The sequence below is a fragment of the Oryza glaberrima genome, chromosome 4, assembly GCF_000147395.1.
Source record: "Oryza glaberrima chromosome 4, OglaRS2, whole genome shotgun sequence".
NCBI classification, from domain to species: domain Eukaryota; kingdom Viridiplantae; phylum Streptophyta; class Magnoliopsida; order Poales; family Poaceae; genus Oryza; species Oryza glaberrima.
The window spans coordinates 26,811,012-26,948,413 of NC_068329.1; the positions used below are offsets into that span (position 1 = coordinate 26,811,012).

General features: G+C 43.1%; 16 protein-coding genes, 2 long non-coding RNA genes and 1 pseudogene across 29 annotated transcripts; 8 read left to right on the forward strand and 11 right to left on the reverse strand.

Moving 5' to 3' along the window:
• The first annotated feature begins 389 nt into the window (after positions 1-389).
• On the forward strand, positions 390-3,769 carry LOC127769903 (probable protein-S-isoprenylcysteine O-methyltransferase). Its single transcript, XM_052295564.1, has 5 exons — positions 390-707; positions 1,662-1,905; positions 2,083-2,211; positions 2,548-2,656; positions 3,458-3,769. The coding sequence occupies exons 1-4, from the start codon at positions 455-457 to the stop codon at positions 2,636-2,638; spliced, it is 717 nt and encodes a 238-aa protein (XP_052151524.1). The 5' UTR covers positions 390-454; the 3' UTR covers positions 2,639-2,656; positions 3,458-3,769.
• Positions 3,770-5,394: 1,625 nt separating this feature from the next.
• On the forward strand, positions 5,395-10,503 carry LOC127769901 (putative glucose-6-phosphate 1-epimerase). 3 transcript variants are annotated; one of them, XM_052295562.1, is made up of 9 exons: positions 5,395-5,634; positions 7,190-7,264; positions 7,621-7,677; positions 7,769-7,929; positions 8,032-8,172; positions 9,052-9,154; positions 9,221-9,320; positions 9,439-9,678; positions 10,126-10,503. In XM_052295562.1, exons 1-8 carry the CDS (start codon positions 5,506-5,508, stop codon positions 9,648-9,650), a joined length of 978 nt encoding a protein of 325 aa, XP_052151522.1. In that variant the 5' UTR covers positions 5,395-5,505; the 3' UTR covers positions 9,651-9,678; positions 10,126-10,503. The 3 variants fall into 3 exon arrangements, with proteins under 3 accessions (XP_052151522.1, XP_052151521.1, XP_052151523.1); XM_052295561.1 differs by having other exon boundaries at positions 7,769-8,172; XM_052295563.1 differs by lacking the exon at positions 10,126-10,503 and having other exon boundaries at positions 9,416-9,541.
• Positions 10,504-11,664: 1,161 nt separating this feature from the next.
• Positions 11,665-15,034, reverse strand: LOC127769900 (probable E3 ubiquitin-protein ligase RHG1A). The gene is made up of 5 exons (XM_052295560.1): positions 14,875-15,034; positions 12,649-13,417; positions 12,429-12,500; positions 12,132-12,278; positions 11,665-12,033 (listed from the first exon to the last, which is right to left on the reverse strand). Exons 2-5 carry the CDS (start codon positions 13,396-13,398, stop codon positions 11,899-11,901), a joined length of 1,104 nt encoding a protein of 367 aa, XP_052151520.1. The 5' UTR covers positions 13,399-13,417; positions 14,875-15,034; the 3' UTR covers positions 11,665-11,898.
• Positions 15,035-17,301: 2,267 nt separating this feature from the next.
• LOC127771951 (uncharacterized) lies at positions 17,302-23,608 on the reverse strand. Of its 3 annotated transcripts, none has more exons than XR_008017243.1 (3): positions 23,329-23,608; positions 19,260-19,741; positions 17,302-18,332 (listed from the first exon to the last, which is right to left on the reverse strand). XR_008017243.1 is itself a non-coding variant. In XM_052297909.1 (2 exons), exons 1-2 carry the CDS (start codon positions 23,411-23,413, stop codon positions 19,548-19,550), a joined length of 279 nt encoding a protein of 92 aa, XP_052153869.1. In that variant the 5' UTR covers positions 23,414-23,608; the 3' UTR covers positions 19,150-19,547. The 3 variants fall into 3 exon arrangements, 1 of the variants encoding a protein (XP_052153869.1); XR_008017242.1 differs by lacking the exon at positions 17,302-18,332 and adding an exon at positions 18,370-19,117; XM_052297909.1 differs by lacking the exon at positions 17,302-18,332 and having other exon boundaries at positions 19,150-19,741.
• Positions 23,609-26,994: 3,386 nt separating this feature from the next.
• LOC127770925 (probable isoaspartyl peptidase/L-asparaginase 2) lies at positions 26,995-28,155 on the reverse strand (annotated as a pseudogene).
• A 7,346-nt stretch (positions 28,156-35,501) lies between these two features.
• Positions 35,502-44,659, reverse strand: LOC127770545 (villin-4). The gene is made up of 23 exons (XM_052296304.1): positions 44,528-44,659; positions 44,200-44,319; positions 43,613-43,712; positions 43,239-43,307; positions 42,909-43,151; positions 42,645-42,822; positions 42,424-42,556; positions 42,102-42,264; positions 41,616-41,766; positions 41,425-41,525; positions 40,099-40,254; positions 39,766-39,834; positions 39,624-39,692; positions 39,364-39,501; positions 39,139-39,267; positions 37,817-37,964; positions 37,681-37,691; positions 37,445-37,585; positions 37,225-37,350; positions 37,039-37,104; positions 36,233-36,551; positions 35,985-36,145; positions 35,502-35,898 (listed from the first exon to the last, which is right to left on the reverse strand). The coding sequence occupies exons 2-23, from the start codon at positions 44,253-44,255 to the stop codon at positions 35,785-35,787; spliced, it is 2,841 nt and encodes a 946-aa protein (XP_052152264.1). The 5' UTR covers positions 44,256-44,319; positions 44,528-44,659; the 3' UTR covers positions 35,502-35,784.
• A 432-nt stretch (positions 44,660-45,091) lies between these two features.
• Positions 45,092-46,495, reverse strand: LOC127770546 (probable xyloglucan endotransglucosylase/hydrolase protein 25). Its single transcript, XM_052296305.1, has 3 exons — positions 46,193-46,495; positions 45,882-46,081; positions 45,092-45,761 (listed from the first exon to the last, which is right to left on the reverse strand). Exons 1-3 carry the CDS (start codon positions 46,478-46,480, stop codon positions 45,368-45,370), a joined length of 882 nt encoding a protein of 293 aa, XP_052152265.1. The 5' UTR covers positions 46,481-46,495; the 3' UTR covers positions 45,092-45,367.
• A 2,676-nt stretch (positions 46,496-49,171) lies between these two features.
• LOC127771870 (xyloglucan endotransglucosylase/hydrolase protein 24-like) lies at positions 49,172-50,520 on the reverse strand. The gene is made up of 3 exons (XM_052297815.1): positions 50,161-50,520; positions 49,865-50,064; positions 49,172-49,748 (listed from the first exon to the last, which is right to left on the reverse strand). Exons 1-3 carry the CDS (start codon positions 50,443-50,445, stop codon positions 49,382-49,384), a joined length of 852 nt encoding a protein of 283 aa, XP_052153775.1. The 5' UTR covers positions 50,446-50,520; the 3' UTR covers positions 49,172-49,381.
• Positions 50,521-52,951: 2,431 nt separating this feature from the next.
• On the forward strand, positions 52,952-53,896 carry LOC127770926 (uncharacterized; the record flags this gene model as incomplete). The annotated part of the gene is made up of 1 exon (XM_052296694.1): positions 52,952-53,896. A coding segment is annotated over one exon (687 nt), but the record flags the coding sequence as incomplete, so codon positions are not given.
• Positions 53,897-57,748: 3,852 nt separating this feature from the next.
• On the reverse strand, positions 57,749-61,204 carry LOC127771889 (uncharacterized). Of its 4 annotated transcripts, none has more exons than XR_008017225.1 (5): positions 60,736-61,197; positions 60,065-60,231; positions 59,031-59,308; positions 58,226-58,933; positions 57,749-58,112 (listed from the first exon to the last, which is right to left on the reverse strand). XR_008017225.1 is itself a non-coding variant. In XM_052297836.1 (4 exons), exons 1-3 carry the CDS (start codon positions 60,318-60,320, stop codon positions 59,171-59,173), a joined length of 318 nt encoding a protein of 105 aa, XP_052153796.1. In that variant the 5' UTR covers positions 60,321-61,204; the 3' UTR covers positions 58,398-58,933; positions 59,031-59,170. The 4 variants fall into 4 exon arrangements, 1 of the variants encoding a protein (XP_052153796.1); XR_008017222.1 differs by having other exon boundaries at positions 58,204-58,933; XR_008017223.1 differs by having other exon boundaries at positions 58,196-58,933.
• A 65-nt stretch (positions 61,205-61,269) lies between these two features.
• Positions 61,270-63,724, reverse strand: LOC127771890 (uncharacterized). 3 transcript variants are annotated; one of them, XR_008017227.1, is made up of 6 exons: positions 63,343-63,724; positions 62,834-63,064; positions 62,413-62,687; positions 61,949-62,044; positions 61,718-61,833; positions 61,270-61,645 (listed from the first exon to the last, which is right to left on the reverse strand). It is a non-coding gene; the product is annotated as an uncharacterized LOC127771890 (long non-coding RNA). The 3 variants fall into 3 exon arrangements; XR_008017226.1 differs by having other exon boundaries at positions 62,834-63,088; XR_008017228.1 differs by having other exon boundaries at positions 62,413-62,741; positions 62,834-63,088.
• Positions 63,725-66,014: 2,290 nt separating this feature from the next.
• On the forward strand, positions 66,015-67,706 carry LOC127769609 (xyloglucan endotransglucosylase protein 7-like). Its single transcript, XM_052295208.1, has 3 exons — positions 66,015-66,558; positions 66,749-66,948; positions 67,061-67,706. The coding sequence occupies exons 1-3, from the start codon at positions 66,259-66,261 to the stop codon at positions 67,443-67,445; spliced, it is 885 nt and encodes a 294-aa protein (XP_052151168.1). The 5' UTR covers positions 66,015-66,258; the 3' UTR covers positions 67,446-67,706.
• A 169-nt stretch (positions 67,707-67,875) lies between these two features.
• LOC127769608 (xyloglucan endotransglucosylase protein 7-like) lies at positions 67,876-70,941 on the reverse strand. The gene is made up of 3 exons (XM_052295207.1): positions 70,566-70,941; positions 70,222-70,415; positions 67,876-68,342 (listed from the first exon to the last, which is right to left on the reverse strand). The coding sequence occupies exons 1-3, from the start codon at positions 70,878-70,880 to the stop codon at positions 67,889-67,891; spliced, it is 963 nt and encodes a 320-aa protein (XP_052151167.1). The 5' UTR covers positions 70,881-70,941; the 3' UTR covers positions 67,876-67,888.
• Positions 70,942-82,308: 11,367 nt separating this feature from the next.
• LOC127769405 (WRKY transcription factor WRKY51-like) lies at positions 82,309-83,682 on the forward strand. The gene is made up of 3 exons (XM_052294989.1): positions 82,309-83,006; positions 83,115-83,240; positions 83,357-83,682. The coding sequence occupies exons 1-3, from the start codon at positions 82,408-82,410 to the stop codon at positions 83,559-83,561; spliced, it is 930 nt and encodes a 309-aa protein (XP_052150949.1). The 5' UTR covers positions 82,309-82,407; the 3' UTR covers positions 83,562-83,682.
• Positions 83,683-88,372: 4,690 nt separating this feature from the next.
• Positions 88,373-90,709, forward strand: LOC127769997 (uncharacterized). 2 transcript variants are annotated; one of them, XM_052295665.1, is made up of 3 exons: positions 88,373-88,851; positions 89,236-89,379; positions 90,471-90,709. In XM_052295665.1, exons 1-3 carry the CDS (start codon positions 88,474-88,476, stop codon positions 90,555-90,557), a joined length of 609 nt encoding a protein of 202 aa, XP_052151625.1. In that variant the 5' UTR covers positions 88,373-88,473; the 3' UTR covers positions 90,558-90,709. The 2 variants fall into 2 exon arrangements, with proteins under 2 accessions (XP_052151625.1, XP_052151626.1); XM_052295666.1 differs by lacking the exon at positions 90,471-90,709 and having other exon boundaries at positions 88,380-88,851; positions 89,236-90,409.
• A 1,418-nt stretch (positions 90,710-92,127) lies between these two features.
• Positions 92,128-96,235, reverse strand: LOC127772329 (plant intracellular Ras-group-related LRR protein 1). 2 transcript variants are annotated; one of them, XM_052298358.1, is made up of 4 exons: positions 95,946-96,235; positions 94,375-94,604; positions 93,559-93,728; positions 92,128-93,145 (listed from the first exon to the last, which is right to left on the reverse strand). In XM_052298358.1, the coding sequence occupies exons 2-4, from the start codon at positions 94,570-94,572 to the stop codon at positions 92,455-92,457; spliced, it is 1,059 nt and encodes a 352-aa protein (XP_052154318.1). In that variant the 5' UTR covers positions 94,573-94,604; positions 95,946-96,235; the 3' UTR covers positions 92,128-92,454. The 2 variants fall into 2 exon arrangements, with proteins under 2 accessions (XP_052154318.1, XP_052154319.1); XM_052298359.1 differs by lacking the exon at positions 95,946-96,235 and adding an exon at positions 94,692-95,128.
• Positions 96,236-103,248: 7,013 nt separating this feature from the next.
• Positions 103,249-104,355, forward strand: LOC127771501 (uncharacterized). The gene has a single exon (XM_052297421.1). The coding sequence runs from the start codon at positions 103,683-103,685 to the stop codon at positions 104,019-104,021; it is 339 nt and encodes a 112-aa protein (XP_052153381.1). The 5' UTR covers positions 103,249-103,682; the 3' UTR covers positions 104,022-104,355.
• Positions 104,356-108,081: 3,726 nt separating this feature from the next.
• Positions 108,082-125,604, reverse strand: LOC127769411 (calcium-transporting ATPase 5, plasma membrane-type). Its single transcript, XM_052294998.1, has 34 exons — positions 125,291-125,604; positions 122,724-122,840; positions 122,594-122,651; positions 117,136-117,236; positions 116,932-117,063; positions 116,750-116,839; positions 116,381-116,450; positions 116,051-116,121; positions 115,893-115,976; positions 115,736-115,813; positions 115,588-115,659; positions 115,315-115,398; positions 115,162-115,244; positions 114,983-115,091; positions 114,846-114,901; positions 114,729-114,771; positions 114,568-114,651; positions 114,314-114,451; positions 114,025-114,090; positions 113,832-113,930; positions 113,294-113,410; positions 113,051-113,218; positions 112,208-112,267; positions 111,908-112,069; positions 110,889-111,005; positions 110,690-110,788; positions 110,481-110,618; positions 110,288-110,388; positions 109,805-109,850; positions 109,593-109,727; positions 109,342-109,449; positions 109,132-109,223; positions 108,877-108,968; positions 108,082-108,496 (listed from the first exon to the last, which is right to left on the reverse strand). Exons 1-34 carry the CDS (start codon positions 125,438-125,440, stop codon positions 108,453-108,455), a joined length of 3,264 nt encoding a protein of 1,087 aa, XP_052150958.1. The 5' UTR covers positions 125,441-125,604; the 3' UTR covers positions 108,082-108,452.
• LOC127769412 (uncharacterized) lies at positions 117,553-119,391 on the forward strand. Its single transcript, XR_008016785.1, has 3 exons — positions 117,553-118,173; positions 119,171-119,253; positions 119,347-119,391. It is a non-coding gene; the product is annotated as an uncharacterized LOC127769412 (long non-coding RNA).
• Positions 125,605-137,402: the final 11,798 nt, after the last annotated feature.

Consider the following 137,402-nt stretch of genomic DNA (forward strand, 5'->3'; position numbering starts at 1 on the left):
TTGGCTTATATAAGGTAGATGCATGACTCCACCATTAAACTTAGGACATTAAATCCACCGACTTATAAATCATATAAACCAATAAGTTGACTTAAAAGTCTAAGCCAATAAGTCTAAGCCTAAACAAAGAGGACCTAAAAAGTTTTAGCCCCATCTAAACACCCTCTTAAGAGCTGGAATCCTAAAAAAAAAAAAAAAAAGGCCCTAATCCACGCTATCACCATCTCGGATTCTCGATCGAGCCACCCAGCTTTCTGGGCATAGAAGCCCAGACCATTCACTAGGCCTCTAATATCGGCCTTCGTCCCCAGGCCTCTATGGGCTTAATCCTGGGCCCAACTCGCCAATGTAAAGCCTTCTTTCTCGCCGTCGGCGTCAGTGTCGCCTCGCCTCGCATGGCCACTCGAAGCTTTCCCCGTCCCGGTCCCTAGCAGAGAAGAGCTTCCGCTCCCGCATGCGGCATCTGCCTCTGCCCCCAGCAGCAGCAGCAGCAGCCGCCGCGCCGCGCGAAGCATCTCCTCCTCCTCCTCCTCCTCCCGCCGCGCGAGCGCTGAGCCCTACTGCGGTCGCCTTTGCCCAGATCCCGTCGGTGGCCATGGCGGCGAGGGCGCAGGCGTGGCTGTTCGCGGCCGCGCTGGTCATCTTCCACGGCTCCGAGTACGTCCTCGCCGCGGCCTTCCACGGCCGCCGCAACGTCACCGCCACATGTGAGTGAGACGCCCCCCCGCTAACCCTGTTTTCCTCGCTGCTTTGGGTTGGGATCGTCAGATATAGAGAAAAGTTTACTGAAGGATGTGTCCTTGTAGTTGTGTGGATTCCAGCCGCTCTATTCGGTAATTGAAGCGAATGTATTCGTTCAGACTGGTGAGGAAATGCCTCGTGGGAACTGATTCGAATAAAATTGTCTTTGGTCTGGTTCTGCTTGAACGCATGCGATTGGGATTTGCGTTGAGAATTATGTGAGGCACTGCAGATGATTCTATAGTTTTGACATTCGCTCATGGGTTGCTGGCAGAGTGCTTGTTTTGACGTATTGCATAGTTAAATTCTTCACTTTATTTACTTGTCTTAGTTATGTTCCACTCGGTGTTGATCTGATAAGTAGCCAGAGTACTGTATACATTTTTGCACTCAATTGCTTATGCCGTCCGGTATGTTGCAGTTATAGTAACCCTCTTTTACGTTTAACAGAAACAAGCCTCCAAATCATGTGCTATCTGCTAAATCTAGAACACACACACGCGCGCGGATGACGATGGGTTGATTTAAAGTAGAGGTAGAGCACCTAAATCAGAAGCTCTAAATGGATGAAGTAATTACTTCCAAGTTGTTATAAATGTCAATTTTAGAGTTTGAATTAGGTCCAAAATAGCTATCCTCGCTTAGCTGGGATTACGCTGTTTTTTCCCGCCAAAACAAGGACCAAAAATTGTGTTTTGTGAAACAAAATATAATACACCAAAGATCATGGAATAAAAGGAGATGTGATTGGATTGTCACAATGCATCACAATAAAAAAAATCAGAACCATTGTTTAGAACTGGGTGTATAAGATTTTTTTCCTCTTATTGTTTACTTACTTACCTTTTAAATTGGATTTACGCAGCCCTAATTTTACTGCATGCCTGTGTTGTGATTTAATAAAAGTACTTCTCATGCAGCACTTCTTATCAGCAAGCAGTATGTTTTGGCAATGAGTTTTGCAATGTTGGAACACCTGACAGAAGCTCTTCTCTTCCCTGAATTGAAGGAGTATTGGTTTGTCAGTTATGTTGGTTTAGTAATGGTGATTATTGGTGAAGTTATTCGTAAACTTGCTGTGGTGACAGCTGGGCGTTCCTTTACGCATGTTATAAGAATTCACTATGAAGACCAACATAAGCTGATTACTCATGGGGTGTATAGGTAACATCCTATTTATTTGTTTTGTATGAGGCTGTTTATAGTTCCTGATACATAATCAAAATTCTTTCCACTAATTTTCGTGCGTATTAGTTTTTTCCCTCTTGTGCATTAGCATGATATAATTCTTCAGGGCCAATCAATAATTTATGTTGCTGATATCAATGCTTAAATTTACAGGCTTATGCGTCATCCTGGGTATTCTGGCTTTCTTATATGGGCAGTAGGAACCCAGGTTATGTTGTGTAATCCATTATCCACAGTTGCATTCACATTGGTGCTGTGGCGATTCTTTTCAAAACGGATACCGTATCCTTATAAAAGAACATTTCTTTATTCTTTGTGTTGTTTTGGGCCACCCATTTTGTAGATGTACCCATGATAAGTATACCTTTTCTTAAAAAGAAGAGAGTAAGCTTCGAACTCTGACGATTTAGCTCTAGAGGAAGATTTCCTACATGATAGCTCTAGCTCTACCACCGTGTGTAGTCCATTAAAGGGAATGCCAGTTGCAAGTACAAAGTCTGTTGATGCCTATTTTTTTCAATGTTTCATCACCCACTAAATAAGAACATATTCATAAAAGAGTTCGTATTACTAGGTTTCATGCTTTATTTTTCTTGTGATTCCTTCACTCAAGACCAGGTATGAAGAATTTTTCTTAAGGCAGTTCTTTGGTCGTGAATACGAAGAATACGCACAGAAAGTGCACTCAGGATTACCTTTTATAGAATGAAAGTTTCAAACTTACAAAGTATGTTTTCAGGTCCTTGCCTCCTAAGTTTCATTTTGTATCGTATACTTCATATTATCAGGTTGAACAGATATATTTCTTTAGTTAACCAACCATGAGGATTTGTCACTTAATATTGGTGGATACCGTCTTTATCATTAGTGTAATAAAAGTAAAATGTTTAAGCCTTTAGTCTTTCTTTAAAGGCAATAATACAAGTGCCTTTTAGTACTTTGAAGGAAATCTTGTGTTCGTACTTTGTATACATTAAATTTACGCTGCTACCTTTTCACCTGTTTGAATATAATGTTAAGTCTGTCAGCACATTTGTTGAGTGACAATCAGTATTTTAAATAACTAGCTTTTGGAATGGCATGATTACCATTTCAATAAACATACATTACCATTTGCTGTTGGGTTCACTAGCAAAACAGGCTCTTTGGCCAAATTTTTTTTAACGTATACGGACACACATTTGAAGTATTAAACGTAGACTAATAACAAAACAAATTACGGATTCTGCCTATAAACTGCGAGACGAATTTATTAAGCCTAATTAATCCGTCATTAGCAAATGTTTACTGTAGTACCACATTATCAAATCATGGCGTAATTAGGCTCAAAAGATTCGTCTCACAATTTACATGCAAACCATGCAATTGGTTTTTTTTTCGTCCACATTTAATGCTCCATGCATGTGTCCAAATATTTGATGTGACGGAATTTTTGGAAGTTTGAAGGGAACTAAACACGGCCTTTGAACTTTTTTTCCTCTACTAGGAGACATTGGAAACTGCTAATGCTGTTCTTTTTTGGGTACAGGTGTGCTTACCTCCCGCTGGCATCATCATTGATGTGCCAGAGTACAGGACTAAACAACATGCAATGAGAAGATAACAAACTAGCCATATGGATTGCATACAATACAAGACAAGTCTTATTTTTGTAATCTGGGTTCAAACGGATGAATTATTTCCTCAGCTCATCAATGTGCAAATGTGACAATTGTTGCGCTGGTCATTTGGTGTGAAAAAAAGAAAAAGCTAAAGCCCCTCGTTACAGATAAGATTTGTTAAGCCATGCCATTCATTCGATTTGAAGAGGAATGGCTCCTGTGTGGTGTTGATTGTCTCCTGTAGTTTTGTTGCGTCAAAGTTTTTCCATAGCAAATGATGTGTAACATTCCAGGTGGAACTCCTTTATTTGTTCCATGAAATCTGAAAAGCATTTGGACATGCTGCAGTTTTCTCCCTGGGGGCACAGTTAAGCTCGTGATTCTATTGTCGGTTTATTCTCAGCCTGCCATTTTCGAATCTCTGGAATATGAACAATCTGGGAAGATGCCATATGTCCTGCCGATAGAAACTCCTTGAAGTTACTCGATGGTACAGCATGTCGAATCCTATTCGCCGAAGCGATAATGATTCGGATTTTCGACCCGAGAAACTTATTGGGTGCTCAAGAGTCAAGTGGATGGTATTAGTATCAGCCCGATCCAGTGGTTTGTTCAACGGTCAAGTATGCTTTGACGTTTCAATTTTAAATTATGCCGCCCATTTTAGTTGAGCAACTTGAGTAATTGAGTTCCATTTCCATCCGACCTTGATCAGGCAGCCTCTAATCCATCGCCATGCGGCTCAGGATATGTTTGATAGGGATTAGGGGATGGTTTTATTTATTCCGTGCATGAAAATGACCTGTGATGACACTGGCATATTCAAATGCATAGTTTATTTTTTCGTTCATAAAAAAGATTGTTGTAAAAAATCAGGCATATCCGTCATACCTATGAAAAAGCTTATTCCTGGTCGATCATACCTTCCAACCAAGGTTACAAACAATCGAGTACATTTCAGAAAACTTTTATGGTTAAAGTTGCAGAAATCACAAGTCTTCTCACTTATGGCATATAACTTTTAGATATTATGTTTCTAAAATTTTACAAAATCCCATCTTCTTACAAGTTTACAAGTTGACCTGAAACTTACTTAAAATTCTAAAACATATAGTATGTATATTTTTTTAATTATTATGTTCTATGAAAGAGGTTGACTAATCTTGGAAAGAACAACCTACATGTAAAGTCAGCAAGATTGCTGATTTACATGTGTTGATGTGATTTAAGCTATTGATGTGCTCGAGAAACTCTTTTTGGATGATCAGGTGAAACACATACGAAATAACCTACTCCAAAGCGGAAAAGAATACGTAAAAAGATGATTCGAAGTAAAACTTTGGTAATAAACGATGACCATAAACACAATATACTCAATTTAAATTTTAGCTAACGGCCGATAAAAACACACTGATAGAGACCCACAGTAATTAACCAGCGTAACCACCTTTCTTCCATTAATTTTGACAATTTGACCATTTGAAAAAATTAATTTTACAAATAAACCGTCGCCAAAATTTATTTCAAAAATGAACCTTCTGTTCAGCGCCAAATCACCTGCCGCTGAACCTAGACATCTCAGCGTTACGTCAACTGACGTTGAATGCCGTGCCACCGCGGATAAGAGACTAAGTCAGAGTGCCAACGCATATTCAGCGCCACGCTATTTGGCGCTGAGGTGTCTAAGTTCAGCACCAGTTAATTTGGCGCTGACCAAAAAGGTTATTTTTAAAATAAGTTTTGGCGACGGTTCATTTGTAAAATTAGTTTTTTTAAAGGGTAAAATTGTCAAAATTAATCACCTTTCTTCCTCCTCGCCTCACCTATAAATAGCCTTCTCCTCTCCAGCCTCTCCACTTTCCTCCCCACACCACTACTCCAGTCCACCACTCTCTTGCCTCCAGAAGTTGAGGGGTTAGCTTTTCTGTCCGCACGCGGGCTACTCGGCTACACGAGAGCTTCCCGTTGCGCGAGCATGGCCACCGCCTCCTGGCCGCCGACGCCCAGGTCTCCGCGACCGCAGGCGCCGTCCGTGGAGCGCGCCAAGGGCCCCTCAGGCCTCGACAAGGTCGTGCTCCGCGAGGCGCGGGGATTCTCCGCGGAGGTAATTAACAAACCAGCTCGATCGCGCGCCCCGCTCCCTTTCGGTGCTTCTTTCCCAGTTCGATTCGAGGCGCATTTGCGCCGATCCGGTTTGGGGTTTAAAGCCTGCGCGTGTGTGCAACTTTTGCTGAGGGGGGGAGGGGGGAGGGATTGGGAATTTCTGTTGCAAATGAGCGGTTTGTGTGATTTGGCAGATGAATAACTGGCGCATTACGCGATCCATGCTGGTTAAGTTCAGGCTTACTATCATTTTAGCATGTTAAATTTGCTGCAAAAAGGCAAATTTTCCGATGTTTATCTTTGGTGCTGTGCTTTATGCCATCTTCATATTACGGATGTTCAATCAATCAAGGGTGTTAGCTGTAATTAAATTTCCGGAATTGGCCCCAACCATATAAGGGATGTGATTTTCTGAAATTAAGAGATGCTTTTGGCCCCCGCGATGAAGTGGTGTAGTTTTGATCACACGTCACTGTGCCATTCACTACTTGATACCCGGATTGTAAAATATGATAGTGAAAGACTTAAAGTAATATACGGACAATTCTCTTGTTGTGGAACCTACCTAGTGGGAGACGCACCGACTATGCTACTTGAAAGCGAAAGGCCTAGGTTATCCTCTTCTATATTTCTAAGATGGATAATCCTTGGATGTTGCGTTTGATGCTATACGCATTTAATTGCCCTTGTTGTACCGACTATGCTACTTGAAAGTTTGTCATTTAACATTATGGCGTATCCTTGGACTTGGTTCAGTTGCATATCATGAGAAACTGGGACTAAATATAGAATTCTGGAGGTGTTGGATTCTGTGAACTCAATTCTGCTATAGATAACTCCATAGTTTCAAGCTAAACTCAAATTGGTTCCTTTTTTCCTGTCGTGTATTTGTTGCAATGGAGGGGCCAGAGATAAAAGGACAATATGAACTTCCTTTTCTGTTAATCTTTCTCCTTCTCCTTCTGGCCAAAGTACAAACTACTCCTGCATACATCTTAGAGCATAGCTCATTCAGAGTCACAAGGCAGAACAAAAAGGTGAAACTAGGTCTCAGTACAAGTATTCACTAATTATATGATGCCGCGAAGTGTGTTAGGGACAAGAAATGGTAAGTAATCAGGGCCAACAAGTGATGAGAAGACATGGTTGTGTGGTGTGGAGCTACACAACGCTATTGTTATAATGGGTGAATGAGTTATATCGTGACAAGTAGGTGTTTAGGTGAGTCTTAGTGTTATCCAGCTATTTCTGTGAATCCTTCTTGCCTCTTGATACAGTAATTAGCTAGCTTTGTTACTTCCAAGTTTTCTAAACTTCCCTTTGGGTATCATGCTTGAATGTAACTAGTTTTTCTTATCTCACATTTTAAATTGTATTGTGTTCTTGCTGATGTAATTTAGTTTTTTTTTATCCGAACTCAAGGTTTATCAATATGGAAGAAGACAACTCTTCATGGACTGGGCATTGACCCTACATGAAAATTTATTATTTTTATCACTTTTTTATAAGTCAGGCTTTAACTCCTGTAGCTAATCAATTATCTTGTCTTTTGCTAGGTCCATTTATATGGAGGTCAAGTGACCTCTTGGAAGAATGACCGTGGGGATGAATTACTTTTTGTAAGCAGCAAGGTATGAAAGCAGTCATGAGGTCATGGATGACCTCATTGGCTAGGTTATTAGTTTGTTATATAGATAAACTTGCATGAGATGCATTGGCACCACATCCCTGTCATCCTTGTCCCCAGACCCACTAATAAAATTGGCCATTAATTAGAAAAATATATATCCCATTTTATTTCATTAGCACATTCTTAGGTCAAGACCCTTGGATATCTTGGCCCTTCTATTTTTCTAATTGTTTCTTCTGCTCCAATTGACGTGTGTCCAATTAAGTGACAATGTGATGTAATATCTGTTTGGGACTGCTACTGTTTTTAATCATCACATTTCCAAACCGGTGTTGAAATTAAATTCTTCCTTTTCAGGCCACTTTCAAGCCTCCAAAAGCAATCCGTGGTGGCATACCCATTTGCTTCCCCCAAGTATGGCAATTTCATTTATAATAACTTCTCGTATGTTCATGCTAAAAAAACTTGCCTGCCAGAATCATCCAAAGGAACCATATAAATGCAGTTTGGCACTCATGGAATTCTTGAGAAACATGGATTTGCAAGGAATCGGTTCTGGGCTATTGATGATAATCCTCCACCTTTTCCAACAAGCACTGCTGCTAAAGCTTTTGTTGATCTTATTCTGAAGACTTCTGAAGAAGATCTCAAGATATGGCCTCATAGGTTTGTGTTATCCAGCTTATGCTTTGTTCCTTTCTTTGTGTGCATGTTAGTCTCAATCCCCTACTTTTCCTCGTGTTTCTTTGAACAAATAATGGCGTGCAGCTTTGAATTCCGATTAAGAGTTGCTCTTGGGCCTGGAGGAGATTTGGCTCTCACTTCTCGAATAAGGAACACCAACACTGATGGAAGACCATTCTCATTTACATTTGCATACCACACGTACTTCTCTGTATCTGACATAAGGTGTGTGTGCTGCATTCAGCTCCCTTTGTTCTGTTATCGGTTCATACATTTTCAATATGAAACTTATTTAAGGTTGCAGAATTGGAAGAGTGGAGTTCTGTTGTGCAAGACTTTTGGTGGTATATTATTAAATTTTACTTGCTGGGTATTTTCAAAGGGGTCATAAGCATGACCTATGTGCCTTTGTGCCATTCAAGTCTGGTAGATGCGATGTATTTTTTAGGAGCCACTGTACATATGTGGCTACTTCTTTTGATGGGGATATATCACCTGCAAATTCTGTAATTACAAATTCTATTTCACTAGGTGTAAAAGTTGGGACATGCTATTTTCTGTATTTTAGGTTGTATAGACTATAGATAAAAGGAAGTTGGAAGCACATGTTAGAACAAATCATTACAGGTTCTCTCTTTTTTGGCTAATAAACATGTTCAATTAGTAAAGAAGATGTTGCAGAATAGTAACTGTATACTTTAGTGTTAATACTTTTTTTCAATCTGAAGATTCAGTCAGTAGAGAAGGCTCACTAGCATTATGGATGGAACTTTTTTTTTTTTTAGTTCAGTGCAGAAGCATTGATAAATTTGTAATCTGAAGCGCTTGGGAAAAAATGTAGCCAAGTAGCTGCTGTCATCGGTTAAAGCAAATGGTGATTTTTTTTAGACAGAAGAAATATATTCATGTGGGCATTTCAGCCTTTGATAGAGTGTTGTAAGGACCAATGGTGATTCATGCAATTTCGTGGCATGTGCAACTGCTTGGTTTGTGAACAATGTTAAGCATGTTCAGTCATATTTTTTATATATGTACCTTTCTCAATGTTTGAAACTTGGGAATTCAATTTTCTTCCGTGCTTACCCAAGCTGCAAACTACCTTAGTGAAGTGCGCATTGAAGGCTTGGAGACACTGGACTACATTGACTGTCTGAGGGGAAAAGAGCGATCCACAGAGCAAGGGGACGCTATTGTGTTCGAATCAGAGGTAAAGTAAGCCACTTAAATGCTATAAATGATACTACATAGACTGATCTGTAAATGATACCTTCAGGTTGACAAAATATATCTAGATGCACCAGTAAAAATTGCAATCATTGATCATGAGAAGAAACGGACATTTGTCTTAAGGAAAGACGGGCTTCCAGATGCTGGTAAGCTTATTTATCACAGTAATTTTCTTTTGTTAAAGAATATGATTGTAGATCTTTGTATCCAGCTGTATCAAACACCAATTTTTGCCTGTCAGCGTGCATACTTTTGCCTGTGTAGTTTTGTGGAACCCATGGGACAAGAGGACAAAAAACATGCAAGACTTTGGGGATGAAGAATACAAACATATGTTGTGTGTTGAACCTGCAGCCGTTGAGAAGCCCATTACCTTGAAGCCTGGCGAAGAGTGGAAAGGAAAAATGGATCTCTCCGCAGTTCCTTCCAGTTACTGTAGCGGGCAGTTAGATCCAAATAAGGTTCTTCAAGGCTGAGAGTTCTAATTTACTACACCATGTACAGGTAACGGACTAACGGTGTACTTATTCGCTCTAGCTGTGCAATTTTGTGGTGGCTTGGCTGTGAATTTAGAAGTAAAGATACTGTAATTGTAACAGCAGGCACAGATAAGCTGAGTACTCCACCATGCCTTACAGTTCTCTAATGTAGAGAGACAGGAAGTTTTATTAGTATTGGCTGTTGAAGCAATCTATCGCAGTGTCATGTAGCTGATCGCAGAAAACATTAGTAATTTAGTACCTCGTGCTTAAGAGTCATGTACCATCATTTATGCTATGTTTTCATTACATGTCCAACCAGGTTTTGGAGAAATCAGTACAACCAAGAAATATATCGAGTTATTAATTCCATAATAAGTATATAGTATTCGCTCTCATCTTATACTCCATATTTGGTACACATTTTTTTGGTAGCTTCTGCTTTGTTTCTAATCTGTGACTTGTTCTGCAGGAACACTTAATGTCACTTATATTATCTGGTGCTGATGCTGCATCTTAGCATCTACTTGCCGTCCACTTCATTATCTTACCATTTCCACATTTTAATGCTTATTTCTTTCTGTATGAAGCAGCAGAGAGACACTGAAGTAACAAACGATCCTAATCTTGGGAAAATCTGCCGTCAGTGAACTGAATTACCGATTAGTAGCACCACTAAAGTATTGTTTTCTTACCGATTAGTAGCACCACTAAAGTATTGTTTTCCGGGTCATGTGGATAATGATGATGCATTGATCTGCATCTCGGATGTATCTGGCTAATTATATTTGCAGACTGTTCCCTGTACCTTTCCTTTGTTATTATCATTATTACTGCGAGTATATCTGGTTGATTTTATTGTTCCTCTATTAACCAATAATCATCAGAATTCAGAAGACTATAGGGGAGCTTGCAAGATCAATCTGATTTATGGATTTACTGCAGTGGATTAGTGATGAGCAATTGTGTCTAAATTCGAGTAAATACGAAATTCATCATGGGAAATACCAAAGAAAAAACTCCTCCAATTCAGTCACCTTTAGTTCCTGCTTAGAGGTTGTTTGGCAGGGCTTAACTCTTGAATCTAATTCTAAGAGTGGAGTTTGTGGTGTAGCGTCCTGCATCCTACTCTATCTTTCTGGTCATTTTTATATATACATATGCATATAAAGAGAACACGTATATAAAAGTTTTATTCATAAATTATTTTTTATTTACAAATATGCTATTTGACTTATTCACCGAATAACCGAAACGGTGGGGTGGTAGGTGAGAAATGAAAGAGATAGTTGCAAGAATCAGGATCGCTAGTTCGCTACCATTCGAAGCGATTCTCCAAGCCAGGGGGCATTTTGTAAACGTTATGAACGTTCTCGCAAAATCAGGACTCGAACCAGGGGCATTTTTGCAAAAACCAGTACCACGATCCAAAGTTAACAAGGGGTCATTTTGCAAAAAATCAACGGCGCCTCGCCCTCGCCGTCCCCTCCTCCCCCCGTCGCCTCCGGTGGCGGCGCCTCTCTTGGTCGCCGCCCCGCCGGTACTCATCTCCTGCGTCAGATCCGTCGCATCCCACCTCGTCTGCAAGATCCCACGTTCTCCTTCGCCGCCGAGCTCGACAACCGTCTCCCAAAACCGCGGCGGAAGCATCCGATGGCGGGCGCAGCAGATCCACCGCACAATACCGCCTCCTTCCCCCATCGACGAGCCCCCCGCCAAGTCACCGGCGCGCGCGGGGGGGCTACTGAACGGCCACCGCGGCCTGCATCTGTGGCGGTCAGCTGGAGATCGAGCACATTTGATTTCAGTGCTCATCCGGCCTTAGCAAGCAACCATGTAAGTTGCCTCGCAACAAGTGTTTATCCCTTTGAAATTTGAACAATGTACACAGCTTAAATTATATCCAGACTTATCGCTAACCACCATAAAAGAGATATTTAATGGTGGGGAAAGTGTGCAATGAGGAACATGCACTGAACAGTAACTTCAATAGAATGAGAAACAGAGAAAATGAGGAACTATATTTTTTTTTCATTTTTCAGGAGTTATTTCCTGTTCCTTTCCATGTTCGTACTGCACAAGTGCAAATTGTGAACTGAAGGAGACCAATAATGCAAAAAGTCTGGAGGATGCGAACGAATGGTTCGATCTAAAAGAGTATCAAAAAAAGAATGCAAATTGTGTCTGGGTAGAACATTCATGGAGAATCTGTACATTTGGTTTCTGAAGAAGCACCCTGCTAGTGCTAGTTGGTATTCAGAGCGACGGATTTACAAATGGGACACCAGTTCTTCTGCCGGAGCCAGTTCTTTATGCAGGAGAAGTGGTAGTAATGTTTGCAGACCATCTTGCCCACCTCCTCACCATCTGAATATTCCTCCTGAAGAATGCACACAGAAAGATTTCGTACATAGTAGTCAGTACAATCCAACTCTGCAAACAGTGTCATGCGCAATCTACTCATGCAAATGAACTTGCCTGGCATATGCTGCATTTTCTCTCACAATCTTCATGAGTTCCTGAAGTAGTGGCCATGTACATGCTTCTGTCTAGACACTTGGACAGCGCGTCTTCTGAAAGGCCAGTGCTTACGGTGCCAATTCTATCTCCCAATGCTAGCAATTCCTACAGTGCAGAGCATCACAAATGAACTGAGAAGTGAAAACAAGTCATGAAAGATGAAAGATGCTGCAGAATGAAATGTGCGTGAGAGAGAGATGTCAAGAAAAAATGACAGGTAGTAGCAGAATCCTCAGGGAAACATAACTAGCATACCTCATAAGACATGCCGTCAATGTCCATTCTCATCCCTCTGTGCCGATCATTGAATATGAAGTAGTTCTCAAGCTGCGAGACAGAATATAACTATGTGAGCACCAAAATGGATTGCACATAATTCAGTTTTTTCACTGTACCAAAGCTAGCTCGCCCGCACATAATTCTGCAAATCCCTTGGATGGACACTGTGATGTGCAACAAAAGGAATGATCTTTACCTCTTCACTTCCTTCCATATTGAAGCGCCAGTACCCATTTGCATCCTCTATGCTGTCGTCCAAAGATGAAAGTAGTCCCTGATGATTACTTCTGTATCTTGCCAAGAATCCAGATATGAATCCTTCAGTGCTATCTCTTGCTGCCTGCTCAACTAGCAAGAAATCATCGACATCCCTATCTGAATTCCTCCTGGTATCTCCACTGCTGTCTCTGCGTACATTTACAGCTCCTGCATTTGCACCTTCATCTGCCTTCCTTATTCGGGAAGCTGCCCGATGCGACGGTCTTGAGACTGTGCGGCTACTACTTGAGGAAGTAGCACTTAATCCATTTGGTGATGATGGACTGTTTTCTCTGTTCAATGATCGTTTTCTTGATGCATTGACCCTCTCTTTGAGACGAGCGATTAAATCACGCCCTGGAGTTTCTCTTGGCCTATTGTCGTTTTCGCTATAGGAGCTTGCTGCATTCCTGCTGATGTTATCAGTAGCAGTACTTCCCTGAGGAGTCCTCGTGCTGGGTTTCCTGAAAATTTGTGATCTCCGAGGGGTTTCTGATGCTTCCTTGGCTGCTGTTGCTGCCCTGTGTGTTTGCTTGTCTTTGCCGGCCAAATGCTTGCTGCTGCAACCGTGTCGCGTGCAGCAATTGGTGGCCTTGTGACGCGCACTGTCTTCTCTGAAGAGAAGAATTGAGCCCCCCTTGGTGAAGAGAAGGCCACCAACTGTCCGTCTTCCCATGTGATCATCCATGTTAGATGTTCACCTGAAACTGGAAATGACTCCATGGAGTCAGATATCTTTTATTAACTGGAAATAACTCCATGATCGAACTGATGGAGTGTATTTATGTTCAACATATAAGCATGGTAAATTCTGGTAGCGCGTTGTTCTTCTGGAGAAAAGAATTCCGGTAACAGGTAATGAAAAAATTTCAAACTACTGCCAACGAACCTGTGATATGGACATTCTGGTGCGTTCTATGATCCATTGTCTAATAAATATACAACTTTGACCAAAACTGCTAATGATAGTAGGTATGCATATCAGTAGTACTAATCTCCATGCATTATGTCGTTGGTTTATTGAAGTTGCAACGCATTTCCAACTGAACCAAAATATCCAGAGATGTAAACTCTGAACCTTCAGATAGGTAAACCTTCATGTACCCTAGTTTTTTACCTATGATTATTTAGTCTACCCTTTTTGTAAGTTTTCCTGCTTATAAAAGAACCAAACATCTAACATGTCAACCAAAGAAGGTTGCTACTACAACTTTTTCCCTATAATCCTATCTAGTTGAGATAATTGACCTTTTATTCTGAAAGGTCAATTCCTTCGCTAGCAGGCTAGCATGGCTTAGCTTGGTACTGTATGAAGACGGAAAGTTGTACTGCTTCCTATTTTCAGGAATCAGATATTCAGATGTATGAGAAGGCAATTGATATGTACGGATTCAACAGGAAACTTCATATAGTCCCAGAGGAAACAGTATCTTTTTTAACGAACATATCTGCCTTTAACTGAATAAAAACTGGAAAAGTAAAAATGGATTACTTGGAACAGAAATTTTTGGGTTTAAGACCATAGAAGCAATCAGAACATGCAGGATAAAAAAACTATTAAAGTAAAAATGGATTACTTGGAATAGAAAAGTGTTGGGTTTAAGACCATAGAAGCAATCAGAACATGCAGTTTAAAAAACAAATTTCAGTGGAGTATTAACAAACTCCTCTTTTGCTTAGTTTGGCACGCAAAAACAAAAAAAAACAGAGGGATATTCGAGGATGATGATGAAGAAGAAAAACAAATACGATTGGGTCGCGAAGAACAAGAAATCAGAACTTCCATGGACCCCCACACAGCCTTGCAAATCCCAAGAAACTAATACAAGGATCGATCGACGATGATCATCACCAACTTTATTCTAAAACCTTTCCGTGTGCCAATACTCGCAGGGAAAAGGAAGAAACCAAATTCACAAGAACACAAAACTAGAAAGATTAAAAAAACGAACACCGAAACCATACGCAATCACCTTCCTCTGACCTCTGAATTCAGGAGAAACCATGATCACAAACACAGACCCCCGAACCGTTCATCACAGAACAATTCAAGAGCCAAAACCACGAACACAATCACACGGACCCGTCCATCGCACGACAGAGACAACAACACAGGTAACATCTGAACAATCCACACATACAAGGTGAAAGAACAGCGGCCAACCTTTCCTTCTCCCTTCTCCGGCACGGCCTCCGCTCCGTCTGACCCGGCTGCTGCTAATCCAATCGAAAAGCCAGCCAAGAACCCTCCGAGACCATTCCAGGATCGGTGAGAAGGAAGAGAAAAGGAAGAGAGAGGGAGATAAGAAGAACCAGTGGAGTTCTTATATATACATGCCGGAAACCACACGGAGGAACGAGAGGGACGGAGAAGAGGAGGAGAGAAGCTTAAACACAGAGGAGGAAGAACGAGGGAGGCAAAGGCGCGGGACCCACCTGGATCGGATCGTGGCCGTCCGATGTGGCGCGAGAGTAGGATCGGACGGCGGGAGATGCGATGCGGGAGATGCGATGCGGCCGGCGTGGGGCCCGCTCAAACGGAATCGTCCCCACCACCCAACTTCCTCCTCCTGCCCGATAACCTGCCTCCCGTATCGACACACGCGTGGACCGGTACGGACACTGACAGGTGGGGCCACCTCTGTTTTCTTTTTTTTCTTTTTGTTGTCCGGTGAAGCAGCATCAGTGTTTCCTGCGTCGCATTATGAAACTTCAGCAATATTTTCTGCATGGTTTGCTTGCTATTATAGACTATAGTATAAATTTCTCCCCAAAAAAAACTGCATGCTTTTAAAAAAAACGTGTGAAATAAGAGAAATTGGAATTGTTTAATGGTTGTACTGCTTTAAATTTTTAGGGGTGGCATGCCATGTTGTAAAGGCAAAAAAAATTGTTGAGCTAGTACTTACTTTTTGTGGAGTGATCAGAGAGGGATTAATTGGTTATTTTGGTTAGGACGACCAAAGCTTTTGGATTACCAACTTTGTATGAGGCTGTAAAGGTGTAAAGTATCATTGAGTACTTACTTAAATTTTATTGTGTGTCTGTGTTTTTCCGTGAAATCAGAGTGGACAGGTTGCATAATTGCTTTGATCTATTTAACAATTCTTAGTATTTCAGTCTTTGCTCGCCATAATTCAGGTCGATTTCTTAATGATATAGCAGAGTTAATAGTACATGGAGAAGTAGGAGTACTTGATAACAACTGAGCTTTCATTTGGATGCACACATCACACACACTATTAAGCATGGACTCCAACCCCAAGCTTGTGAAAACTTATCTGCAAAAAATATTCTAATTGCACAAGAGATGGAGATAGAATCTTCAGATAAAAACAATGGCAAGCCACAGGCTGATCTCGTCATGCTGCCGACTTGGCAATCTGTGGATTCTTCAAATTGAGGACAAGATAAAAAGGAAGCTTTTTTTTTTAATCTATAATTCCCTGTAGTTTGTGGCTCACGCATTGCTCTGACTTATACGGCACAAATTTGATTAGAAATCGTTTTCATACCGAGTGAGGTGGCTTGTGTAGACGGCTCCATAGGATGCTTTTACTTCTTTTTTTTTTTCTTCTCTTATCTCCAGCTGTCTGAATACAAATATACTCAAAGTTGAGAGTATAATCTCATAATTACTCTAACATATGAGTTAGCTTTATTCCAAAAATACTTAAAGATTAGAGGAAATACATGAAGTGGTCAACTATTTCTTCATCAAGATTAGGGTGTACATGCATGACACATGATGGTTTTCTTCGCTTTATCTTTTGTTTGGTGCAAGTTACTTGAAAAGTTTTTTCTTAATTGGTGGCTAATTGTGAGTGGCCGGCTCGGAGTTGGAGTTGGACTGAATTGAACCGTGCCACTAGCAGTGCGATGATGGTGATGCAGGCCGGCACCGAAGAAAGCAAGGCGACCAAAAGGAATCGGCAGTTGACGTACGATAGTTGCTGCCTGGTACTCTGAATTCTGAAATTGATTCCTTGCCTTCTTTTTTCTCCCTTAGTTTCAGTTAAGCTTTTGAAAACAGAAGCAAAACCAAGCCGGTTTTTGCTTGAACACATGTTATACTGCATGTTCTGAACTCTGATGTTCCAAGAAAATTGAAACGGAAATCTTGGAGAGTCCTATTCCAAGCAGCCAGCAACTGACATCCGGCAGAGATAACAAAAAAAAAAAAAACTGCACTTATGTCATCTTGTGGTCAAATTGGTTGCAAGACGGTTATGGACAGTACAGTACACCGGCTGGATTGGGCTACCAGCTGACTAAATTTCAGTACACATGTCTTGATATGAGCCGTTGAGCCATGGGATTCTTTGGCAGCTTGTTTTTCGGAGGTAGTTGGCTTTGAACAATTCCAACAAGAGTACTACATGAGCTCCGTCAAACGGCCTCTTTGTCGTCTCCGATTGTTTGGTTCGGCAACGGATGTTGATATCTGAATATTTAGCTAAACATATGAACATGATCCAAAAGTTACAGTACTACTACAAAGATTTCAACTGAATTATTTTTCAGAGACATCTGTGTTCTTGTAGTTTTCGCCTGTTCTACTGTCTTTGCAAGGACGACTGTATTTTATTTGCCTCAATCCCGAGAACTTTAGAATTTGGAGATTTCATCTGCACTCCTTGCACATATGCATCATGGCAGCCATGACTCTCTAAAGCCTTGTGGATAACTTTTTCACCTCCTTTGTGTCAACATGATTACAGGGGGAATCAAACAAGCAAGCTAACACAATTATGCAACGAGGAGCCTTTTTTTATTATTGTACTTTGTGTTAGCCAAAGTTACACACATCAGGAAAACCTCTGTCTTTGCTTTCCTTTGCATTCTCATGGCGGCCCTCGGTCCTCTGACCATCTTGTACTTATTATATTCTCCTCGTGCCGTATCAAACACCATACTACCATAATTCTATTATACTCTTGTTATGATTCATGCATAGCTTATGCCATCCAAAGGGGATTTCTTTTTTGCATTTCTGACAGGGGTAGGTTCTTGCCAATTGGCAATTGCTTGTTTTCAATACCTTGGCCTACTAATTAAGCTGCAGTTCTCTGAAATCACATAATGCATCAATCAAGAGAACAATGGTTAGGCTTCTGTGGTTTGCTTTTGGATTAACGTGCCCTTCAGTGTGCTGTTGTTGGTGTCATAATTTGACACGGCACGGCAAGGCGAGATTTGGATGGCAACCATCTCCTTCATCTCTTTGTTTAGTTCTCACAGCACTTACTTCATCAAGCCAATCATTTTTCAGAGTGTTTGATTGAGCGTCATTTCCCACTTAATTAATCTTCCTACTAGTCTCTTTCACCCTTAGAAAGTGTTCTAAGTAAGAGGATAAGAGGTAAATTGTACTCAGTTTTGTTTATATAGTGTAAGAATAATTAATTTTTCGAATACAATAATAATTATTCTAAAAAAAGTTGTTTGAACAGGGATGATGCCAATAGTATTGTTGTTTATTGATATTTATATGCATCAGATATCTTTCCTTGAGGCCGTTTGTCCTTGGAACAAGTAAATAGGGGTTTGAGGTAGCAAATTTGGAAGTATCTTGCCTGAATTATGCCCTCCTGTCAACAAATAATTTCACTTTCAACAGACCTGCAAGTTGACGCCATGTCAATGTATCACAAAAATAAGACAATATCTAATACAGTCCTTATTATATGCTTCTTATACGCTTCATATTAATGTCAACTTCATGATGAAAAGAACCACAGCAAGTTGCCAAAAACAAATATTGTAGCATCACCAAGAACTCTGAAACATTTTCTCCATGCTGTGTATTTTTTTAGATAATGAAAGAATTTATTAAACACGGTCAATTACATCAATGTGATACAACTATATTGAGAACATTTTCTCCACGCTGTGTATACTCAGAACTTATTTTGTGTTCAGTGCATGGATACATTTTAATTAGTTGCTGCGCCGAATTCAAATTGATACCAATATTATCTGTATGTTTCAGTTTGGCCGTATCCAAACGAAGGGATTTGATCTCCTACTATCAGAATAGCATGCACATGTACCATCATGCTGTATGCCATTATATATGTTTAGACCAAAGTCGTGTCATTAAAAGGAGCCTAGGCTTGCCTCATGCCAAGGCAATTCAAAGCCCATTAGATTAGACCATTAACGGGTTGCTTCTTTGGGGTTGCTCAGTTCTGTTAAGTGTCAACTTCTGGCATGACAGGAACCCTACAAGTTGCACCTGCCAGAATCCACTTAAGCCCACACTGGCCACACAACACATAAAAAGGCAGAAACTTTGAAAAACAAAAAACAAAACAAAGGCGAAAACTTTGCCTTGTTTCATTGATAGAGAAGGTAGAAACTTTGAACTTGTAATTTTCTGCTACCTGGAAAAGTTGGAATCCATCCTACATCAAATTCACAGTGCAAGTGAGGCACATACTGAAAAATCTTTCATTTCAGAGATTCTTCAACAGAACATAAAACGATACATCATGAATCATAGGTAAACAGGATAGAAAATACACTTGAAAAATAAACCCCTCTTACTCCATCTTTTCCTCCAGAGTTTGCGAGAATTCAGCGCAACCGCCATGTAGTATGTACAGTTTTTCTTTTTCAGACTTTCAGATGCTTATGACCTGATGCTACCGAAAATTTTCGCTCTTTTGCCGGATAGACGGGCAGGGGGATGGATGATGATGCCTGACAACTGCGATTAGACATTTAAGTACGAAACTAATAGCTATCACGTAGTACTAAAGTTGGTGTTCTTAACTTCTTATTATTAGCCGGTGTCTGCCAATCCGCGTGTCCGTGTCATGGCCGTCGACGTCTCTATTGCGCGGCCGCGATAGACGACGATCGGCTGGACCACGCCGACGGCGGCCTCCACGCCGGCGGCTTTCGCTGCTTCGTCGGGGCGCGTGATTCCTCCAGCTCGGATTTCAGAATCTCGAACATCACCTGCACGTCCTTGTATCCACAGGTTTGCACATCCTCGTGAAGCTTCAGTATGCTGCCTCCACTGCCTGCACGCACGGGCTTCAGATAAGGGTTTTTTTTTTTTGACTAATTCAGATAAGGGTTTCGTCGCTGTCATGGATTATATCAGATATAGTCCTCCAAAGAGAAAAAAAAAAGATATGAAAGTGAAGTGTCTTTTTGTTCCACTTTGTAAGTGGAGAAAAAAAAAGCATCAAATATGCTAGCTTCTTTTAGACCTTACAATTTGTGGGCAAGATAAGTAGTGTATGATAGTATTTGTTAGCACCCTGAACTATAGTTGATGTCAATATATGCTGATGCGATTTTTTTTAAAAGAAAAATGTTGATGAGTTCAAACACACCAGAAAAAAAATTTGGGCACCTAAGTCAGTCCTAGGATTTGTGGCTATTTACCCACCTTGTTTTATCTGCTTTAGAATTTCAGTTTAATTTGTTTTGGCAAGAATGTCTTACTATCTGCCTACTCCAGTATGCTGGAGTAAGTCCTGGGCTCATGGCCCTGACAGGCTGGGACTCATGAAGAAGGCATTAAGGCCTTTAGGCCCATGTAGCACAGTTTTGGATCTATTAGACTTTGGGCCTCCAAACATACAGATGGGCTAACAGAAAAATCTAATCCAATTGCTGAATCAATGATATCTTTATTCCAAGGACAAAAGGGATGTGTCCTTGCTAAACACGCATGAGCATATCGGCATAAGATTATTTTATTACCTCTCTTTATCTCTCAAAAGAGAAAGAAAAGGTAAAGGTAAAAAAAGAACATATCATAAATCTTGGCAGACTCCAGGACCAGAAGCTAACATAGACAAAGAAACACCTCTCAGAAATGGGAAGATGAACTAGGGAGGCATCTGATCCAACAAAAAAGAAAAACAAACAGTAAGGCAGACGCTACACTTTCCTACATTCGATATTCTACCGAGATAGCTACCTGTACTCCATCCTTATCTAGAAAACAAACCAAAGGAGACAAAAAAAAAACATGAAAAGCAATTCAATCTTACTTTCTTCCTCTGTTCTTGCCAAGAAAAGTCTCTTCAATCCCTGCACTAATTAAGCAGTAACAACAGCAAGGGCTTTATTTATTCGACCATGACCCCAAACCCCAACCAAGAACGAGAACCACAAGTTACTGACATCGTGACGTCGCTTTACTATGGCCATTAACAATCCAGTGGACGGCTGGGACGAAAAGAAGTAGCACCACAGTAGCTTCAGAAAGATGCAAAGAAAAATGAAGAGACCAGTCATCGTCAGTCAGCGGTTCATCACTCATCAGCTAACCATCACACTTCTGCAACAGCAACTCAGTACTACCAACTAGCCCACTGTCAATTCAATTCAATTCAATTCACTCAATTCATCTGTTCTGCCGGGCCCCGGTTTGATTTCACTATGCGAGTATATGCAACTCATTAATCATTAGAGGCTAAACAGTAGCATGGTACTAAACTACTGGTAGTACTACCAGTCAAGTAGATGGATCAGTGTCGGCGTCCTGCTCCTCCTACCATAACCGAAAGATGATGCATGCATGGCCCCCTGCCTCGAGCTCTAGACAAGCTGGTGGTTAAAAGTTGATGGGCTTACGCGTGGACGGCATTATCTCCTATTAATTGTGTTGTCGCGTGCGACGCTGGTACAAGGGAACCCTTTTCTAACCGCGAAGAAGAATCTTTGGGTGCAGATCAGATGCAGCCGCAAATCGCAACGGCTCAGTTCATACCAAAAGGTCTGAATTATTGGAGACTGATACTGCTAACACTTGCAGGGAAGCTGCAAGCAGAACAGAACAAGCAGAACGATCCACTTGACAGTACTCTACTCCTGCTGCTTTCCCGTTTGAGATTAGCTTGCAGAGTTCCAGTGTATGTGTTCAAGCAGAATCTGGTGCAGATCTGAGAAGAAGATGCAGGTAACTAACTGTACATCATGTTTGATTGGGTCATTACTGCTAGTTGACAAAGCAAGATGTTGAGATCGAGCTGGCACTAATTGGGCAGCGTGGTAGTACTGAATTTTGGACCCTAAAAATATCCATGCACCTACTGATCTTCAGTGTACTGAACCATCGACCTCGTGACAGTGTGACACTTGGTGCTCCTATTGAATAAGGATGGTACTGTAGCAGCAATGCAGCAGAGTGGTACTAGGTATAGGGCCTGTTTGGGAAGTTTCTGTTAGCTGCAGCTTCTCCTAGAATCCTCAGCTGTCAGAATCTTTCTCAAACAGTCTAGATTTCCACCCAGATTTTAAGAATATGTAGTTGTACAATCTAGAAAATAAACTAAAATTTAGAAGCCAAGAAACCCAGCCTTTTTATATTCTCACCAACTAAATTCTCACTAGTTGTTTCTCAAAATCTTAAACTCCCCAAACAAAACCATAGTACTACCAATGGCAGTATCTCACTGTGCACTGCTGATAATCCCTGGTAGGTCGCTGCCATTTCACTGTCGCGTTGTACCCGCCGGGGAGGTTGACTTTCAGAAGAGCATTTAGTTTTGGTGGCTGTGCAAAAGCTGGAATTTTTGGAACAAATTCCTGAAACCCTTTGAAATCACAGAGAAATTTTGGCATTGGTAGTGGTTTCTGGTTTGGCAACCAAAAAGAGGGATCGTATCACCATAGACTTTTCATCTTGGACCCACATGTTAGGATCGAGTAGTGTTGGATGAGCTAGATTTTTGGAGAATGTTAGTGGGAGATGAGATGGTGCAAAAGGAAGATTGTTTCTAGACTTAGCCTGCAAAGTCTCATCCACTCAGCGGCATTGTAGTGGAAAAGAATCACATTCCACCATGGACAAATACTTGGTTGATGGTTGATGTGAACGAAATTGAAGAATGGTCAACACTGTAACTGTAAGAGTAAATAATTGATGGAAGAAAAGCTCTAGATTTTGCATAAAACAAAAGGGTTTCCATTTCCCAGATGGCATAAGCTCTAGATTGAGAATTGCTCCTTCTCTAGAGAGCATGACCAGAAATACTGACAATACAAGATCAGAGGAAAGAAGAAGGAGAAGGAATGATGAAAACATGGGCAGTTTTGTTTCGAACAGTATCTCTCTTTTTTATAGTGAAGATTCCAAATAGTATCATGTTGGATTGTTGGTTTAGATGTAAAGTCCAGACATTATGAATTTCAAAGGGGAAAAAAACAATAAGCATGGCTATGACTTTCCAGTTGAACAGAGAAGTTCTATATTCATCCAGGTAACTGCACTTCAATATTTTAACCTAAATAGTTTTGACTCATGACTTCACGAGTCATGCCACTTTTCTATAACTGTTTTACCGTCTCCACGAAGTAGCGAAATGATCTAGAACTGAATTCCAATATAATTCAGACCTAGAACTCTCTCTTCTTATGGGATCTCTCATGGCGTCAAGAAAAGAGAAAAGAACTGTATGGACATAGCCAGACCAAGAAGATCATCAAATCAGCAGCAAACTTGTCGGGCTCTAAGAAAGTATACCAAGATTATTTCTCCCAGAAGAACTAGCTAGCACGCCATCCTTGGGCAGCATCAAGTATGCGTGTGCGTACTACTACCAGCCAGAGTCAGGGTGATGGGGGGAGAATCGTTAGCTTGGTCGCGTACCTGGCTTGCGGGCGCGGACGCGGGTGGAGACGGCGGCCCACGCGCGGCGCGCCGGGAAGACGACCTTCTTCCGCCACCACGCCATCACCGCGCGCACCGGCGCCGGTATCCTCGCGGCGGCGGCCAGCCTCGACGATCGACGTACGCGCGCTCGACGATCTATCTCACACACCTCACCGGCCGCGCGCGCGCGCGCGGGTGGCTGCGGCGCGGGCTCGCTGGCTGCTGCTGATGGAGTAGTGGTGTGCGTGCGTGTTTGTTTGTTTGCCTCTTGGCCGCGCGCGTCGCGGTTTTGCTTATATCGTCCCGTTTGGTAAGGTGGTTAGTTACGTCGGCTGCGCGTGTGCGACTGCCGAGTGGTCTGCGTTCTCCGGCCGGAACATGTTGCGTTCTGGATTTGCGTGCTGTCGCCTTTTTATCCCGAGATACGTTTAAGCTAATTTCTAATCTAACTCTGGTAAAAATTGATCTTAATCGGTGATGAAATATACAAGATATTCTGTTACCCATAGTCAATGTGACAATAAATAATCCATTGTATTAGAATGAAAATAAATTCATTTTACTTCCCCTAATGAAAATAAATCCATTTTACTTATCCGAACTAATTCAATGGATCAGTTAACCCGTGAACTATTTTTTTTGGCTCATTTTACACCTATAAACTAATAAAAATTGTTCACTTTAATGTTTAAATAACATTTCTTTTTCTATTCTTTATACAAGCTGTATTTAAAACTGTTATTTTTAAGCCATATATGACATCATTATTAAAGTTCAAGAATATTTTCAAAATTTTCCATGGATGTTTGTTTGAACTTTAAATTTTAAATTTTTGATGTTAAATTAGTCTTTAGTGCTTTCGAACTACGCTAATAGTTCAAAATTTTCAATAAAAAAGAGAGGACTAGACGTAAGTTCTAAATGCATATGTATTCTATCAAAATTTCAGTACAAAATAGCTCAGATTATAAAATAAGCATGAAAGAGTTTAGGGGTTAAGTAATTAGGTAGAATAGTTAGAGCAATAAAATATTTTTTTCCTATCAGAATAGATAAATGGTTCAATTGATTTCTACTATCAATAAAACCCATTATGAACATCACTTTTATGCCGTGCCTTTTGCTGGGTGCGTGTTTGGAGCTTCAGTTCAGAAATTATCTTCAATTGAATTAAGGTCTAATATTATTTTTTGAAGAACACGGGACAAAGGCTATATATATACATGCTAACTACAGGTGGAATTATTGTGAGCTGTGATGACCATTCAAATTTGCAGGGGAGCTCTTGTGAAATTCTATTTGGAGCGCAAGAAAATCACATGAGATATTCAGTTCACATTCATTGCAAAAATTACAATGACGAATTACCATCTCATCAGGAGGTTCAGAACATGTGAGCACAACACACGTCTCATCAGACCCCGCTTCTTTCTCGGCCCACGCAGCCCATAACCCATGAGGCTTTTAAAGTGGCACGTGGTAGATAAATGGAGTAGGGTAGTCAACAATACTCTTATTTTGACGATTGACGCGCTACTGCTCCTGCACCCATATATGGAGTTGAGTATTTGCTTTTGAGAGCTCATCCTGTGCAAGTTGTATCACTGCGTTCTATGGCTGATTGGCTGTGCGGCCTTTCATTTTTTCCCCGTGAGGAAAGAAGAGAACAAAAATACTACCTCCGTTTCATAATTAAAGTGTTTTAAAAAATTAAAAACATATATAAAAAGATAAAACTAAATAAAAAAATGTTATGATGGGTTAAAAATATAGACATGTGAGGAATTTAAATTTGTTAGGAAGAAATGTTGGTAGATAAATTGTCATATTTTCAAACAAATTCTAAATGCTATAATTTATTATATTTTATAACAAAGGGTTTAGCTCTTTCGTCTGTACGCTTCTCCCTTCACAGTTCATGCATCGGCATTGAGAACGTGATTTCTCTAAAACCAATGTACAAAATGGGTACAAACGGTCAAAACAACCTATGGCAGAGGCAGTTCATCTCAGCCAAGAAAAAGGTCGACATGGTAGTACTAGCAATCTACTCCCCGTTCCAAAATAAATGTAGTTCTGTACTATTTATGTCTTGACTGTTCATCTTATTTAAAAAAAATTATAATTAGTATTTTTATTGTTATTAGATAATAAAATATAAATATTATTTATTGTGTGACTATTTTTTTTCAATTTTTTCATAAAATTTTTAAATAAGATGATCGGTCAAACGTGTCCTCACGGCTACACTTATTTTAGGATGGAGGTAGCACTATCACCGCCGGTCCCAAACAACGGCCACGTCACGTCGCGTCGAGCTGCAGCCGCTCGCGCCTCACAAGTGTCCGATCCCTGCGCCGCCACGACGCGCGGACCCAGCAGCAACCGCGCGCGCGCCGACACTTGGAGCAATTGAGCAAAGGGATTGAGATTGACCCACCTGCAGGGGCGCGCGCCGACGCACGTCACGTCCGCGCCGCGCCCACACGACTACACGAGCGGGGGCTGGGGGAATTGCTCGCCGAGACGGCGACGGAGACGTTAGCCTTTGGCGGTATGCCAGCGTCGCCGTCCGTGGTCGCGTCATGGTTAGGTGGAGGTTTGACACGTACGCATGGACAAAACGCTGGTCTCGGGGCAACGGCCAACCGTGCGGCATCGTGTCGTGGACTCGTGGGAGATTAGAATAACAGCCACACTTTTGAATTCTGAGCATGAAACAAATAATTACACCCTCCGTATAAGAGATTGAGTAATTTTCACAAAACTACACATTTTGTTGTTTAAGTTACAGAAAACCACATACATTTTGACACTTGACACTTAGGCCTTATTCGTTTTGAAGGATTCCTAAAGGAAATCTTAATTCCTTTGGAATAAGCACTATTCATGCATTCGGTTTGTAGGATTCAAAGAAAAATTTTCCATAGGAACACTATTCCAATCCTCTAAAAATCCTCCAAAATGTACTAATTCCATAGGAATGAAAACATCTACTCTATCCTCTTTTGTTTAGCTCGGTGGAGGAAAAATTCCTGTGTTCCAATCCTTTGTTTTGCACGTGCATTCCTAAATTATTCCTACATTTTTCCTATTCCTGTGATTTGGAAATCCTGTGAACCGAATAAGCCCTTAATAAGTACATATATTTTGGTAGTGTAGTTTCACAAAACCACACTATCAATGAATGGATTCACTCGCGAGATGACGTGGTTGTTTCACTTAGGACGAGGACATGACATCCTATTACCAGCCATCGCATGAAATTAATAGGATGTAACATCCTCATCTTAGATGGAACAACCACGTCATCTCACGGGTGAATCTATTCATCAATAGTGTGGTTTTGTGAAACTAAATTACCAAAATATATGTACTAAAGTGCCAAGTATCAAAATATGTGTTGTTTTATGCAACTTGAAAAAAAAACATGTAGTTTTGTGAAATTTACTCTAAGAGATTTTGAGTTTTTACTTGCTTATTTAAAAAATTTGTGCAAATATATAAAACGAAAAGTTATGCTTAAAATACTTTGGATAATAAAATAAGTAACAAAAAATAAATAATAATTTTAATTTTTTTTAATAATACGAGTAGTTAAACAGTGCAAACAAAAACTTAAAATTACTTATATTATGAGACGGAGGGGAGTAGTAGACGTCCCTATCCAGCTGACAGAAAAAAAAACGAGAATGGATTAAGGAGTTACAGTTTGGCGTTTAGAGATTGGTTTTTGGTTGGCGGGTACCTTCAGTTTAGTACGTTTTGGTTGGTCGCTGTAGGATAAGATTTGGGCCTTGGCTTTCGAGAGGTAGGTAGAATGGGCCTTCGAGCTGTGGGTGAAAGTCTAGTGGAAAAAGTCCACTTTGACTCCCTTAAAAGTCACCCGAATCTAATCCGTGACCCTCAACCGTAAAACCGGATAGGATGACTCCCTGAACTATTCAAACTAGTGCAATTTGACTCCCTGAGCGGTTTTGTTGACGTGGCGGTATTGACCCGGTCTTCATCCCACGTGGCGCTTATGTGGCATTACAATGAAAAATATTTTGTGGGACCCGTCTGTCATTTACACACAAAATATATTGTGGGACCCACATGTCATCCTTTCTCTCACCAACCTTCTTCCTCCCCCTCTCTCTCCCTTCTCTCTCTTTTCTCTTGCAGCCGCATCCGCTGAACATGCCGGTGCAGTTGAACCCGTGCGCCACCTCGTCGGTGCCGGACACCGCGATGAGCCCGATGAACCCTTCGTCCGGCCGTTCCTTGACGCAGTAGTCGATGGCCTCCTGCAGCCCGGCGCCCCTGAACTCCATCACGGCGGCGACGGCGCGCGCCAACGTGGAGCGTATGATGGCCTTGCCTTCCCCCGACCCGATCAACGGCGAGTCGCCGATGCACCCGGTCATCTTGTTCATCAGCCCGCCCGTGGACATGGCTGCCGCGATGTGGCCGTTTGAGTGCACCACTGCGCAACCCACCGTCTCCGGCGCGGGATACGGCAGTCAAACTGCTTGTACCAATTAATCACAGGATGTCACGGTTAGATGTTAGCAATTTTCATAGGCGAATTGGTAACATGAGTCGATGCGCTGATCAACGAACCAAGATGCTGTTGGCCTCCTTGGCGAGCTTCAGCATGCCGACGTTGTCCTCGGTGATGAAGTAGCTGTCCACGACCTCAAGACCTTGCAAACAGTGACCACAAAGAAAAAAATCAGACCAGTCCACGACCTCAAGATCTGCAGGACTCAGGTGGACCACGTTGGTAGGACGGATTCGTCCTACAGCTGCTGGTCCTGCCAAAATTCGACTAGATTCCATGGCGGCTGCGCATTGCTACCCCACACCGGCGCTGCACTTGCATCTGCTAGGCAACGCTGTGCACATGCATGTTCTCCGGGCAGAAAGAAACAGAAGCGGCACCCCCTGCCGGCGCAGATCGGGAGGCACGGCTGGGGCCGGCGGCGTCTCAGGCTTCGCCGTCTGCATTAGCCCTCTCCTTCGTCCCAGCCTGGCGCGGCACCATAGTGGGGGAGGCCACAGGCCGGACGCCCCCACCTTCCCCGGCGAGCTGAGGCCGTCGCCGCTCCACCGCCTCTCCTCCGGCTCTCTGCCGTCGCTGCCGAAGCCGCCGCTCGACCCGCTCAAGTTCCTTCCTCCGCGCCGGCCCTCACCCTGCCGCTGCCGCCGCTCCAGATAGAGGATAGATAGAGGATAGATAGATGATGACATGTGGGCCTCGCAATTTTTTTTCCATGTGAATGACGAATGGAGCCCATACAGTTTTTTATTTTAATGCCATATAAGCGCCACATCAACAACACAGATCAGGTCAACATCGCCACGTCAACGCCACGTCAGCAAAACCGCCATCCAAAACCACTGAGGGAGTCAAATTGCACTGGTTTGAATAGTTCGGGGAGTCATCCTATCTGGTTTTACGGTTGAGGGTCATGGATTAGATTCGGGTCACTTTTAAGGGAGTCAAAGTGGACTTATTCCAAAGTCTAGTAGACTGGGCTCTATCTTAGTCGGCCACGAGGGGATGGGCCGGTGGCTGTTCGTTTTACCCCCAAATGGGTCGCGGGTTATACGCGGGGGACTTATTTGTAAAGGAAGTTTTTTCACGGAGCACCCTAGTAGTAGTAGCAACCCTGTAATTTTGCAAAACGCACCCTGTCTCCTTGGATTTCTCGGCGCAGCGGCGGCGCGCCGCCGCGACCATGTCTCACTCGCTGCTTTTACTCTGCTTCCTCTGTCTCACTCGCTGCTCTGTAAAAAAAAATTGAGATGCCTGGGGGTATATAACCCGGTGTGATGAATGGAAAAGCTATCGAAGATCATTAACCCTAGTACTTAGCTTAGAACCCTAGTTTTTCTTGTCTTGCGGCGGCTACAAATCTGAGAGAGAGTGTGTTCGTCAATTCCATTTCGGGGGTGTTTTGGTGTGGTTCTGACAAGGGTATCAGAGCACAGCTGATTCTTGGCTCTCAATTTGTAAGGTGAAGGTTGGGAGGATCTGCGAATTCCTCTCATAAAATCCCAGAAGCCTATACAATTCGAACCGGAGGCGAGTAGAAGTGAGACAGATCGACAAGCGAGGGTTGGGGAATCACTTTGATGTGTATTCCCTGTAAAATCTCCAGAGCTTTCGACCTGACTCTGGCGGCGGTAGACCTGCGACGACGAGATCAAAAAGGGAAGAGGGTGAATCTTGGAGATAACCCTCAAGCCGAATTTCGTTGTCAGTGAACATGCTGGCTCGCACCAGGTCCGTTAACAGTTTGGATAGTGTGGATGGATTTGACGCTAGAGCTGAGATCCTGCAGCTTAGGCGGGAGATGACAGATCTGAGTAATCTGAGAGGTGAGATGGGAGAAATCAAGGACCTTTTGAAGAGTATTTGCACAGCTCTACCTGGATTTCACTCTGCTGGTGCGAGTACTAGTGGGACGGCTGGTGCAGGTGGATCTGCAAGGACCCAGGCTATGGCTGGTGCAAGTGTATCTGCAGGAGCACAGGCTGCTACTGGGACAGGGGCTTTGATTGCACCATCAGTTCCCCCTGGATTTTCATCAGTGGCACCAATTTTATCTACGGGAGGAATGCAGTCAGGAGTGACTCTACCTCAAACTGCTGATGAGACTCAAGTAAACTCAACTAATGCAATTCCTTCCAGTCAGATACATGCTGGTATGGGAAGTGTTTTTCCATCAACAAGTCTTCCACCAATTTTTCCAATACACATGTCTGGTGCTGTTCCTTCTGTTGGACATGTGAATTTTTCTATTGAGCCAAACACTGTTAACCCAAATTTTGCACCAATATTCACCTCAGCACCAATATTCACTTCAGCTACTAGAACTCAGGCTGGTCATTTACCTGGGGGGTTAAATATACATGGAGTGGAGTCTCAGGAGGATGTGGGAATGAATCATTATGGAATAGAAACAAACCAGCCATGGAGGTATCCGCAGATGCAGCCAACAGCCAGACCTCATCTGAATGCTACAGGGATACATATGGCAAATGGAGGAGGACCTGTTTGGCCAGAAGGACCCAGACATCTGTTTGGTGGGATGCCTAATCCATATGCTGACATGACACTAAGAAGCCAGAGGTTGGAGTTAACAATATTTAATGGAGAAGATGCTATTGGGTGGTTACAACAATGCGAGAAGTTCTTTGAAATGACAGGAACACCAGTAGAGCAATGGGTGAATTTAGCCACAGGGCACTTGGTAGGAAGAGCTGGGAAGTGGTTTAGAAATCTTGGGATACCATGGCATTATATTAATTGGCCCCAATTTTACTTGATGATTTCAGATAGGTTTACTGAGGCAAATGCACACGAAGCTGTGGAGCAGTTGTAGAATGTGAGGCAGACTGGTTCTGTCATGCATTATATTGATAAATTTGAGGATAGTGTTGCATTGGTTAAAAGGGATCATCCCTATCTGATTGAGTCTTATATTTTGAGCTGCTTTATTGGGGGTCTTAGAGCTGATATCAAACATGATGTGTGTGGGCAAAAACCACAAAGTTTGTTAGCAGGGTACTAGTATGCAAAAGTTTATGAGAAGGCCAGTCTTGCAAAAAGGGGAAATGCTCAAGGGGGATTTAACAAGAGTAAACCCCAGTTTCAATCAGGAGGTTTCAATAATAACAAGAATGTAGGACAGAAGGGGGCAAATACTGGAGGAGAGAGGGAAAAGAAAACTTGTTGGTACTGCAAGGAACCATGGTCTTACCAGCATAAGTGCAGGACAGGGAAGGTGATACATATGATGGAAGAAGTAGAGGATGAAGAAGAGGAATCAGGAAGTCCTGAAGAAAACCAGGAAGGGGAATATCAAACAGCACCTGGAAGTCCTGCTAAGAAAGAAGATGATAATGAAGAACAACTGATGCAGATTTCTACTCATGCAATACAGGGTACATATGGAATCAATACATTCTCTTTGATTACCTATGTTAAAGGAAGGAAAGCTGTGGCATTGGTTGACAGTGGTAGCACTAATACCTTCATGAATTATGAATTTGCATTGAGAAGTGGGTGTGAAATCATAGAATTTGACCACAATAGAGTCATGGTAGCTGGGGGAGGAATACTTAATTCCATAGCTAAAACCGAGGTGATCCAGTACAAGGTCCAGGGATATCTTTTCGGTAAAGCATTCCAGTTGATTCCTTTAAAGGGGTATGATATTGTTTTGGGGGCAGACTGGATATATGAGCACAGTCCAATTAATTTGGACTTGAAGCAGAGAACTCTGACAGTAACCTACAAAGGGCAAAATATTAATTCAAAGACTATACTGCACCTGGTGGAAAAGTGTTGATCAAGTTTGAAAAGATGAACAAAATGCTGGACAAAAATGTTATGGGGTTTGTAATTGAAGTACATACTCTCAAGACTTTGGAGATGGAGAATGTGCCAGTCCCTGATTCTGTAGCAACTATCCTAGCTGGATTTGCAGATGTTTTTGCTGAGCCCAAGGGGTTACCACCCAGAAGAGAATATGATCATGCTATCCCACTTAAGATGGGAGCTGAACCCCTTAATCAGAGACCATATAGAGTACCACACCAGCAGAAGAATGCAATGGAGGAAAATATAAAGGAACTCCTGGAGTCTGAAGAGATTAGGCCCAATTTGAGTCCTTATTCTTTACCAGCTGTTATGGTCAGAAAAAGGGATGGCAGCTGGAGAATGTGTGTGGACTATAGACAATTGAATGCAAGAACTATTAAGAACAAGTTTCCTATGCCAATTATAGAGGACTTGCTAGATGAGTTGAATGGTGCTAAGGTATTCTCCAAACTGGATCTGAGATCAGGGTACCATCAAATCAGGATGGTGGAAAGTGATATACCTAAAACTGCCTTTAAAACTCATATGGGTCATTTTGAGTACTTGGTTATGCCATTTGGGCTAACAAATGCACCAGCCACCTTTCAAGCTCTAATGAATCAAATTTTTGAGAAGATGTTGAGAAAATGTGTACTGGTATTCTTCAATGACATATTGATTTACAGCAAAAATCTGGAAGAGCATGAAAAACAATTGCAGTGTGTCCTATCTATTTTGAGATCCCACAAGTTATATGCTAAGAGGAGTAAATGCACATTTGCAGCACCAAGTGTAGAATATCTGGGGCATATAGTATCAGGAGAAGGAGTGGCAACCAAGCCCAGCAAAATTAAAGATGTTCTAGAATGGGCAGTCCCAGTGAATATAACTAAGTTAAGGGGCTTCTTGAGATTGACAGGTTACTACAGAAGATTTGTTCAGGGGTATGGTGCTATCTGTAGACCATTACATGATTTATTAAAGAAGGATAATTTCCATTGGGGTCCTGTACAGCAGAAGGCTTTTGACCAACTAAAGAAGATTATGACTACTTGTCCAGTATTAGCTCTTCCTGATTTCAGCAAACCGTTTGTATTGGAAACAGATGCTTGTGGTTCAAGCATTGGGGCAGTACTAATGCAAGAGGGCAGACCAATAGCTTATTATAGCAAAGCTCTGGGGCAGAGAGCAGCAGGGTCATCCACTTATGAAAAAGAAGCAATTGCCATTTTGGAAGCACTTAAAAAATGGAGGCATTATTTGCTGGGTAATCAAGTGATTATAAGAATTGATCAGCAGAGTCTTAAGTATATGGCTACACATAAACTTTCAGAAGGAATACAACACAAATTATTGTTGAAACTCCTGGAGTTTGACTATAACATTGAATATAAAAAAGGGAAAGAAAATGCAGCAGCTGATGCATTATCAAGGAGAGACACCAAAGAAGTGGAAGAGAAGGAAAAATGCTATGCAATCACATTGGTCTATCCTAAATGGATAGAGGATGTGAAGAGCAGTTATCTAAATGATGCCCAATATATGAAATTGGTGGATGGGGAGGAACTAAATGAAGAATCTAGCAATTTTTCTTTGGGTGCTGGAATACTAAGATACAAAAACAGGATATATGTTGGCAGTACTACTGATATCAGGAACAAACTGATACAAGCTTTCCACAAATCAGCTTTTGGGGGTCATTCTGGAGTTAAAGTCACTTACCACCGAATCAAGAAGATTTTCTATTGGCCACAGCTTAAGAAGGAAGTGGAGAAAATTGTCTCTGAATGCCCCACTTGCCAGATTACAAAAGCTGAGCATGTTCATTCTCCTGGTCTTCTAGATCCTCTGCAAATACCTGAAATGGCTTGGACACATATTTCTATGGATTTTATTGAAGGGCTGCCAAAGTCTCAAGGCAAAGATGTAATCCTAGTAGTGGTGGATAGGTTGACCAAATATGCCTATTGCAATGTCTCATCCCTATGATACCCAAGATGTTGTGCAGATCTTTATGGAAAATGTTTATAGGTTGCATGGCATGCCACTGGTGATTGTTTTCGACAGGGACAAAATATTCACTAGTGATCTCTTTCAGAATGTCTTCAAATCCATGGGAACTACTTTGAGGTTCAGCACTTCTTACCATCCACAATCTGACGGGCAGACAGAACGGGTAAATCAATGTGTGGAGGCATATCTGAGATGCATGGTGTTCCAAGAACCTAGAGACTGGCACAAGTGGTTGCCTACTGCTGAGTGGTGGTATAACACTTCTTATCACACCTCTCTACAGGTCACACCGTATGAAGCACTATATGGTGTACATCCACCTCAGAATGGGGAGCAAGCTATCCCTGGAAATGTAACTGAAGAAATCAGAATCACTGCTCAACAGAGAGAAGAGTTGATGTTGAGATTGAAAGATAACTTGTTGAGGGCTCAGAATCGAATCAAGAAATTTGCAGACAGACTTAGGTCTGAAAGAAGTTTTCAGGAGGGAGACATGGTGTATCTAAAGATGCAACCTTATAGACAAAACGCTTTTGGCTTGAGGGGATCACTGAAGCTTCGTGCAAAGTTCTATGGGCCATTTAGAATCCTGAAAAGAATTGGGAAAGTGGCTTACCATCTGCAGTTACCGGAGGAAGCTGGAATACATCCAGTGTTCCACATAAGCCAGCTGAAGAAACATGTGGGAAATTTGGCTGTACCACTTCCTAATCTTCCATTGGTGGATGAAGATGGTAACATCAAGACTGAACCTGTCGCTGTACTAGCAAGAAGGGTAGTTCCAAGAAGAAATGAGCCGGTCACTCAATGGCTTGTTCACTGGGAAAATCTAACTCCTGAGGATGCTACCTGGGAGGACTCTGCTTTTATTCAAGCAACGTTTCCACATTTTCGACCTTGAGGACAAGGTCGTGCTCAAGGGGATTGGATTGTCAGAGATGGAGATTTCAAAGAAGAAATGGAGAAGAGTTTCAGAAGTTTCAGTTAAAAATTCAAAAGTTCAGAGTTAGAGTGGGATACCGGTTGGGTGACGTCGTTTAATGAAGATGAACGGTAGAGATGAGGCTATTCCAAATTACCGTGGTGCATTTACGGCTGTGATCGCTTTGTTGTACTATTTACTGTTTCTGTTTGTCGTCGCCTGCGCGATGCTGCTTTTACTCTGCTTCCTCTGTCTCACTCGCTGCTCTGTAAAATAAAACCTGAGATGCCTGGGGGTATATAACCCGGTGTGATGAATGGAAAAGCTATCGAAGATCATTAACCCTAGTACTTAGCTTAGAACCCTAGTTTTTCTTGTCTTGCGGTGGCCACAAATCTAAGAGAGAGCGTGTTCGTCAATTCCATTTCGGGGGTGTTTTGGTGTGATTCTGACACGGGTGCCGTGGACGCGGTCCGTCAGTACGGCAACGGCAAGCAGCTCGCTCGAGTCGAGCTCCCCTCTCCGCCCGGGGCTTCTCCGCTGGCGTTGCCACAACCACCGGAGTCCTTCGCCCCGCCGCCGAACTCCTGCAACCAGGACTGCCTCGGCACTCGGCAGCCAACCGGTTGAAGGTCAGAACTCGATCCCCTCTATTCACCCTAATTTCCGTTGCTTGCATGCGTGAAGTGGACTGCGTTATTTGATTGTGGTTCTGCTCCTGCGCGTATCTATTCCGTTTAGCAACGGAATTTCGTGCCATATCGATGAACTTGTTGAACTGTGGAATGGTGTTGTTGTCAGTAGAACTTGTGAATTTGTGGAATTAGAGAATAGTGATGCCCTTGCTCTCTCCTCATTAGTTGAGAGATGATGATGAGAGTTGAGAGACAATAAATAGACCTTTTCTTAAAAAAATTTTGTAGCGGCACAAAAATGCGAGGCTCACAACAGAACATTCATGAGCACTCTATATCAATAAAGGGAAAAGAAAAACACTACCAAAAGACCTACTTGCTACTGCAGAAAGAGCAGGGTGATCCTAGAGCAATAGCAGGCCAAAATAGGTGAAGAGAAGAACTCGAGAATGGCACGGAAATTGCGTGCCCTCAAAAATGGGTGATGCCTTCAAGGCGAGGACAAGGGGCTGTTCCTCAGAGTTGAGCTAAAAGAGCTGGAGATCAGACTTTAGCCTGTTCTGCTTCCATTTTGGAAGGTTTTTGAATGATGCCCTTGTCATGCCAAACTTCTCTGCGAACTCAACTGATGATAAGTAGACCTGCATTCAGTTGAAAATAGTACATATTATTGTGTTCATCTTACAACATCAGGAGAGAATACCAAGTGGAAAAATTAGTTGATCACCTCTCGCTTGGTAACATCAATGTCAGGAGCAGGATCATCAGATGTGGTGGTCAAACGTTCATATGGGTAGATTGTGCTGTTCTCATCATCTTCTGGCTCATTTTCACTTTCACCGATCGTTGAGCCTTCCTCCTGTATTGCCTTCTCTGCCTCGGGGCTCGCTTAATTTTGCAGAAATTCATAAAGGAAAATTATAAGACAACTGAACACTTGCCTTCCGTATTCTAGCATAATAGGTGATAGAGTACCTTTTACAGACTTAGGTATTGTACTTTTCGTAGGACCCTCGAAAGCACTGGTGAGAGCATTGATAGCTGATTGTTTGGATGATGTCTTTGGCAATTCAGACCCTCCGGATCTTGGGAAAAGCTTCTTGACAGCAGGGGGAGGGGTGGAAAGATACCGGGTACTTGGGTTCTCAAAGGCAGAAGCTATTGCGGTGAAAGCTGGAGATCTTCCTCGAATACGGTGACGTTCTGGGCTGTGGGACATACTTCTTGTGCGCTGCTGAGATTTATCTTGTCCTGCGTTCCTTCCTGAAAACGCTGGTGTTCGCCTTTTAGGTTTCTGGCAACGCATAAAGAATATATATATGTAAGGTAATCTATATGGATTGAAAGAGAGGCCATTAAGTGTAAATCACAATATAGATTGAAAGAGAGGCCATTAAGTGTAAAACCCCAAAGATTGAAACAGAGGCCAAATTTCCCTGGCTGAAAGGCATTGGTAGGACAGTACATCACCAAACATGAACTGTATATAAATGATGCAACTATATATACAACTGGACAAGAAAAATGAAATCTCATCAAATGTTAGCCACTTGGAACCCATATTTCAAACTTACACTCAACATGGCAGTTTGGTTTGTTAATCAGATGACCAAGAGTTTAACAATGGCTCATTGGTACAACCAAGTAATTATCACATGCATATGTGCACAGCTAAGCACAAGTATCAACAAATAGCAAAAATGATAAAGAGAGTGACTTTTTACAAGCAATAAGGACCGCATTCTATCAATATGCTACTTGAGCACTATGTTGAGACTTACATCAAGCGATGGAGTTGCTCCACCCTTTACTATTGCAAGCTTCCTCTGGTATGAACTGCCATGCATCTGCGACAAAAAAAGAAAGAAAGAGTAGATGTGAGAAAACCAAAATGGGGGGTATGTTTGGGCGCTCATCTAATCACCATAGAACAAAAACTGATCTTGAATCTAAATATAATTACTTACCAGCGATTTTGCTGAGTCCCAAGTGAAGAACCTAGTAAAAAACTGTGGCTCACTTCCTTCTGTAACAATAAAAATTGGTGTGTCTTGCGAGAGATTTTCCATAAGGAAATCATGTAGAAGAAATTTCTAGCATAGTTACAGTGAGAAAATGAATTAAGATGCCAAACAGAAAACGTGATTTCTAATTAGAATAGACGGATCAAGTAACTTTAGTTAATACCTCACCGATGTCCATCGCTTGTGATCTCAATTTGGCATCCACCTCCTGTCCAACCCAAACAAACAAGTCGGTGCGGCAGTCTAGAACGAAAATATCTTCTGCCATCAGGTCATCCTGAGTAAAGTGGTGTATTTCCTTGACCTGATCATGTAGATTTCAAAGGAAGGACTGGCATTAGACACATGGAGAGCACGCTTAGGGGGGGAAAAAGCTATGCGTCAGTTTTTTTTTCTGACCTTTAGATTTTCTTCATGAAACCCCACCAGCAAAACATTTGAAGTGCAGAAAAAAACAAAAATGTCAATAGATGTTGAAATGGTAATCCCACTAAGTAGACCATATCAAAACATTCAATAATTTGTTTTTGATTACCCTTGGATAAGATACATGAGAAAAGATGAGGGTCGCTTTCATTTTCTTTTCCTATTTTTTTGTTTGAATACTTGGATTTTCCACCTAAGAGTTCCCAGAATTGGTCGGTTTCTCTCCCCTCCTTTTGTGACCTGGATGGCAGATCTGGCTGTATCATGTAAAAGAGAAGCACAAAAAAGAAGTTGTATCAATGTTCAGTGGACATGTATACCATCAGAAATTTTACGGTCCTTGAGAAAGTACCTCAAGGTACCTAAATTTTACGCTAAAAATTTTGGTACCCAGGTACCTTATACCTGGAGATACCCAGTTTTACACCGGAAATGGTGGTACCTCCTGTTACCTTTTCAAGGATGGTAAAATTACCCATATATCAAAGCTAAGATTGTTTCAGAACATAGGCAAAAAACATAAGCCAGATAAGCCATGATATCAAGAAGAATGATTATGACTTGTGAGGATGACAAGCATCCAATAACCATACATAACTACTAGACTTGTATATATCCACATGCACATAAAGTTACAACAAGCTAGATGAACGCCTCGCAAAATTCTTGCTTTTATTTCTAAAATTATAGTTGTATCTCTTATATAGTTAATATGTACTCCCTCCATCCCTAAATGTTTGACGCTATTGACTTTTTTAAATATGTTTGACCATTCGTCTTATTCAAAATTTTTGTGAAATATGTAAAATTATATATATATATATATATATATATAAAAGTATATTTAACAATGAATCAAGTGACAGGAAAATAATTTATAATTACTTAATTTTTTTTAATAATACGAACGGTCAAACATATTTTAAAAAATCAACAGCGTCAAACATTTAGGGACGGAGGGAGTATGTAATAAATCTACATGGTTATAATCTGGTCGCATCATGATCAACTATATAGCCTTCTCTTCTTTTCTACCGTATTCGAACTGCATTTTGCTGATTAATATGAAAACCTACTGTAAGATTTCGATCAAGGATTTAAATGTATAGGAGCATACCAAGTGTCAGGAAAACTGCATGGGTATAAAGATTAATATTTTCCACAATAAGTGATTCACAACTTAATTATAGTTGTATCTCTCATATAGTTAATATGTATCTAATAAATCTACATGGTTATAATCTGGTCGCATCATGATCAACTATATAGCCTTCTCTTCTTTTCTACGATATTCAAACTGCATTTTGCTAATTAATATGAAAACCTACTGTAAGATTTCAATCAAGGATTTAAATGTATAGGAGCATACCAAGTGTCAGGAAAACTGCATGGGTATAAAGATTAATATTTTCCGCAATAAGTGATTCACACCTTAATTACATCTAGCTGTCTCTCAACCAAGTCATTATCCAGTGAGGTTGTAAGGTTCCCAGTCCATGTGAACACAGTGTTTCCATTGTGTAGAATGTAGCAGTAGGATGAATTTAATGACGAAGACACCTAGTAAAAAAGGATCATAGAGATGAAACCATTGATAACAATATAAGAATTACGCTCTCGCATATGTCTGGACCAAACAGATGCCTTTGCACTTACTGCATCAACTTGAATTGCTTGCATGTTTTCTGATCCTGAGCCTTGAATCCGGAAGAGAGCAAGCCCACCTTCAACGTAAGTGTCGTCATCGGTACCATTTACAGCAATAAAGTTCTTGTATGCAGAGCTAAGTCCACCCTACATTAGAAAGCCGGTGTGAGGGGGAGAGGGATTAAGTGTCAAATTGTTATATATATCTAACAGTCACTCTGTCAGATCCACTCAAGGATATTGACTTATCTACTGAGTAGAAGAAAAACCTTAAAAACTTGAAGACTCTGAAATATGACGAAAAATTGAATCGGTTCTTTCCCTTCATAGAGGCGAGCCTGCATGGAAGCACCAATGAATTAGAGTGATAATGTGATGTAATATGTCATATATGGACAATGGACAGGTTACCTGGGCAGCCTGGAATTTTGCAGCCTGAAACATCTTGCTAGCTAGTGAAATTGCCGATGTCCTGTCCTCCTGAAAGTAATTAAGATCGCCCACATGCAGAAACTTGAATTTATCATACAGTAGTTAAACAATTACCACATTACGCAAACCTCTCTGTTGTCCTATCAATCTAGAAAAAATCAGCTAACAGCATCAGACTGCTAACTTTATCCTTAGTCCTTGCTAATGACTTCACAACAAATATTTAATTAGTTCCTAGCACATATGTCCTATAAATCTATGTGTATGTTTATTTCAATTTTTTCATAACTAGAGTTAGTGCGTAGATATTACCTCAACACTCTTCTTCCCAAACCAAGTTCCAATAAGACATTCCTCCTTATCATCTCCAGTGTATGTGTATTGAAAAATGTAGCAATCTCCGGTGTAAAGTTTTGATTGATCAGAAGATGAAAGAAGAGTCTTGCCATCGCCATTTACTCGCCAGACCTGTACAATCACCATCAAACTTCACTAAAATAAATTGGTTGACTGCAATGTAAAAATGTTAGCTCAAGGATGGACATCAAACTGTCAAAGATAGAGGGGTGTAGATCGATTGCATGATTTAGTTAGATGCCTTTGCATACATATAGGTAGTGTTTGGTTGCAAGGATGGGATGGGATGGGATGGGATGAACCCACTTTTAGGGGTGTTTGGTTGAGAGGTGAGTGGGACGGGATGGTCCCTGGAGAGGAATATTCCTCTCAGATCCAGGATGAAACGGTCCGCCAAAATCGGCCGGACCAATCCATCCCACTTCGACGGAGCCCACGGCGTTAGCTCCCGTAGCCTCCCGCTCGGCTCCGCCGCAACACCGCCGCCTCATCCGCGTCGACCTCCGCCTCCGCGACCGGCCGTCACCTCGTCCGCGACCGCCTCCACGACCGACCGTCGCTGCTCGTCGTCAGCTCCCACAGCCTCCCGCTCAGCTCCGCCGCGGCACCGTCCCTCCCCTGGCACCGCTCCCTCCCCCGGCGCCGCTCCGTCCTCCTCCGCCTGCTCCCTCCACCTCGCCTCGCCTCCACGACCGGCCGCCGCCTCGTCTGCGACTGACCGCCGTCGCTCGTCCGCGTTCGCCTCCACGACCGGCCGTCGCCTTGTCCGCGACCGGCCGCCGTTGCTCGTCCGCGCCTCGTCGCCTCCGGGACCGGCCGCCGCTCGTCTGCGCCTCACCTCGCCTCCACGACCGGTTGCCGCCTCGTCCGCGACCGCCTCCGCGGCCGACCGCCGTCGCTAGTCCGCGCCTCTCCTCGCCTCCATGACCAGTCGCCGCCTCGTCCGCAACATTGTCCATCCCATCCCATCTCAATCCTTTTTACCAAACAAAAAACTATAACCATCCCATACCACAAACCAAACACACAACTGGAACCATCCCATCCTAAAAAACTGGGATAGGTCTAACCCATCCCACTTGGTCCCCAAACCAAACACACCCATAGTGTTCGTTGATTACCCTCTATTAATTTATTTTTGCATGAGTACATTGGCGTTTGAGAGGCTTCAGGTCTCAACTTCAAAACCTAGCTAGCACCCTAAATGATGTGTAGACAAACAAATTTAAAAGGATTGTTGCTCACAGCAATATAGATTCATAACAGCTATCGAAAAAAAACCTGTAAATGACCAGTGCAATCAATATAAGGTTGGGGTTCTTCTTCTTCAGGAGCAGCCTTCATCAATCCTTTAACATCCAATCCTTGACTTCTGAGTAGAGCTGTAGTAAGAATATACATGATGAATGTGTACATTGGATACTCTTTTAGCAATACTTCACGCTTGAACTAATGAGTCTGTAGGCAATCACCTGCCACTTTGCCTCGGCCATCCTCAGATGACAGCTTCAAATCAGGAGTAGGCGGCCACTTGTTAAATTTTGACTTGAACATGATTGTTTCGAATCCCTCAATCACTTTGATAACATTTGATCCTTTTCGGTTCTCATCAATGAGCAATTTCTGTAAATAAGTAAGAGAAACACACACAGCAAAGTGAAATGTGAAATGTGCCTGTGTTTTGGTCATAAGAATATATATTTTTTTAAAAAAGTCAGCATGGTATATCAGTAAGGTGGTACATTTGCTGAGTACTGGAATACATGCCAAATAGTTTTTTTTTATTTGTAAGATGGAAATGAATGGACTTTTACAAAAGTTGTATTGCTGTAGCCAAGTTCTGCCTTGATGTTCCCTTTTTGTTTCATAACACTATAATTGAATGGAGAGTACCAATAAAAAAAAATCAGCTTCCAATAATCAGAACCTTCATACACATATGGCCAATAAGAAATTACCTCAGCAGCTTCACTTGCACCCTTTCTCACTTGCAAAGAAGTACCTCTGCCCATCCAAACATACATTTCAGCTCCACAGTCCAACAAGTAGCATTTGTTTGTCTCAAGTAACTCATGCTCCAAAGATTCAAAACTAATATGCTCCAGCGTTCCTTCGTTAAAACTGGGAGGAAGTAATAGAAATCACTAATTCAGTTTCATAAATTTTAAGAGAATTGATCTCAAAATATCATCATTTGACTGCAAATTATTTCTCATTCAAAACTAACACTTTCTTGATGCGGGTATTGGAATATTGATAGTGATTTGACTTGAGTATTACCATAGCAATTTGGTCACAGTTTCCTTATCATCCCCATTGTCCTCTGAAGATGTCTTCTTTGGGAGAGGAGCAAAACCACCAAACAAACCCCAAAATTCACCAGCTTCAGTATCGGCCATCAACTTTCCATCCTCTATGAGAGGAATCCAGATTGTCAAATGCTTTAAATGTGACTTTGAATATTCAAAGCAAAAGCACATAAACAAAAAAAAAAAGCTTACCAACAGCTGCAACTTCGCACTTGCCCTCATGGAAAGTATCTTTGATATATTGCACAACTTCAAGAGCTTTTGCTCTCTCTTGAATGCATGAGTTAGAGCCATTGAACTGGAAAATTTTGTTCGCGGTATCCAAAATGAATATGTCCTCGTGATTAAGGGATGAACGAACAAAAGGAACCTGGTTTGTATGACAAGCAGCATAAGAATAAAAAACCCAGCAAGCCTTTGCATAAACAAAGGCAGTGATCAACTTCAATAGATTACCTCTTTAACATGAACAACATGCTTTCCTTGGCACACATATAAGCGGGTAACATGATCTTGCTGATTGACCTCTACATGATTGAACCCAGAAGCTACCCCTCCTGGCTGTGGCATGATGCATGGTCTAAAATAGGAGAGAAGCTTTTCAGTTTCACCGCCTTGTACTTCCCTGTACTGGACAGCACGCCCTCCAAGGGCAGCATCAAGCTCCACAGTTAGAATTGCAGCAGTTCCAGCTTCGTCCTTTCAAATATTAGGCATTTGTGTATTAATAGTTAGCTTGGGAGAGCTAAGTCAAGTGAGGTGCTGCCAGATTATTTGAGAGTCTACCTGACTAGTATCCTTTCCAAGCCAGTAGTGGAGATCATGGCGAAATGAACCATTTTTCAAGGCTGTCGTCTATAGGAAGAAAGACGAATATGAGGTTCAAAACACATGGTGCAGTAAGCATATAATGCATGAACAAACTTGAAGCCATATACTATACAAATTGTGGCATCAAGACGACAATGGTATGGTTAGTGAAGCATGTGGTTCACCAAAATGACTTAAGTATTGCATTATCTAGTGTGGTAAAAGATAAAGAAAGAAAATAGTTTATAATGTCATGTAATGTTTGTTTCAAGATGAATTACATCATCTATGTTTGCGATTATGCACCAATAATGTTGAAAAGGAATAACAAGGAATGAATACTACCATACCTTCAAGATGATATATGAATCACCCATGTAAAATTTTCCGTGTGAAGATGTTGGCACGGGAACAGGCTTGAAGTTTTCAATACGCCATACCTCCAAACCACTGTAAGGTAATTAAGGAGTACAATACATGTGCAAAAGACTCCTCTGATCGACATAGTGGAGGGCTACAATTCTCATGGGGGTTGATGACCAAGTCTAACTTTGTGAGGATAAATCAGCAGCCCTTAACCTTAGTTTTATTTGACTGGTATTTACTTTAACTTCATCATTGTTTTTGTTTGGTTTAGTCACCCTATGATGCTATGGAACTACTTTTTCTTATAGATGCAATAGATTATAAATTCATGATAGCCTTTTGTTCCAGCTTTGCCTATTTTTTTAGATTATCCAGGAACAATTATGCTTAGCCTCTTGTGTTGGATGATTTTGTTGCCAAGAACAGTTAACAATCATTCCATCCATGATTACGTATGTTGACATTTTTTGTGTGTGAGTCAGTAATAATCCTTTGGTCACAAAATGTATTTTCTGTGAGATCAAGTGTCCAAGCCATAATAAATATTGGAAATAGAATGCAGTGAGGATACTCCTTTTGTCCAACTCCACGGAAAGCCGGATCTACATCTTTCATAGAAATTGACATGCTTGATGTTGTGAAAGAGCCTTTCCTGATTTTGTCTCAAAACGACGCTAACATCATGCTGGAACTGCAAACAAGTTTTTTTTTTTTTTAAGAAAAAGATGAATGATATGATCATAGTTTAAACATCACAATGGTCACCCAAACACCAACAAAAGCTCATTATGATATAGTTGGCAACAAATAACACCCGAGAACACAAAAGGATCATAGGAACATAAAAAATGTCATTGAATGAAAAATAAAAGAACACAAATGCAGATAGACCCTCTTACCTGAAGCCTGTGTGTTCTTGATGGCAATGAAAATTGGAAAATCCTTGTGGGGAGAGAAGCGACGACCCAGAGTCCGGAGAGAGGACAAGAGGGGAAAAGTAAAGGGCCATCCGCGCAAAACGGGTTAAGGCAAAGAAAAGGTAAATTTGTGAGTGCATGCACTTAGTGTGGTAAGCGGATGGGGAAGTGGGTTGTTTGTGGATTTGCTATATATAGCAGGGGCATGCGCCATTCATACTTTTACCTTTTCTTCCAAATGATGTTCAGACTGCAAAATCAACCCCCCCCCCCCCCCCCCCCCCATTATACATTGGAACTGCAAAAATTGTTGTATATAGACTAATCCTAAAACTATCAAGACTAGGAAAATAGGTGCTAGTAGGATTCCTAAACTAGAATATGTCCTCATGAAAGATTGACAGTCAACTGATGGAATGGATAAGAACCAAAACTCTTGTCATGAGTTTTATCAACCTTTTCTCCTGTAATGAATTGTTTGTCACCATTATTTTCATTCATTACAGAATTAGTTTACTTCATTCTGGGCCCATGTTCTTGAGGTATCTCATGATACCCAACTGATCTGGGGCAGGAGGAGTGTCTGAGCATAACAAAAACTTTCAAAACAATAGAAAAGTTCCAAATGCTTTTGAAAATTTTCATTCAGACCGAAACACTCAAATCGAAAACCTTCAATTTTTTCTGAAACTTTCTGCTCTCTTTTTCCTCCTCGGGGCAAAGAATGAAACAATCTCAATATTCCAGTAAAATCTTCAAAAAAGGAATATTGATTCGGTACATTTCACGCACTTCTCACATGCATACAGAGCCACCTCTATCCTACTGCAACCCACACTCTTTTGGATAACCATCGGGGAACCTCTTGGGATCGTTGCAGTAGTTGTAGATCATGTACTTGTCCTGGGCCTCCCTCAGCTGCTGCTGCTGCTTGACGTCGTCCAGCCCCCGGTCGAACCAGTCACTGCTGCTGGCCGGGCCCTGGCCGCATACCCACGCATAAGAGCTCGGCACGCAGCCGTCGGCGGTGTAGTTCCGGAAGTATGCCACGAAAGGCGCCTGCGACCAGTCGGTCTTGATGCGGCCACCCTCCGTCGCCCAGTCGTCGGCGTCCCACAGGCAGCCAAACAGCCTCATCGGCTGGTAGATCGGGAACGGCACGCCGGAGTCCAAGTGGTTCTTGAATTGCCGGATCGGCATGTTGTCAACCAGGATCCTGCAATTCACCGACTTTAGTGACACTGGCATACACATTTGGCTCAATGCTTTTTTACCGGTTCTAACGCAACAAGCCTATTTTTACACCATTAACATACTATCTTGAAATGCAGCTTACAGGATCTCGTCTGGGTTCCAGATGACGGAGTAGGTGTGGAAATCCTGGGTAGGATCAAACCAGAGCCGGTACTGCACCTCCCTGCCGCCTTCGCCGTTGGCAAAGATGTTGGTATGCAGGGTGTACGGTTGCCCGGTGACGTTGCCCAGGAACTCCAGGTCGATCTCGTCGTGGGTGTTCCAATCCTTCTCGGATATCAACTGCACCACGCAATGTATCACAAGCTACTCAAGAATGCAGAACTATATAACTGACGATTTGGCACATGCATGTCACTGTGCAGGTGCAGCTGCTGTTTCATGGTCACTTACGTATATCGTGGTGACGGTGCCGGCGGAGTCGTCGGCGACGAGCTTGATGTCCATGTCGATTCTTGCAAAGAGGTACGAGGTCTTGGACTTGAACGCCGACCCCATCACGCGGTCTAGCGTCAGCGCAATTGTCTGGTCGCCATTGCTGTCGTTGAGCAGCTGCGTCTGGCCAAACAGTACCTCGAGCTGGTCCGTCATGAGCCCACCGCCGGTCACCGGCGTGGCAGCGGCGAGCAGCGCAGAAGCCAACAGGCAGGCTAGGAGGTGGTGCGCCCTAGCCGGCGCCATGGCTTCCGGCCGGTGGTGTAAACTGTGAAGTGAGTGAGTGAGTGATGTACTGCTGTGTGTGAGGGGGCAGTGCGGCCATGGTCAAGTGCAGGCTATATGCAGAACAGTAGCACCAGGGTCAAAAGACTTTCAGATCGATCTCATCGAACTCGGCGATGGATGCATTAGATATTTGGATTCTTGGAAGGTGTAAACAAGTTTGGATTATGGGCTGGCTAGTGAAGACCTAGGCATAGAAAATGATGGATGATATGTAGCTAAAGGTGAACAGAGCTGGGAAAACAAGCAAGAAGTTGACCTGATTAAGTGTTCGTCACATGTCCATTACTCTAGTGAGAGAGCTGCGCCATGTAATTTTCAGAATTCTGTATTTCGCAGAGTGGTTACTCTCTGAAGAAAAAGAATACCCGATAACCGAGAATTACCGTGCTTTCTCCAATTATTTGTTCAACATATTACGAACACAACTGCATATTTTGTCTTGATTTCATTGCAGAGTGCAATACCATTTTCGCATTTCACTGTTTCAGTAGAGCATCACTAGCTAGGCATCTGCCAGTGCCAAGCCTGCAATTGTTCGTTTAGAGAAGCACGGCACCAGTATTTTCCATGCAGCGCAGTATGATCAACGTAGGGGGTGTTTGGAGAGAGGGACTCTCTCCAAAAAAGGGACTAAAGTCTCCCAAACACCCCCGTAGATGCCTATAGCATTAGCGTTGCTCATGTGCATACACTGTTCACCGTACAGACTTCTGTCTCCTTCAATCTCTGTACGTACGTGCGCGTCATACTGACTTTGCATTGACTTGGATGATTGGATAGATGACTCGATCTTACAGTCACGCCTGCAGCATGACGGTGACATGTTTTTACCCCCGTGTTGCAGTTAAAAAAAGGAACGGCACGCGAGAGCCGTGAGCTGCACCGAGCGTGCAAAAGCATGTGGAAGTTGCACGGCGTCCATCAGTTTCCACGCAGCCTGAAATTCTGCGGTGGTTGTTCCGTTCCGCCGGCATGGCGGCATCTGTAGCAACGGCGAGGCCGATGCATGATCAACCCGAGCCATTTATTTCGGCTTTTCCATATGTCCAGGCACATGAACGTTGCTGGGACCGAGGACCGATGGAATCTGCTCGGCCGGAGCATTGCACGGGAACGAGATCGTAACACGTGGGTCCCACTAGCTCTAGAGCCCACATGGTAGTGACTATTGTAGAAGCATTATTTTAGAGAAGTTGAGCCGCATTGCACACGATACGTATGCAGTGCGTAGTCCTACACAGCTAGTCAGGATCCGTTCGTTTTTATATACAGATTTTACATTGGTTTTTGTTAGCATATTTTTAAAATTGCTAAATTATATATTTTATGTAAAAATGTTCTATATAAACGTTTCTTTAAAATATTAATAAATATATTTTTTAAGTTTATAATAATTAATACTTGAGTAATCGTGCGCTGAAAAATCTTTATATTCATCGAAGTGGAACGGGTCCTTAGTCTACTACCGGAAGATAATGCAGTCCAATGGTATCTAGGATTGGTAATCGACGAGATGGATTTCTTTTTTAGTTTCTAGATTTGTTTATGACAATGCATCTAAAGTGTAAATGGTTGGATTAATCTGACTGAGTGTTGCTTCTGATGCTTGGTGCTAGAAAAAGTTACTGAGAGAAGAGCGGAGATTACACATGTGTATCTCTTAAAACTTTTCTCCGAAAACCTTAATTTAAAAAGTTTCTATCTAAAAAAACTTTCATATAAAAAACTTCCGCACGAAGTGTACACCCGAAACCCATGTTCGTTAGATAGTATTTTTGGAGATAAAAAATACACTGGTAGACGCCTGCGGGTGCGTTCGTAAGAGAAGGTTGAGAACTCAATCCCTCAGCACGGAAAACGGAGCAGTCCATTATCACGTGATTAATTAAGTATTAGCTATTTTTTTAAAAAAAAATAGATCAATATGATTTTTTTAAGCAACTTTCGTATAGAAACTTTTTGTAAAAAATACACCGTTTAACAGTTTGAAAAGCGTGCGCACGGAAAACGAAGCAAGAGAGTTGGGAGCTGGGAGATCCGAACACCTAGAGCGGACACGGTCGAGACAAAAAAAACTGTAAGAAGCGTAAACTCGACGATCATGTTCTGCACTGTTCTAATTTGGGATTTTGGATGGGCCACCGGCCGGCTGGGCCATATCCTACATGGGCTCGTAAGCTAGATGTCCTGCCTGGTCCACAGGAAACGCGTTGGGGCAGCCAAGTATGAGCTGTGCTCTGTATTTCGGCCTGACCTGCCGTAACGCCGTTCACTGGGATGCTCTGTTTGAGTGTTTCTACAATTCTGCTCTGATCGAAACGCAAGTAACAGCAGCAATTGAGGCATCATCTCCATTAGTCTCCTGCGTGTTTCGATCCAGGCTGTTGAGTTTTCCTTGCCGATATAATTCAGACCCTTCTGACGTCATAACGTCTTACGAAACATGAGCCCGTTTTACTCGTATGAGTTGGCAGAATTGCAAGCACGTAAAGTCACTACCTCTTCCTCTCTTAGCAAGAAACAGCTTGGGTGCTCGAGTCGATGTTTCCTGAAGAAACGGATGATTCCATACATCGACAAACCACTCTGCACTCCATGCTCTGTAGGTGTACGTGCACGTATGATTTCAATCGGACGAACTGCTAAAAATTGCAATGCAAACATTTTTTTTTCTTTCACACTCCATTCTTTAAATCTTTCGTGCATACACATATATATATCTACTTTACATAGAAAGAATGAATCAATTCAATCAAGAGAAGTAAAAAAAAAAACGAGGTCAATGCGTGCCCCGCGTGAGTTCGATCGAGTCCGCGTTCATCAAAGTGCACCGAGGCTTTGGCGCGTCTCCACTCCACTCTACGGCATGGAGCACTCGGGCGGGAAGCCCTGCGGGAACCGCTTGCTGTCGGCGCAGTAGTCGTACACCATGTAGTTGTCGCGCGCCCACTTCATCGCCTGCTGCGCCGTGGCGTCCATCTGCTGGTCGTACCCTGCCGGCGACGACGACGACGACGACGACGCGGCTTCCGTGGCGGTGAAGTTGCGGTACCGCGCGACGAACGGCGCCTGCGACCAGTCCGTCTTGACGCGCCCGCCCTGCGTGGCCCAGTCGTCGGCGTTCCACAGGCTCCCGTACAGCCGCATCCGCTGCGACGACGGGTAGGCGATCCCCTTGTCCGCGTGGTTCTTCATCTCCCGGATCGGCGTCCCGTCCACCAGCACACTGCGATAAACGTACACGTTATTTGTCAGCTCGATCGGCATCCATGGCGGCGAGCGAGTGAGTGATTATAAACTGAGAATGTGCATTTGGTTGATGAGTGAATTGCGTGAGCTTACAGGATGTGCTGCGAGGTCCAGACGATGGAGTAGGTGTGGAAGTCGGTGGTGGGGTCGAACCAGAGGTGGAACTGCTGCTCTTTGCCGCCGGTGCCATTGGCGAAGACGTTGGTGTGCAACGTGTACGGCTGGCCGGTGACGTTGCCGAGGAACTCCAGGTCCACCTCATCGTGGATATCCCACTCCCCTTCCGACATGAACTGCATGGAATCCACCGTACGTGAGCTCGAACACGAGCCAAGAAAAAAAAAAGGATCGATCACACAAAGAATGTGTCAGTGCGAGTGCTGGCTTACGTAGCAGGTGGTGACCGTGCCGGCGGAGTTGTTGGCGACGAGCTTGATCTGCAGGTCGACGCGCGCGAACAGGTACGTGTTCTTGGACCTCCACCCGGAGCCGGAGGTGTGGTCGAGCGACAGCGCCATCACCTGCCCGTCCGGCGAGACGCTCCCCCGGCCGTCGCCCCACATCACCTCCAGCCCCTCGTCGATCCTCCCCGTCGCCCGCGCGCCGCCGACGCAGCAGAGCCCGAGCACCAGCGCCACGAGCGCGCAGGCCATCTCCCTCGAGCCGAACCCCATGTGTTACTGTTAACCTCTTTGTGATCGATCGTGATATAGATGATGAGAAGAGAAAGTCAAGGTGTAGTGATCGATCGGTGCGTGCCTCGCAGGGTTTATATAGACGATGTTTTTGCTGGGCGTGGGGTAGGAGTTAAGCGTGAGGGTGACGGAGGTGGTTGGGAGAGTGTGTACGAATTGATCGAGGAGGATGAGGGGTGTAGTACAGTGCAGGCTGCAGTGGCGAGGCGCATGTTCGTGTCAGGTTCGCGGGGGCGTGGGCTGGCAATGCGCGGAGGACAGCGGGGCGCCCTGTGCGCGCTCGACTGCTCGAGAGAGCGACTCACGTAGGATTTGGCGAGAAAACAAGTGAAGATGGGGAGACACGACAAAAGGTGGGGAGACTGAGAGTGGGACACGGTTTTGTGGAATTCTGGTCGTGTGCTTTTTTCTCGCGCTGCGCGCAGCAAGCGGAAAGCGAGTAACGCGACGCGCATCTGCGTTCCATTTCCGGCCACTGCGGCAACGGCAAGAGCCGTGAGGGCATCCACCGGCCTAAGATCAAGGTTAATAATATAGCCAATATATTAGCTATAAGATTTTTTATAGTCTTCTCTCAGTCTACCTATATAATAGGTAGCTCTTTACAATTAATATAGGGCCCACTTGTCTCTCTCATAGAGTTTCTTGTGTCCGACCTGCTGTAAGTTTACAGCCCGTTTCTCCTCTCTCTCCTCTCTCCTCTCTCCTCTCCTCCACATCAGCATTTAGCCGGCTTACATACTTGTTCTAACGGGGACGTGCAGCGGCAACCCAACCCGGGGCGCCTGGCCGGCCGGCCGGCCCCAACCACTGGATTGAAGACGGTGGCCGGATGCCAACTGGACGCACACCGGCACACCGCGCGCGTGATCTGCTCCCATGCGCGGCGAAACGCGTAGGAAATTGTTCAGGCGCTCCAGGCGCCAGGCGGTAGGTAATACGGAGTACTAGCGTTGTGTATTTTCTATTGGATTGTGGGCGATACGGTCATGTGGTCTCAGGTCCAGGTTACGGTTGAGGTACGACATAGGAGTATCATCGATCGGTTGGAACTGACAAATTGGTGGCTTGGTTCTGTCCCGGTTCTGGCCGGCCAAATCACATTTGCACTGTCAGAGCAGCAGGTACAATAGCAGGCTATTAGCCAGCTCTAAACATATTTTAATGAGATAAACGATAAGAGAGAAGAGCAGCGGGCTACAGATCTGTAGCCAGCTGCAGCACGGACTCCAAGACACACTGTGTGTATGACATGTGGGACCATATATTAATAGTATAGCAAGCAACTATTATATGAATTGACTAATTGATTAGCTATAGATGAATTGGGGTTGTCCTATTAGACTTGCTCTCATGGGATCAACAAAGCGTTCTTTTAGATGATCAACATACCGGATTTAGGTACAGAAGTTTTTTTCTTTTTGGTAGAGGAGGATAAGGCCATTCAGCGAGAAACGTATGTTGGGCCACTTACATCCTGCCACCGTCACTTGCCTGGACTGGAGTAACTGGGCTAACCGGCTCCCTTTATGGCCATTTTTAGGGCTCGGATTAAGGAATAAGTTCACCTAGCGTCCCTCAAATTGTACGCCAAGTCTGTCTGAGATCCCCTAACCATAATATCAGAAATGTATACTACTAAACTATGTAAGACTGTCCAAAAAAGGTCCCAAGACGTATAATATGCCTGGTTTCGTTGACGTGGCATTCTAGTTAGCAATAAATAAATAAATAAATAAATATGTGAGGTCCACATGTAAGTGAGAAGGAAAAAAATGATGTCCACATGCCAGCATCATCTTATTCCTTTCTCTTTTCTTTCTTCCTTTTTTCCTCTCTTTCGTTCTTCCCACAGAGCGGCAGCAGCAGTGGGCGGCCAGAGCAGACAAAGCGGAGTATTAATTGTACACTTGATACACTTGATGTTCTAAAATGATTTAAAATGTGTATATAGTGTACAGGATGGGATGGAATCAATTTTGAGAGTGTTGCAGGCCTAGTTGCAGATGCATGGTTACTAATAAATGAATAGTAATGACTTTTTTTAAACGTGCAAATTTGTAATGGGATGGATCCAATTGACCCATATATCTATCGGTTGGAACTGACAATTGGAGGCTTGGTGATGTGCCGAATCTTGCCGGCCAAATCACATTTGGCTGTCACAGGATCAGCAAATCCGATTTTGAGGGCTGAAGGTGTGTGATAACCCGGTTTTTACAAGTCGAAGGGCGAGATCCAGATTTCCGGTATTACGGTTCAGCGAATTAAATCGACGGAAAAATAAAGGATGTCAAGTGGACTTATTCCTTGCGTGGCCTTCTCCACCACCTTTCTTCTTTGGGCCCAGCCTGCCGCGAAAGACCACATCTCTAGGTCAGGCCCAAATTTTGAGGATAAATACACACGGGAGAGGCTTCCCGTCTCCTACCTTGGTCCTCCGGCGGCGCCTCCCCCACCACCGCCGTCGCTCATCCGTGACTGACTCGAGGTACTTTCCTTCTCCTACTCTTGCCCTGATACGATTGATTGTTGGTGGTTGATTCTTTTGTCGGTTGGTAAGAGGATCTATTCATGGCAATGGGACTTCGATTCGGTGCCGTTGTTCTCTCGCCGATTCCGATGGCGAACCGGGTCGATCGATCTGCTTATAGCGAGTTCCTCGGAGGAATCGAAGGAGAAGGCGGTTGCAGAAGAGGAAGAGAAGGGCGTAATCTCGCCGGCAGCGACGGAGACGGCCGGAGAAAAGAAGGCGTCGGCAGCGGCGGCCGGAGAAGAGACGAAGAAGAAGCAAAAGGAGAAGAAGATGAAGAAGGTGAGGATGCCACAGCACGAGGTGGACAGAATCATGTCGTACAAGCACAGGCCCCTCACCATGCCACCTGGATACAAGAACTTCTCCAAGGAGCTACTGGCTTGTTTCCCCGTGCCCGTCGATCAGCTGGACGACTACTGGGCTAGAAAGAACAAGATACATGACGAGGGCGCGAAACCCATCCTGGAGGAGCAGGAGAGGATTCGCAAGGAGTACAAGGAGAAAGGCTATGCCGAGTACTGGATCACCGACGACGAGGACCAAGCAGCCACTCGATCCCGAGCTCCGGCGCCGGGAAGGAGGAGGGGTCGACCAGGGGTCACCAAGAAGCATACCGGAGGAACTAAGAAACTTTAATAACCGATGAATAAATTTTCCCGGCTTAGAGAATACCTATGCTCCCGAGCTGCTCGGGAGCTTATATATATTGTCTAATAACAAAACATCTAGTGATCGAGTGTTCAAGTAACCTTTTTTATTTGGTTTTGGTTTATAGGATTGTTAGATGGTACTATTACCGACTTACCGTGTGCATAGTTCTTTACTCTCTTTATCTAGGGGCTGATCATACTATAAGCAAATATTCACTCTGCGATTATGGAATGTTGTGAATCATACAGAGGAGTCAAAAAAAAAGTTCTTTTAACTCTAGCTGAAAATTAAATCTAATTTTACAATGAGATAAATTCCCACACATTAGAAACTATTATTATGTAGACTTTCGATGCAGACTTAGTGGTACAAACACAGAAGTAAACAGATAGTTCTATAAAGAACAAGGCCTCATTTGGAATTAAGTGAAGCCTTTTCAGAATAGTAAATGTTAAAATTCTGCAAGTATCCAATGATGTTTATCTCAGTGTACGAAACAAGGTTAGCGTCGCATTCATTGCTAACCAGGTCAAAGGCAATTACTAGCAGACATAATGTAGGTATCATGCTCTGTTCTGATTTTCTATATCTATACAAGAGAATCAGTTATGAATTATTAAATTTTGAAGCCACATAACTTTTTTTTTTTTAGAAAATGATGAAGCCACATAATTTAGCTATTGAAATCTTCATCAACTCGGTAAACCCCTAGAATTTCACATCAAGTTCACACCTACCCAGAGAAACAAAGTTGTCCAGAGTACAGCTACAGGAAAACAGAACAAGGTAATCACTTTTCAACCACAGTGCCCAGCACATGGCTGACACGATGAACAGCTTAACCCTCTCTACCCCTCCCACCATGCACCAGAGATCATCTATACAAGTTTATTAAGTCGCGCGAAGGCGCGACTGTAATCTCTCTCGTTTACTTATTGTTTATAATAATTAGCTTAAAATTATATTGACGGTATATATAATTGTACAGGCAAAGCGCTAACATATTTATTACATTGATAAGTAGGAGTAAGAATATTATCATAACACTAAATAAATTGTCATACATTACCACTAGCCACTTAGTCGTGTATTGCATGACTTTGAATTCCCGTATAAAAGCCATTTATAATAAATATGCATCGTAATTATGATGATTATGAATTGTATACTTTATATTTGAAACTTTGCAAAATTGTATGACCTGAGAAAAGAATAGTTAAATCTAGACAAACCTGTATTTCCAACTAAAGGTTCAAACGTTACATTTAAGATTGATCTCTTGTTGATGGTTTCAATAAAAAAAAATATGCTCATTTTAGAGCAATAACAGAATTGAAGAGAAGATGTTCCCATCGCATGTAGCAGCGGGATAAAAAAAGGCACAGTGGAGGGAATTACCAGTGCTTTATGTTCCTTCAACCAAGTCGAAAATGTTACAAACTAGAATTAACAACCAAAATAAAATATTCAGTAAGAAAAAGCCACCATGTGATCAGCAAGCATAACTACTGTTTTAAGAGAGAACTTTCTGTTGCAGTAGTTGATTAAGTCATCTAGACTTGGACCAAGAAGATCAGTGACCATGATATTATACTCCCCCTCCACCCCAAACTTCAGATGAGGACTTCTAGCTGAAATTTGTAACCAAAACTTAAAATTAAAATGAGTGAACGAATTTATTTGAATGAATAAACAATTTCTGGTAGAGAGGATATCATCAGTTTTTTTGTTCACCTTTTGATAATGGTATGTAGGAATTGAGCATATGTAAGGGAATTGTTAAGTCATCAGCTAAATTATAACCTGCTACGGACTAAGACTTTCTTATTTGCTGATTGGCTGGTAAAGAGTAAATCAAATTCTTCATGGTGTATGCAGACTATGCACTGCAGTATATTAATAATATGATTTTTTTTCCCCTACTATTCATACCAATTGAAAGCATTTGGGTAGTAATTTTCTATTATGTAGGTGATGACAGAAGGTTTATTTATTAGATTTATTAGAACATTATCCTTTCTCCTGAAAGAATACATACAGCCATCACAAACAAATCAGGTACTGCCTGCTTTTCTAACTCATACAGTGTGCAAAAATACTACTGTTTACTCATTTTTACTGAGCCTCTTTTACACACTACATCCAACAGTAGGGGCTCAATTTTTTGGCCTTGTTTAGTTCCTAACTTTTTCTTCAAACTTTCAACTCTTCCATCACATCAAAACTTTTCTACTCACATCAACTTCCAACTTTTTTCTTTAAACTTTCAATTTCAGTCAAACTTCCAATTTTAGTGTGGAATTAAACACAGCCTTTGTTGCATCCAACTGCTTATATTGAGCAGATGACGTGGCGCATTGTAGTGACGAGAACGATTATTTCTTTCACTACTTTAGATAACTACTCCTCCCTCGATTGCGGTTTGTGGTGTTGATTTACATTTTTTGAAAATTTTGCCATAAGAGTGCTAAACGTGAATAAATATTTTGGACAGAAAAACATACCAATCCATAATTTCTTTTAGCTATAGCTACAAAATACCACATGTTTTTTTTATACTTGGCAGACCATAACATCAATTTTCCTTGAAAACTTTGTAATTGATCCGCAGATGAAACACTGCTGATTTCCACTCAGTTTACAATACAAATACACCGACAAACTGCCTCAAAAACCACCAAATTCATTCAAAGTAAAATGGGTATGAGTGATCTTGGCCCCAAGAGATTGACTAAGCCTAACCACAGACAGTGGATCCACTGGACCCAGATTACTACATGATGTGAATTATGACAAAGAACATTTACAGCCAAAGCAGCAAAATTTACAGAGAACATCAAGAAACATAAACCACCCATTACGTGGGAAAAGAACAGATTACTATATGCACCTTACAGTTGGCTTTATAAATAATGACTGCACCTCACTTAAATTTCAGTATAGAGGGCTGCTTGGTTATGATGATGAGCATTTGATGATCGTTTGTCTGTTATTCATTTGAGACGCGAAAATTATTCCATGCCCTTTCACATGCATTGAGTTCTATACATCCATTTAAGCCTTTCATTGACAATTTACTTGAACTTGGAAAGTGCATCCAACAGTTATAACTGAAGCTATATATATATATATATATATACATTGAATGATTAAAGCACATCTATAACACTAAATTAGTTCAATTAAATGTAACATTGAATATATTTTAAAAATATATTTATTTTGTGTTAAAAATGTTGCTATATTTTTTTACAAATTTGATCATTTTTAAGTTTGATTAAGAAAAAAATTCAAAACGACTTATAATATAAAACGGAGGAAGTAACTCATAAATCATTTCAACGACAAAAGGTGAATTTTCTCAAGCATTAAAATTTGAAAATAAGTACACTAAAAAAACTTAACTTATATCATGGATTTATAAATTCTCCATCCTCATTGTGGAAGGTAAACACGATTGTTAGCTGTTGGAATATAGTAACAGAAATCTGACACCTTGAAACACTTCATGCAGTACTAAAACTTTCTAGAAGCTAAAAGAACCATACACTCCTGGACCATCCAAGTACTAAAGGATTTAACAAAGTACAGAAGAAACCCGAATAAGCCAAATGGCATATTTACAAACGAAAATAATTTATGAATAAAATACGTGTTCTTAGCGATATAAAAGCAAATGCTGAGAAATAAACTACAAACAAAAACGTCAAAATCAACTCCAAATTCTAGATTGAAAATTCAAATTTTGGTTGATTAGTTATCCCCTCTTAAATTGAGTTTTTTTTGGACGGAGAGAGTATAAGTATAATCGAGAAGATGAGGCTGCTAAACCAAGGGAATGCTTTTCTGCATTTTTTTTTCAACTAACGAAAGCAGTCCAGTCTAAATACCATTATCAACTACCAGAGTTCACCACCAACAACAATACCTAATTCCTTATGTTGGGAACTCATTCCTTCCACGTGAAAAGCAAAATACCTTATTAGCGTATGATTAATTAAGTATTATAAAAATAAAAAATAGATAATATATTTTTTAAAGCAACTTTTCTATAGAAATATTTTTTTAAAAAAACACAACGTTTAACAGTTTGCAAAAACGTGCATAGAAAATCGAGAAAGTGATGTTACGAAAATTGTCCAAAGAACACAGCCAAACATCTTCCGGACGCCAAGTCCAATACGATTAACACCCTACTTAATTTGGATTCAATTTTAGTCCTGTGACAGATCCCCAAAGTGCCAGAATTGCACATTCATCTTTCTACCTTATTTCCCCAATCCTGAATGAAGAGTGCACTAACACGATGTCCTTCCTGCGGGGGGCTATTAACAGACGGCCGCGCTCACCAAACCGAGGTGGCTGAGGCTGCGAGGAAGAAATTGCGACGGTGAGGACGAACGGGAATGTACGGTGCAGCGGGGCAGCACCAGGGTTTCCCACGGTTACTACACGGTAGCTGCGGCAAAACGTACAAAACTATGTAAAATTTATCAAAATTTCAAATTACTTTTTAAATTTATTTAAATTTAAGAAGGTTACCACAGTACCCCGCGGTAAGAGCACGGTTACCGGTGGTTTTGCAAACCTGGACAGCCCACTCCATATGGTCATGTTTTACAAAACATGTGCCACGCCACGTTCACAGCGCAGTAGCAGCATGGCCATTCAAGCGGCTTCAGCTGTAAACATTTTTGGATAACGAAACAATGACCGTAGCTGTAGATAAGATAAGCAAGCAAGGTATCCATAAGACCATAATAAGTAGTAGTTGTTTGATTGCATACAAGATTCTGAAATAGATAATACTTCCATGCAAAGTCTTTTATCACGGCATAAGTAGCCGATGTTAGATTGCCTCAGGGGCTTCTGAACTTCTCCTAGATGAGACATGACAATATCAGGAAAATATGACAACGTTAGGAAGCATTTATCCAAGTACTTTTCCTTCACTGAAGAACTCAAACCATAGGCCTCCACTCTACAGATCTCGCCACCATTGGCGTCCCCAGGATAGCAATCGGTTCATCAATATCAGCCTCTTTGGTAGCGTCTCCAGGGCTAGCACTCTCTTCATCAAAGGCAGCATCACTTGTCTCTCCAGAGCAGGCACTCTTTTCATAGTCAAGATCAGCACTGGCGTCTCCAGTCTTGTCATCAAGAAGACCCACATCATATGCCTCATCATCAGCTTCAGGGCTAGCACTCCTCTCATTAGCATACGTCTCAAGCAAACTAACCCAAGATGTAAGATCTAGATAATTCTTCTTCCTAGTCTCCCTAGAAAAAACAAAAACAATCATCAGCTCCCCTGTTAATCAATGCTAACCAAATTCAAAACAACAAAAAAACACAAAACAACATCATAACATCATACCTTGAGTTAAACCAACTAGGGAAGGGGTAAAGCAGCTTCTTATCAAGATTAGTGGAATCGAAGATCTTCTTGGAAGTGCATACGAGCTCTTCAGCTTCTTCCCATAGAGCTTGTTCCTTGACAACATTCATCTTTGCAAGTCACAGACCTTGCTGGTTGTAGATCTGAGACCTGATGTCAGATATATTCTTGTAAAAATCATGAAGAATCAGGTTTGTCTCATCCAACAGAGCAGAACCAGTGATAGTTGGTAAAGGGTAATCCAGCTGCTCCAGGAACTGCAAAGATGCAATGATAAAAGGCTCACTCTTCATTACAAGAAGATAAATAAAAAAAATCAAGATACACAATGAGCATACAATGCATCCCTGCCACAGCAACATTCAGAACTTACATCAGTAATTTTGTGCTTTCAGGCAATTTCAGAAGAGAACTAAAGATTAAGGAGGAGAAGGTCGTGGATATACCAGCTGTAATGCCCACGATAATCTAGTAGGTACAACAAAAAAAAGAACTGGCCCTAATAAGCATTTTCAGGCAACGCGATATTAGATTCTCCATGTTTACAGCTAAGCAAACAAATTAGAGTAAGTTTCAGGCATTCAAGTTGTTTCTCCATTTTCAGGCACAAGCAACATTAGCTTCTCAAATTTCATGCTAATCGATGATAATTTCAAGTTGGTCCGAAAAGTTCCTTTAAACAGCAAATTCTAGAACTACGCTAATGGATGATAATTTCAAGTTGGTCTGAAGATGACGATATCAACAGTTCCCTTAATAAACAGCTAAGTTCAGAAATACGCTAATGGATGATAATTTCAAGTTGGTGTGAAGATTACCATATCAACAGTTCCTTAATAGCAAAATTGAATTTCAAAACATAAGTGATGGTGTACTTTTCAGCATTTTCAGGACAAGGGCATACCATTTGAAGAGAACAGCATAATCAGACAGATCACAGGTCAGGATTCGCATAGGATTGCATCCCATCGGGGAAATAAGTGAGGGGAAGTAAGGGAAGGGGAGAGGCGTACCTGCCGCCCGATGGGCTCGGCTGTAGGGTTCACCGCCGGATGGCTCACGCGGAACAACCCTTGGATGGGGCGAGGGCGGCGTCGGCCACCGTTGGGGCGGGGACGGCGGCCCCAGATCGCGCGCGGGCGATACAGAAGATGATACGTCTGATCCAGTTCATCATCCCCTGCAAAACGAAGCGCACGTTAGGCTAGATACAACTCAACCGCGGCGAACCCACGGCGGCAAGAGACAAGAGTCACCTCTCCTCGCCATCGCCGACGCGGAGGAAGACGAGGCGGAGGCGGCGGCGGAGGCGGGGGCGTGGCGAGTCGAATGGGACGAGGGGTTCACTTAGGGTTTAGACTGTGGTTTATGTATGCGACGTAGAATCTCATCGAGCCGGGGAATGGATGTCTCTGGAAGATATGGGGGGGGGGGGGGGGGGGGGGGCGGGGCGGATCGAGCTCAGCTGGGCCGGCCCGGCAAGGAAGAGATTTCGGTGGCTGCGGCGCAGGCAAAGATATCGAGAGATTTTTGCTGCAAATTCTTTTGTAATTCGCCGTTCTCGCTTCCAATCCAAAGCAGAAGATGGACAAGCATAAACGGACCTCCCTCGGTGAACTTCTTTTGAAACTAAAGCCAGCAACATGGTGCATATCTCTACTTAAGATGAAGGGATTCTCTTTACCTTGATTCATAGACCAATAGCAGCTTCAATCTTCATCCATGGCCAGCCATCTTAGAGTTCATCTTGCCCCTGATTCATTGTCCTCCATGGCCATCTTAGCCCTCACAAGCTTCTAATATAGAGCTAGGTGAAGGGAAGGAGGACAGATCTGAACTTTGGTGTTGGAGAGGCTTTGAAGCTGGGAAGAACAAGATCCATGGAGTTGATAGTTGATAACTAGCATCTATGGCTTTCTGGGGAGAGGAGGAAGAACAAGAAGAAGACATGGTGTGTTGATTTGTGGATATGGGGACTTGGAAGGAAGGGTGGATTGGGGCTGGATCTAGGAAGCAGCTTCCATTGAGGATACCTAGGGAAGGAGGGGGAGAAAGCAGCTTTGTGGAGTAATGGAGGTCTGGTTGTTGAAGAAGACACAGAAGTAAAGAAGATGTATGTGTGGTAGGCAATGGTTACAAGCAACAGGCAATAGTAGTGGAGTACTAGCAGTGTACAAGATGCCAATTCAAAAGATGGCAGCTAGTAGTACCAGCGAATACAACAATGAATTAATTAATGAATTATTTAAGGAGCACAGCACAGCCGAATCGGCTGTATTTAAAAGTCCTCTTATACAATGCACTGTACACGGTACAGAACAGGAGTATAATAATAAAAATACAAAGTCCCCGTTTCCCGTGAAAGAAAAAAAAGGCTGTCACAAATGGCATATACGAGTACTAAGTTAGTGCTTTCTTCCAAGTAATTTCTAACTTTATCTAGATATACGGGTGTATATCCAAATACATGACAGATTGACAGCCAGCAAAGTAAATGATGTGTTCAGCAATTCTGTACAACACCAGCAACCACAGGGACCCTGTCTGGTTGTTTGCAGCACCGAAAATGTGGACATGCTTGTAACATCCAAATACTACATGCAAAAAGAACTTAGGTATATTCATGTGAAGTTGTGAACAGACGAACAAAAATGTTTGAAAAATACCCATCAAAGTTCAGACCAATAGGTCCTTTTGCAGGATGCCTTTGAAACTTTAGCTGTTAGTAGTCCAAGCAGTTTTACTTCACAAGTTTAGCGCACCGGTTTGAGTTATAAACAGCCTGCACATCAACAGATTCATCAACAATAACAATAGTGATTAATTAATTAAACATCATGCTGGTTTAAATGTATGCTGATGGGGGCATATCACATGAGCAATGAAGGATTAGGTACCTGTAGACCAAGATAGGATAGTTCGACAAAAGAATTCACCCCATGTTTGGTCATTCGTTTTGAGCATAAACTGCGTTTCAGTTGGAACTATTTATGCTGGCAAGTTGAATCAACAGATGGTTAAGTGCACAATCATATTTAGAAACTATTAAACCAATTATGTGTTGCACAATGAAAACCATAACACCTGGCATGTTCCAGACATTTTCCTGAGACATTCAATTTAGAAATTATAAAATGCACTTATGTAGCAAAGGCCACAGTAACATATTCTGGAGGTTGATAGAGGGGTCATGGGATGACAGTAAATCAGAAATTAAGTTTAGGTGCCCACAGCCCCACAATGACAGCTATAGCATTCAATTTGTTGCATGGGTGGAACTATGGAACCTAGAAAGTACCAAAAAAAACAAATACTTATCTAGAATAACCCAGCAAATAGAGTTTAGGCTGTCAAAAAGTACCCAGGACATGTTTAAGGAGGATAAGACTTCTTGAAAGTTGCAAATACACCGCACTACAAGATTGATACAAGAACCATATTCATGGCATGAATTGGAATATGCAAATCATGAATTGGACTGCCATGTAGATTTAATATCAGGATCTAGAAATCCTTTTGCAAGATAGCAAAGAGCTATATGTACAAGTGAAACAACGAAGAAGGGTTTTGCTTATTTGGACTGGCTTGAGCAAAGCGTTCCATTATTTGAAGTAGAGCATGATCCATGACAGCACACTGGAAAAGCATCAGCTTGAAATTAATCAATTTTATCATGTCACCATATTATCCCTGTTATGTCAAAGCATGCATTATATACTAGATATGAACTGTTAACATTCAGTAATTTGCACTTCTTGAAAGTAAATACATCCATGTTGTACCAGTCTATCTTGTGGAAGAGTTGAAGATTCTTTGTCAGTGCTTCTATGAAGTGAAATGCTAATTCATTAGCACATTTGGAAGTATCTCTGCACGTGACGTGATAGCCATATATCTGCTTGAGTAGATCTTCTAAAAGCATCACTTAGACAATGGCTCCAACTCCCAGTCCCATAGCTTATATGTCCATTGTCCTTGAACTACTTGCGTCCACAGAGGTATCATCCATGAACCTAATTATTTGCGCAGTTAATGACCTATATGCATGAAAGCGAAATTAAAATATACTAAAAGAACCTGGCAAGGTAATTATTACCAGTAAACAGCTAGCGTAATCCTTAAGCTCATTAAGCATCGTCCAAACAAAACAAGTAACTGAGCCGCATTACATACACATTCAGACCACACATCTTGCGTGCCACAACGGAGTTCGAATTAAAGAAATCAAGGCTAGATTTAACCAATATAATCGGCACCTTTCTTTTGACCGAGTTCAAGAAAATGGGCGTACGTTCTTGGGTCACCTGCTCAGAACAGCGCCGCTTCGACCTCGGTCGCCGGGGCGGAACCACCCCCCACACCTCCCTTCCTAGTCCCATGATCCGGCCGCCGTCGCCGCTGCCGCCGCCGCCGCTCGGTCGCCCCCGCCGGGTCGTGATGAGGTAGAGGGATCGATGCGATCGCCACCGCAGTGTCGTCTTGTAGTTGAGGATGGCGGGAAGATGGAGGAGAGGGAGGGTGGAGGACGGAGGCGTCGACCGCAGAAGGGCGCCGCGCCGTCGTGTCGGAGGAGGGGAGGTGGGGCGCCGCCGCGCCGAAGCGAGCAGGCGGCGTCGAGGCGAGTAGGAGTAACTGGGCCTGGCTTAATAGGCCTACTTACAGCACTACGGCCAGCCTAGCTAATCGGGCCGGAGAAGGCCCCAGTTTTGGGCCTGATGGCGTCGTTTTGCCTGTGGATCAACCGGATTGGGAATAAGTCTATTTTGTAACCCTCATGTCTTACCACTAGTTGAATCTCCTCCCACTATCGCAAATGGACTCCTTCGGTAGTCTCGGAATCGGTTTCGTCCTACGTGGGAAAAAAAATAAGGGACTAACTAGGGTTGTGTTTAGTTGGTGGAAAAAGTTGAAAGTTTGAAAGAAAAGTTTGAAAGTTTATGTGTGTAGAAAAGTTTTTGATGTGATGGAAAGTTGGAAGTTTGAAGTTGGTAGAGGGGAACTAAACACGGCCTAGTTGTGATAGATTTATAACTTCAAATCTTGCAGAATTTTTATCCAATGGAGATAGTCCGTTTTAAATGAAATAACCAAAAAAAGACAATCACGTCAAAAATCATAAATCTAGAAAAAGAAAACTATTCTAAAAATATAATTTTAGTGCACTATAATTAAGTGTAATTGCAATATAACTGAGTGTATCTGTAAGTTGGATACAAGAACACGAACCTAAGATCATACAGATAAAATAGTGAAAGATAGGAGTCTAAAAATATAGGAGTCTAAAAATCAGTTGCAAGTAAAATAGAAAAAAACATTTCGAAAATCTGAACTCTGATCATACGTCAGTACATATGTACAAAGAGTGAAGTTTCAGTATTACAACACGTATACTTCTATCTACGTTCTCTATCTCCACTGCAAATTAAGCCTGATCCAAACGAAACGCATAAGAAGGGGGCTCACGCCTCTACTATATACTCCCACTTGTATCTTGTTTCTTTTGGTTTGTCAAGTCACCTTTAACCATCTCCACAAGTTGCTTCGTTTCACAGGTCTACGCCTACGCGTACGTATGTCTAGCTAGTAGTAGTAGAGAGTACTACCGGCCAGGCAATGGATAGTCGATCGGGTCAACTTGAATAAACTCGTAGTACAAAAAAAGTCAGGGACACACGTTTCGTCCAGCTTCAAAACAGAAGCAGATTTCCTTCTTCCTTTTTCTTTTTCCATTGAGTTTTTTGTTGGATGGTGCTAGCTACCTACCTCAAGTAGGTTACCACTGAAGACTTGTTACTGGCGCCGTAAAATGGAAGAGCAAGAAACACCGATCTAATGACAGAACGTCAGAATCGTACCAATGCATGTCGCTGGGCTCGCTGCTAATTTAATTTATCAATTAGAACCGACCACATCGTGAAAGATTATATGTATGCCCTGGCTAGTAATTAGCGCACGTCTGCTATTCCTTGGTGCTGACCCCATGCATGTTACCTGGAAGGCTGGAACTGAACGAGCGAGCCGGCTGCCTGCTTCCTGCCTCTTGCCAGTTTACGTCTCACTTGCTTGGCTGCGATGCAACGCTGCCGGGAGGCTGCTCCTGCTCGTTCGCACTTCGCACATGCGAACCGCGAGGCGCGCGGCCCTGCGTGAGAAAACCGAGAAGGTCACCACCTCGTCCCTCCGACCGAGACGGTAAATATCTCGCGCGCGCTCCGTTGATATGAGTTTGTGATTGGCCGATGGAAACCGTGTCGCGCGCTTCTCTAAGCCGCGAGGGATATTTTAGAACCAACCAACCGAGCCGAAAGATGCCTTGATGTTCTTGCGAAAACGCATTCCTGATATAGAACTGCTCCTGTAAGCGGTGTGATCTGCATTTTTCCCGATGCCCAGTAGGAGAGAAACTAAGCTTGGGCTTGCGTGCGAGGAGCACTGCTTGAATCTTTGCGAGTCACTCTTCGTCCAACCCTACTCGCCGTGCAGTGAGAGATCCATCGGGAAGTCAAACAGTACTCTTTCAGTTCCAGAGATCAACTAACGTAGCACAGTGAGATATACAGCTCGGTGCAGTACTAGTATGGCATATTGGCATATGTATAGCGAAGCCCTAAACTATGACCCTCAAATTTGTTTGACAAGAAGCAAATCTGAATTTTAAGTTGTGTACTGTACGTGTATAGCTGTAGCAAGGTCGGCAGCATAATAAGATAACAGTTTACCGAGATCTAAGGCTTCCCTACCTTTGACATAAGAAACAAATCTTAGTTCAGTTCTCCATCTAGCTAGGTACCCCCTGATCCTCCTCAACCTCAATATAATCTATCGTGCATCCATGTGCACAGATCGATCAAACTCGCATGATGAGACGACCTGCACTTGTAAAATGCTTATATACGTAGAAATGGAGACTAACCAATGATCACCTGTGCACAGTTCCAGTGTACTAGCACTAGCTAACAGGACGAGGGATTGGATTCCAAGGGTAGACTTGGTTTCCCCTCGTCTCGGCCAGCCTGACATTCGATTCCTCACTTGCCTTGCCGCCCTCATTTTCCTCACCACCTTCGTCTCCAATCTCATTCCATTACCTCTGCTATATATACACACAAACCGCTGACCCTTCTACCGTGGAAACAACAAGCAGCCACACACTTCAAACTAAGGTCCTAGCCCAGCTAGCTAGCTAGCTAGAAGCAGGCAGGCATCGATGGCGCCAATGCCGCTTGCTTCTAGCTCCTCAAAGCTAGGCAGCTTGCTGATCCTGTGCCTAGCCTTCCTCGCAGCCGTGCACCGGAGCGCGGCGGGCATCTTCGATGAGATCGAGCTCATCTGGGGCGCGAACCGCACCTACTTCTTCATGGACGGCGAGTCCGAGGCGCTGGCGCTCTCCCTCGACCAGTCGCAGGGCTCCTGCTTCCGCTCCAGGGAGAAGTACCTCTACGTCCAGATCGACGTCGAGATCAAGCTCATCGAGGGCGACTCCGCCGGCACCGTCTGCACAATCTACGTAAGAATTAAATCTTGAAGAAATCTTTCGACCTCGATCTCGCAGTCTCTCGTGTATCGATTACTGTGTGAGTGTGTGTGCGCGCCGGCCATGCATCTCAGCTGACTTGCATGCCAGTGTACGCTTGGTAGATCAGTGGTGTTGACTTTTGACACACGTGGAATATTTCGATGTGCGTACGTGCGTGCAGACGATCTCGGAGGGGCCGTGGGAGATTCACGACGAGATCGACCTGGAGTTCCTCGGCAACGTCACCGGCGAGCCATACACGCTCCACACCAACATCTTCGCCAACGGCGTCGGCGGCCGCGAGCAGCAGTTCCGCCTCTGGTTCGACCCCACCGCCGACTACCACACCTACTCCATCGTCTGGAACCCCAAGCGCATCCTGTACGCAATCAAACACATCGATCCCATCTCCAATGCAACTCGATAATAATCTTGCATTAGTACTCCTACTAATCGTATATGTGATTTGGGCGAAATGCATGCATGGATGCAGGATACTGGTGGACGGGAAGGCGATCAGGGACTTCAAGAACAACGAGGACCAGGGCGTGCCGTTCCCGACGTGGCAGTCGATGCGGACGTTCGGGAGCCTGTGGAGCGCGGAGGACTGGGCGACGCAGGGGGGCCGGGTCAAGACCGACTGGAAGCAGGCGCCGTTCGTCACCTACTACCGCAACTACAACGTCACCTGGTGCCGGCCGTCCCCCGGCGTGGCGTGGTGCGGCGACGAGCCCAAGGACTCGACGCGCTTCGACCTGGACGCCAATACGCTCTCCGACCTGCAGTGGGTGCGCTCCAACTCCATGATCTACAACTACTGCGACGACAGTGTCAGGTTCAACGCCACCACCCTCCCCAAGGAGTGCACGCTCCAATGAGAAGAAGATCGAATTGATCGAGGGGATCGATCGATTGCATGCTGATTCATCATTCGTTATTCTTGTACATCTGAAGAGAGACAGACAGGTAAAATTTTGATTCTTTCGATCGTCAGGCCTGTCACCTGTGGTCGATTTGGGCCGCTCCTTTTTTTTTCTTTTCTGGAGCAGATGTACCGCAATATGCGAAATTTATCTGACGAAATACAGAGCAGTTCTTGTGTTAAAATTCGTTATGACAAACAAAATTAAAACAGCCAACCCATTTTATTCCATGGTTATATATGTTGGGACTTCATTAATCCGCTTATTATTGTTCTTGGTGTCATATACCATGTGCCATATGAATTTGAGGAGATTTATGATCATGTGACATTGTGAAGTACAGTAGAGATCAAGTTACAGTATCATGAATACTAGAACAGCACGGAGGCAATGGCCGACTATGTGCGATGGCCGGAACTCTGGTCGAGGCTGCACTCGGCCGGTCGGCCCTGCGGGAACCGCCATTGGTCGCCGCAGTAATCGTAGATCATGTAGTTAGCCCGCGCCCACGCCACGTCGCGCTCGCCGTCGGGGCCGAGCTGCCTGTCCATCCACGCGCCGCCGCAGTCGCACGTCGACGGCGACGACGTGGAATTCGGTAGCTGGCCGGACGTGCACGGGCCGCCGCCGCCGCCGGCCGCCGGCACGGCGCAGGCGCTGTACGCGTAGGTCCTGTACGACGCGACGAACGGCGCGGCGGTCCAGTTGATCTTCACCTGGCCGCCGCGCGTCGCCCAGAAGTCGCCGTTCCACAGGCTCGCGTGCACCCTCATCGCCTGGCCGCTTGGGTACGGCACGCCGGCGGACGCGCGGTTCTTGAACACCCGCACCGCCTTGCCGTCCACCGAGAAGCTGAAACATACATCATACATCATACAAATGCAGGCATGCAGCTATGCACAGGAGATCTCTAGTGCATTAACTCAAGTTCCAGCCAATGGTCGATCGATCAGATTCGTGCAAAGATGGGCCAGGGCCACCCAAGTGGCTTGATTTGGATATGATTATTAAAGCTGTTAAGATTTGATTCAGATGTTTAAACCATTTTTCGCCAGAATCTAGTATTTGACTTGCCATATATAAATTTCTCCTCTCTTTGACAAATACCTTTTTTTTTGTCAGGCTGAGTTTGACATGTTACCTGAGCAGGCTTCTCATGTGCTTCTGCACGGTTTCCTTCTCTCTCTCTTTTTAATAAACAAACTGTACTCATGTGGCCTACTTTGAAATAAGTGAGTGCAGCCGTTCAGGCTTGTAGCTATTGAACACGGCGTTAGAATGATTTAGCTGTAATCTCGAGAAAAACAATGTATTTCTAGTTCTCTACTCCCTCCGGTTCTATATTAATTGACGTTTTGGACAAGGTTGAGATCAAACTTTTTATAACTTTGACCATCAATAACTTTAAAAATATTTAGTTTAAAGGAACTAGAACAACATATATATATTTGTCTTTTAAAGTACTATAATAAAAATAAACATGCATTTATTTATTATATATACTATAATAGAAAAGTAAGATCAAAGATGTATCTTGTAGACCGTGTCATTGTCCAAAACATCAATTCAAATAGAACCGGAGGGAGTACTCAGTAGTAAGTGCTTAATTGCTTAAGAGTAAGGATAATAGATTAATAGTGACCTATAAGACTACTATAAACTTAAGTGGAGGAAAAAAGTAACAAAACGTGAAGGGCGTTAGCTCTCATAAAAGAACTAGCTTAACACGTGCTCCAAGACAAAAACATCAAATGTATAAGTAAGAGAAAATAAGGCCCGTTTAAATCCCACCTCAAAATTTTTCACCATGTCACATCGAACGTTTGGACACATGCATGGAATATTAAATGTGGACGAAAAAAATCAATTACATAGTTTGCGTGTAAATTGCGAGACGAATCTTTAAAGCCTAATTGCTTCATGATTCGATAATGTGGTGCTACAGTAAACATTTGCTAATGACGGATTAATTATGCTTAATAAATTCGTCTCGCAGTTTACAGGCAGATTATATAATTTGTTTTGTTATTAGACTACGTTTAATACTTCAAATGTGTATCCGTATATCCGATGTGACACACCAAAATTTTACACCCTTGATCTAAACACCCCCAAAGAGGAAAAGATAAATTTAAGCCATTATTATAGCTAATCTATTATACGTGTTGGTTTTAAAATAAACTAACAACTGGCACTGAACTCTACTATTAAACTTGCTCTCAGTGCTTATATATGTACAAGTCCTACAAAACGACGTTTTCGTGGCAACGAAGTACCAAACCGACAGTGATAAGTATTTCTGATGCAGAAATGCAAATTTCTCATGTGAAGTTTAGGACATTTTCAAAGGACATGCCTGAACACCCGGCCCATTACAAGCATGGACTAGGGGCTGATAAATCCGAGTATTCGGTCATGGGCTCATGGCCCATTGGTTAGGCTCCGAACTGAACGGAGTATATGCCACGTTCCACGACTCCGTGACGTAGCACACGACCACACGTGAAGTTGTGAACTTGTACGGTTCAAACCTAAGTCAGCTCACGGGAAGGAAAAAAAAATCTTGTACGGGTTGTACCCAACTTAATTTCTCTCTCACTTGGCACGGACTAGGACTTGAATCTTGATCTCGCTGGGACACTGTACCAGCAAGCTTAGCTAGCGCGCGGAATACACGAGACTATAAGAGGTTAATTGTAAGACGAGTGCGTCTGTTGCGTAGCATACGTACATGATGTTGAGGGGGTTCCAGAGGATAGTGTAGTTGTGGAAGTCGGCGGTGGGGTCGAACCAGAGGTAGAACTGCTGCTCCCGGTTCCCTTTCCCCTGCGCGAACACGTTGGTGTGCATCACGTACGGCTCGCCGCTCACGTTCCCCAGGAACTCGAAGTCGATCTCGTCGTGCGCATCTCCCTCCGATGTCAGCTGCACATATCACAGTACTATCACACATTCACTACAGATAGTGTATATATACACATGCGTAATGAAGCACTAATGATATATATATATATATGACTTTACTTAATTTGCATGTGGTGTATGTATGATCGCTTAATTATATATATTACGTACGTAGAAGGTGGCGACCGTGCCGGCCGATTCGCCGGGGACGAGCTTCATCTCCATGCTGAACTCGCCGAAGAGGAACTGGTCCTTGGACTGGAACCCGGAGCCGGAGGCTTGGTCGAGGGTGAGCGCCACCACCTGCCGTGCGGCCACGCCGTCCTCGTCGGTGACCCTCACGTGGTCTTCGCCCCATATCACGTCGAACTCCTCGCGGAAACCGCGCCCGCGCGCGCCCGAGCACCCCGCGACGACGCAGCACGCCACGACGATCACCAGAGCCGCCGCCGCGCCAACCTGCTGCTGCCCAAGCGGCCGCGCCATGTTTAGTTACAGTGCGCGCGCGCACAGCTAGCTAGTTAGCTCGATATAGCTTCTCTTGGGTTTTCGCACGAGTGGGACGTGAAACAACAGGAGCTGTGCTAGGGTTTATATATGCGCGCGAGCACGAGGGGATCGTCGATCGCGTACGCGTGGATGCGCGTACGCCATGCACGCGCGATCGAGCTCGATCGATCGTCTTGCATGTACGCCGGTTTGGGGTTGCTCACAAGAAAGCACAACGTACGCCAACGGCGGCGTGGCCTAAGCTAGCTAGTCTGATAAGATTCAACTACGTTTGGAAATCTCTGGCCACGCATGGCGACTCTAGGCTCTGCGTACAGTGCATACATGCACAGCGAATGATTGGTTGGGGTTGGATTCTTGCATTGACGCGATCGGTATGCATGATTAGTTTGACGTTGCGTGCTGCGTGTGCGCACGCTTGAGCTTGATATATCTTCCGACTATCTAGCTAGCTTGAAAGTTGAAGGCCCGGCCCTCTCACTTTCGGGTCGATTGATCTGTGCTAATCGGGCGTACGTCGCGATCAGAATATGGGGTCGATCGGCGTTATGATCCATATACGGAAGCGTGCTCACAGGATTAATTCATCGATCGCCGTATGGAGTTATCAAATGGAGTTGTAATAAGAACGACGACGACCCTCGTTACTTGTGTAACGTCTATACGTGACTGCACATGCAGGCATCACTGCATGCATGGTTTGTGTTAGTTTCATATGCTGACAAACTTAATTGCACTCCCGTGCTCCTTCAGAAAACTGATCCATTGTCACTAAGTATATATAGCTATAGAATTTTGTTCTGGAAGAAGCCGAGGACCAGTAGACGTGTTCTTCAGTTTACAAATGGTTGCGATTTTATGCGATGAATAAGTTCACGAAAGGTTCCTCAACTTAACAGCGAGATTTTTTTAGGTCCTTAACCACAAAATTAGAAATGTATATCTCTAAACTCACACGAACCGTTCAAATGAGGTCCCATGGCAATATATGTGGGTGGTTTCGCTGATATAGCATCCTAGTCAGCAAAAAAAATTAAAAAAATACGTGATAACCACATGTCAGTTCCACATCTTCTTCTCTTTCTATTTTCTTCTCCTAAATCAGTGAGGGCGGCGGCAGGCGAGCGCGACCGGTGGGCGAGCGGCGATGGGCGGGCGAGCGCGGCCTGCGGGCGAGCGCTCGAGCACGGCGGCGGGCAGAGCGGACGAGCACGACGGCGTGTCGCCGACCGAAGCAGCCGCCGCCACCGCCTCTCCAGCCTCAGACGCCATGGAGGCCGAAGCGGGCGGCGTGGCCATCGTGTACGACGCGCTCCCGGGGCTGACACTGGCGTTCTCGCCGGAGGAGGAGGAGCACCTAGAGGGTGCGGCTGCCGACCTAGGCGGTGCGTCGACCTCCGCCTCGGCTGCGGTGGAGGAGGTGGAGGACGCCACCGCGACCTACTTCGTGTTCCGCAACGAGATCACGGCGGCTAGGGACGCGCTCGTCGATATCCCCACGGCGGATTTCTTCTCCCTCGATGTGTCGGCGACAGTTGAAGACGAGCCGCAGCCGGTGAGCGCCACTGCTCGGCTGTTGCGCGGACCCGCCGCCTGCCCATCGCTGCTTCGCCCGCGCGGCCACGCTCGCTTGCTGCCACCCGCCCGCCGCTGCTCGCTCGCCCGCCGGCCTCACTCGAAGAAGAAGAGAAAGAGAAGAGAGAAAAGAGAAGAGGAGGAGAAGAAAAGGAAATAAAAAAGATGTGCCACTGACATGTGGCCCCCCACGTACTAAATTTTTTTTTCTGACTAGGATGCCACGTCTATAAAACCATCCACATATACTGTTATGGGACCTTCTTTGGACGGTTTGTGTGAGTTTAGTGGTATACATTTATGGTTTTGTGGTTAAGGGATCTCAAAAAATCTCGCTGTTAAGTTGAGGGACCTCCGGTGAACTTATTTCTTTATGCAATGTTTGTCTTATGGACCAAAGCCCATTGGACTGGCACTATATTATGGGCCAAATTCACAAGTCTAAGGTTCAACTTGGCAGTGCCACAATGGGCCTTAAGTGTGGGCAGATACCTACATTGATTCACTCAGAAATCACATTATGCACTCAGCTAATCAGCTTTGGGTATTTGTTTACGCAGTCACAAAAATGTGGATTATCAAGGTAACCAGTTCAACGTACATCCAGGACCAGGAATCTCTGTCTATGTCAGGGTACACAGCAATTAGGTTTCGCACACCGAACATTGTGGTGCCAATGTGCTGACTACACAGAAAAGGCTGACACATTGCTCATGCCTCTAGTTTGATGCAATTTGATGCTAGATCTCTCAAGAGAATGCACTTACTGTACAATGATGGAGTTGCTTCCATCAGAAAGGAGTGAGAGAGATGGATGTGTTGACGAAGTTGGCGTGTCAGTTAAACCTTACATGCAAGTGAGATGGGCCAAGTACCACCACACTACTGTTTGGTGGGAAACTGGAGCCGGCGAGCGGCATAGATGCACAGTGTCAGTGTTTGAGTTGTTCACGAAATGACAGACCAGCACACAACGGATGGTGCCTGAATGGTCCTGTCTCGTCTGTCTTCACGCTCCTCCCTTGTAGCGAAAGTTCTCGATTCTCAAGTACTCTCAACTCTCGAGTCTCAAACCATTGAGAGGCATTGCCAGTTTGCTACTGTGTGCTAGTGCTCCTGGCAAATATGGATGGGGCCGAGAACGAAGATATTTACTTGATAAGAACAATTGAATACAATATATATCGTATTAATAGTTCATTCATATAATTAGCACAATTTATTAGATGTTCACACCTCGTTATACTTAATTTTAATAATCCATGACTACTTATTGACGAAAAAACCGAACACACTGGCCTGGAAGATCTACTTAGATCCTGTGCAGGTCCAAATCTTGATGAGATGCGGGTGTGCCAGTCAGTTTGATCCTGCAACTGACAAGATATGCAAATAGTAGATCAAACAGTCGATCGGCTGACAAGCCGATGGAGTAGTTCCAACCGATGCCGATACCAGCCGATAGCGATAGGGTTTAAGCAATCGGCTATATGTCCAATATAGATGATGATATAAAGGTAATCGGCTGAAATAACAATATAATCGAGTAGAAACCAATCGGCTAGAAACAATATATAATACGCACTGATCTGAAGGTTAAAGCATACATCGGCTGGAGGTCCGATGTTATAAAATCCACAAGATTGTATTAAACAATTAAATCTTATTGCGATCGGCTAAATCCAATATGTATGCAATCATTGTAAGCCGATGCAACGTCTAGATAACTCATTGGCTGAAACCCCGATGAAACCCTTATTGGCAATCAAGAAGCAGGCTAGAGACTATGGTTCTAAGCATGACTTAGTAGATCAAATTTAACTGATGCAGCACTAAGTATGAAAAGAAACATAATATCTAGACAATCAAGCCGTTGATTGATTTTCAGGGTGGTAGATGCCTAGGCTAATCTAATATAGCAAAGCGATTTAGCCGATACCGGCAGAAACCCTAAAGCGAGAGACAGCCGATAGAGCTAAATTGAGATGCTAGGACTAGATTAACATAGACATATGATAAATAGCCAGGCAAATATATTATCCAAACCAGAGTAATCCAAGAGGTCGAATGTCCTGATGCAGCCTTGAACGACGCCGACGTAGACGATACAATTGCCTGGACCAGCGGAACATTGGACTTACCCCTTAGCCGGAGATCGAACACCGATGTAGCCCCGCGTCAGGTGCCAAGTCCCGCCGGACGATAAAATAAAAACCTCAGGAAAGAGGGTGGCGATGCGCCGAGAGTAGTATTGATCGAGAGATAGATTACATAGACCCCGGATGTATATATTTATACCCATGGGTTAATACAAGTCCTTGTCAGACAAGAAAGAAACTAACCTAAAGATAAAAGGAAAACATAAAGTCCTTATCAGACACTAAACACACTTTCCTAAAGATAAAAGGAAACTAACAAACTATTCCTAATTAATAGATAAACTGCCATACCGCATCCTCTTTAAACTCGGCCACTTAGGGATGAGCTTCCTTTAGTAGATTAATTTCCTTAACCGAATATAGCAGAAATCCGACTATTGGCGATTTGATAACTCCCATCGGCGATTCCGAAATGCTGCAGCCGATAATGATTCTAAGTCGATGACGTCTTTGCCGATTACCAAATTTCACCGTTAACACTACTACAAAGATGTAAGAAGGTCTGAAAGGTGTGGGACGACACGAGTCGTAACTGAGTCGATCGACCCACCCTATCTAATAGGTAGATCCGCCCCTTAGAGCAACTCCAACAGCCTCTCTACTCAGCTCTCCAAGCTAAAAATTTAGCAAATAAGCTAAAAACACTACTCCAACAAACTCTCCATTCAACTCTCCAAGCCTACTGCCTCTCCATCCGAGCTCATCCACTGGCCAAATTTGGCTAGCCTCCCAGGCTGGCTATCCTCCTTCCCAGTGCTCCCTCTACTCGCGCTTCTCCTCTCCTTCCACGAGGAGCTCGTCGGACACCACGAGAAGGCGCTGGGACGTGAGGACGACGTCGGCCACCACGAGGAGCTCGTCGGCACCTGGGAGGAGGGGCTCCGACAATCTCCCATCCACATCTGGCGCCGCCACCTCTGCCCCCGCCGCCCAGCTGCGTCCGTCGCGGCCGCCCCCGCGCCCAGCCGCGGCTGCCCCCGCGCCCGGCCGCATCCGGCGCCGCCGCCTCCGCCCCCGGCCGCATCCGCCGCGGCCACCCCCGTGCCCGGCCTCATCCGGCGCCGCCGCCTCCGCCCCCGGCCGTATCCACCGCGGCCATCCCCGCGCCCGGCCGCATCCGCCGTGGCCGTCCCCGCACCTGGCCGCATCCGACGTGGCCGCCCGTAGCCCTTCCATCGTTGGCGTCACTCAAGAATGGCAACAGAAGAGGAAGAGGGAGAGAAAGGGGACAAGGGAGAGAAAAGAGGTGGAAGAAGGTGTAATAGAGGCTGACGTGCGGGTCCCAATACCATAGACTTATAATAGAGAGGGTAGATGGAGAGGCTGTTGGAGCAAGGAATGAGTTTGACTTGACAAATCAAATAGAGAGTTGGTTATATAGGTGTTTGGAGAGTCTAATTTAGAAAGGCTGTTGGAGATGCTCTTACACAGGAGAAGTAAAAATCATCAGTTCTCATCACTACTGTGGTTCAGTGCATCGAGGAAAAAGAACAGATCAGGTTGGAGTAATAATAGTTCTAAAAAAAGGAAATATTGGAGTAATAGTACCGTGGTCCGGCCAAATATAAATATGGAGTAGAATATACGACATGATTGACCGCCGGATATAGGCTTTTATTCGATTCATGTACCCAGCGACCAGCGTGCATTGAACCAGCCATGTACTCACAGAGAAGATCAAGATATCCTGATATTTTCATTACAGAAAATGGATAGAGAGATCCTAAACAGCCTTAGAACGCCACGTGCCATAAGCTTGTGACTATTCCGAAATTTCCGTGGTAATTGGTAAACACTCCACATGCTCAGGATCCATAAAGAAAAACGTTCCATATGCATAAAAAAAGATTGGTAAACTCTTGTACTCGTCACTGTCCATGAATCTGATGCCTACTATTGCAGCTAGCAATAGAAATGGCACGTGTTAGGCCGTCCAGTTCAGCTTTTTTGTCAAACCATCTAGAATGAAATCCAACATATCAACAAATATGCACTGCGAAGCTGAGCATGACCAATTCTTAGGCCATGCTTGACAAAAGGAGATCTACCGAAAAGGTTTATATTTCTGTTGGAAATTGGCATAAAACATATCTTAATAATGAATACCATGGGTTTAACTACCCATTCCAGTTTATCTATATATAACAAAAAAAATTATAGGTACAAATAATACCACAAGATACTTTTCTCTTATAAAAAAATACCAGAAACATGAAGGGGAATCAACGAAGTTTGTTTAGGATGAAATTGTCATGTTTTTGTCTTTCTTTTTTCACGAACGTGCAAAAGGATTGCACGTCAATATATTAGAGAGAAAAGAGTTTTTGATACACAACGCAATAAACCAAGCCAGCTTATGCCAGGGGAAGAAAGAAAAGGCAAAACAAAAATTTTAGCTAGGAAGGAAAAAAACTACTACTGCGGATATATGAAACTCTGATTGGCGGGAAGGGGTAGAGCCACTACACTCTAAGAGATCTCCAAAAGCAACAATGCCCGTTAAAGACCACATATGGCCTTCCTAGTGGATAAAGTATATAATCATTGAGACCGAAGAGAGCGCATAATCGAAAATTCTGTAGTTTCGTTCCTTCTACAACTGCCAAGAGACCAGGAGTATCAGGGAGTCGAAACTGGCGTGGAGATGCTCAGGTAAGTAGTCCCTAAAGGTTGGCCATGTTTCTGTCTTCTTCTTCACTTCACCAGGCTTGTTGTGTGCCATGGCTTGTCTCCTCCATCTTCAGTATCTATTGTGCTCCTACGATCCTATCTCTATTTTCATGGAACCGTATTTACACTCTATTTACTGGAGTGAGCACACTCCAGTACTCCGCGCTATGCCACATAAACAAAAAACAACCAGCCGCTATTGATTCCAACCATGAAGATCGGAGAACCTGTCCCAATATTGCCCACATTAGTATTTCAGTAATCTTAGCAAACTCATATACGAGGTTAAGTAACAAACCTCAAAGCAGGGACGGATCCAGCATAGGGGCGGCGGGGTCTCGAGCCCCCACTACTGGCGTGAAAAATATGAGAGACCCCACGAAGACCCCACTAAAATTTTTTACCATATATAGATGAGAGGGGGGACTGTAACTCTATCTAGTTTGCTCAGACCCCACTGCTATTTCTTTCTGGATCCGCCACTGCCTCAAAGTTTATGGTGTTTTTGGAAGAAATGTTGCTATCCTTGAAGTTGAGTGGAGTTGGAAATTTTCTGGGGTACTATTTGGTACCTAGGAAATATTTTTGTGGTGTTAGTGGAATTTTTCCAAGATTAAAACAGAAGTTGTGGAAGGTTAGACGGTGCAAGCCTAGCCAATTCTATTGGTAAGTTCAATGCAGATATACCCCATTGGTCAAAATGTTTTCACCAAGATGTTATTGACCTTACTTGGGTAAAAGGGGGAGAAAATCCACTAGTTTTTCATGTGCAAGTTTTTCAAACAACTAAATGGTATGATATTTTTAAAAGAAATTCTATAGGAAAGTTACTTTTAAAAATTACATTAATCCATTTTCAAATTTAAAATAATTAATACTCGATTAATTATACCCTAATCACTTATTGTTCCCCTCATTTTACGTATTTGTTGCTCAATCTTTTTTCCTGCTCTTAAACACATCCTAAATTTGTTGTGGTTGTAGTAAGCAGCAGCAAAAACCAGCTTAGCGGAGCAAGCCCTTTATATATTAGTTTATGCAAACCGTAATTTATTCACCCCTATAAATGGATTATATTTTATCATTCACCTTAGGGTGTGTTTAGTTCACGCCAACATTGAAAGTTTGGTTGAAATTGGAACGATGTGATGGAAAAATTAAAAGTTTGTGTGTGTAGGAAAGTTTTGATGTGATGGAAAAGTTGAAAGTTTGAAGAAAAACTTTGGAACTAAACTCGGCCTTAGCAACAAAAAAAAAATAAAATTCCATTTTCACCTTTTTAAAAGTTGGCGGTTCATGACTTGCATGCACCCTAAAATTGTCTCCGCTAATATTACTACACGAGCAATTTGTTGTTATACATTTGTGAACATCCTTATTTCTACACCAATTGCGAGTCTTACATAAGAGCAATTAATCTTATGTTGGGGCCTAGTGTATATATTTAAATTTATATTCAATTTCAATGTTTTTTCTCGTCGTCGTTTATTTTCCATTATTTATTTCCAATTAGCTATAATACATGTATAAAAATTTTACTTATAAATTACTTTTAGGTTGCACCGTTCATTTTTCATAGCTTATCAGCCATTACTTTGCGTAAGCAATATCAGCTGTCGTGTGTCGCTTTTGAGAAACACATATCACACAAATGGCATTCTGGGATGTCAACCACAAATCAGTATTACACCGGTGTACACGCCTCTCGTGCCTAACCAAAGTAAACGCCAATCGCTGTACACCGTACATGCACACACACGGCATATACGCGGTACACACACATGCAGGCGCTTGTCAACCAGACAACTGTGCCCTGCCTACGTACGTACGTGCAGCGCCTCACCACAACCCACGAGAGATTTGAGAGGGCAAACCGAACCGAACCAAACCAAAAGGAGGAAAGCTACGTGCGCCCGGCCGCGCGCGAGCGCGTACGTGCATATTGTGGCTCTCGCTCGTACGTGCGCGCCACACGTTAGCATCGGCAACAAAAACGGTTCGGACTCGCGCGCAGGTCAACGAATCCGATTCCTAACACCACAACACCACACACACAGGCACAAGCTTGTGTAGAAGTCGCTGTAGCCGAGCCGGCCCTTTTCTGTGCGCTCACGCGCTGCTCGTGCTGTCTGTCGCCTGAATGCAAATGTCAAAGGTAGGGGGGAACGAATTAAAGGAAAAACCTTTTTCTACGCCTCGTGGTCTCGAATATTTTTGTCTAGCAATAATACAACCAGCAGACTGATTCCGCCAGAATTTGGAGAATTTAAAGTACAAGTATTGAGTTAATTAGGCAAAAGGTTTGTTTTGGAGAAAACTTTTACTCACCGGCGAAGAAAGTTTCATTACAGAGTAGAATATTGTTAGCTCATGGGAAAGCATAGGATGATGAAGCTTCATTACAGCTGGTAGGAAACATATACAAATGAAATCTGGATTAACAAATTAAGTTGGGTGCACGATCGATTAGGTTTGACATGCTTTGTTTAACTTGCACATGATGATTCCTACCAGTTTAATAGGGATGAAGCCGATGGAGTCAACGGATGAGATCTCATCCAAAGTTTTTATAGTTGTGAGAAAGTCTTAATCCTCTTCCGTAATATCGTAAGGAATTTCCAACAAAGCCGGGGTAAGACGCGTGTGAACGGATGCAAAGTTGACTCTCCGTTATTCTACTATATATGCGAATATTTTAATAGCTGGATATGTTTATTCTGCAATTTAATAATTGGATATAGTAGTAACTAACAAAGTTGAGCTCCAAATCCTAGGCTAAACATTAAATATTTTAGTTTTTAATTATAAATATATGTTTATATATGTATACATTTCTATAGTACTATTTTCCAATTTAAATAACATAGTATGTCTCTCTTAATCCCCTTATGTATTATTGCATTGTTGGACATGATACTTTCTCGTGACATCCTGGAGGTATCATAGTAATTTTACCTTAAAATAATTTTACCTTAAAACACATCTATTATTTGACTCCGATAAATATTTATATTTGTGGATAGAGAATTTACTACACACAAGATGACCTAAAATATGATGTTTTTCCTTATTTACGTTGCTATCTACGCACATTATACAATCCTTATTTCGAAATTTGATATGCATGCGCTAAAATCTGAATCCTGTTAACTGGCAATACTCGTTTTTTCAGGTCCACGACCCGTTTAAGCAGAAAGCCAAAGCGGAAAAGCAATCGCTACCTCGGAGCTAACGCCTCGTTTACCTCTTCAAACACCCGGAGGGCCCACCTCTCAACGGTCAAACACCGCGAATCGGACGGACCAGCGTACCACCATATTTGTCCGGGCCCCATGCAAGGCAGACGAGAAAAACGAGAAAAAGACGAGTTGCTTGCTCGGTTGCTGCGATGACTTCTTCACATCGTTGAGTATTTTTAGCCCTTCTCTCTCTCTCTCTATTCTTTCTAGAAAGAGGAGTATTGCTTTTGCTAGCGTAGTATACCCGGCTTCCTCAACCCCAACTTGTGCCTCGAATTGAAATGATGCAGACCATCAGGATGAAATCTCAAGGCGGCAAAATCTTTTGAGTTAATTTGTTCAATACAAGCCCTGTACCTTTATTTTCATTGATTTTTCAATTAAAAAATAGATTTTACTTTGATTTTCATCAGAACACAGTTTTCAACTCAGAGGCTCTCTTCAGAAGATGCCCCCACTCCCCCAGTTTCATATAAAAAACATGTGGTGTAAACAACCATTTATCCTTTGCATTTCAAGAATGCGAATTGATGTAAATTATTTTATAAATATTTATTTTTGGAGAAGAAACGTGTCTTTCAAATATTTTTCCATATATTGTTTTTTTTCTTTTGTCCACCGGAGAATTTGTTAGTGTGAATACGTGCTGACGAATTTAGTGTAAGATATACAAGCTGTGGATTTTCAACTTTGCATTTGATATTTGTTCCTACGTGAGAACGCACTGCGTTGGTAAAAGATTATATATTAATCTATTAATTGATATATCGATTGTCAGCAACATCTTGCAGATATCAAAATGAGCCATCTGGCCACTTGTCACGCTATTATAAAGAGGTTAATAAAAGCACATAGTAATGATTATATGCAAAACAGTTCAACTCCTGATCCCCTCAGATATGCCAGCTCTCAGACAATCCGTCAACGGCATAAAAAAAGAGAAAGGAGGGAGGTGGCGAAAGTTCTCAAAGTAGGCGTGCCAATGCCTCTATCTGTTAATTCAATGAAAAATTAAAGATGCAATATCTTCAAAGATATACTAATAAGGAAGAAATAATGCTCCTTTTTATCATGCATCACCTTTATAATTAAAAAATAAAACACACTCATTATTATTCCCAGAACCTCACCCCTCTCCATAGTTGACTTCCAAGGCAAGACAGATGAGATATGCATTTGTTTCTCTCTCAGCTAGCAATAAAGGCTTTAAAAAAAAATGAATTTTCTTCTTATCTCCAAAGTCCACTATCTGATGGCAAAAGAAAGATGTCATTGTCACACCCCCATACTGACTCTTTTACACATAAGGCCTGGGATTTCCTCAGATTTGTTTGTATTGCAATAAGATTTTTTCAAAACAAAACAAATATATTTTGAAACATGAGCTTTTATATGCTCTGGATGCCATATTTTTTACAGTAAAATAAAACGCTCTGTCACTGTTCACTTTGTATAATTTGGCCTAATATCTACTACCACCACTACTACAGTTTGAATTCAACATGCAAGCATATAGATTTGAGTTGCTTTTGTCTATGCAGTTTGGTGAAGCTATACTTTTTACAGAAATTTTACAACTATGCTTTGAATGCACAGTTCCTATAAAAAATGTGCACTGGCGTAGTATCACTTTGCCAAAGGGGACATATATCACGAATTCCGATGGAATCCAAGGTGCTTTGCGAAAAAAAGTCACAGCCCTCATTGACTCGCATCTTCTTCCACTTCTCCCCCCATTTCCACCTATAAAGGCAGCCATGGCTTCCAGCCACACACCTCCATCCTCCCAACCCAAACCGAGCGCAGCGCACGGACCGAGATCTGCGCCCGGCAGCGGCGGCGAACTCCGGTGAACCAACCATGGCCGTGGACCTGATGGGCTGCTACGCCCCGCGCCGCGCCGACGACCAGCTCGCCATCCAGGAGGCGGCCACCGCCGGCCTCCGCAGCCTGGAGATGCTCGTGTCGTCCCTCTCCTCCTCCTCCCAGGCCGCCGGGGCTCACAAGGCCTCGCCGCAGCAGCAGCCGTTCGGCGAGATCGCCGACAAGGCCGTCTCCAAGTTCCGCAAGGTCATCTCCATCCTCGACCGCACCGGCCACGCCCGCTTCCGCCGCGGCCCGGTCGAGTCGTCTGCTCCCGCCGCCCCCGTCGCTGCTGCTCCCCCTCCTCCTCCTCCACCACCGGCGCCGGTCGCTGCCGCCCTCGCGCCGACCTCCTCGCAGCCGCAGACCCTGACGCTGGACTTCACGAAGCCGAACCTGACCATGTCGGCCGCGACGTCCGTGACATCCACGTCGTTCTTCTCGTCGGTGACGGCCGGCGAGGGAAGCGTTTCCAAGGGCCGGAGCCTGCTCTCCTCCGGCAAGCCGCCGCTGTCTGGGCACAAGCGGAAGCCCTGCGCCGGCGGCCACTCCGAGGCCACCGCCAACGGCGGCCGCTGCCACTGCTCCAAGAGAAGGTAAACAAACTCCCACGCCACTTCACTTCTCGAACGCCTCGAGCAACAATTTCCTCTCTATTTCGTGTCACCTTCTCACGGTGGATTGGATTCCGTGTGCTTCCGCAGGAAGAACCGGGTGAAGAGGACGATCCGAGTGCCGGCAATCAGCTCGAAGATCGCCGACATCCCGCCGGACGAATACTCGTGGAGGAAGTACGGCCAGAAACCCATCAAGGGCTCCCCATATCCACGGTAAATTTCTTCCTCCTGCTTAATTAATCCACACAGGAAGAACGAAATTATCCCAAGAAATTCATCGCGGTTTGCAACGACCTGAGACCTGACGTGTTCTGCGATTCGATTTTCAGGGGCTACTACAAGTGCAGCACAGTGAGAGGATGCCCCGCGCGGAAGCACGTGGAGCGCGCCACCGACGACCCGGCGATGCTGGTCGTGACCTACGAGGGCGAGCACCGCCACACGCCGGGACCCCTCCCGGCGCCACCCGCCGCCGCCGCCGTCGCCGCGATGCCGGTGTCCGTCGCCGTGTCCACCGGCAACGGACATGTCTAACCTAATTAGCTCCATAATTTTTTTCTTCCTTTTTTTTTTAGTTGCTTCTCATCAATCTAATGATGCGTGTAAAGAAGAAAAGATTGTAGAAAGAGGACGAGGGAAACTTGATGCTAGAGAATTACCGTCTCCAGTTCGTTCTCAAATCACAATTAACCGTGATAAAAAATCACAATTAACTCCACTTAATACTCTTTTACTCCTGCAACTAGTACGACGTTGCAGTGGATTGAAGGCAAAGAGAGGCAGGAGTTGACAGGAAACCGATCTGTCGCCTCCGGTGTAAATCCGCTCTTGACTTTCAGACCCCGATTAGATTACATTTCTTATCGTTTTACGCGCATGATCCGGGACTAGCCGGAGAAATTTCTTCCGTCACCGAGCCGTATACGACACAAAAGGAAATTGAAGTCACCAACAACTATCAGTACTATATCTTCTCGACCCGGTTAATAACGACGGATTACTTTTGACTCCCATTGATTGATTAAACTATTATTACAAAAAAAACACACAAAATGCAGAAGTGCCAGCCAACCACTCCAGCTATAGACTATTTATAGCATACAGAAAAGATTAAGGAGTAGAGGAAGAAAAGAACAAGGAGTCATACATTGCGATTAAACAAATGGGCAATAATTCATTCACTCATCCCCCCTTTTGTCCTGTGGCGCTGCCCTGTGCAGAGGTCAAGGGCGGTGGGCACCCAAATTTTGCGCCTCTCCTTTATTCCGCGCCACCCCCCCCTCTCTCTCTCTCTCGCCGACGGGTGGGCCCCACGTGATTGGCTCCCGGTCAAAGAAGGTGACCGGTGAAGGGTCGCTTTCTCTCCGCTGCACCCCGTAGTTGACCGGACCTCATCACTCACCCCATAGAGTACTCCTCTTCTGCTTTTACTTTGAGATTTTTTTTTCGGTTTCTGGCCTTAAAGTGGGGGGCGTCGGTGGGGCCCACTCGCCACTGAGCCAAAAAAAAAAGGTGGGGGCCCTCAGTGTTTTTATTTTAATTATTTTTTCAACTCCTCGGTTGGCTCGCCCGCCTGCCTCTTTTGTTGTTGTTTGTGGAGGAGCCGAGCCGAGCATTCATCCGTTGACTTCCGAAGCCGTGCGGCGCGGCGGAGGTAGAGGAGAGTAGCTCACGTAGGAGAATTCGCTTCTAGGCTACGCGTGGCTCATGGGGTCTACGCTCTACAGTACCGTCGCGAGTGATGGTAGGTTGGTTCAGTTCATTCAACGTATTCTAGTGCTGTCTGATGATATAGGGGACCAAACTTAAAATGAAAATAAAAACAATTCTACTCTAGTGATAACAGTAGTAACTTTGTAATGCAATGTTTCCAAAGTGTGCAGGTGCAAATGATAAAGAGAGACTAATTTCTATCATTAATAAATTTCTCTCTTTACTGTCAGAAAAGATGGTAACTCTGTAATTCATTATCTAAGTATATTAAAGGCAGTAACTGCTAATATGCTCTTCTTACAAAAAAAAGCCCACTTGTATCAAGAGAAAAACAATAATAAGATTTCTCCAAGTCTCAGACAGCACATTATGTGCGTAATTTGCACGGTTCATGCTCCCTTTCACCTTTGGAGCACTTCGGCTGGATCTGTGCTCAGTTCCACTAGCATCGATGCACACACAATAAAAATTGCAAGTTGTTTATAGAAGCTGCCCCTCTACTCAATTGGCAATTTTACCTTTGCGCATGCATATATAGTGGCCATTGAGTTACATATCCAAGACTACTGTCACAAGTCAATGAAGCTAGAATATACAAATATTGTGAGGTCTTTGCCCTAGCAAGCAATTGAGCTATAGATTGTAAAAAACATTGCTGTTACTTTTATTTGAAGCTAACTAGAGAACATGGCCCGTGGAGGAGAAGGGAGAGTTGGACAGCTAGAACATTCTTTGCATCTACCCCACTTTTAGCCTAACCCATTCTGAAATCCCATTTCTTTAGTCCTGGTAATCCCTGTGTTGAGCTGATCTACTATAGTTCCCTTCCTCGATCAGATCAACCAATGCAAGGCACATTTCTCCCTCACTCTCACTCACACCCCTGGGTGAGCTGTCCTAGTGGACTTCCATCATGGGCTTGGTGTGACCTAAAGCTTAGCTAGAGTGTGTGATGAGCTACTAGTGATCATCTTTTTTAAGTATTGCAAGCTTAACAAGATGTCATGTAAGGAAGCAATATAGTAGTGGCAGTTAGGTTTGATGCCACATCTATCTATCAATCAACCAAAACGTTAGTAGTACGTACGCTTTTTGTGGAGTTTGCAATTGTAATGTTATGGCTTGTCTGGTCATAGCTTTTGCTTGTGTCTGCAGGTGGTGAGCCACTTTGCACTGTGGCTGACATGTGAGTAGCAACTCATCTGGTCCTTAATCGCGTCAGTATGTAGATCGGGTGGTTTATGCGCTCATGGCACCATAACTAATGCAAACAAGAGAGAATGGGGTGGGAAAGGGGGTGCTATCTTCATAGTGGAGATGGAATTGTTAAAAGTTGGGGGCAAGTAGAATATTTGGACTTTTGGTGGTCTTCTCTCAACCAAAGCTCACCATCGAGATGGCGTTAATTAGTTATTATTACTTCGTAGTAGTACTACTAATTGTCTAGAGGCCACATGATTTGACTAATCACCACTGTTTTTGGTGCCTAGCACAGGTGACCTATCTGCCCAACGACTTGTAATTGGTCGTTTATTTCCACGGGCCCGTGACGGAGTGCGAACGATTGGACCAAATCGAGGTGATTTCCATCCTAACACTATTGTATTACTAGTAGTTGTTTTGGATCATTTGGCAAGGGGGACAAATCGCATTTTATTTCTCTTTTGGAGATTAGTAGCATTAGCGAAAGGGGTCAGCAGACAAGTCGCATAGGATGGTGCCCCACCTGGCGAACAAGTTGCATGTTGTTTAGTCTCTGCTGGCCATGTTCTCTTTCGTGGATTCGGATCTCTCCGGCCTCGAGGTTTAGGTCAAACGGCACCGGTCGAGCCTGAACCTGTTTTCGTGTGACAGCAACTGCCCGATTGACAATGCAGCTAGCGGCGGATGTCAAAGCAGGCGAGAAGATGTGAACCCCGCGGTTTTCTTGACTGGTTCCAAGTGCCCTTGTTCCAATTGATACTTCTGAATTGTTAATTTGACACCATCAAACGGTCCACGACCACGAGCGTGACTCGTCCGTATTTGCAGCGTTGAAATCGGCAAGGTGAAAGAAGTACTGAATCGTGTGTGTCTTTTCCGCTGTAGCAAGTGCCCGAGACGGGCCGAGGAGAAAAGACACAGCCGGTTGCCAACACCAAGGATGTGTTTAGATCCAAAACTTCAGTCCTTTTCCATCACATCAATATACTATATACATACAACTTTTCAGTCACATCATCTCTAATTTCAACCAAAATCTAAACTTTGGGATCCAACTAGATACAGCCCAACATGGGTTTGGACGCACCACGGCACGGCAGCCGCGGGAGGTTACCCCTCCCGCTGCGACTTTCGCACAACGCGCCCGCAGCAGTGGGGGCGCGCGGCTGCGGGGAGAATTTGCCGCGTGCTCCGCGGTGTGTAGAGGGGGACGTGGGCCGCAATGCGTACTTGGACTGCCGCGCGCGGTGGCGAGATTGTGGCGGCCCGCCTGCTCGCTGGAGGGAGAGGAGGACATGCGGCCTGGCGGGGAGGGTACGCGGGCCGTTGCGTGTAGCGTTGCCGTTGCGTATCACCACGCGCAGGCCGGAGCAGCGCAATCCTGTTCCTCTGCCGGCCACGAGATGGCTGCGCGCGGAATGGTTAAATTGGCCCATAAAGATGTGTTGCGCGTACTGGGCTATAGACGACGCGCTGGGCATAACCGCATAAGGCCTGAGGTTCGCCAAGCAGGCTGTGCTAGGCAGCCGAAAAGTGGCTGGGCTTCTCCAATGAGCCTGAGATTTTCCGGTCCAGTTGATAACACGGCCCGTTGTAACACTAGTTTCACGGATCGCAGTTCTAAAAAAATTGGCCTTTTCACATTACTGCTAAAATGAACGTTTACAAAATTTGGTAATGCTATTCTTTTTTAAGTTGGTAATATTGTCAAAGTTTGATAGAATAGGCTGTCAAAATTCTCTAAGCATTACCATTCCCATCTGTTTGGTAACATATTAAATGCATCCAAATGTTTATCAATGTTTATCCAAATGTTTTTTTTTATTTTTTTAGAGAAGGGTATTCTTTTACCCGGCCTCTATATCCAATCGGATATATGCAGCCTTTTTTTTAAATAGAAACTTAGCCTATCGAACAGGGAACTAGCTCTCAAATAACCCAATCTGAAATTCACTCTCATGGAGATTTGAACTGAGGATCTTGGGGTGCTACTTAGATCACTGCAACCACTAGGCTACATGCCCTTTCACAAATGTTATTTTGAGTATGGTTCAAAATAACACTAATCTGAACATGTTTTTTTTTTTAAAAAAAATAGAGATTTTCTTCATCAGATGGAAAACATTACTACCATGTTTGATGCATCAAAATTTTTCATTGGACAGCTTGGACTTCTGTAAATCTATCTATTTCAATCTAAGATTTCGACAAACTTAAGTAGATCTATGTCTGATAACATACATAACTTAGGTTTCTCCCGCAAACAAAACACCATAAATCTATATACTCCCAACGTCCCAATATATCTGACATTATCTAGATTTGTTATATTATAAAATACCACATTTGATATTAGGTACATTTATATTAGGACGGAGACAGGGCCACTCGTAATACATACCCAGTCGGCTAAGGCTCTCCACAGTTCAGTAATTCAAGTTACGCACGATATTATGAAGTTATTCGAGAAAAATTTGGGGAAAACATACAGTAGAATTTTGTATCAGGAAACACTAACAAATTCACAACCATGCTGTCCTTGCTTCCCCTTCGCTTGCCGTTCTCCGCAGCCGCGACGCATCCAAACTCCACTTTCCTCCTCCGACGCGCCGTTAGGCTTCCCATCCTCCCGATCTCACCGCGAGCCAGCATGAGCGCCATCCCCGCCACGCCGGATGCCGCGGCTTCCGCCGCCGCCGCCGCCTCCGTTGGCGGGGAAGTGGGGAAGGAGGCGGAGGATGTGGTGGTGCAGTACGTGGTGCTGCGGCGCGACCTGGCGGACGCGTGGCCGCTGGGGAGCGTGGTGGCGCAGGGGTGCCACGCCGCCGTTGCCGCGGTGTGGGCGCACCGCGACCACCCGGACACCGCCGCCTACTGCGGGCCGGACAACCTCGACCGGATGCACAAGGCGTGTTCGACGTTTTGCCTCACAGAAACTCATTCATTGCTCCTGTTTTCACATTCCCTCTATTGAACGCTGCATTGCCTCTTGTTACATAGGTGTAGAACTGACTGATTATAGTGATTTAGTATGCTAAATGGCTAAATGATTCATTCATTACAGAGAGTACTGATACTGTAACCTGTACCAGTAGTTTCTTGCGAAGCCGGGTTCAACTCATGCCTCTGGAATAGTGTAATTTTGACAATTGATTTTGTTCCGGCTACAAGATGTATCCCGAGCGAAAAAACAAAATGGCTTTCTGCACTAGTACCTACTTTTATCGTGCATCGTTTACATTCTGTTATATGTGGCATCAATAGCTGTGCTGAGGGCCTTTTTTGTGTATAGGTAACACTAGAGGTGAAAGGAGAGACACAACTGAAGAACCTGGCTGAGAAGCTAGAAGCCGCTGGTGTCCGGCACAAGGTGTGGATAGAGCAACCAGAGAACATACCAACTTGCATAGCGACCGCGCCGTGCCCAAAGTCACAGGTTTCTTCATTCTTCAAGAAGCTCAAGCTTTGTAAATGAGCCACTATTTAGGATCCTCAAAATTCAAAACTTTGCAAGCAATCTGTCTTTTCATTACTGGTTTTATCGTCACAGGTTGGCATTAGAAGTCACACCAGATACTGCAGCCATGTACTGTCTATACCTGTTCCATTTTTGGATTTATTGATCGCGCATGTTTTTGCCATGGGGCCATGGTGGCGGGTTGATGAAGCAATCAGTGAGAAATTGACATTTTTGTTCTGGGATGACTTTGGGCCTTTCTCTGATTAACATAGATGTGTCGAATAGGTAGAAACTTAGAATTGATGAAAGCAACATATGAATTCAGGCACACATATCGATTGGAGACCCATATATTCTTTATCCACCAGTTAGTTGAACAGTGCTGAAACATGTTGCTTGGACGATAGTTTGCAGGTCCTACTGATATTGCAATTATATACAACGTTGTCCAATCTGTGCATCCCGTACAAACTGTATAATACTGACGTTAGGAGGTCTTACAGATAGGGGAGGTTTGTGCTCCTTTGGAACAAGGGATTTTCATTGGAAATTTGTAGGATTGAAACCCCATAAGATTTTTTTTCCTATGGAGCCCTTCGGTTTGAAGGATTGGGCTAGAAAATTTCCATAGGAATGTTTCCCTTCCTACACATTTTTGAGGATTTCAAACATGAGCGCTCAAACCTCATTGTTTTGATTTCCTTTGAGAAGTCCAATGCTCTACCTCTCTTCATCTCTCCTCTTAACTTTATTCTAATGATATTTTTCCTAGAAAGTTCCTATGAATTTCCTGTGGAGGATCCAAGCGGTTCATTTGATAAATTCCTATGTTTTCAATTCCTGTAGAGTTGTACATGCCATGACATTAAATTCCTGCATTTTTGTTTTTCGATTACTGCATTTTTGTTTTTCGATTCCTGCATTTTTCCATTTGTTGCAAGCTAGAAATGTCCTTCTGGTAGGTAACCCATTTCACTCGCTAGGCCGCAACGATATGCTTCTTACTTTGTTTCTCTGCAATATGATCTTCTTAAATATGCAAATCTTTGATTTATCAAAATGAGCAGGAAGAAGAGCTTGAGATAGTGGAGAGGAGATTGTTACGATCCCCGCGTTGCTCTCGCGTTGGGCGGCTCGGAGGCGAAAAACCCTAGCCGCCCGCGCCTTCTCTCCCTCCCTCCCCCCACCTCGCCGCCGCAAGAGCCCGCCGGCGGCGAAGCCGGCAGCGGGCAGGGAAGGCGGCGGCGAGGCCTTCTTCTCTTCGTAGCGTCTCCCTCCTCGGCGCGAAGGACGAAGACGACGAAGCTCCCCACCGGCGTGGTCCATGGCGGCTACGGCGGTGAGGTGGGGAAGAGGCGGTGGATCCGGAGCCCCCCTGGCCGGATCCGGCCCTCCCTCGCCTGGATCTGCCCGGCGGTGGCACGAGGAGGCCTGGGGCGGCGCGACGGCATGCGGTTGTGGTGGCGGCCGGCGGCAAGGCGGCGAGGCGGCGGCCGGCTGCGGCTAGGCCGGCCCGGCACAGGCGCGGAGGCGGCGGACGGCTGCGGCTCGGCGTAGAGGCGGCTCGTCAGCGGCGGGCGCGGGCGGCGGATGGCCGCGGCTCGTCGTGGCCGGCCGGGTCGCGGAGGTGGCGGGCGTGCGGAGGCGGCGGGCAGCTAAGCCTGCCCGGAGCGGCGGCAGCGCCCCCGCTCACTCGCTCGGCCTGGCCGCCCGGCGCCAGCCCATGGCGCGGTGGGTCGTCCAGGCCTCGGTGGCGGCTCGGCGTGGTGGCTGGGCAGCCGGGATGCCGTCGCGGTGGCCAGGTGAGGCGCGGCGGCCGGACTTCGGGGGCGCTGGCGAGTGGCGCCGGTCCGGAGCAGCAGCACCACCGGCGGCCAGGTGGCAGTGCAAAGGGAGCTGGCGGCGGTGGGTCGTCTTCCTCGTTGCCGGTCGGCACCCTCAGCCTTCGTGGAGCTCCTCTCCTTCTTTGCGGGGAGTTTCTAGGTTGGATTGAGGCGGTAGCTCGTCAGTGGGGGAAGCTCAGGCTGCCGAAGCAATGCCACCTAGTCCTGGGTTCTCCTTCGGCCAAATCTGGCGAGGCGGCCGGCGGGTGGTGGAACGGAGGAGTCCTGGGCCAGCTTTCAGGGGTGGTGGTTCGTTAAAGTCGACCGATGGAGGGGCGTCGGTGCGGTGTGGTGGATGCCACGTGCTGCCATTTGTCTGTGTGGTGGTTCTGAGTTGGTGGACGGCGATTTGCAGTCAAGGTTGTAGGGTCCCAGGCGAAAGCCTAGTCCGGTGGTTCACTGGGCCGGCAGCGGCTACGTCTTCGGGCGTCGTAATCTCCTTGGAGCGTTGTCGAGGGTTACCCTCTCCCTTTCTTGGCGAGCTTCTCTGGGTGAAAACCACATCTTTTTAGATGGGCGATGGCGGCATCCTGGATGTCGTGACCACCATGGTGGCATCGTTTTTCGGAGCCTCGTATCTGTGGTGTTGCCGTAGACCTAGCGGCGTTCGGCCACGCTCAGCGGGGTTCGTTTGGTGCTAGGTTTCACCCTCCGCGGTTTGTGCTTGGGTGGTAGCGCGTGGTGTGTGGCAATGCACCTTGGTGCATTTTGATGTTTTTTCTCTTGTAACTTTTATTCCTTCTTAATATACTCGGTTGGCCTCCTTTGGCCTTCCCGGCGAAAAAAAAATGAGGAGGAAGTACTATTCAAACTTTATGACCACTCCATCTGGAAGGCACCATTACCCAAAACACTGCATCAGTGGAGCTTAACAAACAGACAAGGAAGAAAATTACCCTTGTTATGTACATCAATGCCCTAGATTGTGCTACAGCATTTTTTACGTCAAACAAAAATTTTGTAGAGCTATATACTGTATGCGAAGCTACAAACCTCTTCAGAACATATACACACCTTGCAGCAGCGGTAGCAGCTAGCAGCATCATCATATCTATCCTAATTAAGTACGAGAGCATGACATCATCTTGAAGTACACCTGAAGCAAACAGGCAAACCAGTACACAGAGTAGGCAGAGGCGGATCGGATCGGCCATATCAATTCAGCCTCTCAGCAATGCTTGGGCGAATTCCTCCGCGGCGAGAAGAGGCGGCGCGGCGAGAGCATGGTGAGGAACCTCGGCGAGGCGATGCCGTTGAGCGACCGGTAGTCCGACATGAGGAGGCCCTCCGTGTTCTCGTGCACCCTGGTGCGCCCGGGCGTCATCCTGGCCGTGAAGGTGCTGTACTTGACCAGCTTGGGCAGCCACGCCTTCTTCTTCCTCTTGCCGTCGTCGCCGTTCATCCTCGCGGTGAGGTAGGCGCGCATGGCGTCGAGGCCCTGCTCCACGACGTCCATGGGCGGGGACACGAGCGGGTTGCCGACGGCGCTGAACCTGGCGAGCTTGGTGAGGCAGCCCATGGAGTCCGGGAGCGCGGCGATGGAGTTGTAGCTCACGTCGAGCTCCCGGAGCGAGGCGAGGAGGCCGACGGCGTAGGGGAGCTCCCTGAGGAACTGGAAGTTCTGGCTGACGTTGAGCGCCTCGAGGTTGGCGAGGTTCTCGAGCCCGTCGGGGAGCGCGCGGAGGCAGTTGAGCCGGGCGTCCAGCGCCCTGAGCGCCGTCATGTGCGACGTCGAGGAGGGGAGCTGCGCCAGCTTGTTGGAGTTCACCGACAGCTTCCGGAGGCTGTGCAGCTCGAACCCCAGCGTGTCCGGCAGCTTCGTCAGCTCGTTGAAGTTGGCGTGCAGCTCCTCCAGCGCACTGCCACACGTCAATTCAAAAAACTAACATTAGTAAACACCGTTTTAACATCAAGCATTTCTATGTACTGAATTAGAAATACTTAGTAATCCCTCTGTTTCATATTATAAGACTTTTTAGCATTACCGACATTCATATAAATGTTAATGAACTTAAACACATATATATGTCTAGATTCATTAACATATATATCAATGCTAGAAATTATTATAATATGAAACAGAGGAAGTATGTTTTAGAACGAGACGAGTAAGGATTGAGATCCCCTGACTTATCAATTAACTTTAGAGTCACTGGCATATGAATCCATAGTAAAAATGACCCACATATCAGTGTCTTAAATTCATGTGACTTAAGTCGGAGAATATCAATCCGTAGTTGATTGGTATGTAGGAGAGGCGGCGGTGGCTCACCGGCACTCCTCGATGGTGTTGGGGAGGGACTCGAGCAGGTTGCCGGAGACGTTGAGGACCTTGAGCTTGGAGAGGCAGCCGATGGAGTTGGGCAGCGATTTCAGCTGGTTGGACCGCACGTCCAGCACCACCACGTTCAGCAGCCGAGCGATTATTGACTCCGGGATGCTCTGCGGTTTTCCAAAACGGAAGGAAATTTAAGTCTCGTATAAAGATCGGATTTTTTTTTACTTTCTCCGAAGTTTTGTCAACTGTAAAAAAAGGTTAGTACAACCAGAGCATACGCACAATTAATCTGCATGTTCTTTTTTGCCGGTACAGTACTGCAGGCAGTACCATTTCTCCCACCAAGTCAAACAGATAGAGAGATAAGTTTGCAACTTGCAGGTATTTTCGTCTTTAATACCGTTCATCCCATAATAAAACTTAAAGTTCATCCTACTGGTATACGTATGCATGGTTTCAGAATATTCTTGGCTCTTACAAAGTCATCACTTATTTGATATTTTTCGTCCTAGAAAATGACAAAATTAAGGAGGACAAGCCAAACGGCAAAAAAACAAGAGATTGTGAAGAGGGATGCATGGCTAGTTAGGCTCATGTAGTATTAATAATATAGGCCATGCTTATCTCATACAGCTCGACTTAACTTATCACCAAGATATAAAACTACCGTACACCGTTTGAAGATAAGTTCTTGCTGGTTATCCATTACTATAATACTCTGAATAGATAGACAAAGAAGCATGTGATCTAGCTAGCTTCCAGATCAAAAGTAGTAGTAATAAAATTAAACCACGTATATATGAAATCTACCTCAAGATTGTTGTTAGAGAGATCCAAGATGGTGACTTGACCAAGAGACATGGTGAGGTGTGGGAGGGCATCCATGGACATGCCACTCATGTCTAGCTTATGCTCCTCGTTCTTCTTCTCCTCATGATCATGCAACCCTCCTGCAAAACCAGCAGGGTTAAGGTGTCCACGCCTCCTCTTCTCTCCCATTTCCCTCATGCTTCCTATCTTCTTCTCCACTTCTGATATACCTAGACAAAGGGACAAGAAAATGATGCATTAGTAAGGTAGGAGAGAAGAAACATCAGCAATAATTAGCACATCACTGTACATCTCACAATTATGTGAGCCCAAGCCAAAGAGGCATGCTTCTGATTATTGCTAGGATTGGGACATACGGCCAGTACACAGCCATATTGACAAGGGAACATAAGGGGTGACCACCATTAATTGCATGTTGCAGTCAGAATAAACGACATGACTAAGATAAAAAGAGTTTGGTGAGAGAGAGAACGAGCTTAGAGAGCGTACGTACAAAGTGGAACAATAATGCATGTGGGTACGGTGAAGTGGAAGGGATAGAAAAAGATTAATTGTTTTTAACTGAACTATTTCTTGTTCTAGCTAGGTTATAATTAACCCTAGGCATATTAGCTAGGCAACCCTCTCATAATCTAGCTAGAACAACGTTATATATATAGTACGGAGTAGCTTACATCATTTTGTTAGCTCCTGTAAAAGAAATCATATGCTAGACACAAGTTCTTGACAGAAAACCTCTCTACATCGCCAAAGACAGCGTTGAAACCAAGATTAGAAGAGCACACAGCTAACTAAAGAAGGATATTACTCATTAAAAATAGCCTGCACTAGCAAGGGAGAGGACGAGGGTATTTAAGTTCTCTTTCTGACTTTCTGTGTGTCTATTTTTTAACCAAAAACATTCAAAGCCAGAATACTTGTATCAAGAAACCAAGTAAAATGGTATTATTATTTTTTGAACGGAAGTAAAATGGTACTCCCTCCGTTTCGAAATGTTTGACACCGTTGACTTTTTAGCACATATTTGACCGTTCATCTTATTCAAAAACTTTTGTGAAATATGTAAAATTATATGCCTACATGAAAATATATTTAACAATGAATCAAATGATAGGAAAAGAATTAATAATTACTTAAATTTTTTTGAATAAGACAAACGGTCAAACATGTGCTTAAAAAGTCAACGGCGTCAAACATTTCGAAATGGAGGGAGTATCATAGTAGAGCTAGAAACCACTACAGCTAGAATCACCGCAAGCAAATGGCGGAAAACAACGAGCTACCGAGAACATGAATCCTTAGCAGGAGAAAACCCCGGAAAACCGACACAAAAGATTAGCAGTATCTCGCGCGCTCCCTCATCGCAAGAAATCCAGGAGAGAAAACCAGTAGCTAGCTAGCTAGCCTCATACCAAATTACCCCCAAAAACAAGAGGAAAAAAAAAAAACCTTCAACAAGATCACTCTAGCGGCCGCATGCAAATACTCCGGAAAAAACCACCAAACGAACTGAGCACGAAGCAGCAGAAAAGCAAAAGCAAAGCTCTCACCTGGTCAGGCTCAAGAGAGTTCTTCAATTCAGAGCATGCAGCACGCAACACGGCTTGAGGCAACGAGGTCTCGGCAAAGCTGAGGAGGAAGAAGGCGCGGGATGTATGGTGTGGTAGCCCTTGCAGCGAGGAGAAGCCCTGATATATAGCTAACGCGAGAGGTGGAGAGACGACGATCCGAGGCTGGCTGCTGCAAACTGATCGATCGATCGTCGCAACCGCAACCGATGGATCCAACAGCTGAGCTGACCCGATGACCCTTTCCACACGGTACGGATGCGCCGTGCAGCTTAGCCTTGATCATTTTTTTTCCTTGAGAAAGCCAGGTTGATCATTAGTACTTGTACTACAGTACTAGTATATCGGCTGGTTTTATATTTTTATTATTTTTGAATAAAAAAAATGTAAGTTGATTTATAAAAGTTCACTGAATTTTTAGTACTAGTAGTGGTGTAGTGGTGGGGCCCACGCCTGCAGGTAGTACTGCAGGTCGCGGCCGCCGGTACGGCCGTACGTACCCACACCAACCTCTCTCAACGGCTGACTTGCTCGGTTTGTTTTGGAAGGTCAAATATAATGCATTGGGTAACGTAAGTTGAAGAAGCCAAGGAGAGATGCTGCAGGCGACACACCAATAAGGGTCACCGCTTGATAATAATCACCCCTTCATGAACCGGAGGGCTAGCTGATCTGATTAGTGGGAATGTAGGATATGAGATGGATTTCAAAATATATATGTTCCGTACGTCAGTTGCGCAATCGATTTATATTGAGTTAAGTCGTCTAATGAGTTAAATCTGTTGTTGAAATTTTTGTAAATATTTTCTCCATTCTCTTTTATTTGACGTCAAATTTAAAAGAAAAAAATAACCTAAAATCGGATAAGACATTCTGGACAGACATACTGTCTAGATTCATAGTAAAATGTCTCATCCGGTTCTACATTCTTATATTATATTTTTGAATGGATGAAGTATTATTCAGGATTTTAGGCCACTCAGGTTTTTGGTTTTTGAATGTTGGTAGCTCAGAGAGTCGTGCTTGAACCATGGTATCTATATGACTTCTTTTTCCACATAAATTGTTTTTCTAGTGACAATTAATTCTTTTAAACGGGAGGAAGTGTGTAAATCTATTATATTATTAAAGGAATAGAAAAAGGAGCCTCCACGTTTGCTCTCATGGTTTAGAAATTCTCACATTAATTGGAGAAAAAGAAAAGGCAGAGTCCATATAGAAATATAATTTAGAAATAGTTGAGAAAGAAAATAGAAATTCAGAATTAAAAAAATAAGGAATATTAGAAGTAGAGTATAGAGTCTATATAGGAATTTAAAACTAACTAAAATTTAGAATAAACATGATAAAATCAAAAGTAGAGTTTAGAGTGCATATAAAATATAATTTACAAATAACAAAAATTCGAAATTAAGAAAAACATGGGAAGAAGAGTTTAAAATCAATATAGGAATGCAATTTAGAAGTAACTGAAATTCGAAATTAAAAATTAGTTTAGAGTCCACATAGAAATACAATTAGAAATAATAAAAATTCAGAAATAAAAATAAATAATATTGGAAGAAGATCATAGAATCTATATAGAAATACAATTTATAGAAAATTCGGAATTCAAAAAAAAGAAATATTAAAAAATGAGTCAATATATATAATTTACAAATAACTAAAATTTGATATTAAAAATAATTAATAACTAACACGTATATAAAATACAATATGAATATTACACATTAGTAGTTTTGTAAAGTTATTGCAAAATTTAAAATTATGTTGACATTTTAATATATTTGAATAATATAATGAGAAAACATACTATATGCTATTATATGAGAGAAAATATAATGGTAATAGCCACGCAATCTACGCGGATCACCATGCTAGTTATATACTAATATGCATAATTATATTATGAGTATCTAAGTGTTCCTCGCATCATGTTGTATCGTGAGTTCCTGAACACAAACCTCTATTCCATCAGCCGGTTTCCATCGGCTTGGTGAACAAAATGTGCATACTTATAACTAAATGTTTTAATATATATTTTTAGAATATCCTTAGTGGAAATTGTCTGTTGGGTTTTAATGCGAAGAGTTCGCCTGTTCAAGATTTTTTTTGTCTTGAAAAAAAAAATCTGTTGTTTTTTTTTTTAGAAACAGAAGGATAGTGATCAAAAGAAGTTGGCAATTGGCATCTTTATCATAAAGTGATGAATTCTACAGTGATAGGCGGATCGATGCCAACGGCAAATAATGTAATGCCCAATCGGACTATTTTCGGTTTTGAAAAAAATATTTGGCTAACTGATCGATGAGATTTAGCTCTTTCGGTGCAGTCTCTAACATGAGTAATTGGCTGGTGTTGACAGAGCTAGCTGGCTTTGTCTGCATTTGGTTGTTCTTATGGATATCCCTGAATTGCACGTAGCAATTATGTAAAAGGCTAAAATCTCCTGCAGATTCGTATACCTAAATTAAACTAGCATAAATTAGACCTATATATATTGTGGTGTTGAGAGGGGTCAGCTCGTTCATATGTAAGTAAGCGTGGTTAAAATTTAGCTGAAACTCGTAACGTGGCGACATCCATCTTACTCGTACAATAAGCAAGTACTTCCAGCGTCTGACTTTTTTTGCCATCAAAATATATGAATATACAAGCTGTACTACTCCAATAAAAACACAGGAAAAAAACTATACATGAAACGCTAGCTGATGATCAAAATACTAATGAGAGAAAATTCTAGTGTACTTGTTTTTCAATAGATAATAAGTATGGACAAGGATTTATCACTAGCCTCCATCTCTTTTATACTGTTACATCCGTATTTAAATATGACACTTTTCACTTTATCAAGTCGTTGGCATGCAACTTTTAACCACTATTTTTATGTTAGAATAAAGTGGTAATATAATGTCTAATAAAATTGTAATGTTGTAAAAGTATTTACAAAGAAAACTCTACCACATTTTTTTATTTTCAAACTAAATAATTTTAGAGCTATTGATGATCAAAGTTTCTAATGAATGAATAAAGCCATCAATGTCATATTTAAAGACGGAGGTAACATGTGTTAAGTGGCACACGTACTCATACGTGTGCGTCTTCTTTACAATTAAAAGAACATAAAAGGATTAAGATGAATGAAATTGTACAGTTCCTGTGAAAACTAATAAGTTTCTGTTCAGGGCTTAATTAAGCGTTTTTATGCTTTATCACCCTGAAAGCTCGATTAGAAAGGTGAGACTTGACCTGTTGGCTTCATTAAGCACTAAGCAAGCTATATGCATGTACCCTGAAGTACATCTACAGCACAAAGTCTTGAGAGCTATGCATGGCCTTAATAACGAGCTCCATTACAGTACTATATTATCTTGCAAGCTACTTGCAGATGGTACTATATTATCTGGGCCTGTGATGTGGCCTATCCTCCATCAAAATGACGGAAATTAAGGGAAACCACAATTGATGTTTCAGTCTAAACAAACGGCTAGCTAAGTCAAGGTCAGTACTGCCCCTGCCGAGAGGGGAGGACATACGTGCAGAGTCTGAATCATCTGAAAATTCCATGAACTGATTGTGCCTGCTAGTACTTGCAGCAGGCATGCACCATGTTTTACACAAAGGCATGCACTTTATTGAAAAAAATGGAGCTTAATTAAGGTCAATACTAGCTTGTGCAGTTTAACTGTTCAACATATTTATCTGATCTTTTCAGGCAGATTGACTATCCCTTTCTGTTTTTTCTTCTTGCCGAATGGCTGTCTGTCTAGATTGTTCACCTTTTCTCTAGAGCATTGTAGTTAGCTTGACACAAAATTTCGATCAATTTATTGGCCATTTGGCTTCAATAATTAATAAATTGTGAAAAAAGGTCAGCGTCAGAGGTCCACACTACAGTATTGTGATGCAGACGGTGTAGTTGACATACAGCTTCAGGTTGATCATCCTTCCTTGAACTACATAATTCTTCAAAGCTTCGGATAAAATTTCACCCGACTAACAGTTTTTTTTTTTTTCACAGGACTGATTATTCAGAGATATTGTACTGCACGTCGCGACGACAGCTAGAACCCACTTCCACAATCTTCATCCGTAAAAAATGATAGAAACTCGTCCATGCTCAATGCACATATATAATTCAATTACTTTAAGAAAGAAAGGTTTATTTCATCTTCCTTTTTTGCATGGACTAATAACTAGCTTGTCTATATATACAAAAGGAAAACAACTTGCATGATGATTCCAGCTAGTTGAAATAATTAAAAGAAAATCAGTGGACAGGATTGGACTGAATTTAAAACGTGCCATTTGAGACAAGGAATAGTTACGATATACAGTCCAGTAAAAAACATACGACATTGTTAATTATGTACTCCCTCCGTTTCAAAATGTTTGACACCGTTGACTTTTTATTACGTGTTCGACCATTCGTCTTATTTAAAAAATTTAAGTAATTATTTATTCTTTTCATATCATTTGATTCGTTGTTAAATATACTTTCATGTACACATATAGTTTTACATATTTCACAAATTTTTTGAATAAGACGAATGGTTAAACATATGCTAAAAACTTAACGGTGTCAAACATTTTGAAATGGAGGAAGTATTATCTTCGCTGCTTAAGTCAGCCGCCCATGTGGTTGGACTAATTAATCCAGGTTATAACGAACGGACGATAAGCATATGCTCTAGTGATAAGATGGTGGTACAAGTCATTGTACCGGCCCACAATCCAACCTGGACACTACTACACAACTGCTTCAATTAACAAGCAATCTAATTAATTAGTTCGACCTATATTAAATTTCTGTTAATGTAGTAAATTACCCACTTGCAAGCTGAAAATCTATTGACTGTAAGATTCGTTCATGCATCCATTGCAACTGACAGCCGCATTTCTTCTCATGATTGAAAAGGTGTCAAGAAAGATGAAATTATCCTCCTACGCAAGTGCACTATCTGTAACTCATTAATTACAGTAAATATCTTGGAACACAAGTGCCCAACTTTAAATTTGTTGGACCGTATGCTAGCTCCCCGGAAATTTCCATAACTTCATTAATTTCAGGTTTCAAGGTATACCTATGGACAACTAGCAGTCTGTAGATCGATGATCCTAGTATTTGACAAGTGAGCAAACAGCAAACAAACAGACAAAACGAGAAGATCTTAGATAAAACTAATAAAGCTCAACATCCATGTCACTGTGATGTGGCATGCACCGCCTTTTATTCTACTTGCACAGCAACCCCTGAATTTTGTATCATGCCTCTGTCGTGTCTAGCAATAGATTCTCTCCCCAGTAACTACTGCTATAATTTAAGCAGAAGTTTGTTTCATGCAGGTTACTACTAAATTACAGCATTAACTTGCCATCATGGTTGCTGACACCTGCTATTAATCTTGTTTAACCATTGCATAAACAAGATACCCAGAGTACCAGTCTAAAGCTACATATGCATATCAATATTCTCAGTAGTATGGCCAAGTTGTATAGTTTTCTAGCATTGATATATATATATATAAGCTCTCCCATGCACAGAGAGAAGTTGACCTTGTGAAAATCTCTGATTTATTGTTCATGTGAAGCCACAAATTCATGTTGTTTACTAATGATACATGCACATGATAGCTAGCTTGATCGATGATGATGCTCTGTACGGGCAAAGGACGGTTGACCTACGGAGCAATCTGCCACTGCCAGTCAGCAATCTGCACAGTTGACAACCGAAAACGACACCAGCTAACGTCCGTATGTTTCGTTAGTTAGCACAAGGGAACATGATGAGATTAAGATCATAATTCAAGGCTTCAAGCATGATTACGGTGAGCGGCACGAAATCTTCTCAAGGAACCTAAAGGTACAATACGTACGGCTCTATGGTTTTCGGAGAAGAAAATTAGCGGACTTTCAGGACAGCAACCACTGTTTGCAAAACGTTTATGTACATTGTGCCACGATCGTCTCTATCACTTTTGATTTATTTTATTTTATTTTATTGGATTTTTCTTGTGCTCTTCAACAACTCTGATTGGTCAGTGGCCAGTTGGTCACTGTGCACTTTTTTGTCTGTTCGTATGTGTTGAAGAAGTATGTTTAATTTGAAGAAAATCAATGTCAATAGGTATATGTCATCCTAGTTGGAAAGTCTCTTTTACATATATCAGTTGATCAAGAAAAATATCTTTTCTATGTGATCCTAGTACGGTTCAGAGGCGTCACTAGGAGTTCAAAAAATTGCACATTGGCGGTGAGCTTCACGAGCTAAAACTAAGGAATCATTGGCTTATCTGTTCAATTCCAATTTTTACTTTACTGCTGCATTTGTCATCCACTATTCCCGTGTTCTGATAACACGAGCAGGCGATCCCATTCGCAAGCCTGGTTGGACTTTGCATAGGTTAAAAAATTACGATATTTTCTTGAAATGAACATGCTCAAATGGTTAGGTTTACAGTGGTGTAATATGTTTATCTAGGTTCAATAAATTCTATACTTGACACGAGTATTGCATTTACGTCTAAATTTTTTTATCAATGAGAAATAACATACCTGTCAACAGCGAGATACTTGTGGTTACTTCGTTTAAATCTCAAAAATATGTTGATCCAGTTTTTGGAGGTGCTTACAGCTAGGAGTAGCCGAGTAGGCTATGCTTTAAATGTGCTCATAAGTATAGAGTATGCCTGTGTATGTTTATAAGGATAGATATATGTGCTATGTGAGTATCTGCGTTTGTACATTGTATTGAAAACAACGCTGCTTCCAATGATCAATTTGTCTTTGCTAGCCGCAACAAGAAGATGAATTTTTAAGTCCGTCTTCTGGAAGAGCAAGCAAGTACAGGTGTGCCGTACATGGGCTGTACTGGATACGTACGTAGCTACTATAGCTATCCGGCGTCGATCACCTGCAAAGTCAAATTAAGCAGCAGCGAATCATGTTCAGGATACACGGCAAAGTCAGCCAAGCAAAGCCTCTAGAGTCCGGGTGACGTGCAGCTTCATTGCGTGCCTGTAGAAATTAAGTCGTGAAGTTTCAGCAGAGTAATCCGTTCTTTTTAATTATTTTTCAAAGGAACGAGTAACCCGGTTTACATGTGGCAGAAACGGATAGACGAAGCATAAATATCTTTAAAAACGTTGCAAAAATATCTTAAAAAACAGATAGATGTCATCTTTTGACCTCGATTCCGTACGCACTGCCGCAATTGGGAACCGGGTAGGCTACATGGCGAAATACCTGTCTGGTTTCCGCGTGCGCAGCCTCTTCAAATCGGACTCTCCCAACACTTATATAACCAACTCTCTATCTGATTTGGCTAGTTAAACTAGTTGTTCACTCCAACAGCATCTCTATCTACCTTCTATATTTTGACTCTATGATAGCAGGACCCATATGTTAGCCTCTCGCTTCTTCTTCCTCCTCTTTCTTCTCCCCCTGGGTGGTGGGCGGGACGGCGATGGCGGACATCCCAGACGCCGTGCAGTACGCGGCCTCGGTGCCCTCCAGCGTGGCCATCGATCTATCGCCCCAGCGCCAGCACCATTGGGTTGAAGTGGCGGCTGTAGATGTACAGGTCGCCGCGCTCCAGGCCGAGCTTGCCGGCGAAGAGGTGGCCCATGGTGTCCAGCTCCATCACCGTGAACGTCGTTGACGCCTCGATGGACATGTTCACCCCGCTATGCTCGCCGAACTAGTGGCCACGCCCAGAACATGCGGGTCAGGACCAGCGCCGCCGGGTTCCGCGCCCTCGTTCAGGAGCTCACCAGCTGCAACGCCGATCCTTCCAAGTACAGCCCCCGCGCCTCCGCCGACGACGGCTGCGGTGGTGGTGCCACGACGCTGCACGAGTCCGGGCCCGCTGCAGCCAGTGACGCCGACGCCCTCGTGGCGGCGCCGGGTCATCCGGCGGCGACGACGTTCGACGAAGGCGGCGGTGTGGGCTACTACACCGACGACGACATCTTCAGGTCACAGCTGCTGGACACCAGCTACTCGGTGTTCTCGTCGCCGACGCTGCTCTACAACGACCACCCGCACAGCAAGGTGTAGTGACCCGAACGGAGAGGGAGGATAGGCATGAGAGAGGAGAGAGATGGTGGGACCCATATTTGGCTATTCTGTTTGGATGGCCAAATTTGGTCAGTTGAGAGTGGAGTTTGGCTAACTATTTAACTTGGCCATCCGAGCAGAGAGTCTGTTGGGGTGCTATTTTATGTTAAAGTTGTCAAAATTTAACTCGGAGAGTCTGATAGAGATGTTGTTGGAGATGCTCTTACGGTTGTGCTTCTCAACTCTAATAATGAGTCGGCAAAATAAGAGTTGTGTGTGTGTATATTTTAGAACTAAGAGTTGTGTGTTGAACTCAAAATTATTGGTGATCATTGAAAAAGAAATCTCAAAAATTGATTATTTGTGGTATGTCTACGACTTTAGACCTCACAAAAAGATGATGCATCGATCACAGTCACAAACGCGTAACACCACAGCGACTCGAATCGCCCGGTGGGTACCATTTGCAAAGCAACATCCTGATCATCCTGATCGCAAATCCGCAATTCTCAAATCCACAGAGTTGTTTTTTTTTTCAAAGACGAAAACACAAAGTTGATGATAATAACGAAGGAAAAAAAAAACGACGCCCGGCACGCGCAGCGATCGCGGATCCCGCCACCCGCTCCCACCACCACTACCTCGATCGCACACTACAGTGCCGCAGCGTACAAATTATTCAGGAGCGCGATGTCGCGCGTGATCGCGATCGATGGATGGATCGCCCGATCCGTATACCGCCTCCCCCCAAACCCCTTCTCGTGTACTTGTCACGCTCAACGACGACCCTTCCCGGCCAAGATTACCCCCTCCTCCTCTCCTCCGCGCGCGCGCGATCGCTAACTGAAAACGACCGCGCCCGCGCGCGTCGCGATCGATCTGGTGGTGCAAATGCCGCCGCGACCCCGCACGCCACCGCGCGCGGGTGAATGGTGGGTTGGCTGGCTCTCCCCGTGTCCGAGGCGGCCATCGTCGCGCGCGCGCGCGCGGCCACGGGTGAGTCCGAGTGCGGAGGAGTACACGTGAGGCTGACGCGGCAGCGATGTGTCGCCGGTACGACGTCGCCTTCTGCTCGCCCCGCGAAAGAGGCGGAAGTGTGAACCCGGATTCAATGCGCGAGGAATTTCTTCGCGTCGGCCACACCTCCAGGGACCCCGCGCGGTTAATGAACCAAGGAGCAGAGAGACCGAGACGAGAGCGAGGGTAACATGGCACCTAGTAGAGGCTAGAGCCACGGGCCAGCCACACGCGGGGACACGGCTCGCGTCGCGTCGCGATCGATCGATCGCCGCGGCAGCAGAAACGGGAAGGTTTTTTTTTTTTTTTTTGTACGGTGCGTGACGCAGAATCGCACGTAAATTTTGCTCGCTCGCGTCGTCGTCGTCGGAGCATAGCGCGTGCGGGTGGATGGCACGTAAATCGTCGCGCGTCGCTGTCAACCAAGGATACTGCGATATCTGGAGGCTATAAATGGTCGCGCGAGCTCGTGATATCTCCCATCGGTGGCTGCGATGGAGAGCGAAACAGGGGAACCGAAGTACGTTACGATCCATTTCTTCCACGGGCACCCGTTTGGTTTCAGACTCCTTTGCGTCGCAGAGCAGCGAGCTCCGTTTTACGGCTGCCGAAATTGTGGTTCTTGGAGGGGTTTAGGACTAACCAAACGTGCCCAGATAAGGATGAAGGCCGCGCTGCATTGAATGGGGAAATAGACCGGTCGAAACGACGTACGTAATGGTGACTACTGACTTAGATCAAGTCATCTTCGTTTTTTATTTCCCTGTGATCTGTGAGCCGGTGAGTCTAGTCTAGAGCGGTTTTTTAATAATGGAATAAAATATCCCGGCCTTTGCTCATCAGAGCTACAGCCAATTATTACAAAAGTAACACCCAAACACTGAGTGTAGTTCAAATGAATTAAACACACACAACAAAATAAAAGATCAAATTAAGATAAGGAGAGCACATTTATTCAAGTCTATTTGTGAATCTCCATCCATAGTTTGCAAGGAGTTGCATGACCGTTGTCTCAAGCCTACAACATGCAACCTTCATAAGCTCTCGATCATATTCACACATTTGCAGCTGTGCCCAAAATCGGAGCTAATATGTTGCCCTGAAAATTACCTGCATATATGAGATAGTTGGTGATTTGTCAAAAACCATATCATTCTTAGTCAACCACAGAGCCCAACATATGCCAGAAACTCCTACAAGTATGAGTTTACTCTTCTTCTTGTCTACCTCCAAGAGCCAACCATCAAACATATTAGATATGGTAGTAGGAAGGTATAAACCAAGAGAGAACTGTACTGCTCTCCAAACAAATTTTGCATAATGACACTCTATAAAAAGATGTTGAATAGTCTCATTTTTCATAAAAAACAACATCTTAAACTGTCATTCCAATTTCGTCTTGCCAAATTATCCTTGGTTAGCACAACCCCTTTAAGCAAGTACCACATAAAAATATTAATCTTAAGTGGCATCTTAAGCTTCCAATTAATCTTGTTTCTCTCAATATAAGCATTATTAATTAAAGCTAGATACATCGACCTAACAGAAAATATTCCATTCTGATGATAATTCCATCTAAAGCTATCAGAGGATTGATTCAATTGAATATGTACAATAGAAGCACACAATTCATGCCAATATGCAAGATTCTGAATAACTAATGATCTCCTAAAGGAAACATTGAGTGGAACAGATCTCATAACATTAGTAATAGTAGAACTTTTCCTTCGGACAATAGAGTATAAAGATGGATATTTGTCTTTAAAAGCCAGGTTTCCTAGCCATTTATCTTCCCAGAACCTTATTTGTTTCCCATTATTTGCAATCTAAGAACCCATATCTAAGAAGGTATCTTTGACCTTCATGAGACCTGACCAAAAATGAGAATCGCCATGTTTCTTATTAACTTGGGTTATAGACTGATTGTAGAGATACTTTCTCTTCAATAGATTTTGCCATACACCTTCCTCGTTAATCAACTTAAACAACCACTTACTCAAGAGACAATTGTTTTGTATTTCCAAGTTATGAACCACTAAACCTCCTCGATCCTTAGGTTGATAAATGATATCCCATCTAGTAAGTCTATATTTTTTTTATGGTCATCCCCTTGCCAAAAGAACCGTCAACAATTGCTGTGAGGGTCCGGCTGCTTGCTCTGGGTTGGTCTGGTTCTCCCGTGGATTACTCAAGGTAAACGCCATTTTGTGCTAAATGCGACTATGTCTGCCGTTCATAAGTCACCACCTTTCCCTCTTTTCCAACGTAGGACCTGTAGATCTTAATGCTGCTGTCTGCCGTTATTTAGAGTTGTGAGAAATGACGAATACGCTTGCACGTAGCACGTACGGACGCAGACAATTTTTTCCAGGTGTTTGAAACGCTGGACGACTTAAAAGTGGTGGTAGAATAGAAATATCACGACGGAGTGCCGTCAGTAGCAGAGATAGGAGATCCCTTCACGGAACGTCAAGGATGAAACTGACCGTGCGGGTTTTAAAGGCCAAACGTGTCATCACATATCAGAGGTGAAATTTTTAGCGAGGCCGCGCTCATCGTGCACGGCAAAGCATGCTCCATCGTCACATCGGACAAGATTAACCAGCGTCGTAGAAGACAAGAAGGTCCAGCTTTGGCTACGAAAAACCTGACATATTACGTTCTGTAAGTGTCAGCTGCTCCTCTTTTAACGTCTCAAAAACAGGTGGCTAGAGATTCGAAATATACGATAGTAAATGACCAAAGAAAAGCAGCAACGAAAGTGCAACAAGCGGCCAGAGGACCCGCCTCCAACAGAAAACAGCAGAAAAATCCCGAACCGTCTGAAATGCGCTCGGTTGCTGGACGCACCTGCAAGGCTGCTAGTCGAAACGAATTTTCAGACGCATATGGCCCCGATAGGTCGCAACAGGCAGATACGTATGAAATGAAGGCATCCAAATGGAGCCAAACGAAATAAATCACTAGAGACTAGAGCGGCTGCCATTAATACTGTAACATGGAAGCTTCTGAAATCACCACAGAAAGGAACAACGCACTCAGATACGGAGATTTCTTCTCGCTCCGTTGTCCACATAAAACTGCGAGCTACTACATATATCTGCATAGGCTCTAACTCCAAGAGGTAAAACTGGAGCAACGTTAAAGTGAAGTAAGCTCAAATAAGTATCCAAAATCTTTTCTCCAATACGCTAATAAAACGCCATTAGAAATCTCCCTGCAGCAGCTCTGCCGCAAAATCACACCTTGCCCCATCAAGTATCTGAACGCATGGTTAATAGTGCCACAATTTTCCAAAGGTAATGAGACCTATCCATGTGAAGCCTAGTGTATGTACAATCCTGATAACAGTTAATTACACCTTAATGATGTTAAAAGTAAACCTTGGCACAAGTTTCCCTCTGATCCGTAGCTTCATACATCGCTGTGATCAGCGTCATCACCCTTGGCATCAGCAGCTGCACCAAATGGAGTCACGTGTGACGGATGTGGAACAGGAGGATATTAAAAGTGGTCAAAATAGAACACCTAGACAGAAACCTCGGAAACCAACAGTTAGATTTGAAGTTCTATTGAGATGCCCATGATAGTGCATGGGCAAGGGGTGTGGTTTCAACTCCAAGGTTTTATATTCAATTCTCAACACGCTCATAATTTCTTATAATTATTTGATAACCAAGCGCCTTCTTGGTTGTCCTAATTTTTTTTTTAGATTTGAAGTTCTACTAGCAACAATTACTACTGTAAAATTTCACTTCGGTACTGTGCCTCCGCAAGAAAGTGCACTATGTTTTAGTGTCAAACACAAATACAGAAATGCCCTAATGCGGTTGCTTACCTTGTTTACTTCCTGGGCAGCAACATGCAAAGAAATCTCCTAATGGTCTCTCTGGGACAGGGATAAGCTTTCCCACAAATGCCAACGGCCAGCTGCATAAAGGAGATCAACCAGGTAGTGAAGTACAGTTCAACACTCTACGAGAACAAATCTGAGAAAAATAGTTGAGACAACATGATTTTCATAGTTCCAGAAGGCAGATGTTACAACTATACCAAGATCTGCCTTTTCTTTCACACGAGCGAGCGAGATTACCTAAAAAAGGCGAGCCCTATTGACACCAACCACAACTGCCAGGTGAGTCTGGTTGTCGATGTAAACTTGCCAAGGAACTCAACAATAAGCGCCTGCACATTAACAGATGTGAAGCCAATAAGAGATCTAGATCAATTCAGCTCCATATAAACAGCTATAGGGCCCAGTAACAGACATAGTAAGGAGGAATTATTACGGTGGGTTTTCTACCTGCAGTACAACTGTTATGGCAACAATGGCCATAAAGAGACGGTTCCCAGTAATGCCCTTGAATATGTTCAGCTCATCGGGCTTCCTAGCATTGAATTCATTGAATACCTGAGGATGAAAGTATTATGTTTTTTTTTACGTGAGAAGGTAGACCATTTCATTGATATAAATGGATGTAAGCTACATGAGGAAACCGGGGGGCGGGGGAGGGGGGTGGTTAAAAGAGAAATAGTAAAACAGTGGTAACTCACCTGACAGAGAACAAATGTATTGAATATGAAGGTATTTTTGACTTTGTCTGCATGTGCCTGGTTGTCGTTTTTTAGCTGCAAAAGGCTTGTGCCCCTAAAGTTGAGAGTAAGGAGGACTATAACTTGAAACAGAGCCTGAAGGAAGAACAGATGGTCAATTGAAAGTGGTTGAGATATTTAAATTCAAATTGGAATACACAACAGTACCATACCATTATGATTAAGTTTCTCCACATGACATTTGTTATCAAGGGTTCCCTGAAAACAAGGTAACAAGGTTAGGACAGCTTCAGCATGCAGAAACAAAAAACTCTGTTTGAATTGCACATTGAAAGGTATTAGCAATTCCTGGCACAAATGGACATATAAAGTATCACACAGCTAACAGTACAGTACTACCAAAAAGTCAACAGCACCATCTATTAAAAAACAGAGGTAGTATGAACTAGACATGATTATACAGCTTAGATTAGATCAACTGAGTATGATAATGACATAAAATCATGATCAAACAGCCTTATAAAAATCTCATATTTCCTGGTCTACATGAGATTAAACAGTTGTTTGTGTAAATTAGTTCAGGACATTAGGCCAAGAGCTCAATATTCATTTCGATCAGGTCCTGTTAAATCTCAAAAAAATTATCTCCAGAAACCAAGCAAGACAGTTTAACAGCAAAAACACAGAGAACAAACCTTCTGCCAACTGGTGGTCTCTGCATAAGATGGTCAGTAGGTGGTTCTGTCGCCAGTGCAAGAGCACCCAGAGTATCCATGATTAGGTTAACCCACAGTAGCTGCCAGCCAAAAAGCCCAAGCAAAAGAGAGAGAGTATTAACCATAACTTCCCGTGTTATCTATCAGTAACAAACAGAGTATGAGCTCAAACCTGAACAGCGTTCAGGGGAACATTCCCAGAACTGACAGCAGCAACAACGTTAATAATCAAGGCTGCAACGTTGACGGTTAACTGAAACTGTATAAATTTCTGAATGTTTGCATAAACCGAGCGACCCCATCTGACAACCTAAAAGCGAGAGAAAAGAATACTATAAGTTGCAGTCATGGAAGGCCAATAACAGAACACAGTGGACATACCCTCACGACCGATGCAAAATTGTCATCCAAGATGATAATATCAGAACTCTCCTTAGCAACTTCAGTTCCCTGGATGCCCATGGAGAGACCTATATCTGCCTATTAAGTTCAGCATTGCATAAGAAAGACTGGATTATGGTTGTTGAACATGAAGATTGTTTCTTTCAAAACATGATGGAACATTTGTTGAGAGATAAACCTCATGCAAAGCTGGGGCATCATTTGTGCCATCTCCAGTCACAGCAACAACATGACCTCTTTTTCTTAATGCTTTAACAAGTAAAAGCTTGTCATTTGGTGAAGACCTCCCCATCACCTGTAACCATTTACATAGGGTATATTTAATTGTCGAGGTGAAGATAGACAACATATACTGAACAAAAAGCGACCTGGTATAAACTAGGCACTTGAATGCATCTATTCAAGAGAACAGACTATTGCTGTATGCACAAGCATAGCACAACAAACATATTCTCTCCAACAAATTAATAGTTCAATATGATTTGGAGAGTTATGTTATAATTAGTTGGATAAGGTGATTGGATATGTTTATTCCTCAGAAAGACAATGATACAAGTCAAAAAGTACAGGACCAGGAGGGTCTAATGTTACGTTATCAAGAGCCTTAGCCTGCATGTGAACATGTGCCAACTTTTTCCAAAATGAACCAAGGTCTGTGCATAATCTTTGTACATATTGTTTCTACTCGTCTGTAAATGTATACATAGGAGAAGCCTCTCCTATGGATTACCTTTAGAAAAAAGAAGCTGCTACATTGTAAACAATGCACACAACCCGCTGTTTATTTAAGAAAATGGGATCAACCTAGGAGGATTCGAACTTGGGTGGTCTAAACATACACCACAACATCAACCAACTAAGCTAGGTTCAGTTCCTCAACCCACTATTTATTATCAACGCAGGCAAATTAGAAATGTGTCCTTTATTCGACACAGCTCATGCAAATCATCCGCATTACTCATGGCAACTTATCTTGTTTGTCATGTCATACATCTCCTTCCAAATTCATTGTCCATGATCATGGAAAATGAGAAAGGTTAGCAAGAGACAATAGCTTACCAGTTATCAGAAAGTTGGGTGTTGATAGAGCAACATTTCAGGGTATTTTGTAGCTACTACTACATTATATGCTTGCAGCAGTTTAAAAATACGGTGTTAACAACGGAGGGTACAGAAATGTAGGAAAAACAGTCATACCGAAATCTTTTCTGCAGCTTCTTCCCTTTCTAAATCTGACAGTGCACGAAAAGCCTTTCCTTCAATAATGACTGGCTCTGACACATTGGGATCAGATAAAATTCCACACTCCAAGGCAATGGCTCTGGCAGTTTGAAGGTTGTCTCCAGTAACCATGCGGACCTAACAATCCAAAAAGAAATGGAATGTAACTTATCAGATTTATAGCTAACATCCCCTGAAGAAGCAAAGTTAAGTAACACATCTCTTCTACGTTTTACCGCTGACTCACAGAGCAGGATTACCACAATGCAACATTACCTTAATGCCAGCTGCTGCACATAAGCGAACAGAATCTTTAACACCCGGGCGGCAAGGATCCTGTGAAGCAATCAAACAAACCAATCAGCAAGTACTTGCAAATTATAGCAGTTCTACAAGTTTTGCTAGTTTCCAGCACATGGCACAATTGGTAGCATGCTAAAGTAGTCTGAAAGATCTGTTATTAACAGATTGTCATTATCCAGTACAAGATTGAGTTAGGTAGACGGCTGTGTGTGTGTGACAGCTGCAAGCACAAATTCTCTGAAACCTCGAGCAGATTACTCAAGTGCTTCATGTTGAGCCATCAGTAGTGTTTCATGGTTTATCCCTTGGGTCAGCTGCATGTTGTGCTGTTTCCCAGGACTCTGGTCAGTGACTGTTTGGCATAAAAACGCATGTCTGGAAATTTAACTCCCTACAGCTAGTTGTAATCCATCCCGTGTATTCAATCAAAAAACAAGATGGCAATCATAAATGCAATTAGTAATTACAGAGTAGTATCACAGTATGGTGCTGTCAGAACAAGTAAAACTTCTAAGTGGTCGCGGTGTAGCACTTATTCAAAGGGTTCATGGTTGCCGTTTGCACCTGTACTTGTGAGCTCTGACTACTAATAGCTATCCAACCCAATACTGACAGTGTATTATTTGACAAATTGGCTACAGGGAACAGAAAAACCATGAAGCATGCAGTCATAGGAGACAAAGAAACGGCACACTAATCAGAGTTATGCAGTGAGTATACGAGGAATTGCAATACAGCTCATGCAGGAGAAATGGAAGGAGCAACTACCAAAATAATTACTTCAACTGCAGAGTAAAATGTACATTCGCAACTAACCTTTATCCCAACTATGCCAAGCATAATCAAGTCATCTTCAGGCAATATCCAATCAGCCCTCTGGTCCTCTCTTGGGACATCACCCATCTCATATGTTCTATAAGCAAAGGCAACACACCGGAGGCTTGAAGCAGCCATATCTTCTATGAATTTCTTGAATTCACTAATCTGAAGCAACTAATTGTCACCAACAAAACAATAATATGAAAATTAGTGAATTACAAAAGATTGAATGGATATTACTTTCTCAGGTGTCATTGAATGCTTTGAACCATCTGCAGCAAGCCAGCTTTTGCATGAATCCAAAATAATTTCTGCAGCTCCCTTCCAGTGTATGTGTACCTCAGACTCAGAGCCACCCTCCAGAAATATAAAGAAGAGCATTAATAAATCTTGAAATGAACAGAGAAAAGTAATGGAGTGAATCAAACAAAACATACTGACAAGCTAACAGAACATTTATATCTGCTTATGGTCAAACTTCTGTGAAATTTTTTCGAGCCTTCAATGCAAGAATGCAAATGCTTGGGCGTAATTCCAGGTAATAATTAGATATATAAACTTGACAGAGATATACTAGGTAAAACAAACATGAAAATGTGGATAAGAAAGTATGCTGCAAAAAGGGGTACTGTTACCAAAATGTCAACAATTTAACTAACTAGGACAACATAATTGTCAATAGTTGACTAGGCATGCCATTATACATGGTAATGTACCATACACAATAAGAAAAAAATAGGGGGAGGGGTCTGTCAAAGTTGCACATATTATGAATTACCAGATGCACTGCAACCCCGCCTCTTTTTTTCTCTGAGTTGAATGGGAAAACATGAAGAATAGAGGACTTTGTTCTTGTGTCATTGAATCTCATGCCAAGCTGTGGAAATATAAAGAGCATGGTCACCAAACAGAAGGCATACAAAAAATCTAGAATCTGTGCTTCAGCTACTAAAATAGGATTGTATATGTACCTTCAGCCCCCAAGACAGTATAGCCTTTTCAGTCGGTGATCCAGTCACCTCTGGATCTTGACCATTCTGCAGAGGTAATTGAATTTAAGCCACTAGTCACCAATTTAATCGAGAACATGACAGAAAACAAGTGTTTGGTCTCATGGACAGTAAAAGGTTCTTGTTACATAACCACAAAGTTGGGATGATCGGGTGAACACCAACAGGAATTAGAGCAAGAGGGGCAAATGGAATGCAACAAGATGCACAGACAAACAAATGCAGAAGTGCTATAAAAGTATAGTGTAACCTCGGGCTCAAATATGCTTCCAGACGTATTCTGAGCAATTCCTTCGACAATCAATGATGAGATTGAAGCAGATAACACCTGAACATTATCTGGAGGATCCATTTTCTTTCCACCAAAGTAAGCCTCCACAACAGTCATCTTAAAATTGACAAGAAATAGGGAATAAGTCATGGCTGAGCAAATTTCTGGAATCATGGATCATCTTTGTATCCATCGAAGTGCACAACATTGAGAATATGACAACAGCACCCAACCTGATTCAAAGTCAGCGTTCCTGTCTTGTCGCTGCAAATTGTTGTGGCTGAACCCATAGTTTCACATGCAGAGAGCCTCCTGACCTATAAGCATTAACCCACTCAAGAGAATGCATTTTGCAGGAATAACAAGCAAGCACAATACCAACAAGCGAGCATACCAGAGCTTTGTCCCTCATCATCTTGCGCATAGAGAAGGCAAGACTGACACAGATAAGTACTGGTATTAGGTTGCTGATAAGGGTGCAAAGTAAAATACATTATCAAATCACACTTACGTCAACGTGACGGCCAATGGTAACCCTTCAGGAACAGCCACGACAACAATCGTTACCTAGTTACATCTCAAGTTGGTAAGATAACAGAAAATGGAAACACCAAAGCATCAGACATGTACAATAGAGTCTACACCTACCGCCACTGTAAATATTCCCACTATTCCTCGTATTGTCTGGCCTACACCCATTTTTCCTTTCACATATTGCACTGACCCATCAGGGTTGTAGGTATGCCCAGTGAAGTACCTACAGGAAAACAAAGCGACACATATAAATAAATAGACATTTTGTTAAAACAAATATAAACAAACTCTACCTGGCCAGAAGGACAACAAGAACGGCGAGAGCAACAGAAAGTCCAACCATTCCAATGAAGGTGGCAACACCGTTCAAGCGAACCTACTCCAGAACAATAAATCCATGTCAACTCATGAACTCGTGCAAAAGTCAACAAGTTACAAAATCAAACCTGCAAAGGTGTTTCTTCACCAGAATCTTCAGAAATGCTTGCCATTAGCAGTCCCCATTCAGTGTTAATGCCAACTGCGGTTACCTGAGCATTCAAGAATTTATGTATATTTGAGATGGATCAAATTGTAAAACCATATAACTCATCAGTAATCAATGTTGATGCTACTACAATTTTACTACTTCATAATGTACATATATTTAGAAGGTGAAAGTAGCTGTGCATCCCCTCCATTGAGGCATTGAGTACGCAGACAGTAAACAGAAAACTCACCAGCATAGTGCCATACCCGTCAGCAACTTTACAACCAGACATTAGGAATGGTGATTTCTGATCTTTGTGAACCTTCAATTAACCAAAACTTTGCAGTGTGAGCTTAACATCTAAACCATATTAGTTCCAAATTAACCAAGGAACTCACAATTTTACTCTCTCCAGTCATGCTGGATTCATCTACGGAAAGGGAGTGACCACTGATAAGGATCCCATCAGCGGGGACCTGGCAAACAAATTATAATTATCCACAATTTATATTGGCAAACAAATGGTTCAAATGACAAGCTCGATAGACTATGCACCTGGTCACCAATTTTAAGTGGCACAACATCACCAGCAACCAAATCATAAATGGATACCGAGATTCGCCTTCCACCTCTAACCACCTGAAAGAAAAATTGTCAGGTGTGAATTAAGAAACAAAAGAAGTACTGATTAAAAGTATCTGGAATTTAACAACCTCCAATTTGATGTTCTGCTTTTCCTCATTAAGATTTTGAAACTGTAAGGATTGCTTGTAATCGCTAGTTGCTGAAACAAATGGCAAACGTTAGAAGCAAATAGATTTCAATAGATCGCAAGTAACTACAAAAAGTTTCAGGACACATTTATTTGAGTTGGCTGGACAAGTCTAAAGCACTACACATAGGGTTTGGCATTCCCTACTTTATGCCAGTAGGTGAGACATTACTGACAGTAATGCAACAGATAAACCTTCTAAAAGTGGATTAACATATTAATCGACCATAGAAATAATCAGGTAAGATGATTGATCTAACTAATTACATACCTGTAACAACAACAACTAGGAGAACAGCAAAAGCAATGCTTGCTCCATCATACCAGCCTTCTTTTATCCCCTACACACAAAAAAGGAGTTAATTAACTCCAAAAATAATGAAAGTTATAGCTATAAACCAAAAAAAAAAACAGCGATATACAGTAAGTGGCAAATGGCCAAGCAAACATCAAAGGGAAAAGAAACAGGATGGCAGCTAGACTTGCAAATATACAAATGCTGGATGAAACTGGACTAAATTTAGTGGTTAATGACACCAGGCAAATAATAATAACAATAGGGGGCAAACAAGTCAGTGAGACAGTAAGAGATGATATTTGGTCAATTCAGGAAGCAAAGAAGTGAGTAATGAAATCCTACCTCTGTTGTTATGCCCAAAGCAAGTGATACTGCTGCAGCAACCATGAGAATGATAAGTGTCAAATCTTTACAAGCATCCCATAAGAAAGCCTAAACAGAAGTGTCAGTACACCAAGAATGAGCATCAAAAAGGGAAAAAAAATGCCAAACAAATATTAAAGAATTCTCAGCAGTCAGCATACCAGGAAGCTTCTTCCTTTCTTACGAGGGTATGTATTCGATCCAAATGCATTTCGTCTTGCAGTCAAATCTGAATCATCTCCACTAATCCCCTTCTCTGTGTCTGTCTTTAGCATGCGCGCTACCCCAGAAATCTGTGGATGAAGTCACAAGGTGTAACCTGTTTTGCACATACATGTAAGGACAATGGCACAAGAAATACTCACCCCTCCATACTGTTGTAGAGCAGAGTAATTGTGATCTCTGGTCAATGCAGTAAGTTGGTCTTCTTTGATACCAAAGCCCAGTGCACCATCAACTGGCGGTGCTGCAAAGTCGATATTGTAGCAAACATTGAGTAACAGCGAGAACAAAACATACAACCCTTCCATGGATGTACTCTAAATTGGGAGAATTCCCTATATGCCATGCCAAATTAGCCTTGTCCCTTATATGCCACTGAAAATTGGCTCTTTCCCTCTATGCCACTAGTTTGAAATTGTCCACCCTCATATGCCACTGCCGTCACCCCTCCGGCTCATCACTGTTAATAGGATGGGGTTAGTTGTCAGTTTTTTGCATAAATGGCAAAAATGCCCTTTGGCCCAAGTTGAGGATATGGCCCAAACTAACCGAACTCCCGCACCAGCCATCCCCAAACTGCAGCAGCTAGCTATCGCCAAACCCTAGCTATCCCCAAATCGTATCGATGGGCGATGGCGGCGGCGGCGGCGAGGTGGCTAGGGCAACGGCAAGGGCTCACGTGGTGGTGGCGGCGGTGGCTGCGGTTCCCGTGGCGGCTGCTGCTGCTGCGCGAGGTGGTGGCGGCGGCGGTGGCTGCGGTTCCCGTGGCGGCGGCTGCTGCTGCTTGAGGAGGTGGCGGCGGCGGTTGCTTCTGCTGCTTGAGGTTGTGGCGGCGGCTACGGCTGCAGCTGCTGCTTGAGGTGGCGGCGGCGGCTGGTGCAGACTGAGGCGGCGGCTATGGCTGCTGCTGTTGCTTGAGGCAGCGGCGGCGGCGGCTGGTGCTGATTGAGGCGGCGGCGGCAGCTACTGCGGCTTGAGGTGGTGGCTGCGGCAGCCACGGCGGCTGCTGCTGCTGCTCCTCAAAGCTGTGGCGCCCGCGCGGACGGCTACTGCGGCTCCCGCGGCAGCTCCCGCGGTGGCGGCTACTGCTGCGGCTTGAGGTGGTGGCTGCGACCAAGACAACAGCGAAAGATGAAGGCTCAAGCAAGCAAATCGCCTCCCCAATCTTGGGTGCCTGAAGGGTATGTGTCCATTTTCCCCCTCCCGTTTGGCAATGATTTTTGTTGCATACATGGTAGGATGCACTTATTTTTTTGGCATGCATTTTGGATAGGATGGATCCTGGTACAGCATATCTGTTGAAAATCTGGCTCCATGGGCACCAAAGTAGAGAAAACTTTACATTTAGAACAGAGGAAGTGATAGATAGCGACAGAACAAACTTCAAGGATTTTATTGATCACATTAGAGAGAAGTACCCATGGGGGGTGAATGAATTTGTAACAATGAACTATTTTGATCCAGTAAACAGAAACTGCCCTCAAGTATGCTCAGACCAGTCAATGCTAGAAATGTTTGACAAGAATATGACTAGCAAGGAAATATCTATGTTGATTCAAATTCATAAGAACAATGAGCAAGCTGTAGTTCTGCCACTTGCTGATTGGCCAACACCTAAAAAGGTAGTTAGTGGGGCAGAACCTAATGCAGTTAATATACATGAGGTGCCATGTACTCCATCTCTTGCAGTGCCATCTCAGGCTACTATATCTCAGCCTAGCAGCAGCACACAGCCAGTTGTTGATATGTACTTGGAAAATTTATTTGAACAAAATGAACATGTCGGTGTTGACGATGAGGATATGTATTCAGATGATGAAATTGTTGTGGCTGTCACTAATGCTGGGCAAGAGAAAGAGCCTACTGATGTGCCTGAGGTGGACAGTGAGGAAAGGGATGAGGTTGAGGTTGAGGTAGAGGAGGGGGGGGAGGAGGAGGGGGAGGAGGAGGAAGGGGATGAGGAGTGGGTGGAGGAGGGGGAGGAGGAGGAGGAAGGGGAGGAGGAGTGGGTGGGCGAAGATGCTATTCCTGTTAAAGATCCAGAGGTGGCATATGATAGTAATGATCCACCGATGACAGAAAATAGTGTGTATGAAAACATTGTGCAATTCAGATTGGCAATAGCTCAGCATGCTATTAAACATGAATTCGAGTATAACATTGTTAAGACTGACCCAGGGAGGTTCATTGCCAAGTGTGCTGCTGAGGGATGTGGGTGGAGAATTCATGCCTCAACTATGCAAGACGGTGTTACAATGCAGGTTATAACTTAATTTCTATTGTTTTTTCAACAGGTTTCATAGTTTTGCAGTTGCTAATGAAACAATGTTTTTGTTCCTTTGTTGTTTTGACAGGTGAAGACCAATAGTGTGCCTCACTCTTGTTCAAGTGCAAGAAGAAGTGAAAAGATTAAACCTGCAAGTAAGGCTTGGATATGTGAAAAGGTTAAGGATTGGTTGTTAGAGGATGCAACCGTGGGAGCAAAAGAATTGCAAAGAAGGATCCTTGAAACTCACAAAGTTCTGATTAACTACAAGAGGGTATATGCTGGGAAGGAATTGGCTCTTGAAAAGTTGTATGGTAAATGGGAGGACAGTTTTGACAAATTGTACAGTTACAAGGCAATAATTGAAAGAGAATGCCCTGGAAGCCTTGTTGTAATTGATCACCACACAGTGCTGAATAAGTTGAGATTCAGAAGACTATTCTTTGCACTAAAACCTTGCATAGATGGTTTTCAAGATGGTTGCAGGCCATATGTAGCAATAGATAGCACTTTTTTGACCGGCAAGTTCAAGGGACAGCTAGCAACTGCTTGTGCTGTTGATGGGCATAACTGGATGCACCCAGTAGCCTTTGGAGTGATGGACTCAGAGACCAATGAAAACTGGAAATGGTTCATGGAAAGACTTAGGGATGCTATTGGTAATCCAGAAGGTCTCACAATTTGTACAGATGCAGGGAAAGGAGTAGATACTGCAGTACATGACATTTTTCGTGATGTAGAACATAGAGAATGCATGCTACATTTGGTGAATAATTTCAAAAAGAGGTTTCATGGAAAGGTGTTTGATGATAACCTCTGGCCTGCAGCATACTCATATAATCCATATTTTTTCCAGAAGCACATTGAGAAAATGGATGAAGCAAAGCCAGAGGCTATGGCTTATTTAAGGAAAAACCATGTTAGGCTTTGGACTAGAAGCCAATTCTCTGGGCAATGCAAGGTTGATTATGTTACAAATAATTTGGCTGAATGTTTCAATAGCTGGATCAGGCCACATAAAGGATTGCACTTGGTGGATTTCATGGACAAGATTAGGCACAAGTTAATGGTGAAGTGGAACAGGAGAAGATCAATTTCAAAAAAGCTAGAAGGGAATATACTACCACACATTATGAATGAATTGAATGAAAAGAGCAGGGGTTTGAACCATGAGGTTACAAGAAGTGATGATGCATTAGCAGAGGTGGAGTGCAAGGGAGGAAGTGGCCCCAGGTTAGTTTTTTTTATGTTCATTGCAACTTAATTGCCAAGTTTGTGCACTTCCTAAGTATACCATGTTTGTTCTTTTGTTCTGGTGGTAGGTTTGTTGTCAATCTTACAGATAGGACATGTAGCTGTAGAGAGTGGCAGGTTTCAGGCAAACCATGCACACATGCTATAGCTTTTATCACATCCATCCGAGGCTGCAAACTTGAGGATTTTGTAGATGAGTGCTACTCTGTTAGTAGGTTCCAAATGGCTTATTCAAAAGTAATCCCTCCTTTGGTTGACAAATCTCAATGGCCCAATCCTACCCATGACTTCTTGCATCCACCGGTTCTCAAAAAGGTGGCAGGCAGGCCAAAAAGGACAAGATATAGAGGTTGTAGTGAAAAGGGCAACCCAGGAGGAGTTAACAAGGGCAAGCATAAGTGCCCGTTGTGTAAGGGTTATGGTCATCATTGGCATAGTTGCAGAGAGGGTGATCCTGCTGATTACCAAGCAATGCTAGCTGAAAGGTAACCTTTTTAATTGATAATAATGTGATATATTTTATGTTTACCCTCATTGTAAATTCTGTTATACAACCTACTACTCGTTTGCAGGGGACCTCCAAAAAAAAGGCAAAAGTCTAGTAATGCACATGCTGAAACTAGCATTGTACATGTTCCTAGTGCATCTTCTGCTCAAAATGCAATATTGTCTGCAACAATGACATATCCACCAAGCAAAAGTTGTCAAACCGGGAAAAAAGGACAGGACCTCAGTAATACTTCATCAGGGTCAGTTAGGTATATTAGTTCCATCTAGCATTGCAATAATGACTTCCTCGTATGCTTACATTTTCCTTTACCATTTATGTCAATGTCAGATCAAGGTCAGTGACAGGATCCAACCAACCTGAACCTTTGAGTGTGTTGATGCCACTAGCAGCGCCTGGAGAGAACTCTAAGGCCAAGGCTAAGACAAAGACCAAAGCTAAAGCCAAGATAGCTCCTAGGAAGAATACAAAGGATAGCGCTGCTACTACGCCTTTGGCACAAGTCAAACAAAAAGGCAACTTCATTCCTGTGTCTCCTGATAGTCCAGCCATGAGTACAAGGAGCAAAAAGAAATCTCTAAATTTTAATTAGGGATCCTTTTTAATAAACATGTGCTCACATATTTTGGTACTGTGATCTCTGGTTGCACGGTACTTATGTAGTACTCCAGTTAATCTAGCGTTTTGGTACTATGGTGCTGATGCATTTTAGTCATGTATATGGTGATGGTACTGTATGTGGTGAGATGGCACTTCTATGGCACTGCAAGACATGCATATGTGATGGTACTGTATGTGGCACTTAATGGTAGTGATGCATTTTGGGGTTGTATGCAAATCTGTGATGAGAGATGATGCACTGTATGTGCTGATTTCAACATTTATGTCATGACCATGTTATTTCAGCTATGTGGCTTTTGGTGGAAAATTGGATTTTTCATGCTTTTGTTACAAATTCATATGTGATGATACATTGGTACTGTACGTGGAAAATCGGATTTTTCATGCTTTTGTTGGAAATTCATATGTGATGGTACTGTATGTGGTGATGCAAAAATTCATTTTTCAGATCCAACAGCTATATTAGCACTAAAATGAACATACATATACATATCAACCAACTTTACTTTGTCATGCAAATATCTTGCCAAATTTCACCTAATTGTTACAACTGGTTCTATAGCAACTAGTAAGGGCAAATATGTCATTCTAACATCCTATTAACAGTGATGAGCCGGAGGGGTGACGGCAGTGGCATATGAGGGTGGACAATTTCAAACTAGTGGCATAGAGGGAAAGAGCCAATTTTCAGTGGCATATAAGGGACAAGGCTAATTTGGCATGGCATATAGGGAATTCTCCCCTCTAAATTCTTATCGCTATCATATAGCAACTGCGCTCCAGTAAAGCATACATAGATGTCCCACTTAGGATATATGACAATTGCAAACCACAGGCAACCATAGTGACAAGAAAATAAAGTTTAACGAGTTACACGAAACTCTGATATATTATCGTGCAGAACATGAAAACTCTGAACCAAATATTGAATATGTAGAAATAGAAATAACACCTGCCACCTCCTTTTGCTGAACGTGGACTTGTCCTGCTTCTTTAAAGCGGAATGCAGCCTGAAGAAGGAAATCAAGACATCAGCTGAAACTAAGGGAAAAAAAAACAAAAAAAAAAGTAATGATATTCACCCTGACAACGTGAGCTTGTGCACGAATTTTGCTTATAACTTCCTCCCTTTGTTCCTCCCTTTTCAAGTCCAATGTGTATCTAAAGCGCCTGGATGCATTGAGTACTAGAGCTGCTTGCTGCAATAGAAAGAAGGGTGGACAATTAGATACAAAATACCCAAATACCAGTCAGTAAGCGTAAAACTTGATTGAAGAAACAATTAAAATGATGCTCTGCAGAGAAAAGATCCAGCAGCTTATGGTGACCAGCAAAGCACACATCTCTCTTATTTGCACGAAAGCATAACATCTACATTTTTTATGGACCTGAATATAACTATCTTGACATGTTCTCTGAAGAGATAGATACACTCAGGTATGCAAATCCCTGCGTCAACCCCTGAAGCAGCAGCCAGTACAAGACATACTGCCAAAAACAAATTAAATATAATCTGAACTTGGATTTGAAAATTTAACTACTGTTTTTTTGCAAGTTCATGTTTAGGTAAATTATTGTATTACATATGCCGGATCTATGAAATTTTACATAGCAGCAATGCAAAAGTTGAGTCCAAAATTCTGAATTCAAATACCAGCTAAAACATCAGTGCTAAATAGCCGCTTACTAATTTCCCGTGGGACCGGTATTCAGAACCTTGGATACGACACCCAGCCCGATATACAAATACAAAGATTATGCCAGCAGTACAATGGCCCTGTTTGGATCCGGAGGGCTATTAAATAGCCCTCCGGAATCTTGCTATTTAGGAGTATTAAACGTAGATTATTGACAAAACCCATTCCATAACCCCTAGGCTATTTTGTGAGACGACTATTTTGCGAGATGAATCTAACGAGGTATATTAATCCATGATTTGCTACAGTGATGCTACAGTAATCAGCCGCTAATCATGAATTAATATACATCATTAGATTCGTCTCGCAAAATAGCCTAGGGGTTATGGAATCGGTTTTGTCAGTAATCTACGTTTAATACTCCTAAATAGCAAGATTTCGGAGGGCTATTTAATAACTCGGAGGATCCAAACAAGGCCAATATTTAGTACAGAATGCGCAGATGTCAAAAGATCGGCAACTAATATTTGATGTTGGATAAAGAAACAAAACAAAATCACCCGGAAAACTCAATTGCGAAGCAACCACTTGTGTGCATGCTCAAAGGTGGTACCCAACAGGGGCGAGTCCAGCTACATTCATTTGTTTCAAACATGTCCAGCGCTCCAGACCTCCAGCTAATTCCACCACCTCTTTATTAAATATCGTGAATGAGATGCAACAGGGCCCCGATATAGTTACTAAAAGAGGACACAGAAAATCTGGAGGAATCATCATTAAAGAATAATAACGATTGTTTCGTCCTTCCGAGGGTATTTGGAGTCATGGAGTATAACTTAACAAAGTACATACACAGTTGTGATTTATAAACAATTGGCCCACCGATTAGACTAGTTGGGTTAGTTTTTTAGGACGGAAAGCACAGGGGTAGGCTACAGAGTAGCAACATACCACCAGCTCAACTTTGCTACGATTAGCCGCGTGGCCGCCCTAGAACATTCTCATCACAAAGAAAGAGCTAAACCATATCCATCTTAGGAAATGTTAAAGCGCCCACAGGTGGAAAAGCTCAAGAGAAGCGATCCAAATTTAACGAAAGTCCAGGCGCTTAAAAAGCAGAGAACAATACAAAAGTATTCGTGTTGAACAAAGCAAGTGAAAGCCCGAACAAATTCGTGTTGAACAAATCTGACGGCCTAGTCCGTTACTGGAAAGGTGTGTGTTCAGAATCAAATCTGATCAGATGTGTTGGTTGCTTTTGCACTCATCAGTGGTCCCACGGGAAATCGGATCGACGATGCGAAGAAAAAAAACGCAGCTAGCTTGATGCGTCGCGCACTCAGAACAGTGAAATTTTCACGAGGCATATGAACGAATTCGTCGAAAATTATGGGGTAATATCTCATCAAAACGATAGTGAAGCTAGAAACTCCCAAATCTAATCTGAAGTGAAAGCGTTAAAAAGGAGAAAAGTAAAAAAAAAATTAAAAAGGAGAAACACTGAACCGTCCACAGATGCAATCTCCGCTCAATGTCGAGACAAAATCACGGGAAGCCAGATCACATGCACATGATATCTCACTCACCAAGTCTTCCTTAAATAATTACTCCATATTTTCCGGGGAAAAAAATGACCGACCCAGCGAGACGTTCGAATTCAAACCACGGACAAATTTAAAATTCGTCTAAACACGAAAAATCGGAGGCGAACAATGACAACCTTGCGCGTAGCGTAAACACCTGTATTCGAAGACAAGCAGCCGCCTCGGCGGTTCAAATTCTCAACCAAAACTCAACCGGTTCAGAGAAACTAAACTGAGTTTCGCTAAAAAAAGAACTACAAACGAGCCCTAAACTGCTCCAAAACCGCTCATCGCGAAGCCAAATCTGCGCAAAAAAAAAAACACCAGTATCCACTACCAACATCACCGGAGCTGTGCAAGCATAACATCAAAATCTAGCTGGGAAAAAAAAACAGCAACTAGAGCTGAGAGCCGGCGGGTGCGGCTTACCCGCCATTTTTTGAGACGCTCGACGGGAGCTCCCTTGGCCGGGATGTCGAACGGGTCGGCGGCGGAGCCGATGCTGCCCCAGCTACCGCCGCCGCCGCCGCTGCGGCGGCGCCGCCCGCTTGTCGCTAATGAAGACGACGCGGACTCCATGTCCGCCGCGGTAGCTCGCAGGAGAGATGACACCGAGCCGGCGACGAGAAAACCCTAGAAGAGCTCACCACGCGCACTGCGCGGCCGCCGCTTCACTTGCGGAGAGGTGGGGGGAGGGAGAGAGAGAGAGAGGCAGTTTGGCCGCGTAGGAGAGGAGCGAGTGCCTGTGTTGCTTTTGGGGGAGGAGAAGGCCTGTTTTTTTTTTCTTTTTTGACACGGAGATCGGTTACCAAGCGAAAAAAAAGGGAAACGAGGAATTCGTAGAAGGCACAAAAAAGATTTTTGGATTTTGCGTAAAAGGTTTTTATTTTTTTGGATTTACACGAGGCCTGTGCCAGGACAGCCAGGTGTTCTTTGTTGGAATGTGCCACTGCTGCTCACTGGTTAGTGGGCCAAACAAGCTGAAATATTTTAATTGCAACAAAATTTAACCATAATTTAGTTTTTTTTCTCTATCAATTTAAACTTCGTGATGCCTGTTGCGAGTCGTTCAGAAAAACGAATTCCACCGTCTATAGAGTCCCAAATATTCTCGCTGTGACCAATATTTGGCATCATTTCTTATTTGTATGTCAAGTTGCATATAACTGCTTCTAAATATGTATTTGTACATCCCCTATAAATTGTCCATCTACTTTCGTGATATTAGTGGTGGGTGGTGATAGACTATTACTGGTGTCTCTTAAACAAATAAAAATGTATTTATAGATTTATTTGATTTGTTGTGAAAATTTGGCAAGCTAATATTTTGCCAAAACTCAACCCAAGGTTTATAGTAACTTTATCAAAAAAAATTGCTAACAAACCTTTATTGCCCGACTTTTGCAATTGCCAAAGTTTGGTAGTGTTTCTTTTGGCATAAAGTGAACGAGTCGCCAAATTCAGAAATTTCTGATGACAGTTGTATTTTTTTTCATTGTTTTAAACATGGTAAGCTATGGTGGCAATGGCGCATGCCAAGTTACTAGTAATTACTATAAAAAGCTAATCTTAACTACGGGAGTGAATCTAAAAAATGGCAAGAGAAGGGATAAAGAATAGGAAAGCCTACAGAAGAAGCTATCCAAATACCGTGTGTGGGCTTTGTAGGTTGATCTTGTTACGTGAACGATGTAACAAAAACGAATTTTATGATAATAATACTTCAAACATTGATGATCAGATGAGTGACAAAAAGAGTGAAAAATGATAAATTTCATAATTGAAATTTGAATATCGAAATGAATAAATGATATATTAGCTCAAATAGTTTTTTTTCGCGAACGCTGTAGGCGAATTGGGGTGTCCGGAATCACAGCAACGACATAACCGGAGGTAACCCGAACGAAAATTCTGAATTGGGGTGTAATTTATCGCGCAGTTTCAAATGCGGCTCATAATAATCCGGTGAATCAGCAGGTGTACCGGGCCGCCTCCCGTACGTTACCACACTGATGCGCTGGATCTATTCGACCTTTTTTTTTTTTGAACTTTACTCGACCTTAATTAGAGTTGAAGAAATAATCATGCATTGTTCGTGACACTGTTCCATGTGGCCCCTCGTGAGGCATCCATCATGCACGCGGGGGCCAACGTGACAGATGAACTCTATCGACGAATTTTTCGATCGATCGGCCAACGCACACTCGCTTGCGGAATCGAAGAGAAACGAAGCATAACATGCTTCACCACCGTGGATGACTAATTAGTTAGTGTGTGCCCATGATCCCACTACGACTTTGATCGAACAGAATCATGAGAGTGATCATAAAAAAAAAAAAGAAATCATCAGAGAAATTAATACTACCAGCTAACAACAACCTGAGAGAGAAGTAGTGCTAGTTTGGCAAGAACAATGCCGATTGCCACGCTCGGAAACGGGAAATGCATGGATTTTTTCGATCTTGTTACAAGCAAGAACGTACAGGATTTCGTTTAGAACACTTGCAACTTTTTTTGCATGTAAAAGTTTAAAGTGTAAAATGTCTCTGAAACTGCCTAGCCAATAGGCGCTAAAACGGCTAAAAGCTGGGCCCTAAACAAGCTAGCTAGTTCCCACGGAAAGGAAGCGTGCCATGCATGTGGCTTTGCTCAGCTGCTTTCGAGATTGGCCGACAGCTACACGTATGCTCCTAAAGCTATCTGTTGCGCATCCTTGATCTTGTGGCACCCTATACGTGTGTAAGCTGTGTGTAAGCATTAAGCAAATTTCCGTCTCGGTTTCATCTTCCATGGCGCTTTTCTCTGATCCATGTATGTAATGCTGCCACGGAAGTCATGTGATCGTTTTCCTTTCGGTTGCCGTTAACCTTCGATTTCCAAAAAAACAGCACACTTGAGACCGTGAGAGAGACTGGAGAGTGTATCAACCGGGAGTTCTTTTCTTTCAGTGACGGGGATTCAGATCGAAAGCAGAAGCTGAAATCAAACCAAGCCTAAAGCCGCGGAGAACAGATCAAGAAAAGGCAATAGTAGTTGCAACAGATCAAGATCGAAGGCAAAAAAAAGTTGGTTCGGCTACATAAGGATATCACAAGTGTTAGATCAACTTGGCACGGAAGGAAAGCACAATCCCCAGGTCGAAGCAATGTACTGTAGCACACTAGGTGGTAAAATAATCGTGCTTTCGGGTCTGATGGTAAATATTCGATGGCATGACATGAGAGATCACCATCTAGCTAAATATGATACCACTACGATAGGGCATATATATATATATATATATATATATATATATATATATATATATATATATATATATATATATATATATATATATATATATATATATATATATATATATATATATATATATATATATCTTTACTCTTTTCCCCATCAAACCACACGTTGCGATCGTTAAGAACATCGTAAACTGATAGGCAACAGGCCATGAAGAACAGTGGTTTGTGAGACAAGTCGAAAAGGAGCACTGCTATACTCACGATAAATCTGTTACAATTGAGTACCTTTCAATCTCTCATTGCATTTGGCAAATATAGGGTCCAACATATTTTCGTTGTTCAATTGATGATCATACCATATTGGATCGTATCAAAATCGTACAAACTTTATCATACTCACAGCAATTTTCGTCAAAAAGGAAAAAGGAATGTATTGAGAAATCAGCGCCACATTGCCACTAGCCGTGCATTATCCTGATTCTTCTACAGAGGAATGGGCGAATGATACACATAAGCTTTGCTTTGATCGATTCCTGGCGGCGTGGCTAGCAAAAGAACTACCACATGGAAACGATTGACAACGTGCGGAGGTCACGAAGAAGTGAAAAAACGGGTGTAAAGGATCGTCGAAACTGACTGATGTACACAATAGCACAATCGTCATCAATCTGATTAATTAATTAATAGCTTTAGAATGGCCCGGAAGCGATCCGGTTAGCTTTTTGTTGGGATCGGTCACTCGCGATCATGAAGCGAAGAATGTCTAGTTCCTGACGTATTCTCGCGATCTCAGGAGTAGCAAAAATAATGCGGACAGGTAGCTAAACGTTGTTGGATTCGAATCAGCGATCGTCTTTGGATGCGTACGTGTGCCTGTTCTAAACCACTGCTATTAAAATAAGATCGCGTGCCGAGGAGACACTAGTTCGTGGCAGCACCGGCTGGCACTGAGACATGCATGCTGATCGTACGTGGCATTTCGGTTGGTAAGACAGATCAAACAGAAGCGAGGACTGATAAAAAGTCCAGCGTCCTTCCACTTCTACTGGACAGAATGGCGGAGGGGGACAGTGTCGACGAGCCGAAAGGATAATCTAGGGCCAGTTTAGATTAGCTAAAATAAAGCTTATTAAATTTTAGCATAGTCAAAATTTTAGTAAAATAATAATATTGTTATAATTTTAGCAGGATTTTTTATATATTTACTAAATTAAGAAAATAACATAGATATTTTTTTACAACTTTACCAAAAATAATATGATTAAAAATGGCATCAAAGTGAACAGGACCATATTGATTTGACAAATGGTGTGGATACATGACTGGCGAACGGCGTTTGTATTCTCCTCCTTTCCGATTTCTGTCGCTATTACAACAAAGCCACAAAGAGGATTTAAGAAATTATGTACAATTTGAACCCTATTAGACTTTTTCCAGTGCAACTGTTTGAATAAGGATTAGAGCTTTTTAAAACATACAATTTTTTTAAGATATGGCTCAATGCATTTTAAATAAGGGTTAATTAGATCATGTCATTATAAATATATAATTTTAGATAAATACCACCACTATTCACGATATTGGCACATGCCACCAGGAATTAGGAAAACTGGAACCGTGCCACTCTATCGTGTTTTCCGTCAAAAATCTCCATTAGCATAGTTGCACGTGGGGAAGAAAAAAGAGGGAGAATGGAGAAAGATGGAACTGACATGTGGGTCCCATGTCTATAGGTCTAACGGAAAACATGACTGGCACGGTTCCAAATCCCTAAAATTCCGATTTCATATAGCCGATATCGTTAATAGTAATAGCATTTATCTAAATGGCATATTTGTAGCGGCATGGATCCAATTAGCCCTTTAAAGAAAAGTTAGTAAAAATTATATCGTTAAAAATTTTCTTTTGCGTGTATCTCCCATATCGGATTCATATATTTTCGTATTATCTATTCATCATTTATCTCTTATGTTTTACTCTTTCTAATTTTAAACCTATATTAATATCAAAATCTTCTTATTTTCTTAATCCTACGATGAGTCTAAACGGGTATGGCAACACACTAAACTAATGACCCATTTAAATAGTAGGAATTGAAATAGGGACGAATAGGAAAAATTACATTATTCTAATAAGATTCAAACAGAGGATTGCTAGAAAAACTTTTAAAAAATGACCGTTTGATTGAAACGCGGAAAAAACACATGAATGAATTGAGAGAGTCAAAGCAAAATTTTTAATAAGTTGAAAGTTGAAACTCTTACTTCGGTGGTATTTAAAACTTATATAGATGAGGATGAAGATAAATGACCTGTTTAGATTATAGCTAAAAAAATTATCAAAATTTGGCAAAGTTGCCAAATATGTGCATCCATTTAATTTTTTTTTATCAAGCTCTAGTAGATACATAAGAAATCATGCCAAAACTTGGTAATATTGATAAATTGTTAAAGTTTTAGTATGCCAAAATTTGGTAAGGTTTATTTTGGATATAACTTAAACTAGCAAAAAAATAAGCGTTTTACACAAACGAGGTGGTGCTAACGTATGATTAATTGAGTTTTCATTATTACATATAGAAAGTTTTCGCATGAAACACGCCGTTCCGCAAAAACTAACTTATGCTTCGAGGATATAGATTATTAGGGTGTGTTTGGCAAATGGGATGTGAGATGTGGGATTGGGAAAGAAAAATAGATAAATGACTAGGATTAAATGAGATATAAAGAATGGATGGCTAGTACTCCCTCCGTTTTACAATGTAAGTCATTCTAACATTTCTCACATTCTATTTAGATTTATTAACATTAATATAAATATAGAAAATGCTAGAATGACTTACATTGTGAATCGGAAGTAGTATGTAATATTGCCCTTTGGAGGGTGGAATATTATTTTCCAATCCCATTTACTAAACGAATCCTTAGTAATATCCCGTATAAGTACGCAATCAGCGAAGTGATGCAAACACGTGTCCCCGCAGGTCACGAGGACCACGACCATGCCTTGACTGCGCTTGTAGTACAGGGTACAGAAAAGGACGAACACGTATACGTGTCGACTGTCGAGAGAACGAAGGGTGCTTCTCCATTCTCCGCGGAGCGGTGTGTCGCGGCTCGCCCTCACGGGAACGCGTGTCGGCTGGAGGAGCTGTGCGACTACACGCTGCAGCGCAGTGGTCACGTGGCGATGCAGCGGGTGATGCGCCGGTCCACGCGTACTACAATATTCTCTCGTCGAGTACCAACGCCGCCGACCCACGGGGCCACAGGTGCTTGCTTCTCTCTCTCTCTCTCTCTCTCTCTCTCTGCCGACGTGAACACAGCATCGGACAAGTACATAATCAGCGAGCCCACTTGGCGTGCTCCTCCGACCTCCGTCCAGCTTCCCATTTGCCGGAGCCGCAACAGCGAGGCCATGACGCGACTGGAAATACTCCAGGAGAGCACGACAGCTCGCCGGCTGCTGCTCTGCAGTACTCCCTCCATTAAAAAAAACTTAATACTTCGGTTTCCGTATCCAACGTTTAACCGTCCGTTTTATGTGAATTTTTTTATGATTAGTATGTTCACTATTGTTAGATGATAAAACATGAATAATACTTTATGTATGACTTATTTTTTTAAATTTTTTCATATTGTTAGGCACGGAAACCAAGGAATTGAGTTTTTTTAGACGGAGGGAGTATATACTCACTCTGTTCAAATCCTTCCTCCATATTCCCTCCATCTATTTTTTGATAGTCATATTTAATCTTAGCACACATATCAAGGATAAGTAATTCTACTTATCATACATTTAAACATGCTAAAAGATAAGTTTGTACTTATCATACATTTAAACATCATACTAGTTATTACTCGTAAACAAGTAATTCATTAACATTTACAGTTCTCGATGCCAATGTAGCCAATCTTGTGTGAAAAAATAGAGAGTCACGCATTAAATTCGAGAAAGTCATTAAGATGATAGGCTATTGAATTAAAATATACCTATCAAAAATAATTTTTTTTAGATTTGGAAATATGACTATCAAAAGTAGATGGAGGGAGTATAATTTAAACTTTTTAAAACAAAGAATAATTTAAATCTTTTTAAAACAAATAGAATAGGTTCATTTGAGTCTAGATTTATTCATATTTAAATATTTTTTGACAGAAAGAGTAGACTCCATTGAGTTTGCAAATTTAGTATGGGAGAGGACCTTCGTCCCTTCATATCTCTCTTTATCCTAAAATGACATAATATTTTTTCTCTTTTCATTTATTTAAAAATACATATATTTTTAAGTATTGTATTATTGTCCCTTTTATTAGTATGCATGAAGTGAGTGTCAAATAAACTTATTTTTGAAATTAAAGAGTATATCAAGTATCACGTCTCATCTACCATTTATGCTTATCATATCATTCTCTAGTGTCCGCGGCCGTATATATTAACCACGAGCCCGATGTTGAGGGTATTGGATAACGCAAGCCAATAGATTATTGGAGTTATACGTTTTAATTTTTTCCCCCACGGTACGTATAGCTTCAATTTTACTAGTCCATTTTTTTTGAATTTACAAATTTTTTTAATAATAGGTATTTCTTAAGAACGCCTAAATCAGAAACTTACGTGAAGTCGCTTACATGAAGTCACTGGGATAGACCTAACCTAGTAGCAAGGCTTAGGTCGAGATAATGGGCAACACCTGGCTTCTGCATTCTAAGGTGAATGCACACGACCAAAGCTTATAGTATTCTCTACGCAGCTTAATATAGTGATAATTTATGTTGCTAATGAGCTTTAATCCTGCTCCTCCCTCTTTCCCCTCTCCATCTTCGCCTCCTTCGTGGTGGTCTCGGTCTTTTGGACAACGAGGTGAGTTGAGACGTGGACTTGGTAATCGAGGACCGTGTCGTCGGTCGATACGAGAAGCTCGGAGAGACGGTGAAACCACTATTCCTACCTCTCTTTTCTCCACGGCAACACTGTTCCTACGTCGCGTGGGAGCTAGCATTGTGAATGGCTTCTTAGGCTGTGTTAGCTGCTGGTAGTTAGGAACATGTTTCAAGCACACGGAAAACGGAACGATTCATTAGTCAATGATTAATTAAGTATTTACTTTTTTTTTTCAAAAATTGATACATATGATTTTTTAAGCAACTTTCGTATAGAAATTTTTTATAAAAAAATATACCGTTTAATAGTTTGAAAAGCGTGTGCGCGTAACGCGAGGGAGATGGGTTGGAAACCCACGCTGTCGAACTAAGCCTTAGGCTGTGTTTAGATCCAGGAGTGAAAATTTTTACCGTGTCACATCGGATATACGGACATACATTTGAAGTATTAAACGTAGTCCAATAATAAAACAAATTACAGGATCCGCATGTAAACTGCGAGATGAATTTATTAAGCCTAATTAATCTGTCATTAGCAAATGTTTACTGTAGCACTATATTATCAAATCATGGTGTAATTAGGCTTAAAAGATTCGTCTCGCATCTTACACACAATATGTGCAATTAGTTTTTTCTTTTTTCTATATTTAATACTTCATGTATCCAAACATTCTAATAGGATGAAAAAACTTGCCAGGAATCTAAAATGCCCTTAATCTCATAGAGCTTAGCCGAGACGCGTACAGGATGAACGACAGCGCTAGCAGTGTGAAGTCGGTGGAAACGCTTATCCGTCTCGTCCATACGCCGCTGTGGATAGTGGTGTTGAACTGTGGATTGCACGTCCGGTACGATGTCGCCACACAATCCACCTATCCGCCACATCCACGCGGAACACGAACCCGGCCTTCCCGGGCTTCCCCGGCCGCATGATCCGACCTTCCGCCGTCCACGTCCTGCAGGGCCACCGCTCGCTCTCGAGTGAGATAGGAGAGCCGAGAGCACGGGCTCGCTTTCGAGTGGAGACATCACCCATCTAAACAGGACCAGGACATTAGTGCTCTCGAGTATGGTGGATTTTTCAAAGATTTAGTTCGATCAAACTGGGTGGTGAGGCTCTTCCTTGCCACGTGCGTACCTGCAGACTTACTGAGTGGTAGTTAGATTAGGCCTAATCAAATTATTACTCCTTTGATAGAGTAGTAGTACTGTACTGCTAGTCACCTGGACTTCGAGCCTTGCTGATTAAGGTGATGAACTGATGATAGAGATGCACCAAGAGTTATTCAGTACTCCCTCCGTAGCAGAATAAGCAACGCAACTTAAGTACTAGAACATATCCTAGTCGTAGTATTAGAATACGTCACATCTAGTTCTAGGTTGCTATATTAATTCTGGGACGAATGGAATAGTACATAACGTGAAACTATGAAGTTGCCTCTCATCATTTGCTTATTGTTTTGCCGGTCACCAAAATTTAAACTTTAAAAGTTAATTTTAAAGTTGATGTTAAGTTTCTTTTATCGTAATTTGTTTTTCAACACTAGCTTTTAAACCATTAATAATACAAAAATAAAGAGATTTTACCCATAAATTATTTTTAAGTTGCTGTTCATTTTTCTCCACAGCTCGGCAACTGGTGATAAAAAAGGTTAACTATTATTAAACTAGAAAATTCCCTCGAGTTTGGCCGTGTGTAATACTAGGAAAAAACCCTTCACCGGAAATGTTATCTGAGATGAAATGTTCTTTTGTAGCAACAACTGAGATGAAATATTAACCACGCAGTTCTGCAACGTCCCCTGGAAATGGGAACGAAAAAAAATCGGATATGCTATTTAGATGAAATGTTCATCAGAGTGCCATACAGTTCTGCGACGTCCCCATGGGAAGGGAAAAATAATTGAATAAGTCCATTTTGCCTCCCTCAATTCTTGCCCTTTGTCGAATTACATCCCTCAACCACAAAACCGGGTATATTACCTCCCCTAAATGTTAAAACCAGTACAAAACAGCTCCCTTGGTGGTTTCTGACAGTGGTTTTGCTTATGTGGCATCCTAGTCATCGAAAAAAAATCAAAAAATACGTGAGGGCCCACATGTAAGTGGCATTTCTCTCCACCACTCTCCTCTCTTCTTCCCCTTCTCTCTCCTCGAACAGAGCACGGCAAGGAGAGGCGCCGGAGGCGCGGGAGGTGTGGGAACCGCCGAAGGATGCGAGCGCACGCCGCGAGGGAGAGGATCACCAGCCGTGGCGCCCGCACGGGGAGGGTTCACCTGCCACAGCGTCGATCTGCTCGGCCGGCAACGCATCCTCCCGCTGTCTATTCGCGCCGCCGACCTTCGGCAAAATACATAAGCTCATCAAGCTACCTTTCGAAGAGCATGTCATGTGCTGACTGTGGAGTGCAAAAGATTGAGTTTTCACCTAAACACTTGGAGGGGGATAAACCGGCGACCATCCATGGAGCAGCAGGAGTAACAACTGAAGATGATCATGATCCATCCCAACAAGTCGCCGGAGCAAGTAGTAGCCTCTTTCCAGCTTCGACACCACACGAGGAAAAATCAGACATAAAAACCCCCATGAAGAACAACCCAACAGTAACAAAAGCATCCCCCTTCCATTAGCTGCATGTCCCTTCTTGGAATTCTCCTTTTCTTCTCCAAAGAGACAATGTGAGACGCATGGATGAACAATTGGTGGTGCGCCTACTACTGCTCGGACTCCTCATCGGACTCGCCGTCATACTCCCCGTCCTCCTCCTGCTGCTGATAGTGTTGGTGATGATGGTGTGGGTGCGGCAGTTGACCGGCGGCATCGGCGCCGCCGACCTGGTGGTAGAACTGGCTGAGCGACCGGGCGGAGAGCACGCCGATGTGGCCGTCCTGTGAGAGTCCTAGCTCTAGCCCCGGCATGGCCGCCGCTGCGTGGCCGGCGAACATGGTCACAAACCCGATGTGGCACCGGCGAACGCCACGGACGCGGCGGGCGGCGCCGCGGCGGCAGCCCACATGTGGTGGTGGTGGTGGTGCGACCTGGAGAGGGCGCAGTTTGGGGAAGGGAGGGAGGGCGCGAGGGATGTCAGCGCCGACACCCGTCCCCGTGGCGGTGACAATTGCCGGCTCCGCCTGCTGGAGCAGCCACTGGACGGTCTCGCCGTTGGACTTGTGGCCGAGCTCCCGTGTTAGCTAGAAGATCCGGGCGGCGCACAACGCCGGCATCCAGATCCGTCGTCCCCGACCGTCCACCTTGGTGTGCCGGTCCTTGTTCGAGCTCCGCTTCGGCCCTGGCCCCTGCATCCTCCTCTCCCCCACCGCCGCCACCACCACCTACATCTGCTGCTGCTGATAGCGGATCCTCTCCCTCGCGGCGTGCGCTCGCATCCTCCGGCGGTCCCCATATCTTCCGCGCCTCCGGCGCCTCCCCTGTCCGGGGAGAGAGAAGGGGGAGGAGAGAGGAGAGTGGTGGAGGAAAGGAAGAGTAGAAATGCCACTTACATGTGGGCCCTCATGTAGCTTTTTATTTTTTTTCGATGACTAGGATGCCAGATCAGCAAAACCACTGTCAAAAACCACTCAGGGAGTTGTTTTGTACTGGTTTTAACACTTAGAGGAGGTAATATACCCGGTTTTGCGGTTGAGGGATGTAATTGGACAAAAGGGAAGAATTGAGGGAGGTAAAATGGACTTATTCCAAAATAATTCCGGGATATCCGGGTATGGGCCTTCATAACAATGTTTTACGGCCCATGAATAAAGTTGGGTATCCTAGTATATATGGGGTAAATTGGAACCATGCCATTATAATTTGCAAAGTTTGAGATTTGACATCGGTATCTCAATGACATATAGGACCCACATGAGTCAATGACATGTGGGTCAGGATGGCATATCTCAAATTTTGCAAAATTATAATGGCATGGTTCTAATTTTCCCTATATTTTAAGTGGAAAAGGTTCGATTTGACTCCCTCGAGTATAGGCCGAATCTAATTTGTATCCCTAAGTTGCAAAATAAGTATATAACTTTTCCAACTATTAAAACCGTGCAAAATAAATCTTATGGAGGTTGAGATTGCGAGCTTGCCGAAGTCGCTGGTTTGTTTGGGGGGTGTGGAAGAAGGGGAGGATGGAAGATGAATGCTTCCCACCATGTGGGACCCATCATCATTACTATTTCTTTTTCTATCTAAAATACCACCTAAGCGCCATGTAGTACAAAACCATCCGGGGAGCGAATTTGCAACGTTTTTCGTAAAACGGGGATATGGTATACCAAGTTTTGGGATTGAGAGAGACAATTTAATTAGAACAGATAAATGGAGAGACAAAATAAACTTATTTCTCCTGGTATGTTTTAAGTTGGCCACCAAACTGCAGCGTGAATCTTTGAAGCGAAGGCCCAAGTATTTCC

What these genes read in the sequence shown, in the direction of transcription:
- LOC127772329 (XM_052298358.1), bottom strand. Translation starts at nt 94,572, where the DNA reads ATGAGGGAAATGGGAGAGAAGAGGAGGCGTGGACACCTTAACCCTGCT. An exon ending in TCTCTAACAACAATCTTGAG is followed by an intron (nt 93,729 to 94,374) that starts GTAGATTTCATA and finishes GGAAAACCGCAG; the next exon opens with AGCATCCCGGAGTCAATAAT. An exon ending in AACACCATCGAGGAGTGCCG is followed by an intron (nt 93,146 to 93,558) that starts GTGAGCCACCGC and finishes GACGTGTGGCAG; the next exon opens with TGCGCTGGAGGAGCTGCACG.
- LOC127771951 (XM_052297909.1), bottom strand. Translation starts at nt 23,413, where the DNA reads ATGGCGTGGTGGCGGAAGAAGGTCGTCTTCCCGGCGCGCCGCGCGTGG. An exon ending in CGTCCGCGCCCGCAAGCCAG is followed by an intron (nt 19,742 to 23,328) that starts GTACGCGACCAA and finishes CCGTGCGTGCAG; the next exon opens with GCAGTGGAGGCAGCATACTG.
- LOC127769903 (XM_052295564.1), top strand. Translation starts at nt 455, where the DNA reads ATGCGGCATCTGCCTCTGCCCCCAGCAGCAGCAGCAGCAGCCGCCGCG. An exon ending in CCGCAACGTCACCGCCACAT is followed by an intron (nt 708 to 1,661) that starts GTGAGTGAGACG and finishes CTTCTCATGCAG; the next exon opens with CACTTCTTATCAGCAAGCAG. An exon ending in ATTACTCATGGGGTGTATAG is followed by an intron (nt 1,906 to 2,082) that starts GTAACATCCTAT and finishes TTAAATTTACAG; the next exon opens with GCTTATGCGTCATCCTGGGT.
- LOC127769405 (XM_052294989.1), top strand. Translation starts at nt 82,408, where the DNA reads ATGGCCGTGGACCTGATGGGCTGCTACGCCCCGCGCCGCGCCGACGAC. An exon ending in TGCCACTGCTCCAAGAGAAG is followed by an intron (nt 83,007 to 83,114) that starts GTAAACAAACTC and finishes GTGCTTCCGCAG; the next exon opens with GAAGAACCGGGTGAAGAGGA. An exon ending in AAGGGCTCCCCATATCCACG is followed by an intron (nt 83,241 to 83,356) that starts GTAAATTTCTTC and finishes TTCGATTTTCAG; the next exon opens with GGGCTACTACAAGTGCAGCA.
- LOC127769997 (XM_052295665.1), top strand. Translation starts at nt 88,474, where the DNA reads ATGCTGTCCTTGCTTCCCCTTCGCTTGCCGTTCTCCGCAGCCGCGACG. An exon ending in ACCTCGACCGGATGCACAAG is followed by an intron (nt 88,852 to 89,235) that starts GCGTGTTCGACG and finishes TTTTGTGTATAG; the next exon opens with GTAACACTAGAGGTGAAAGG. An exon ending in CGCCGTGCCCAAAGTCACAG is followed by an intron (nt 89,380 to 90,470) that starts GTTTCTTCATTC and finishes CAAAATGAGCAG; the next exon opens with GAAGAAGAGCTTGAGATAGT.
- LOC127769411 (XM_052294998.1), bottom strand. Translation starts at nt 125,440, where the DNA reads ATGGAGTCCGCGTCGTCTTCATTAGCGACAAGCGGGCGGCGCCGCCGC. An exon ending in GTGAAGAAACACCTTTGCAG is followed by an intron (nt 115,245 to 115,314) that starts GTTTGATTTTGT and finishes GTTCTGGAGTAG; the next exon opens with GTTCGCTTGAACGGTGTTGC. An exon ending in ATTTTGCATCGGTCGTGAGG is followed by an intron (nt 110,619 to 110,689) that starts GTATGTCCACTG and finishes TCTCGCTTTTAG; the next exon opens with GTTGTCAGATGGGGTCGCTC.
- LOC127769901 (XM_052295561.1), top strand. Translation starts at nt 5,506, where the DNA reads ATGGCCACCGCCTCCTGGCCGCCGACGCCCAGGTCTCCGCGACCGCAG. An exon ending in TACTTTTTGTAAGCAGCAAG is followed by an intron (nt 7,265 to 7,620) that starts GTATGAAAGCAG and finishes CTTCCTTTTCAG; the next exon opens with GCCACTTTCAAGCCTCCAAA. An exon ending in TACCCATTTGCTTCCCCCAA is followed by an intron (nt 7,678 to 7,768) that starts GTATGGCAATTT and finishes ATATAAATGCAG; the next exon opens with TTTGGCACTCATGGAATTCT.
- LOC127770546 (XM_052296305.1), bottom strand. Translation starts at nt 46,480, where the DNA reads ATGGCGCCGGCTAGGGCGCACCACCTCCTAGCCTGCCTGTTGGCTTCT. An exon ending in GCACCGTCACCACGATATAC is followed by an intron (nt 46,082 to 46,192) that starts GTAAGTGACCAT and finishes TGCGTGGTGCAG; the next exon opens with TTGATATCCGAGAAGGATTG. An exon ending in TGGAACCCAGACGAGATCCT is followed by an intron (nt 45,762 to 45,881) that starts GTAAGCTGCATT and finishes GGTGAATTGCAG; the next exon opens with GATCCTGGTTGACAACATGC.
- LOC127771870 (XM_052297815.1), bottom strand. Translation starts at nt 50,445, where the DNA reads ATGGGGTTCGGCTCGAGGGAGATGGCCTGCGCGCTCGTGGCGCTGGTG. An exon ending in GCACGGTCACCACCTGCTAC is followed by an intron (nt 50,065 to 50,160) that starts GTAAGCCAGCAC and finishes GATTCCATGCAG; the next exon opens with TTCATGTCGGAAGGGGAGTG. An exon ending in TGGACCTCGCAGCACATCCT is followed by an intron (nt 49,749 to 49,864) that starts GTAAGCTCACGC and finishes CGTTTATCGCAG; the next exon opens with TGTGCTGGTGGACGGGACGC.
- LOC127771501 (XM_052297421.1), top strand. Translation starts at nt 103,683, where the DNA reads ATGCGGGTCAGGACCAGCGCCGCCGGGTTCCGCGCCCTCGTTCAGGAG.
- LOC127770545 (XM_052296304.1), bottom strand. Translation starts at nt 44,255, where the DNA reads ATGTCAATTTCTATGAAAGATGTAGATCCGGCTTTCCGTGGAGTTGGA. An exon ending in GTGCAAGTGAAGCTGCTGAG is followed by an intron (nt 41,767 to 42,101) that starts GTAATTTCTTAT and finishes ACTTATTTACAG; the next exon opens with AAATTGCTCATTGATGAGAA. An exon ending in TTGATGTTACCAAGCGAGAG is followed by an intron (nt 35,899 to 35,984) that starts GTGATCAACTAA and finishes AACTGAATGCAG; the next exon opens with GTCTACTTATCATCAGTTGA.
- LOC127769900 (XM_052295560.1), bottom strand. Translation starts at nt 13,398, where the DNA reads ATGGATGATCACATGGGAAGACGGACAGTTGGTGGCCTTCTCTTCACC. An exon ending in ATATGGAAGGAAGTGAAGAG is followed by an intron (nt 12,501 to 12,648) that starts GTAAAGATCATT and finishes TCTGTCTCGCAG; the next exon opens with CTTGAGAACTACTTCATATT. An exon ending in TTGACGGCATGTCTTATGAG is followed by an intron (nt 12,279 to 12,428) that starts GTATGCTAGTTA and finishes TCTGCACTGTAG; the next exon opens with GAATTGCTAGCATTGGGAGA.
- LOC127771889 (XM_052297836.1), bottom strand. An exon ending in CCGAGCCCATCGGGCGGCAG is followed by an intron (nt 59,309 to 60,064) that starts GTACGCCTCTCC and finishes GCATCTTTGCAG; the next exon opens with TTCCTGGAGCAGCTGGATTA.
- LOC127769608 (XM_052295207.1), bottom strand. Translation starts at nt 70,880, where the DNA reads ATGGCGCGGCCGCTTGGGCAGCAGCAGGTTGGCGCGGCGGCGGCTCTG. An exon ending in GCACGGTCGCCACCTTCTAC is followed by an intron (nt 70,416 to 70,565) that starts GTACGTAATATA and finishes TGATATGTGCAG; the next exon opens with CTGACATCGGAGGGAGATGC. An exon ending in TGGAACCCCCTCAACATCAT is followed by an intron (nt 68,343 to 70,221) that starts GTACGTATGCTA and finishes TGTATGTTTCAG; the next exon opens with CTTCTCGGTGGACGGCAAGG.
- LOC127769609 (XM_052295208.1), top strand. Translation starts at nt 66,259, where the DNA reads ATGGCGCCAATGCCGCTTGCTTCTAGCTCCTCAAAGCTAGGCAGCTTG. An exon ending in GCACCGTCTGCACAATCTAC is followed by an intron (nt 66,559 to 66,748) that starts GTAAGAATTAAA and finishes ACGTGCGTGCAG; the next exon opens with ACGATCTCGGAGGGGCCGTG. An exon ending in TGGAACCCCAAGCGCATCCT is followed by an intron (nt 66,949 to 67,060) that starts GTACGCAATCAA and finishes GCATGGATGCAG; the next exon opens with GATACTGGTGGACGGGAAGG.